The 112,619-nt window shown below is 36.2% G+C and overlaps 5 protein-coding genes and 1 long non-coding RNA gene across 12 annotated transcripts in view; 2 read left to right on the top strand and 4 right to left on the bottom strand.

The window, feature by feature from the left end:
* Positions 1-13,998, bottom strand: part of casp2 (caspase 2, apoptosis-related cysteine peptidase) — an 18,478-nt gene extending 4,480 nt beyond the window's left edge. The window contains exons 1-11 of one of the 3 annotated variants that reach the window (XM_051865836.1): positions 13,939-13,957; positions 13,444-13,577; positions 12,296-12,457; positions 5,695-5,844; positions 4,754-4,829; positions 4,225-4,316; positions 3,923-4,102; positions 3,701-3,829; positions 3,451-3,541; positions 2,136-2,330; positions 1,911-2,020 (exon numbers count right to left, since the gene is read on the bottom strand). In XM_051865836.1, the coding sequence (XP_051721796.1) occupies positions 1,911-2,020; positions 2,136-2,330; positions 3,451-3,541; positions 3,701-3,829; positions 3,923-4,102; positions 4,225-4,316; positions 4,754-4,829; positions 5,695-5,844; positions 12,296-12,448 (1,176 nt within the window). In that variant the 5' untranslated portion in view covers positions 12,449-12,457; positions 13,444-13,577; positions 13,939-13,957. Of the gene's footprint in view, positions 1-1,910; positions 2,021-2,135; positions 2,331-3,450; positions 3,542-3,700; positions 3,830-3,922; positions 4,103-4,224; positions 4,317-4,753; positions 4,830-5,694; positions 5,845-12,295; positions 12,458-13,443 lie in introns of all 3 variants that reach the window. The other 2 variants (XM_051865835.1, XM_051865837.1) reach the window with 2 other exon arrangements.
* Positions 13,999-17,444: 3,446 nt separating this feature from the next.
* On the bottom strand, positions 17,445-23,890 carry m6pr (mannose-6-phosphate receptor (cation dependent)). Its single transcript, XM_051864273.1, has 7 exons — positions 23,566-23,890; positions 22,610-22,776; positions 22,347-22,504; positions 21,841-21,947; positions 19,503-19,633; positions 19,265-19,391; positions 17,445-19,165 (listed from the first exon to the last, which is right to left on the bottom strand). The coding sequence occupies exons 2-7, from the start codon at positions 22,756-22,758 to the stop codon at positions 19,040-19,042; spliced, it is 798 nt and encodes a 265-aa protein (XP_051720233.1). The 5' UTR covers positions 22,759-22,776; positions 23,566-23,890; the 3' UTR covers positions 17,445-19,039.
* Positions 23,891-28,091: 4,201 nt separating this feature from the next.
* On the top strand, positions 28,092-47,066 carry arhgef5 (Rho guanine nucleotide exchange factor (GEF) 5). 2 transcript variants are annotated; one of them, XM_051864267.1, is made up of 15 exons: positions 28,092-28,718; positions 29,652-32,826; positions 34,113-34,161; positions 34,984-35,024; positions 36,238-36,602; positions 37,466-37,626; positions 38,517-38,669; positions 38,780-38,909; positions 39,439-39,513; positions 39,640-39,729; positions 39,816-39,964; positions 40,049-40,192; positions 41,687-41,757; positions 41,851-41,955; positions 45,796-47,066. In XM_051864267.1, exons 2-15 carry the CDS (start codon positions 29,820-29,822, stop codon positions 45,930-45,932), a joined length of 4,677 nt encoding a protein of 1,558 aa, XP_051720227.1. In that variant the 5' UTR covers positions 28,092-28,718; positions 29,652-29,819; the 3' UTR covers positions 45,933-47,066. The 2 variants fall into 2 exon arrangements, with proteins under 2 accessions (XP_051720227.1, XP_051720228.1); XM_051864268.1 differs by having other exon boundaries at positions 28,095-28,718; positions 29,652-32,412.
* Positions 46,926-62,429, bottom strand: ccdc106a (coiled-coil domain containing 106a). Of its 3 annotated transcripts, none has more exons than XM_051864271.1 (9): positions 62,303-62,429; positions 61,583-61,660; positions 61,366-61,467; positions 60,757-60,942; positions 58,658-58,708; positions 55,644-55,874; positions 54,228-54,437; positions 53,813-54,116; positions 46,926-50,751 (listed from the first exon to the last, which is right to left on the bottom strand). In XM_051864271.1, the coding sequence occupies exons 2-9, from the start codon at positions 61,635-61,637 to the stop codon at positions 50,727-50,729; spliced, it is 1,164 nt and encodes a 387-aa protein (XP_051720231.1). In that variant the 5' UTR covers positions 61,638-61,660; positions 62,303-62,429; the 3' UTR covers positions 46,926-50,726. The 3 variants fall into 3 exon arrangements, with proteins under 3 accessions (XP_051720231.1, XP_051720229.1, XP_051720230.1); XM_051864269.1 differs by lacking the exon at positions 62,303-62,429 and adding an exon at positions 62,136-62,292; XM_051864270.1 differs by lacking the exon at positions 62,303-62,429 and adding an exon at positions 62,146-62,292.
* Positions 62,430-68,435: 6,006 nt separating this feature from the next.
* LOC127497032 (uncharacterized) lies at positions 68,436-74,637 on the top strand. Of its 2 annotated transcripts, XR_007925431.1 has the most exons (6): positions 68,436-68,644; positions 71,064-71,152; positions 71,361-71,463; positions 71,561-71,686; positions 71,794-73,204; positions 73,536-74,637. It is a non-coding gene; the product is annotated as an uncharacterized LOC127497032 (long non-coding RNA). The 2 variants fall into 2 exon arrangements; XR_007925432.1 differs by lacking the exon at positions 71,794-73,204 and having other exon boundaries at positions 68,446-68,644.
* On the bottom strand, positions 74,257-96,732 carry si:dkey-17m8.1 (C-Jun-amino-terminal kinase-interacting protein 4). The gene is made up of 28 exons (XM_051865109.1): positions 96,588-96,732; positions 95,288-95,788; positions 93,603-93,797; positions 91,926-92,046; positions 91,053-91,123; positions 90,892-90,959; positions 90,659-90,731; positions 89,891-90,063; positions 88,166-88,428; positions 87,867-87,924; positions 87,540-87,692; positions 86,178-86,220; positions 85,898-86,025; positions 85,472-85,525; positions 85,239-85,379; positions 84,719-84,845; positions 84,334-84,417; positions 83,081-83,128; positions 82,563-82,704; positions 81,383-81,425; positions 78,490-78,570; positions 78,330-78,397; positions 78,102-78,250; positions 77,841-78,012; positions 77,623-77,736; positions 77,428-77,526; positions 75,433-75,525; positions 74,257-75,315 (listed from the first exon to the last, which is right to left on the bottom strand). Exons 2-28 carry the CDS (start codon positions 95,384-95,386, stop codon positions 75,206-75,208), a joined length of 2,970 nt encoding a protein of 989 aa, XP_051721069.1. The 5' UTR covers positions 95,387-95,788; positions 96,588-96,732; the 3' UTR covers positions 74,257-75,205.
* Positions 96,733-112,619: the final 15,887 nt, after the last annotated feature.

Below are 112,619 nucleotides of genomic sequence, written 5' to 3'. Positions count from 1 at the left end.
GAGGAGCATGTCGCCATACGTTGTGGCACCTCCAGTAGTGGCTGACACTTAACTGATGAGTTGATACTTATGTAATTGTGACACCAAAAAAAAAATCCTAAATAAATAGCTTAATTTAATGTTTTTTTTTTTTAAATAAATATATAAAGTATTTACAAATCAGTAATATTTTTAAAACATATAGTCAGTTTGTGGCACATCTGTATTTGAGTGGCATGTGCCACTGAATGTTATGTCATAGGCCTAAGGGGCCATTCACATATCGCATCTTTTGCGTGCTCAAATTCGTTATTTGAAATGTAGGCTCAATGGAAGCGACGCAGTCGCGACACGCATGCAGTGCATTTGCCAGGCACATCGAGATGAAAACATCAAAACTTTTCAAAATGCCGCAAGCGCACCGCAGGTCATGTGACAAGAACCAACCGATCAGCTTTGGCCTTTCCGTAACAAAACATCGAAAGCTCAGTTGAATAGCTGATCATGGCTGTACAGGGTGGTTTTTATATCTCATCTCCATAAATATATCTAGTAGTAAAGCTAATGCAAGGGCTAGAAATCAATTTATCCTTTGCTGAAACTTCCTCATCGTCATGGAGAGTGCAGTTCATGGTTGCACAGCAACGACAGTGCAAGCGCTTTGAAAAGGAGGAGAAAGAGGCGCGGCCGCACTTTCCTTGCGATTTTAGACGTGATATGTGAACGGCCCCTAATAGTGCTACTGTACGTTGTTGATTAAGCAAACGGCCCATTCTAGGAGAAACACAGAATAAATCTGTCATGGGTCACTATGAATAACGCATTAACAGTCGCATCCGTTACTGTAAACCTTTATTTTTGCTTGAAGCTGCGTGCATGCTGGTAGGTGTCAGCATAAGTAAGTGTAACACTGGACAGCGCAAGATAAACCAAAACTTACGACAGTTGAGGAAGATCCACGGTGGTGTATATGTTATTTGTCTGTGAGTTAGATGGTAGCAAAAACAAAAACAAGTAATCAGTGTCTGTTATTGATAAATATAGATATATAGATATATAATATAATATGTGGTTAGTGGTTCTTATCTATATCAAATAATTTTATGGAATTATGTAATAAGAAATAAAACTATTTTGTGAACATGCATTCCTTCTGGAGTTGCCTGAATGTTTTGTATAAGTATTTTATTTGCTGTATTTACATTATAATACACATCCAGTTTAATACAGTATCTCCAGAGCTACATTACTCTGCATTGTGAAGAGCCAGTGTCAAGGTCCAGCACACTTCTGAATGATTGGTGCCAGTTTTCATAAAGCATTTCAGAATGGTAGGTGTCACTTTATAATGGTTTGTGGCATTTTCTCCAATGCTAGTTTACAATTATATGAAATATCTGACTGGTAAGTCTCAATTTGTAATGGCACATACCCCTGCTTGTTGGTACCACTTTAATTAGAACGTTTCGCTTTATTAGTTGTGGCCACCAATCTAAATATCTTTTATAATTCCAATTGACACAGCTGAACTGTCAAACCTATTTAAATAGAAAAAACAATTTGTTGAGTTATCGTGTATTTACAATATGCATTTAAATACTTTGTACAAATTATAAAAAAGAAACTTATAATAAATATAAATACAAATACATACAACAGGCAACATGGGCGATATTATTAATATGGAGAAGCCCAATGGTTGTTAACTCCAGGATGTAATAAACCCTATGTTTGAAAGCAACGTATTATTAATTACATGTCTTTCTGCCGTTAAGTGCATATGTTACACCATTTACATAATGCTCCGGCAGACAGCATCATGCGTCACTAGGTTATTGGAGGTGCCAAATGCACCACAACAATGTTAGTGGCACGTGACACAATCCATAGGCATGCTTTTGAGGAAAAAACAGTGGACTAAAAAGTTTTACCTGCACAAGTATGTCTGACAGGTGTGTGTCGTTGGCTCTCTGTCTGATGGCAGTGTTCAGTTCCTGAATAAACCAGGACCCTTTCTTGGTGTTTCTCATCGCAGCAGTGCCTGAAGCACAAAACACACACAAAACACAACACGTCAGCAATCTGCATGTGACATGATGAATGAAAATAAAATCACTGAATGTGTGATTTAGGAATATACAACGACGTGTACACACTGAAACCTTTGAGGGTGGCAAAGCCGCAGATCATATCAGATCTCTGTGGCAATTTGACTCTCATTCTCTCCCTTTCTTTCTCCGCCCTCTCTTTGTTGTCTCTCTCCTCCTCCCTTCCAGCATCCCTCTGTTCACAGCCTGGAGATTGAGTCCGCTCCTGGCCATCCAACTGGTCCACGCCGTTGTCCATCTCCTCTGAAATATAAAGAAATGTTTGTTTGCTTGTTTGTTAGTGATTAACACCATGCCGTCACAATTTTAGATTTAGATTTCAAGATTCAGATTTCATGGCCAAGTTAAAATGCAATAAAGTTATAGTGTTAAAAAACCTAGGTTTTTAAAATCTATTTTTGATAAACACTCTAAAACTGATTCAAATCTATTCAAAATTTGTTTTATTCAGCTGAAACTTAAGTTTTGGCATGACGCACGTAATGGTAGATCTTAACCTCATATTTACAAATAAAACAACTGATTCATTGGCAGACATATGAATATTCATACGTAGTTCCAATTTATATCCAAAACTAATTCTAAGCACTGAAACCTTTAGATCAAAAGGTTTTTAAGATAATGAGAAAAAAGTCAGTCCATTGTTATTTTAGTATTATTAACATTATAGTATTAATTCATATATTTTCAATTTTCATTTCAGTTTAAGTAATTTTGTCATGTGCTTTTGTCATTTTTATTATTTTTAATCTTTCGATTTAGATTTAAATTATTTTTATCTCAGTTCTAGTTTTAGAAATTTTAGTACTTCAACTTATTTTATTATTATTACAATTTTTAAGTTCAAGGTTTTCATCTAATATTTCTACTTTATTTTATATTTTAGCTTAATTTCAATTAATGAAAACAATTTTTAATAGTTTTAATTTTAGTTAATAATAACAACACTGAGTGTGACCAAATGTTTGACTGGTAGTGTATATTTAAAAACATATAAAAAAAAAAAAATCACTGGTTAAAGGGATAGTTCACCCAAAAATGAAAATACTGTCATAATTTACTCACTCCCAGGTTGTTCCAAATCTGTATAAATTTCTTTGTTCTGCTAAACACAAAGGAATATATTTTGAAGAAGTGTGTAACCAGGCTGCTTTGGGGCACCACTGACTTCCATAGTAGGAAAAAAATACTATGGAAGTCAATGGTGCCCCAGAACTGTTCAGTTTCTCACATTCTTCAAAATATTTTCCTTTCTGTTCAACAAAGAAATTTATACAGGTTTGGAACAACCTGAGGGTTAGTAAATGATGACAGAATTTTCATTTTGGGGTGAACTATCCCTTTAAATACTGATAACTCTCACCTCCTCGACAAGCCTGAATGAAGAACATCTTTGGCTTATTCTGGAGCAGAGGGCAGCGGGCGTTATCAAAAACCCCAAACACCCAGTCCAACTAAGAGACAGACAGAGATTGAATGAAACTGATATCTAAAGGAATCTTTTGCAAGGCAGTAAGGCGGTAAGGCAGTATTTACTTCACAAGGAACTTACATATTTATAAATGTACAACTGTATGTACAACTAAGAATTAGTTATTTAAATTAAGATGCACCTCCAGCGGCTGTCCGTCGGTCCCGTAGATAGATCCCTCAACACCATGAGACAGTAAACACACAACAGCGCAGTCATAATCTGCATGCTCCTGCCGCTGGGCAAACTGTTCTAGGCACCCACGCATTTCCTGAAAAACACACACAAATCAAAAAAATACAAATAAATAAATAAATCACTTTGCTTTGCAGGGCAGTCTGTCTCTGCAGCGTGTCTAACTTACCTCTGCTGTTAGGTCTTTGTGCAGGCTGACTGTGAAATCCAGCTCTGTGAAAAGTCTCCTCAGCGTCTCCTCATCCACCTCCCCTCCCCTCCGGATGTCTAAATCAGTGTTTGCAGAGTCAAACCTCACATTACTCAGCACCAGGGCCAGTCCTCGCGGGCATGAGCGCATCGGGTAGGCCTGAAAGGAAAGACATTTGCATAGAGGTTCACAATGAGCTAAAATAGCGTAAAATATATGCAAATAAAGTGGGTATTGTGTGTGAGTGTGCACTGAAAGGAAGAGAGTTTGTGTCCTTATACCTGTGATCTGTGGGACTGGTAAAATTCCGGTGTGCAGGGAAGTACAGCTGTGGTCATGGGAGAGTCGGCATCTAAACACATCTCCACTGACTCTAAAACATACACAAAAAAAATTCATCCACATTCAGCTCAAATATATTAGGCTTATTATACATTAGCGCTCAAAGCATCATATTTTTTAAATTTCAGTACCGACTGGGTATCGCAGTCGGTACTTTTGACAACGCTAGTACCATTTGTACAGCGATGCCTTGAACTGCATTCATCTGTGCGGAGTCTACAAGACTCATGCAGTTTTAACTTTCAACCGCTAGATGGACAAAGGTTACATAGTGTAGCTTTAAAATGAAAACTGAAACTATAAAAGTATATGAATATTACTAACACTGATATAACAGCACTGGTGAACTCCGCTTATCAGTGTTTGTGTGCGCATCACATAAAATCTGCCATCAGCATAGTACAAACACAGCATGGAGTTTTTTGTGCACAAACACAAATAAAAGCACACTGAAAAACAAGTGCTCACCATGAGTCCTGGCTCTTTTCGCAGGTATCACACATTCCTGAATCGGGCGAGTCAGTGAGGGCTCTGAAAAGCTTTTCTGTAAAGATAAAAAAAAAAAAAAAACACACAAAATCACTCTTCTACATTAACTACAGTCTTTATGTGTGAATACAAGTCAGTGTATTACTCACTGTTCCAGGGAAAAGGAGAGTTTGTACTTGTCTGTTCGGTTTTTGTGAAAGAATCACTGCAGTTTGGGTGTGGTAAACTGATGCACGATATTGATGTTGCTGCATAGTAACTTCCTCTTTAGTCCTACACTCACTCCCTCTCTTTTATTCCACTAACCCAGCTCTGACCTCTGTGGGTGGCTCGATTTCTATGTCTCTATGGTCATAAGACTGATCCCACAACTCTTCCTGTCACATATTGTCTGGGGAAGATTTTGTATTTTGGATAAGAAAATGCTTAAAATAGTTTATTATATATAGGCCCGGTTCCACAGACAGGGCTTGGACTAAGCCAGGATTAGGCCTTAGTTCAATTAAGGTATTTAAGTAGCTTACGAATGTGCCTTAGAAAAACACATTACTAGTGTGCATCTTGAGGTAAAACAATAACACTGCAAGTTGCTGCAAGATATGTCAATGCAAGTTGCTTTCAGTTAAAACAGCTCAAACATGCATTTTAGTCTGGGACTAGTCTGTGAAACCAGGGATAGTGTTTGGAAAGCGATATAAATCTTCTAATATAAACAAAACAAATATGCTCTATTCTCTTGCAAGTAAGCGAAGAGTTAATCTGCTAACCTGGCCTTCCAATTTCTTATCAGATGTGCTGTCGTCGCTGAGGAAGACTTTTCCAGTCCCTCACTATGTGATCACTGCAACCATTATGTTCTTATAGAAACCTGTCAAGTCAGTCTAACTGGGTGTGATCCTGAAGTGAAGGCATTAACTCACATCTTTCTCTGTGAAGTCCATAAGCAGTTCATAGAGGTGCTGTTGCTCTGTCACCTTAAGAGCATCACAGAAGCTGCTAAATGCCCGAGGACCACGTTTGGGCAAAAGACGCAATAAATGGCTACTCTTGCCCTGGGACGTCGATTCAGCCTGAAAGAATTAAAATTATGCCATGGTTAAAAACGATCAAACATTATTTATGAGGCTTTACACTAGAGGTCTACCAATATTGGATTTTGCCAATACCGATAACCAAGTTGGGCAGTACCTGCCAATAACCGATTCATTAAAGTTGCTGTCCTTAACCTATCTCCTTAACCTTGGCCCGATTCACAACGGTAAGCTTGTAATAATGTTTTCTAATTCAAATGGTGCTGGTAGGTTTCCGCGGGAAATTCGAGCTTGCAGCTGTTCGTCTTTGCGTCATTATGTCACGTCTGTTTACATAAAGAAGGAGTCCCAGCTAGTAGGCTATATCAAATGTGAGGATACTGCAGGTGGCGGATCATTTATAGCCTTTTCTCACAGAAGCTGGAATAATTAAATTTATAATTTTGATGGTGGATTGTAATCCAGAAAGGTCCAAATGACAATCATCATTGACAACTGGAGATTCACCCGTAGTCAAAAGCAAAAGACTTCGGAGTGGCTACAGAAATTGAAATCTACAAGTAACGCTAATATACACCACATACATGTAGTCACGCAATGTTGATGTTGTTAACATTAACAATTTGAGAAACAATAATAATAATTTGCATGGTTTGATGTGATCTGAGCTAAGCAATCGTTAGATTTAATCACCATTGGTAGCATGATTTATTGAAAGGCTTTTTTCCCCCTCAGTTGGTCAGAACAAAAGTGGCAGACATGTTACTTGTTCAGATGGCATTTTCTGGTTTAAAAAATAAAAAAATAAATAATATCTTATTTTTGTCATACTTTCAAGACGTAGAATCTGTGATTCTGAAATACAGTATCCACACCAATGTGGTGACTGACAGCAAACATTAGATTCATCCGCCGTCAGTCACCACATCGGTGTGGATACTGTACTTCAGAATCACAGATTCTACGTCTTGGAAGTATGACCAAAATAAGAATTTTCACCAGAAAATGTCATCTGAACAAGTAAGTAACATGTCTGCCACTTTTGTTCTGACTAACTGAGAAAAAAAGCATTACAATAAATCATGCTACCAATGGTGATTAAATCTAACAATCGCTTAGCTCAGATCACATCAAACCAAGACTCTGGTCACGTGCGCATGCGTGTGATACTGACGCAGGAGCCGGCCAATACAGAGCCCGCGTTCGGGCGTAAACACAAAAGCTCTGCAACGAAAATAGTATAGCAGTATGACAGGGGACAGGTGAATTTGTTGAATAAAAGTCGTCATTTTTGTTTTGTTTTTGCGCACAAAAAGTATTCTCGTCGCTTCATAATATTAAGGTTGAACCACTGTAGTCACGTTGAATATTTTATCGATGTCTTTAGTACCTTTCTGGACCTCAAAAGGTGCAATGACGTTGCAGCCTATGTGTGGATCATCTATCCTTGGATTTCGTCAAAAATATCTTAATTTGTGTTCCGAAGACAAAGAAAGGTTTTATGGGTTTGGGACGACATGAGGGTAATTAATGACAGAAATTTCATTTTTGGGTGAACTAACGCTTTAACCAATAGGTTTTTTTTTTTTAACTGATGCAGAATGAAAACATAAGTGCTAAACTTTATTAAAAAAAAATAAACAGCATTAACTGAACCATGAAAATGTACTGTACTTTTGAAATAAAATATGTAAATATTAATATATTAACTATATTAAAAATATTAAAAAGTAAATAAAATATCCAACTGACCCAAAAAGTAACACTCCAAAAATAGATGCATCCAAAATGAATGAAAAAACATTTATATGTAGATTTGACTTCTGAAACTTTGCAGTCTGTACATGGCCATTGTTCCTCTTAGCAGCATGAAAAATCAAACTTTTATTCAAATTCTTAATGAATTATATATTAAGCATGGAAAGAGCGCTCCCTTTATAATCACTAAAAAGCTGTCACTCATCTCAGTTCATCGTGATCTCACAAAGTTCTGTCATAATCAAGTTGTCCACACTGCACAAAAAATGTCTTACATCGTGTCTACACTTTGCTTGATATAATAGGAGTGTGCCGAACTCAGCACTAGACAAAAACTCCAGCATTATGAGCGATGAGTGGATTCTGACTAACTTGAACACTTGATTGGCCACTGCTTTGAAGAGTAGGGTTGGGTATTGTTTGAATTTTAGCAACTCCGATTGCAATTCCGATGCTGCTTATCGATTTCGATTCTTATGGATTCCCAGTTTCGATTCCAATATGGTAAAATAAACAAAAGACAAAGAAGTCAAACATTTAGATAAAGATATTTATTCTGTCTTTTTGCAAAACATTATGTTGCAGCTGAATACCATGAACAAATAACAGCAGCCTAAAGAACAACTAACTAATAAACTAGACCAGTGGTTCCCAAACTTTTTATAGTGGAGTAACCCCTGAGGCATTTAACACCCTTCTGCGTAGACTTAGACTGCAGTTATAGCTTTTTCATTAAAGGGTTAGGTAACCCAAAAATGAAATTTCTGTTATGTCCTTCTAAACCCATAAGACCTTTGTTCATCTTCAGAACACAAATTAAGGTATTTTTGATGAAATCCAAGTTATCTCCCATAGAAAGCAACAAAATTACCACATTCAAGGTCCAGAAAAGTAAAGACATCATTAAAATAGTCAACGTGACTACAGTGGTTCAACCTTAATATTATGAAGAGACAAGATTACTTTTTGTGGGCAAAAACAAAACAAAAATAACAACTTTATTCAACAATTTCCTCTCTACCCTGTCATTCTCCTAAGCTATTTACGTTGCAGAGCTTCCAGGTTCTACGCCGGCTTCTGCGTCAGCATCACACGCATGCGTCGTGCTGCTAACATGAACAACTACGGCCAATACTGAGCCGGCGTTCGAACGTAAACACGTAAGCTCTGCACTGCGTTCACTGCATCAACTACGTAGGAGAATGACAGGGTAGAGAGGAAATTGTTGAATAAAGTTATTTTTGTTTTGTTTTTGTGCAAAAAAAAGTATTCTCATCGCTTCATAACATTAAGGTTGAACCACTACAGTCACGTGGACTATTTTATTGATGTCTTTACTACTTCTCTGGACTTTGAATGTGGTAATTTCATTGCTTTCTATTTGAGATTAAAAAAACCTCTCGGATTTCATTCATCAAAACTATCTTAATTTGTGTTCCGAAGATGAACAAAGATGAACTTATGGGTGTGGAACGACATGAGGGTGAGTAATTAATTACAGAATTTTCATTTTTGGGTGAACTAACCCTTTAAGGGACAATATCTGCCCGCTTAAAACTATTTTTTCCAGGGCATTTTTTACCTTTATAAATACCTTTATAAAATAAATAATGCTTTAAATAAAAAATGTTCATTAGAGAAATATGCAATGATGGTAAAAACGAAGTGATACTTTTAAATATTAAATTAAAACCACCGGTAGGTGGCGGCAAGTCACCGTCTTTATGAGTGAGTCATTCATTGATTCAGAAACGAAGCAAGTGAAACACCGCTGCATGTTGCAGTTCTGCTGTGTGGCTTTCGTTGGAACTATTATTTCGTTGCAAAATAGAGCAAAAATACTGACAAAACTGTGTTTAAAATTTCTTTCATTTGTTGAACTGTTGTATAAAATCAATGTCACATTTGCAATCATGTGGATATTCGGGAAACATTGCATTCTTGCCCGCATAATATATGATTTATCTTATGAGTTGGACCTTTTGTTTAATGACTGAGACATGGCTGAATGCCGGCGAGCTAGGTCCACTCTCTGAAGTTTGTCCTAAAGATTTTAACTTTTTTAATATGACATGCGGTGGGGGTTTAGCTACTATTTATAGAAGTAAATTCAAATGTTGTCCACTTGTTAGAGAGTTGTTTTCTAGTTGTTTTTCTCTAACCTAGTTCTTTGCACACTTGTTTATAGACACCCCCTTCCCCCCAAGTACAATATTAGGATTTTATAGATTAATGTTCTGATTTATTATCTTCTATTGTGCCAAATGCTAATAGGCTTTTGATCTTGTGTTTTAACATACATGTTTGCTGCCCTTCTAAGCCTATGGTTAAAGAGTTTTTACAAATTCTTTATACTTTCAGTCTTACACAGTCTGTCCTTGGCCCTTCTCATAAACAAGGGTACACGCTTGATTCAATTTTATCATTAGGCCTTTGGTCAGTGATGAAGACTTCAAAGAAATTTTCTTGTCTGATCATAAGCCTATTACTTTTAATATAGTTGTTTCTAGCCCTGTATCACACTGTGTGTCTATAGGCCGGCATGCTCGTTCTTTTAACTCATCTACAGCTGGAGAATTTCTATTTTTGTACCACTGAACTACTGAACTAAGATCACAGATCTGAGCGGACCACTCTCAATGTTTTGATGGTGCCTGGGAGGGTTAATGTTTACACATTTTGGGGGAGATAAACCCATGAATGGCATACTAATAGTTAGTCAATGAACAATAAACTGGGTTAAGAGAATGTAATTTTAATTCAACATAAATCTTACAAAAATCTTACAAACTTCACCTTTAAGACTGCACAATTAAATTATACCTGCCACAACTTTTCAGAAAGTGTTGATTACAGCATTCCATTTCAAAAAAAATTTCTTCTTCTTTTTTTTTTTTATTAATAAAGCAGGACATAAGACAAAACACAGTCAGATGATTTCATCAATACAAAACACATAAATGGAAAGTAGGATGTACATATAATTATGTGAAGTGTGTGTGTAAAGTTGTGTTAAGTATGTGTATATCTCTATTATATCTCTATCTCTATTATATATCCTAATATATATGTAGAACAATGCTCAATATATATATATACACAATATATATTCAACAGTGAGAGTGTACCCACTGGACCATCATCCTCTCACCCTTAATGGAGAGAACTGATTTACTGCCCAGTCTCCTTCAAAACCTTTCCCAAGCCCTGAGGGGGGAGTCAGCTTATTTAGGAGTGAATCCGGTTCTGTGTGTGTTTCCACATGGTGTGGGGATGGAAATGATTCAAGTTTAATCCTGTTTAGTACCCTTTTGGCAAGCGGAGTGAGGTACGCAGTGTTTATATATTTGTTTGTGTTTATGTTTGTGTTGTGTTTAAGTGACGTGTTCATTTGTTACATGGTGTTGTTGGTTATTAAGCTTTGTTATAGATTTTCATGGTTTATTTCATTCATGTTTTATAAATGTTTATTTGTTTTTGTGTACAATCATTGTATTGATTTACTTTTGTTATTTCTTTGTGTAGTTTCACGGTGCTCGAATGTGCATGGTGTTCGAACGACTAAAGTAAAGTGACGAAACTCATAAATGAAGCTGAATCAAGAGAATGCACCTGTCAGAAGCTCTCCAAATCTTGTTTGTGAAGCCAAGAGTGCAGCTACACTACCGGTCAAAAGTTTGGAAACATTACTATTTTTAATGTTTTTGAAAGAAGTCTCTTATGCTCATTAAGGCTGCATTTATTTCATAATAAATACAGAAAGAAAAAAAAAACAATAATATTTTGAAATATTATTACAATTTAAAATTATGTTTTTTTATTTTAATATACTTTAAAATATAATTTATTTCTGTGATGCAAAGCTGAATTGTCAGCATCATTACTCCAGTCTTCAGTGTCACATGATCCTTCAGAAATCATTGTAATATGCTGATTTGATACTCAGTTATTATCAATGTTGAAAACAGTTGTGCTGCTTAATATTTTTTTGGAACTTGTGATACTGTTTTCAGGATTCATTGATGAATAAAAGGTTAAAAAGAACAGCATTTATTCAAAATATAAATCTTTTCTAACAATATAAATCTTCACTATCACTTTTTATCAATTTAACAACTCCGTGCTGAATAAAAGTATTAATTTCTTTCAAAAAAAGAAGGAAAAAAAATTACCCCAAACTTTTGAACAGTAGAATTCAAATTTGAATTGTTACAAAATATTTCTATTTTAAATAAATGCTGATATTTTTTTTAACTTTTTCCAACTGTTTCCAACATTGATAATAAATCAGCATATTACAATGATTTCTGAAGGATCATGTGACACTGAAGACTGGAGTAATGATGCTGACAATTCAGCTTTGCACCACAGAAATAAATTATATTTGAAAGTATATTAAAATAGAAAACCATAATTATAAATTGTAATAATATTTCACAATATTATTGTTTTTTCTGTATTTATTATGAAATAAATGCAGCCTTAATGAGTATAAGAGACTTCATTCAAAAACATTAAAAATAGTAATGTTTCCAAACTTTTGACTGGTAGTGTATATCTATAAATATATTCCCTTTCTTTCTTTGTAAAGTTGCTGTTAGGAGGATTGAGAGTGCCATTTAAAATTTCAGTTGCAACAACATTTTCAATTTACAACATATTTTTGCATTGGTGAAGGCAGATTCAATGTGGATCTATCCAATATATAGCTAATATTAAGCTTCACCCTTACCATAATGCTCTCTGCCATGCTGTCTGTGAGGATTCCATCTTGTTGCAGACACTGGATCAGAAGATCATCCACCACTAAGTCCTGCAGAATCGTAACCGAGTTCTTCCTGAGTGCTAGTCTCTCCCATTTTTTCATGCCACACTCTCCCAGCATGATGAATCACTAAATTAAAAAGAAAGAAATGACAGACATAATAGATGCAAAACATTAATTGTAACAGTTTATATACAACTAACTTAGGTTCTCATTTATCATAAAACTATAACAGAAAAAAAAAAAAACATACATACATACAGTCAAACCAAAATTTATTCAGACACCTTGAACATTTCATTCATTAATTCAGTATATTCACTATAGTTAAAAAAAAATGGTAATAAAATATGACAAGATCTCAGAGTTAAACCGTGTCAGAAAAAACTCAATCTTAATTATGTCAGATAACACTTAAGTAAAACATGGTCAGGTCAAAGTGTCTGAATAATTTTTGGTTCCAAATTTTTATCAATTTTACTGGTAGTCCACCGTATGAGGAATTTTTGGGTATAATATGTCACAGTTTAATTTATTTTGCTATCCTCACTTACATAAATGAACTATAGTGTCCTGCACCCACTAGTAAAAATATATCAAAAATATCAAAAACGTCTAAATAATTTTTGGTTTGACTGTATATACATACACACATAAATATTAAATTATACACATATGAAAATATATGTAATTTAATAATAATATAATATTATAAGTGATAATTTATTGTTATAATTATAAATATTCATATATATTTTTTTCCTTATATATTGTTATAAAGAAAATGAAGTGACATTACGACTGCACTGTAACGTTATTTCATTAGTGTCAATCATATTAAAATATATATATTTTTAATAAACCTTATTATAATATTAAATTAAAAATATTTTATTATAGTACTTGTCTAGTATTGTCAGTGTAATTTTTTTTTATTTATTTTTTTTACCACTTTTCTTTTGATTTTGGGATGAAAGCGCCCTTCCATGCTATAATAACCCGAATCACACACTCGCACACGCACAGGTGAGGAGAATCGAGTGGTTCATACATGCCTTCACAGTTAATACAGCTCTGCAAGTGACAAGTTATAATGCCTACAAGGTTCACTTTACCTGTTGTGTTACAGCCCTCGTCGTGTGAAGATGACAGTAAATGACACTACACGAATGGTGTATGAAGGATGATGCTGATTTGAAGTAAATCCAGAATGACGAATGCCAGCTCGCGCTGCGACTAGCTTAGCATGCTAATCAAAACAAAAAAAACAAAAAAATCACAACTGTCAATATGAAACACTTCTGACATTAACTCAAGCATACAAGCAGAAAAGCTGCTAAACTGCAGCTCAAATCGTTTTCTGCTCCTTTCCGAGGCTGTTTATCAAGTTGGCGACCGATAAAAAATTAAACAGAATTAACAACGAGCTACCCAATACTATTAGCTGTCAAGTGCTAGCACTTCATGCGAGCTTTTTTGTTCTCGGCGCAGAATTCGTCCTTTTAAAATTCATTTTCTCTTCGTTTTTCGTCTTCGTTCTCGAAGCTACACGCGGAACGGCAGTGTTTGTGCTGAAAAACCGACAAATATTTTAAAATAACTGACAGTACTCCGATTCTCTGTGTACAAACTTCCGCGGGTACGGATGCAGCTAGACAGCCAATCGGAATTGTGTGAAGATGATTGACGCGAGCAGCAGCCTATCACAGCCCCGTCCGCCCACTAAAGGGGCTGATATTGATGTTTCATCCAGTTATTTGAAATTTGAAACTTGTGTAATACCACACAGTTCATTAAGTGATTCCATGGTTTAAAATGAACATTAAATATCAGCACAAGACTCATTTCTGTTCACTGGGCAGTTTTTATTGTTTTAAGTTTCCATATTTCCCAGACTTCCATCCTTAACAATGAGAAATCAGAACAATCCTCCATGTCCTGCAAATTTTTTGATTTGCCAGCATCTTTTGCATATTTGAACCCTTTACAGCAGTGACTGAATGATTTTAAGATCCATCTTTTCACACTGAGGACAACTGAGGGTCTCATACACAAGTATTACAAAAGGTTCAAACATTCACTGATGGTCCAGAAGGAAATACAATGCATTAAGAACCAGGGGGTGTAGACTTTTTGAATATGAAGATCAAGGTAAATTGTGCTTAATTTGTCTTCTGGCAAACACACAAGTATGTTGCTTCCAAAGGGCAGTACTAAATTTAAAAAAAAAAAAAAAAAAAAAAGACATTTCAACAAAATAAGAAAAATTTGGACATCTTCAAACTTTTTCACCCCAGGTCTCTTAATGGATTGTGTTTCCTTCTGGAGCATCAGTGATTGCTCCGACCTTTTTTAAAGGCGACCTATAATGCCCGTTTTCACAAGATGTAATATAAGTCTCTGGTGTCCCAGAATGTGTCTGTGAAGTTTCACCTCAAAATACCCCACAGATCATTTATTATAGCTTGTCAAATTTGCCCCTATTTGGGTGTGAGCAAAAACACGCCATTTTTGTGTGTGTCCCTTTAAATGCAAATGAGCTGCTGCTCCCTGCCCACTTTCCAGAAGAGGGTGGAGCTTTAAAAGCTTGCGCTTCAGTTGCTCAAAAACAACAAAGCTGGAGAATCTCACGCAGCCAAAATGACGATTGTCAGTAACTGTGTTCAGCCTTACATTGTTCAAACCGGAGTCGGACACTGATGGAGAGACTCGGGAAGAAGTTACAACTTGAAGTTACTAGAAGTTACAACTACAACTTACAACAATGCATCTGGACGTTTCTGAACGGTTAGTGGATAAATTTAGTTGTTGTGGAGTTGATTCAACTCATCGACTAGCATGTGCCGTCATGTTAATCTTTTGCAAATCGAGTGCTGAATTGACCCTCGTTTGTGAAGCAGTGAGCGTAAAAAGACGGCATGGCAACAACACTCTACTACAACAAATCTTCCTCTTCTCTAAAGCCCAAAGCATAGTTCACTTTTTTATGTGTACGCGAGGGTCAGTGTACAGTGTGCGTGACATGAATTTCGTCATCAAAAGAGTACACACACCGGCAGATTTTGCGCATAGATGAGAGATTGTGCAAAGAGGTTAGAAAGTACCCTTATCTGTGAAAGAATACAAAGATGTTTACATGGGTTGTAACTCGTGACGAATGATTTCTCAAAACTGTGCATGCGTCAAACGCTTGTTTATACGTACGAGTCAAATGAAGTATACTTTCCAAGGCTGTGTGTTCAACTGTGCGTTTACACTAGCGTATGTTTAAAAAAAACAAAGTATACCCAGGGCTTAAAGCAGCCCAATATGGCCTCGCCTCCTTTGTTGCGTGTTCTCGGGGGCTGGGTTTATGTAAATTTTAGGGTTAGTGATGTCACTGACCCGGGAAGAAGCTCATTGTAGTCCCTACCAGCCATTTGTTGTAGTCCTTAAACAGCTAATTCTTTAAAAAAAAAAATCTCCCTTTGCATTGAGTGTTGTAACTTTGCAGATGTTGTTTATGCTCTAACAGCAACATTACACACTAACTAAAGTTAAAAGTGAAATCATAATCAACCACCCCTTTAATACTTGTGTTTGAGTCCCTCAGTTGTCCTCAGTGTGAAAAGATGGATCTTAAAATCATTCAGTCACTGCTGTAAAGGGTTCAAATATGCAAAAGATGCTGGAAAATCAAAGAATTTGCACGACCTGGAGGATTTTTCTGAAGAACATTGGGCAGTTTAACTGCTCAGGACAAACAAGGGACTCATGAACAACCACCACCCCAAAAAAACAAAAACAAAAAAACAAAAACAAAACAGTCACAGATCATCCAGGTAACCCCAAACAATATTAACAATCAAGGATATGTAAACTTTTGTGTGTGTGGTAATTTTTATAAATTCAGCTTTTTTTTGTCTTGTGGACTATACAGGTGCTGGTCATATAATTAGAATATGAAGAATGTTGGTCCACTGTGTTTTCTGAGGTCCAAGGTCAATGCAGCCGTATACCAGGAAGTTTTAGAGCACTTCATGCTTCCTGCTGCTGACCAACTTTATGGAGATGCAGATTTCATTTTCCAACAGGACTTGGCATCTGCACACAGTGCCAAAGCTACCAGTACCTGGTTTAAGGACCATGGTATCCCAGTTCTTAATTGGCCAGCAAACTCGCCTGACCTTAACCCCATAGAAAATCTATGGGGTATTGTGAAGAGGAAGATGCGATATGCCAGACCCAACAATGCAGAAGAGCTAAAGGCCACTATCAGAGCAACCTGGGCTCTTATAACACCTGAGCAGTGCCACAGACTGATCGACTCCATGCCACGCCGCATTGCTGCAGTAATTCAGGCAAAAGGAGCCCCAACTAAGTATTGAGTGCTGTACATGCTCATACTTTTCATGTTCATACTTTTCAGTTGGCCAAGATTTCTAAAAATCCTTTCTTTGTATTGGTCTTAAGTAATATTCTAATTTTCTGAGATACTGAATTTGGGATTTTCCTTAGTTGTCAGTTATAATCATCAAAATTAAAAGAAATAAACATTTGAAATATATCAGTCTGTGTGTAATGAATGAATATAATATACAAGTTTCACTTTTTGAATGGAATTAGTGAAATAAATCAACTTTTTGATGATATTCTAATTATATGACCAGCACCTGTATGTAAACATCTTTTATGTAAAATAACTTATTCAGGACAGTACCTAATAAAAAATAACATGCATTTTGTATGATCCCTCTTATTTTGTTAAAATAATTAACATTTTGTAGATTCTGCAAGAGGTTCAAAAACTTTCAATCAGCACTGTATGCCTAAAAATAATCTCACTGAAATTTTGTGTAATAAAATATTAATTTTCACCCAACATGGCATACGCCATAAAACCTCAATATAAATTTCATAACATAACACAAACTTTATGCAGATGATAAAAGAAGTGAAGAAATTATTGACAATCAACCAGCTTGTGTCAAGGCCTGTTTTGGTTAAAGAATAGTTGAAAGAATAGTTAAGTTGTAAAGTTTTAGTCATGCATGCCAGAAACACAAGTTTTCTCTAGAAAATCATTTTTAGAATATCCAGCAAAAACTCTGAAGAACTACACAAGTGCATACACAAATCAGTAATCAAACACTTTATTCATACTTTCCAAAGCAAACAAAATGAATATTTTCACACTAAAATTGTAAAGAACAATAAAGCAGTTGCAAGAACAGTGAAGTCACCCCTCGCACAGGCCTGTATCTCATTGAAGTACATCAGAATAACATCAAGCCAAATGCGTCATACCTTTCTGCTATTAATATGGAGTGGACTCTACTTATTAAAGCAGAAGCTAAACCAGCATTTCTAATCTGATACTACAGAAGTGCTTTTCAAGGAGCCTCTATCTCACCTTTATACACAGACCAAAACTTCAATGATACACAATAATAGAGCACCTCGTATGGCTTGGATTTCTAACCATCAGTTCTGTTCCTCCTGATTTTGTAAATAGTTGTAATGCTATGATCTACAGCTCAAAAACAGGAGTGTTTATGCTCATTTATGATCTCAGCTCCTCAAGGGCATAAAGAAAATGTATGACTCCACTAAAAACAAAATCAAGCTTAAAGCTTCAGTGCATTCAAACACACAATAGTTTAACAAAAGCGTTGAAAGAAAAATATACTGCTAATCTGAAATTTTGTCCTGTGGTTTTCCAATGAGGATTTACAGTAATTCCTACCGTATGAAATAGATCCCACAGTCAAAGAATCACATTAACACTTGCAACATCTAGTAGCCAAAATTCAGAAAAACTAAATTAAAAGAAAACCAACCAAAATGGAAACATTTCCTTTCACATTTCCTTTCAAGTTGTTTCACTTTAACTGTTAATTATTGTCAATGTGCCACAAATGGTTCTCTCCAAGAACTTTTTATCTTCTGAAAGCTGCATTTTCCTCAAATGTATCTTTTTGATAACATTTGTGTTGGCAATTTATCATTAATACCATCATTCAGAAACATCGCATATAGGTTGTAACAGGCTGAAGAGGTAGGCCTGATCCTTATAACTTTCCCACCCTAACACAATATTCCACAACAAACGGCCAATTTGGAATGTAAAGCGAAGCATATTTGTGATCATAATTTTTCAAATAATCAATTTTTAGTTACTTTTTTTGAAAACTCTGAAATAGAAAAAATCATTTTAAACATTGAATCGATTGAGTTTCGGAGCATGAGCTTAAAAACTTAATTTCGGTTTCATCAAACATGTTCATACTGCAAGTAAAACTTGATAAACCATTTGAATCAAAATAAGCACTTGTACTTTATACCAAACTACATCTATGTGGTGACCATATCTCACAGTCAAGCAGCATTGATGTCTTCTACTTCCTATAAAGACAGAAAACAGGGGCAGTGTTGCATGTTGATGATGATATCTTGTCATAAATATTAAATTATCAAATATATCTGTAGGTCTTTGAGTTTCTGAAAACTAGTTAGCAAACTTATATATTTAACAAACAAATGCCAAATTAACATTTTAAGGGATAAACAGAGAATAAGTGCTATTGGGAAGTTAAAAAACTAAACAAAAAAAAAACAGAAAAACAGCAGCACTTCTGAACTAGGAACACGCCTGCTGAACTGAACATCTCTCTTTGGGTTTCCAAACCATAATAACTGTCCAGCATCTTCTCATTGGTTGTTATGATTTGGTCACATGGGAAGTAAATGGTCATCCCTTTCCTCTGGCTCCTCCCCAAGAGGTTCGGTAGCCACACCTCTGTATGTGGGGGGTTCTTCTCTGTTACCACGGGATCGGCAGACGAAATCACATCCGTCCTGTTAGGATAATAAAAGGGTATATTTGGTTCATAAATAGGAAGAATGACTGAAACATGAGTCAGAGACTGAGACAAGTGCATATGTAATGACACCTACAGCAGATAAGTTGCCGATCTGTGACCAAAAGCCATAGTTGGGAAACTGTTCAACTCCTTTGGCTCCAACTACCAGTCGCTGATAGAGGAATCCACCGGTAAGATATACAGCCAGGCAGGAGAATACACTATGAACAGTAAACAGCAACATTACATGTAAAGTATGAGCAAAGGTGATTCATGTTTCTTCTTGATAGCCATTCATGGTATGATCTCTCTGAGAATGTTGAAGCACTCACATAATAAGGAATATGGAGCCGGCACTGAGTTTGGATGGGATTACAGGACAGATTGCATTGGTGTCCAGCTCAAACAGGTAATAACAGTCCTCTTGCTTCTGATTGTCCTCCAAAATCACTGAAAATTTATCCTAACAAAACACAAAGCAATTAATGATTGATAAGAAAAGGACTGAGTTGAAATTATTAGGTTATTCTGGTTATTGTCAAGGTAAAATCTACAATGCTATCTTTCATACCTGAGATAACTGTTTAGTCCAAAAATGGTAATCCTGCTTAAGGTATATAATTTGGCAGTGGCTATTTTCTTTGCACTAAGTGTAAATAGTTAGATGCTATTTAGGGGTTCAAGCACATAGCGCGTAATTGTTAAAATTCCCAAGGATCAGCATTCTCCCCTAAAAGTGATCAGGCAGACCAAACCTTAAGTCATAGAGACTTGAAACTTTGAGGGCTGTTAGTACTCACACCGTCTACAACGTCACCAAGGTTGGCCTGATGGGGGCGCTACAGTGGTCAAAAGTATGAAATCGCTCATAAATCCTAAACTGTTAGGCATAAGCTCAAGTGTCTTATATTGTTGGAATCATTGGCTCAAGACAGACAAAATGCATGCCTCGGATTCGATCGTTATTTTCGTGAAATTTTGGATTTTTTGAAAAACTTACTTTTGCAAACTAGTCCTAAGTTTTTGGCCCAATCGGAACCAAACCAGTGCAGCGAGATTCTCTGACTGTCAATAATTATCAAAAAAAAAAAAAAAAAATTTAAATTTCGATTCACAGTCCCTAAGGGCCACCAGGACTTGAAGTGGGGTGGAGCCACTTTTAATAAAGTGCCTATAACTCGTAAACGGCATGCAATATTTCCACCAAACTCAGAACATCTATGAAAGAGTTCATTCTGTGGTCGCGCGAAAAAAGACGCGGCGACTGGCCACTTGGTGGTGCTATGGCCACCGGGGGGAGCCTTCGTGTTTTTCACATGCGTGGATTATGTATCGCATGATTTTTTGCACAGGCCCATGACATTCATACCACATGGTAGAACTCCTCAGTCTGAGCAACTTTGCCTCTAGGACCACCGCTGTCAACTGAATCGTTCGTTAAATATTTTAGATAATATTTAAAAAAAACAACTTTGGCGAAATAGTCCTAGGTTTTTGGCTCAAACCGGATAACTGTTAAAAAACATATTTCCTATGGTAAATTGCCTGTATTGGCTGTAATGATGGCGAGATGGTTACAGGCTTGCTAAATAAAACATAATACCTTTTTACGCATATACTTAAAGGCCTTAAAGAGCTTGAACCCCGATAACTGCTGCTCACAGCTATATTTAAAATAATATTTACATATTATAGTGTATTGTAGTATATTATAAAGCAGTATGCAATAACACCATATTCCATATTACACAATTTTCAGCAACAATATCAAAGTCATGTGGGTCACATTTTGACAGATTTGTTCAATGTTTATGTTATGAGGATCAATAAAATGGTGCAAATTTTTTTTTTTACTTGTCCGAATCTATTTAAAAAACATTGAAAATCATTTCATAGCTGCATTTTTTAATTTAATTATTTTAGGGGTATAAAGTAAAAATGTTAGTGATATAACTGTCCTGACATTATATTGAAGAAAATGCCTCAGTAAAAGAACTACATGTTTTAAATGGAAACCTTGAGTAGTGTAGTATGTTAGTGTTGTTGCTGTTAACTAAAAATAAAACTATTAAAATTGTTTTCAGTAATTGAAATAAGCTGAAATAAAATAGAAATATTAGATGAAAAAAAAATTAGAAATGAAATGCGTTTATATTAAAGTAAAAATTACTCAAAGACTAAAATTACTCAAAATAAAAGAAAACAAAAGCACATAACAAAACTACTAAAATGTACTTAAATTAAAATATAAAAATTAAAGCACATTTAAAATTAATAAATACTATAATAGTAAAATAATACTAATAAATAAATAATACCAAATAGCAAGTTCTTTTATTCTTATTTATTTAAAATAAATAAGAAGGAAAAAAACTTTTATAAAAAACCAACATCTAAAAGGATGTTAAGATATCTTTAATACTTCTTGAGTTACTGGCATGAAACGTTTTTTGTTGTTGTTTTTTTGTTTTTTTTTTGGGTGGGGGGGGGGGGGGGGGCAGTGTTTCTGAATTGTTACTATTGTCATTTAATGCAACAAGGAATGCCAAAGTCAACATATCTTACAAATAATAATCTTACAAATAATGCCTCAAATCCTAGCAAGCATTTCCTCATGTATCCATCTCAACATGCTATCTGTACCATTTCAAAAGAATAAAAAGTTCATACCTCAGCACTCGTGCTGCATGAAATCATAATCATGGCTTTTCTTGCCTCTTTTGAACAGTGGCTGTCATAATGCTCGCCCCCCTCATAGACGAGCAAAACCCAGTCACCTGCACCAAGAATAAAAGGAGAACTATTGTAGAAAATGAGTTAACAAGACTTTCTATGACACCCAGAATAATTTCTGTAATTTAGTGAAATTTAATGTGTGTATTATATGTGTTGCACTGCAAAAGAACATTGTAAATAAATCCCTGCCATCTGCTACTATGTAACTAAACTTAAAAGCCACAATCCACAGAAGAATTAGCAAACAATGAAAAGAAAATTTCAGTTGTCATTATTATAAATGAACGTTCATATGAATGACTACTGAATTAAATATCAATTTAATATGCAACTCAATTGGAAAGAGATACTGAAGACCATAATGGGTTCAGAAAAGTCCACCTGTGGCAAAAAGAAGCAAATGGTGACGTCATTTCTAAAGGTCAAGCAACGTAACATACTTCCTCTAGTAGCTCGTGTTTTACTGTAGCTTCCAATTTGGACCAGCTTTCCATCTTTGTCTTTCTGCACAAGACCTGCGTTCTTCTTTCCGCCAGCATCTCCACACATCTGAAAAATGTATTCATATGGTTCCTTCTCTTGTCCTTTTGCGGTGAAGCTGTTCAGAGTGAATAGGAGGATAGTTAGGAAGTTGCCAACTATAACAAGATCATCACAACCTGCAAATATGAATAAAAGACTAACTTGCAAAAAGCTGGCTTACTTTTTATTGGTGAGAGGCTCCAGAAAATGGAGCGTATTATTCTCAGATTCGCTGGCTGAAATCAGCTTGCAGTTGTCCGTGTTGTACTTAGCTTGCACTCCAGCAAGCAGTACAAAAAGAGGAGTGATTATTCTCACAGACAGCAACATGACTTTCAGAGGTGATGCCTGATGGGAAAAAGGGCATTAAATAAACTTGTTGAATTTATCCAATGACTGACTGATACATACATACATAATCCCACGATAGAAATGTGGGCAGTGTAACAGAAGCCTGACACAATATATGCATAGAATATACACATTTAATAAATATTTTACTATAATCATGTATTATATGATTAATAAAGAACTCAAGGGACAAAAATTAGACAAACATTGTCCTTTTTTCTTGGTTAATTCCAATCACTTTTGGTATCTCATGACAGCTTGCATATTTTATAACATTTTATTCAGGTATTAGTTTTTTAATGGTGTACATATTGTGTATTTCACACATAAAATAAATCAAAAACTCTTAAAACGTGAAATATTTTTGTTCAAATCTGGTTCATATTTTGGCTGCATGACACTCTGAAAGGCCAAAGTTGAAAGGTTATTACTGTTTTTTCAAAAATATGTCATATATGTAAAGATCACAGATGGAACCCATTACTTTATTTCAAAAGTACAATTTTATAAAATTCGAGGAAAATTGCTTTTACTCTGCATGTTTACTACAAAGCCTGGTTCTAATGTCAAAAACGATGTAATTTTTATGTAATATAACTGAAAACAATAAAGACAATAAAAAAAGGTAAACTGCATTGATCCAAGTTCAAGTAAGCAATGAAGTAAACGGTAATTAAGAACTTTAGTTAGGAAACCAGACGAACAAGATGCTATTAGCATAAGCTGTCATATTTAAGCTAATGTATATAAAGTGAAATAAATGCACAAAGCCAAACACAAACGTACCTTTCAGAATTCTTATGACAGTGTTTACTGTATATAAATTAAAAGTGGAAGGTTACTAGTTTGTCTAGATGTGGACACCCTGCCTGGGGTTCTTCCCTTTCCAAAGCTGTCGCACTAGTTGATGTCCTTAAACAACACTTAACGACATTGCGTCAAAATATCCGCTGGTATCAATTATCACACATTGAATAAACAAACTTCGTACTATAGTAGCATTAAAAAGATTGCATGATTTAAAGGATTTAATTGTTTCTGTTCAAACGCGGAAGTGAAACTAAACAGGCGCCACATGTGACTGCGCATGACGCGGAAGCTGATGGGCACCACGTGAACATGGGATATTGAGTGCTGCTCAAACAAGTGTAAGCGCTGCCTTAGTTACAAGCTAGTGTCGTAGATCTAGTTGATCATCAAACAAGACGTGTTCTTACCGATAAGGCAGCTAACCTGTTTGACTTAGATATTATCGTAAAAGTAAATTGCATGACAAAAGGTCCAGTCAGACAAAGAAGTGAGGATGAAAAATAATTTTTATTTTTTAAAAAGAATAAAGGAATAACAAATGAAGAATACATTTGGGTAAATAAGAATCATACTTTTAATAATTGAAATCTCCAGGAACAGGATTGGGCACCCCTGTATTAGGCCTATAGCTACGTTGGTGTAATAGCTGGGTCGGTGTGACCTGGGCTTTAGTTTTTTTTACGCATATGCTAGTATATGCGTACAGTCAAACGCACAGCCTTGGAAAGTATACTTCATTTGACTCGCACGCATACACAGGCATTTGACGTATGCTGATCTCTCGCCACGAGCTACAACCAACCCTGTTGAAAAAACCAGCATATGCTGGTAAGGTAGGTTTTGAAGCTGGGATGCTGGTTTGAGTTGTTTTATGCTGGTCAAGTGCTGGTCCTATGCTGCATCCCAGCTTCAAAACCTACTTTACCAGCATATACTGTTTTTTTCAACAGGGAAAGTCCCTTTAAGACAAGTCATTTCACTTGGCGGCCATCTTTGAAACTCCTCTTGGGCATTCAAGTGCAGCTCCTATCTCTTTGAAACATCAAATTCTCCAAAGGTGTTTGCAAAGCTTTCGATTAAATTTCATATTTGAAATCACCAATGAAATCTGACAACAACTGTCTCATAATTTTTTTTTCTAAATGCTCAAATCATGACAAAAAAACGGTATTTTTCAGGCTGGATCAAGCTAGTGCGCATGTGCAGTCCTAAATGCGCGTCTCTTGTGCCTCATTTCAAAGGCGCGCGTCTGACTGTTTCTATAGAAACCGGAGCTTCTAACGCTGCATTCACACGGGGAGTCGGCTTTAACGCCTCTCGTTTACTTTGAATGGGTGACGTTATGCGTTGCCGAACTGAATTGTGGGTTCCGTCGCGTCGCTTTACTCGCGTTGCTTGTGGCAGAAGTTGAAGATTTCTCAACTTTTCAAGCGCCAACGCAGGCGTCAGCCAATCAGATCGACTTATGCAAACACTCTAGAGTAGTCGCTAGCCAATTGCGTTCATGCAACACCGGAAAGTAATGCGATTGGCTGTTATCACTATAACGGTCGCGTCAACACAAGCTTCAGACACGTCCTCCGTCTAGCGTTGACGCTGATGCCCTGTGTGAATGTGTTCTAACGGCCGCTGCAGTGACGCGATGACTTTAGCAATCGGCGATTGGCTCTTATTTAGAAGGCGGGACTTATTCTGCCATATTGCGCGTTGCACTTTCTCCCATTCAAAACAATACGAGTGATGCGTCTATAGTCTTTGCTACAACCCATGTAAACAACTTTGTATTCTTTCATGCTAGAGTTGTACAAATGAGGGTTCTTTCTAACCTATTTGCACAATCTCTCGTCTGTGTAGGCCTCCATTGTCGCTGTGGCTTGCATGCGTTCTGGTCTGTTCTGTTTATGCAGTTTTGACTTTTGAACAGGCTTTGACTACCTTGTGAATCGACGGCCCCCGGGGCACAGTTGCCACCTTGTGCATAAACGAATTACTGCAAAAAAACAATTAAATGCACATGTGCGACCTGCAAGTACAAGTACACGCAGTTACAAAGATCCTGTGGTGCGCGTTCAGTACGTGTGTACTCTTCTGATGATTAAATTTGCATCGCGCACTGTATGATGACCCTCGTAAAAAGTGAACTATACTTTGGGCTTAAAGGAACACTCTACTTTTTTTGAAAATAGGCTCATTTTCCAACTCCCCTAGAGTTAAACAGTTGAGTTTTACCATTTTCGAATCCATTCAGCCGATCTCCAGGTCTGGCGGTACCACTTTTAGCATAGCTTAGCATAGTTCATTGAATCTGATTAGACCGTTAGCATCTCGCTCAAAAATGACCAAAGAGTTTTGATATTTTTCCTATTTAAAACTTGACTCTTCTGTAGTTACAACGTGTACTAAGACTGACAGAAAATGAAAAGTTGCGATTTTCTAGGCCGATATGGCTAGGAACTATACTCTTATTCCGGTGTAATAATCAAGGAACTTTGCTGCCGTACCATGGGTGCAGCAGGTGCAATGATATTACGTAGCGTCTCTCACAAATCAATGTCAAGTCAAGTTTTAAATAGGAAAAATATCGAAACTCTTTGGTCATTTTTGTGCGAGATGCTAACGGTCTAATCAGATTCAATGAACTATGCTAAGCTATGCTAAAAGTGGTTCCGCCAGACCCGAAGATCGGCTGAATGGATTCGAAAACGGTAAAACTCAATTGTTTAACTCTAGGGGAGTTGGAAAATGAGCCTATTTTCAAAAAAAGTGGAGTGTTCCTTTAAGGCAGCTGACTTGAAGCCCTTCTGCCTCATCAGGCAATGACATTGTAGGCAGCGTTTGCACACAAAGGCACCTTACGAAACTGATTTCAGACAGACTTCTGAGGCAGCATAACGGTTTAATGATCTACAGCAAAATAGAGCAAGCTTTAGTGAACTAAAAGAATGTTTAATTAGGCTACTACAAAACAAATTTCTCGCTAGGAATGACATCAGTAAGGGAAAACGCTGATCAAAACCATGTACATTTACACACAAACTGACCACCAACCCCAACTTTCAGACGCCATCTTTAATTTTTAGCTCAACTGTCATGGAATGCACAGGATTGTGAGATATCAAAGGCAGCAAAGGATATATCTATGCTGCCTTCAAAAATCGATCAGATGAATGTATCTTAGATGACAGGGAGTGAAGCCAACATTGGTTTCAGATGTGCCTCGATGCCTTTCTACCTTGCAAAGCATCCTCCGACTACAGCATTTTTAATATTTTGGACACAGGTCAAATGCTACAGCTGCAAGATAGATAGATGAAAATAGATATACGTTGTGGTTTTGACACCTTTAGAACAAAAACAGCAAACTGGGGTTTCACTGCTACTCTGTCTGAACATGCATAGCTTAGGCTACTTGCTGTCTACAGACAATTTGATAACCACCAAGTCAATAATGAATCTTTATGAATAAAAAACCAAAATCTTAAGACAAATTTGAGCAGCTCATAAAATTGTGTCTTCCTTATCACGAGTGATGATCACTAATTTGTTGAAAAAGATGCAAGAAGGGCGTTTTAAGAGTTTTAGGCCCTATTTTGTGCATGTTTATTTAAAAAATGCCAAATGTTTTTTAGTCTCCTGCTGAGATTCTTTACACAAGTTAAGGTCTGGTCATCACATGACTTCACTATAAAGAGAAAAGCAACAATCTTTTCTTTTGTCAGTTTTGTATTAATATCAAAGTCATTCAAGTGCACTAGTTTTTGTGAGATGTGTTTTGGTATTGTAGCCTATATGCTTTATATGTTCTCCTGCAATGAGTTTTTGTGATCTAGTTAGAAACTAACCAAGGCCATGATATTTGCACTTTTCTCCTTTTAGGATGTCAGTATATGCTCTTTGTCATTGTACTGGAAGTATCTGATTAGTTTATTGCAGTCTTCCCAAATTGATGATGATTGATCATTTATCTTAACCTTTGTCCATGACATTTAATTGATTTGTATAAGTTTTGTTTAGATTGTGTTTTGCTTGTTTGCTTTAAGATAACAGCTCACTCTGGAGCTGAGCTTGTTCAGATGGTTCAGTATGGTTCAATAAACTTAACAAAAATAATCAATTAAACTAAAGAATTTTGGATTAAAATCTGCATCCAATATTGCTTACTCACCACTCAAAAATATTTTCATCTTAAACCTCAAAGTTTATGCTAGTAATACACAAAATTATACTTTGAAAGGCTTTGCAGATAAAGAGCAAAAATAAGTGTTTCTAAAGTTTTATAATACATCATTGTTCTATGTGTTTTATAATTTATCCTTTCTAATGTGTCATCTGTGCTTCCCACTGACTTTTACAGCTTTTTCTGAGAACTGCTACTTTTTTTTTTTTTTAGTGTTACGTAAGCTGCTGACGATGCTTAGGTGTATTGACACATTCATACTCGTCTGCCCCTCCCCCTTTGCTCTCACTGTTTCTCATGCCTTTACCTGAGAAATCAGACACACCCAGCATCTTCAACCCCACCAATCACAGCACAGAAGAGAGACGCCCAGACTGTCCACTGTTTCCTGTTTCTGTGAGGCAGAAGCATGCAGTGCCAGAGAGGGTGAGGTGAGTGAAGGGCTGAATTACTGGAACAAGCTGTAACGCAATCACTGTGGGTCTACTGAGTTTATGAGAAGTGAAGAAAAGTACGAGCCTAAACAGACGGTGGATTCCTCTTTAAGACAGTGCTGGAGGGGAAAAGTATAAGGAAAACAGAAACAGGAGGAGGGAAGGAAGATAAGTGTCAATCTGTTCAAACTTGTTTGGGAATTTGAGAAGGGCGGGAGGAGGGGACGAGAGAGAGAAACAGAAAAAAAAAGAGAGAGGAACACTGTGAGAAACTTTTTACTGTGTTGAAAACTATTTTTGATTACATGAACAGATTAAGTAGGACAGAGACAGGCTGGATAATTAAATCAGTGTTTTCAGTAGATCATTTATCTCACTCGACTTTGGTTCTCTCAATGGGCAAACACTGATATGTGGAATGTCTATGAGTTGTGCAATTCCTGCTAGCTTCACTTTGTCTGGAAAGCAAAGAGAAAGAAGGGGAGAGACGGAGAAGCGTCCCCCAAGACACTTCTCAGGTGAGTCCTCTGCATTATTCCCAAAACATTTCCTTCTTTTCTTTTTGGTGTAACTTTAGTAAAACAAACCGTTCTTGTAAACAAACATGTCCACATCACAGGCAAATATTGCCTTGTCATGGTTGGGTAATATTTATCTGTGTTTATGCTATTCACTGCCCTCATTTTTCTAATGAATTTGTTAATGATTTTATATAATTATAATTATAGTTATATAATTCACTACATCTTGACATGAGTCAGCTATGTTGAAGCCATGTTCCTTCAACCACTCTTAATAGTGCTTTGGCTCTTCCTAAGCATGAATTACTTGAAATGCCTCTGAACAAGGTACAAGAATAGCATAGGGCAGTGGTTGGTTCAGCTGCATTCTTTGTAATGCATTGATAGGTTTTCATTTTGCTGAACTGACAAACAGGCTGTTTGTATATCAAATGCATTAATATATTTCATAGTGTGAAAGTTCTTATTAGTTTTTAGTAGTTTCAAGAGAAGTTGAATTGTATGCATCGTATATGCATCATAACAGTATATTACATGTGGTTTGAAGTGACTTATTTGACAAGAACTGTATATTTCTATTGTGTTGTAACTTATCTGGTAGTGTATGGTGCAAGAAATTCGAAGGTCATGGGTTCAATTGTTAGGGAATACAAAATCTGATAAAAATGTATACTTTGAATCCATCAAAAGTCATTTCGGATAAGCATCTGCCAAATTAATGTTAGATATTCAGCTCAGCATATTTTTAAAACAAGCCACATTAATCGTAACTGTGTAAGCTGCCAAGATCTATATCTGACATGTTGCAACAAGACACTCTAAAGTTTTAAATATTTCCCAGAATATGTTTGACTGTGATCCTCTTGGAATATGAATTTTAGTTGGTTTATTTTTTTGACTTGGAACTGATTCATGTTTCATCCCTCATAGGTTCTCTATGTTGCCATGGAAAACAGTCAAACTAATTGGGCCATTCAAGACACTGTGCAAATATAGTCTTCTTAAGGTGCACTAGACAGTTTGTGTCAGTCAAGAGCAAACCGTGACCAGCTAATCAGCAAAGGTGACCTACGTGAAGAGACTTGGAAACACCAAAAGATGGACAAACCAAGCGAAAGAGAAGGAGAAGTGGAGCCAGATGCCTATCATTGGACTAGGGAGAGGGAGAAATTTCCTGCAACCAGAAGAAGAGATGGAGAGATGGACTTGAGAGAAAGAGGAAGGCGGAGAGATGGTGATCGACGTGCAAATGGAAAGTCATCAGTGTCAGAGCAGGCTGAATATGGAGGCCGAGACAATGAGAGGAGAAAAGGAGGCACTTTTCCAAGAATGACAAAACCAAGCAGAGAGAAAGATGGAAGGATACTACATTCAGACTATAATAGGGAGCATCACATAGGAAGACAGATGGACATTCTATATGAAAATGAAAGAGAAAGGGAAAGAAGGAGATACAGAGAAATGGACACACTGAGTGAAAGAGAAAGCACAAGATACAGGGAGGAGTTGAAGAGAAATGAAATGAGAAGGCTCGTAAAGGAGGAGCCAGAAAGACGGAGGGAACGAAATAAGGAGTTTGATTCTGAAATGAGAGAAAGAAGGAGAGAAAGTTATCCAGGGGATAATGACCTTTCAGGCATGAGGGAAAGAGAGACATACAGAGAGAGAGACAAACTTAGACAAAGAGACAAGGAAGACAGGTATTATCTTCGACCCATGGAACGAGAGATAGAAAGCTTTTCAGACAGGGAAAGGAGAACTGAGAGACAGAGAGAGGGAGAGAGATCTAGGAAAAGAGATACAAAAAGCGAAGGAGACAGTGATGGAGACAGGGGTAAGGAAAGAAAGAGAGAAGAGGATTCTAAACGTGGACACAAACTCTACAAGAGTGAAGGAGACAGCGATGTAGAACGAAAGGTACACAGAGTTAGAGAGAGAGACAGACGTAGAGATAGAGAAGCAGAGAGACGGCAAGACATGGTGATGCCAAGAGAAAGAGATTACCGGGAAACAGGTTATTATGATCCTAAAGGGGGAAATTTGGAGCGACTCAGAGAGATGGATAAACCAAGAGACAGAATGAGAGACTCCAAAGATAAAAGAATGGACAGAGATGCATACTCATACACAACTGAGAGAGGAAGGTATAGAGATGGAGAAAGGATAAGAGAGAGGGATAGGTATTCTGAAAGAGAGATTGAAGAGAGGGAGAGGCGGAGGAGAGAGAAAAAAGAGACAGAGAGAAGTAAAATGGAGAAGAGTGGACAAAGTAGTGGAGAGCTGATTTCAGGAAGTGATATCGAGAATAAACAAGGGAGGGCAATGAGAGAGAACCCCGAGGACAGAGAACGAGAAAACACTTCTGAGATTGATAAAGAGAAACTAACGGGAAGAACAGAGGAAGAGCAGGAAGTAAAGAGTGCTCTGAGGGACGAAGAGGGGGGTGAACGCTTTGCTGCTGAGGAGGCAGTTACAAAGAAACCTAGGATAAGGAAAATGTGGCTGGAACCTCGAAGTGAGAGAAAAGAATCCCATTTAGAAGAAGAGTACACACAGAGGGAGAGAGAAAAAGAGAAGTACATCCAAAGATATAAAGAAATCAAGACAACTGGACATGAAGAAGAACCCGAGAGAAAGAAAGAAAACAGGAAAAAGAGTCTTGAGGACAAGTATAGAGAACTTGAAATGGCTGGGGAGTTCGTGAGGGATGTCGAGGTAGAACAAGAGGAGAAATGCATGGAAGGGAATGTGATTTGTGACAGAGAAGCCCTGGAAACAGAGTGGCAGATAGAAAGGGAAAATGTGCCTGATAACATGGAAGAGGAAGAACAGAGAAAGAACAATAGATACGACTATGTGGGGAATGAGGAAGGAAGTGAGGGAGAATCGGAAGCAGAGAAAGGCAGAATGATGTCAGCAGATGATGGATTTGTGACTGTCTCCAGTGGAGGGGATGATGCTGAGGAAGAGGATTTTGAAGACTGCAAAGAATTCTGGGATGGTGGAGTTGCTGATGATGTCTCTGGAAACTCAGGAGCTACTCAGGGCAGAGAGATCGGGACAGATGAAGAACTGGAAAACCAAACAGCGAATAAGAGAGCAGATCGTAGGGCTCCAAAAGGACCCCCAAAAGTTTTTTGTGTGATTTCTCAGACCCTTCCCAAGTCCCTAACTAAACAGAATGCGTATGAAGATACTACTGTTGAAGAAGCAGGCAATCAGCATTCAAGTCAAAATATGGACAACCAAGGTGAAATGAGCACTGCTAATGCATTTGTAGAGATTGAACACAGTGAACAAGACATTGAAAGTGCGATGGATGACCTCACTCTTTCTCCTAATGAGGACAAAGGGGAGGGAACAGGAATTGATGACCAGGCAAAAGAGGGTGTAACATCACTGGAAGGCCAAATGATTCTTTCCAATGAGGAATCAGAACAAGACACCCAACTCTTCCCAACACAGCCTTCTGAAACTTTATGGCCATGTCATGAGACTCATAATGAAGACACATTACAACTAGGAGAAAAAGAAGTTACTGGAGAAACAGTTAAATATTTTGATTCAGATGACACATGGAGTACATCCGAAGAACGAAAGCGAAGCTCTACTGCTCCTCATCTTCGATGGGCCAAGAACGTGGTGAAAGAGATCCTGGGTCTGAAGTTGGGGGACACAGAAAATACAAGAGGTAGTGTTACACGCATAGACATACAAACCAATACACAAACAGAGGGTGAAAAAGAAACAGACAAATTGAGGGTGGAGGAAGAACTGACAGAGGGAGGAGAAAGAGAGGGAGGGATGGAGAGAGAGTCGAGTGAGGAACATTACCAGCTGGATCCTAGTTCTATCCAGTACACTGTTTCCTTAGAAGGAGAGGCAGACAGGAAGGTAGAAGAGCAAGTTTCTAAGAACAAAGATAGCACAAAGAAAGTCGTTCTAAGCTCTAGTAGTTTTCAAGATTTGGGGAATGGGGCTCGTATAAGGAGGCGAGGGTTCCGAAAGACGGAGAAAACCCAAGAAGAAGAGGATGAGGAAGAAGAAGAGGAAGAGGGAGAAGGAGTTGGAAGGGACCGCAGGACAAGAATATTCAACATATCAGGTGAGAGAAGGAATAACATAAGAAGACTAAATCGGACATTCAATGAACACCTTGCTCCACCCTTGCTGAACCTATTCTATCAAAGTTAACATACCAGTGCTGTAATGTCAAGTAGAGAGACTAAATGTGCTTATGCAAGAGTGTAACAGAATTTCATGAGTCATCTTCCCATAAATAAGTGTCAACATGGGTGGTAAAATGTCAGCTTTATTTTCCTGACATGTGACTGAGTATCCCGAACAATTGAACAGTAATAAGCAGTTACAAGTCTTCACTTCAGTTATGTTGGGATTATTTTTTCTAATACTCAGCCATGGAATAGAATCATAAATGTAAGTCATTATAATGTTTATGAATATGTGATAATTTGCTCCACCTCAGAAGTAACTTTCTTTACCTCACCAAGGCCTTGCAGGTTAATGGCAGGGCCTTAAACCATGTGGTAAATGGTCCAGGACGTGCAGGGCTGTATTAAATGTTTTTATAGGATATAGGATTTATAGGATGAAAATATGGCCCCTACATTTTTTCTATGAAATCTGACACAACTGGGTGCCAAATGTTGTTGTATGTTCAAGTGGATTGGTGGTGACCATAGACACTTTTAAGAAAGAGAGCACGAAATGTCCCAGGCTGTGGTAATTTCTATCATTTTGTTCCACAGTTTTCATTCATATTGACTGGGTCTGACATAATAGCCAATAGCCTAACTGATTTTGTAAACAGTCCTAAAATTGTTTCATTGATTTATTGATTTGATTGATTTTTGGTAGTCATATTCTCATAGCCTGGAAGCTACAAAGGGCTCCTGAGGATTCTTGTGGGGGTTAGAGTCATGACCGCTGAAGACTCCTTAAACAGCAGCATTTCTTGGCAGAGGCAGAATTTTGAACTGCCAGATTTCCTTTGTTTCACAAACTAAACCATTCTCATTTACTCATGAACAAGTCCTCCCCCAGTACCTTTTCCTGTTTTTTTTTTTTTTTTCTTCAAATTTTGTTTATTTTTAGTTTATTGCCACATTTTCATTAGAGCTGTTGAATTGCGCCATTGGTCTAGTGTGCGTTCAGTTATTCACTGGAAAGCAAGATCTTGAAGTGTTTCCTTTTTTACAACTTGTGTAGGGCCACATACAACATTCCCCATCTGTTTTGCTTGAGTTGATGTATTACTTCGTTTTAGGCTGCTTAGATTATAATTCTATCTTGGTTAAGGGAAGATTAAGAAGTGTGATGCTAAATAACAGCATTGTGTTATGTGCTGATTTCTGGGTTTTGGTTGTTTAGATGGCGAGGAGGATGAATTAAGTTCGACCTGGAGTGAAATGGATCTAAGGTAGGAGAACCAGACTTTACAGCATGTATGTGTCCCACATTCCAAAACACCACAACAAACATGTGCTTTATAAGGGGCACTCAGTATTTAGTCCCTTATTAAAATGTTTTGTACTTTTGAGATGAAGACTCCAGTCCAGTCATATAGCCTACACTGTAAAAGTAATACGCTCTATCTACAGATTTCAAGCAATATTAATTAAATTCAACATATTAGCATTAAGTTAATATTAATCAATTTAGTTCCTTAAAAGTCAACCATTTAAAATGTGTTAAATTAGCAAACACCATTACAAAAAACACAAACTGACATAAAAAGCAAAGTCAAACTGTCCAACTAAATGAAACACTGATCACAATAATGGTGACCAGACAATTAATTCTAACTCAATTATATTTGTTGAATTTAATTAATAATATTGCTTGTAATCTGTTGCCAAAATTTTATGGAGTAGATATAGCGTATTACTTTTTACAGTGTAATAAAAGCTGCTTTTATTTTAGATATGTCATCTCAGGTGGGCAGACTTGTTGACATACTTGTTCCTTTATCCCCTGTTACATGATTAGCGAAATGATTAGCTAAAATCATTCAGTTGAAAACTGAGTTTTGTGGTTATAACTGATAAGGGGGTATAATATCTCAAAAGAACAAAAAATGGAAATGATAGCATGAAACCAGCCACTCTTCTTTTTGGTTTGGCTTGGTAATGTTTCTAAACTTTATGTAGTCCATCACTACTGACAGTAGTTTGTTTGCAGACAGTCTTACAAATGACCATGATATCACAGTTATAATTTTCTCTCTTTGTCTTACATTAAGGAAACTTGGGAGGACAAAAAAGAGGAATTCTAAATTCTTTAGTAAGTGTCTGTATTTTTTCTTGTTATGCAACACTTGACTCATCTTTACATGTACATGACAATATGCATGTACATGGCTATAACATACTACAGATGATTTATTCTATTCCATTTTAAAGTTCATTAAAACATTACAAAGACATACAATTCCTAGTCATACAAATCCCCCCCCCCCCCCCCCTTTTTTTTTTGGACAAGAACCATTTTACATGCCCCTCTGTACTCATTGTACTGTATTGTACATAATATTATTGTAACTGGCTGTTATGTATGGTTCTTAATACATGGGTTACAGTTCAGATGTTCAGAGAAGGAAAAGTTTTGTCATTCCTAACTATGCTACTTTGCTAGTCCTCTAGGCGAAAAACAGGTTTGTGCTTGCACATCACTTGGAACTGCAGATAAACAGCTGCAAATACTCACTTAGTGTTACAAAAAAAAAAAAAAAAGAAGAAAAAAAAATAAAGAATCAAGGATGTTTTTGCTTGTAAATCTTTTTTATCTATATTGATTTACTGACTTGTACTTGTTCACAGACTGTGCTCTGCCTGACTTCTTGTACTTTCCTCAATTTTCAGTTTCTCAACTGGTGGATAAACTGGTTTAGCCTTTTTTTCTGCTTTTTGCTGTATCTAACTAGACACGATTTTATGATTATAATTGTATTGTTGGCATTTACCATTGTTTTTCTTAGTGACCCCGGTGGTGAGGGTCATGGAAAGCAGGAAAAAATAATGCTAAATTCAAATAATACAAAATGCAAATAAACATAAAGTTATGCAAAGTTAGATAAAACAAATTCAATTGACTTTTTAGAGGCTGGAGAAAACTCAGCTGTTCTTTGGTAAAAGCTAGCCAAATTAGGCAGATACCAGCATAGACAAGTTGCATGACATGCTCTCATCCTTGTAAACTATGAACAAAACAACCCGAGGTAAAAGAAATTACAATTCAGTCAACATTAAATATGAGATCACATGCAATGAAAATAAACATGGCTGGTTTATGCCAACCACAAAGTATTATGTGCAAATTATTAGTTGGTTGTGTAGTTCCTGCTAATGTTAATAAATGGCATTGCTTGATTTTAAGGACATTTGTTGTAACATTTTACTAGGCCTACCTTATATATATCCAATGTAAAATCAGGGTCTAGGTAAGAACCACTGCTCTAGAACCATATAGATGATCCCTCTGTCTCTTTCTCTTGCAGACTCTCAGTTGTATCAGGAATACAATGAGGTGGCCCAGAACAGAGAGATCCTGCTGTCTCATACCGATTCTATATCATTAAGTGGCGATAATCTCTCTATCCGTTCATCTTCTTCCCCAAATCATTCCCCTAAGCTATCACACAGACCCCTCCCACCTCTCCCTCAAGTCCTCCTGCACCCCCACACTCTGTCCCAAACCAACTCCTTTAAAAGTCTTAATGTGCCTCAGCAATCCATAGGCAGACCCCCTTCCCCTCGCGTGCCCATCTCTGCTTCCTCACCCACACTGTGGCAGGAGCTCCCGGGAGTGAGGAAGAGCTCAGATTTTGAGATACTCACTGAAGATGAGAGACGTCTGCAGGAGGTAGAATTGTTAATTCAGTATCACCTAACATTGCATAAAACACAGTTGCCAAAAAATGTATTTCGAAACACTAAGGGGCCGTTTACACGACACCATTTTCAACTAAAAACCGAAAACTTTTTATGCGTTTTGATCGTTCATTTACACAACAATGGCGTTTTGGGGGCCTGAAAATGCAAACTTTTGAGAACGGGTTTCGATGTGCAAGTTTTTAAATCGATACCTTTATCGTCTTAAATGAGTATTTGTGAAAACGGTTACACCATGTGCATGTGTATTACGTGTTTAGTCTAGGTGGATAGTTTTTCTTTACAAAGTAACATTGCCAACTACTGGCCTGGCATGAATAATACAGCATTTTTCAATCGTTTTCGTGGATCTGTGTGAACCGTCTTTTGACAACGTTGTCATCTGTACACCAAAAACTCAAAGGAAAAACTTTTCAGTTTTTAGTACATGGTTGTCGTGTAAACGTACCCTAAGTTGTATACTTAAAAATATATGAATGTCATTGTGCTAGATAATAACAGTTTAAACCAAGTGCCATATATTTTAAAGAAAAACAGCACAAGCATGCTTTTCAACAAAACAAGCTTCAACAAGCTAAAACAATTAACTCAGGGGGAACTGACTCATACATTCACAAAAAAGGACCTTGGTGGTTGACAATTGCAAAATTGGTATGAAAAGTGAAGTTAGCTGAGAAAAGGTTTAACACTTGTTTACAGAAGCAAATTATATTTTGTTATCAAATGCCATGAAATTCATACATTTTTAAGCTACAAAAGTAAATACAAAAGTAATTGTGAGATATTCATTTTTTATTAGTAAGGACATAACCATAAAGAATCTGTATTTTTCAGGTGAGGTTTGAGGTCGTGACCTCTGAGGCATCATACTGCCGCAGTTTGGACATCGTAGTGGAGAACTTTGTCATGTCCAAACCGCTCAACGTTATCCTGTCTTCACAAGACAAAAACTGGCTGTTCTCCAGGCTAATTGATGTTAGAGCCACCAGTCACAGGTTACAATCATGTCATTAAACAATAACAGAATTACTGAAGAAAAACATTTTATTTTTGATAAAAATGTTCAGTTCTCTACATCTACTGTGTGCTGCTGACACCATTTGACAAATTTAAGACTCCCTAAATGTGCATGAAATCTTCATCTTTAGCCATCTTTTCCAGTTTAACTCTGACAACATCCTGGGGCCAGTTGTTTAAAAGTAATCTGATTGGATTTTGGCTATCAGATTGGATCAAATCTTGAAAATGTTTTGTTCAAAAGAAAAAAAAAAGATTTTGAAATCAAATTAGATCACAAAATCCAATCTTGGTTTTTGATCTGAATCAAATCATCAGTTTGTGTTGTTCAAAACATTTTAGTAAGATTTGGATACATTTGTTTCAAAACATCAGGATTGTACTGATCCCAGCAGCACTTTAACAGTAAATATCAAACAAAAATATATTTAATTTGAAGTGTTTTTTTTTTTTTTTTTTTTTTTTGTCACTGTTTGTAAGCTACATTGGCACAATCATAAGAGATGAACCAATCAAAAGTTTTTTTGCGCGCGAACGCGATGTTTCTTGGGTGATCACTACGCAAAACTTTTCAGAGAGAACGCAAAAGCATTGAAATATTTTTTTCCCCATCTAATTTTTTCCCATGTCCCTTTAGGGGCTCCATAGAGCATTAGTAATCGAGATTTGGTAATCTGAAAAAGTGTGTATCTGGATCAGGGTGATTTTGCTTTGAAAAAACAGCACAAAAGTAAGATGAATTACCTGATCCTGGATAGCAAAACATGGGATTTCCAAATCCAGATGATTCTGATCCAGATTAAACTTTTTGAACAACTGGCCCCTGTAGTCAGAATTATGCCACTAATATAAGCTTCTTTTAATTTAGTTTTCTGTCTCAACTGGAAGAAACAGTGGAGAAGGACATAATGCACTTTACCGTCTGCGACATTATTATCAAACACTGTCCACGATTCCGAAAGGTCTATGTGCCATACCTTACCAACCAATCATATCAGGACAAGACGTATCAAAGATTAATGTGAGTATTTGTTTGCACTTATCTGAAGTGGAAAATGTGCTTTTCCTCTTTTATTTTTTTTTTCCATGATTGTCTATGATTTCTTTGATTCTTTCAACCATCTCTCATAGGGATGAGAGTCATGAATTCCGTAGAGTTGTGGAAAAGTTAGAGCGTAACCCGGTTTGTCAACGACTGCCTTTACGGTCTTTCCTCATTCTGCCGTTCCAAAGAATCACTCGCCTCAAACTGCTAGTGCAGGTACTGTCTTCCTCTGTCCTGTTTAAATCTGTCTCTCACATTTTTTTATGACATATTCTACCTTTGAAGAGAATGCCATGCCTTGTTGATCCTGGAACAACATTCCAATCAACCAATCAGATTTAGGGGATAGTTTTTTTTTAATCATTGTGAAGTTTAGGCTTACAACAAGGTTTAGGGGCTTCTACACCATTCTTTTTCACCTACTGTATCATTTGCCTCTGATTTTAGGATAAATTATGGATAGGGTTAGGTTTAGGAGTAGCGATAGGACTGTTTTTGGACAGGAATGTTGTTCCAGGATCAACAATAGATGTTGATCTAGGAGCATGTCTTACTTGGCAAAATCACGGTGACCTGCTTACTGGGACTTTTTTTCTTGACTTTGAACTCTGAAATTTGTGTCCAGCCTTCTTCATCTATGTTGTCCAACTAAACCAATAATATATCAACATGATATTAGTCTCCTTTCTCAGAGAATACGACATGCTGTATTTTAAATGCTCTCTTATCTTATTTTTGTCGGCAGAATATTGTAAAGAGAACCGCTTCAAAGACCAAGGATGAAGCACAGGCCATAAAGGCCATGAAACTACTTGAGAAGGTGAGACTTCTCTTTATGTACTTGAAAATATGTAGTTATGTCACCCACATATCTGCATTGGAATTTCTTATCAGTTATCTCAGTTTCTCTCTTACCACTGTCCCATGCTTCCTTGCTGCTTTACAGATGATCCAGGAGAGTAATGAAAGTATCTCTCAAATGAAGAACATTGAGTCACTTGTGACTCTCAATGCCAAAGTTGACTTTGAGTGTAGGGTGAGCGTGACACCTCATTTGTTCTGAATGCCATCTAAATAATAACGATATTTATAATGACCCCGTATTTTATTTGTGTGTGTTAGACTCTTCCGTTGATCAGTCAGTCCCGCAGACTGGTACGAGAGGGATCTGTGACTGAACTGAGAGACTTTTCCCTGAAAGACAGGGAAGATGAGAGAAACGCTTATATGCACCTTTTTAATGACTATCTCCTGCTCTCTTTGCGGAAAGAGTATGTTTGACCTTCACTAACATCCATAGTTCAAAAAAATGAAATGTTTATGGTGCATAACTTTGCTTATCTTCCTGTTCGCAGAGGGGGTAGGTTTACAGTTATCGATCATGCTCCAGTGTCAGAGCTGCGGGTTGAGAACTGCAGGTTCAAACTGCATTCCTTACAGAAAAACCTGTTCCGTCTGCACATGTCGCAAAAAGCCCTGCTTTTGAAGACAGATACAGAGTAAGTATTTCAATGTGTATGTTTATTTATGAGAAGAAATCAGTTGCACTTTCAGTCTTGTTAACATGCAGTGGCTGCCATGTGCGCATGCCCTGTGAAGTCCACAAGGCTGCAGGGCAGAGGTGTTCCAGTACCCTCCTGGAGGGCACCTTCCAGCAGAGTTTAGCTCTAGCCTTAATTGAACACACCTGAACTAACTCTTCAGGATCACTAGAAACTTTCAGGCTGTTGTGTTGGAGCTAAACTCTGCAGGAAAGTAGCAATCCAAGAGCAGAATCGAACACCTCTGCTGTAGGGTTTCCTCATTTGTAAACTTTGGGTGCATCTCAGTCAGCTTCCTCAGTGAATAGTCAGGGCACTGATCAGGGAGTCTGCCATTTTAAGGGATGTCTCAATTGCAAAATCCTACCAGTGCTCCGAAACGTTTGCTCCCTAAGAAGTCCCACAATACACTATGAAAACCAGGGAGCATCGATGCTCAGTATGTTCCCTTACATATATGTAACATATGCACATATATGTAACAAGCAAAGTATTTATAATAATGTACTTAATAATGTAATGTCTGTTTACATAAAGAAGGAGTCCCAACTAGTAGGCTATATGGCATATGAGGATGCTGCAGGTGGCGGATCATTTATAGCCTTTTCTCACAGCAGCTGGAATAATTAAAATTATCATTTTGATGGCGGATTGTATGGTATAACAAATTAACGTTAGAGATTAGACTGTACAGAAATTGAAATCAACAGATAACGCTAATACACACTAAATACACATAGTCACGCCATGCTGATGTTGTTAACATTAACAATTTGAGAACAAAGTATAACAATAATAATAATTTGCACTGTTTGATGTGATCCGAGCTAAGCGATCGTTAGATTTAATCACCATTGGCAACGCGATTTATTGTAATGCTTTTTTTTCTCAGTTGTTCAGAACAAAAGTAGCAGATTTGTTACTTACTTCTTCAGATGTACCGAAGTACAGTATCCATATCGGTGACTGACAGCCACACATTCTCCTCAAAACATTAGATTCATGCCGTGCCGATTCACAACCCACGTAAAGATGATAATTCCACAAATAACTGCAATTGCAGGTTTCAAACAGAGATGGCGACAAAGAGGCAAAACTTATGGACTCTAGCTTTAAATAACATTAAAAATAATGTCAGAAAGATATCAGATCTGCTGTTGTTCATAAATACCAGTATTAATGTTGTACAATGAGGACATTGTCATATGTCCCAAATAGTGAGACAGCATCCTTTGCTGTCCTTACCAGTGCCCGAATTCATGTACGCGATATACTGATTCATGACTTAGGATGTTAGGGAGCTGATTGAGATGCACCCATTGTCACTTGGAAAACTTTATTGCACAGCATAAATTTATTTCAGTCAGGTAGTCTTGTGTTTTGTAGTCTTGTTGAGCTAAATGATGCATTAAACTAATCTGTACCCATCTCTCATTTTACATCTTCTCTCAGAGCTGATAAACTACGTTGGATATCAGCACTCTCACGTCCTTATCCTGAGATTGACTTCAGCGCAGTTCAGGGTATGTGCCACTTCCTGCTCTGAAGGAAATTGCAATTTCAAAATAAATATTCTAATGCTAATGTTTCGAATTTTTTTCTTTTCCCATTTGCAGACTTTGCACAAATGCAGTGCATCAGAGCCTTTGTTGCCCAGCAACCAGATGAACTCAGTTTAGAGAAAGCTGACGTTCTATTAGTTCACCAGCAGAGTAGTGATGGTGAGTTATAACGCTAAACACATGGACACATAAAGGAAAGATCATGAATAGAATTTATTTTTCTGTCACTATACCTGAGGCCAGCTCAGTTTGGTTTTCTAAGACAGTACACTACCACATGCAAAACGCCACTACTGAACATTACCACATTTACATTACTAAACAGCTACAGGACCAGTCCTTCTGGAGCAACCTAAAGTTAAGTTTCTTGCTCAAGGCTACAATGGTGATAGTCCATGGATCACTGCAGTCAAAATGGTTCAACCTACAACTTTGTGAAAAGTGTAGTGACGTGAAAAGTTAAAGTGATGTGACGTGTGGCCAAGTATGGTGTGTATCTTTGTTTAACAACCCTGTTCCTGGAGTACCCTCAACAGTGCACATTTAGGATGTCTCCCTTATCTGACACCAATTGCCTCCTAATGCAGGAATGGGCAACTTCATTCCTGGATGAACACTGTGCAGAGTTTAGTTCCATGCCCTAATCAAACAAACCTGCCTGTAATTTTCAAACAATCCTAAAGAGTTCGGTTTCAGGTGTGTTTGACTGGGGATGGAGCTAAGGCCCTGTCCACACAAACATGGGTATTTTCAAAACTGCAGCTTTTTCTATTCGGTCTAGCCGTTCATCCACATGCAAACATTATCAGGTCACTGAAACCAAACCTTTTTGAAAACTCCTGCCAGGGTTTTTGCAGTGTTGTCATGGCTTGTGACGTAGGAGTGCGGTCTCCTTTGTTTGATGTCAGACTGTGCACCGCTATCTCCTTTGTTTACATTAGGTGAGTCTGTGCAATGGCAATGACACCTGTTGGCTTGGCATGCTCTTGACAGCGCTTCATAGCATGTTTTTGCATTTTCATGTGGACGGAGACTTTTTTAAACCGTGCTTGTGTGGATGATTTTTTTTTTTTTTTTTTTAAAGAAGGAGGAAAAACTCAGTTTATAAAAATATATGTACATGTGGACTAGGCTTAAATTCTGCAGGACAGTGGTCCTGAGTTGCCCATCCCAGCTCTAACGTGCTGATGAGTTGAATCCAGCATGTTTAATTAAGGCAGTGGTTTTCAATCCTGGTCCTGGGGACCCACCGCTGCACGGTAGCAAGTCAGCTGCCTAAGTTTTCAGATGCAGCCTTTGCAAAGCCACTGGAAGGCAAGCCTGCAACCTTTAGCCAAAAAAGCGTAACGGCTAATGCTAACGCTCCGCCGCTGACGGTACGCAGGGAAGGAGACCAGAGGCTGTTTTTTGAATGGATGTCAATGGATGAGAGGCTTCACTATGCTGATTAAACAGCTTTTGTGGGGAAATAGCTAATCATTTAATGAATCGACAGCCCGTTTGCTAATCTTCAGCATGTTTTACACTAAACAATACTTTCTTGGGAACTATGTGTAGATTTTAGCTTGATAAAAATGTATTCTTTTAAGAGAAGGCAGACTAGGGAATGTTGCGACAGGTAGGACTCATTTACAGCATTACCAACAGCAAATGTGCCGCATTACTGTTTAACAGATAGAACAATAGATGTTGTGTTAAAGCCACTGGAAGGCAACCTTTAGCCAAAAAGTGTAACGGCTAATGCTAAGGCACCGGCTGTGGCGGTACGCAGGGAAGGAGTTTTGAACGGCGGGCACTGATGTCACTGCCATTACACGATAGGCTGAGAGGTGCCGCATGTGATTAAGTTAGCCGTTACGCTTTCTCCAATGGTAAGAGATACAGACCCTCTCATCTCCCTATAATATACAATCTCTGGCCTTTGTCATCACTCTAATTTAACACACCTGATTCGGATCATCAGCTCATTATGTAAGAGCTCCATGAACAGAACTGTCAAATAGACATACAAAATGTGCAGAGTGGTTTGTCCCCAGGACAAGGACTGAAAAACACTGAATTAGGGAAATATATAAAATGCTGGGCACTCTAGGACCAGGGTTGGGAACCCCTCATCTAGGGCTGCATTCCACTCCAGTTTTAGACACGCACTTGCGAACTTCCCGGAGCACTTCCCCTCGGGGGAATCCCTGCCACCATTTTGAAGTGCGTTCCACTTCGTGAAGTGGACGAGAGAAGTTTATATGGACAGACCATCGCTCCCTCGATTTTGACCAAGGGAGCGAGTCTACTTTATATGTACACTTCAGGCAGCTCCATAACCCACAATGCAACACGATTGTGACGTTACCGCATATCGCGTTTAATTTTCCCCACCACAAACAACTCTTTGATATATTAAATATTTAAAAAAATTATTAAAACACACATATATATACATATAGAATGCTGCATTAAACAATTTTGTAAGGGGAAAAAATAAATAATAAATCAGCTCCATTGTGGATTCCAAGTGATCAAGGGCTTAGGATGTTCCAATTCAGCCCATTGCAAAGGTTCTGCCAGTAGTGGGCACTCATGCAACATCACTAGACGTACATCTGAGTCAACGAGACTGAGGGAAGTTAGCGAGGAAAGGGCATTTAAAAAACAAACTGGAACGCAGCCTAGGTCACAGTAGAAATAGAGTGTCCAACCCTACTCCCGAAGGGCCATCTTCCTGCAGAGTTTAGCTCCAACACACCTGCCTGGAAGTTTCTTGTGATCCTGAAAACCTTGATTAGCTAGTTCAGGTGTGTTTAATCAGGCCTGGAGCACAACTCTGCTGGAAGGTGGCCTTTCAGGAGCAAGACTGAATACGCCTGTTGTAGAATGTCTAGTAAAAGTCAGAAGTTGGATTTGGCTCTAAATCAAGACGTTTTGTCACTTGCCCTAGTGCAGGGGTAGACAACGTTGGTCCTGGAGAGCCACTGTTCTTAGGCCCCGTCCACACAAACACAGATATTTTCAAAACCGCAGCTTTTTCTATGCGGTTTAGCCGCATGGCAAACGCAGTATCCGGTCACTGAAACTGAACATTTTTGAAAAGATGAAGATTTTTGATTTTGAAGATTTTTAGAAACTCTGGTTGCAGTGTAGACGGTGAAACCGGAGATTTTGGCTTGTGATGTCGGAGCCGGTAATAACCTTTTTTCCAGGCTTCTGATTGGCCAACATGGCTTTACAGTTAGGGTTATATTGCCACCTGCTGGTTTGGCATGCTCTTGACAGCACTTCAGAGTGTTTTTGTGTTTTCATGTTTGTTTTTTTAAAAACGAAAGAAGGAAAACTCAGTTTATAAAAATACCCCGTGTACGTGTGGACTAGGCCTAAGTAATCTCGAAGAAACTGATTAGCATTTTCATGCATGTTTGATTAGGGTTGGAGATAAACTCTTCAGGTGTGATAAACATTCTTTCATGACTAGATTTCACTCCAAGTTGCCATAGTTTATGTAAACGCCCACACACTGTATGATATGATTGTAGTACTGATGAGGTGCCCTGTACAGTGTCACCTGATGGAGTTTGAGTTCCCTGCCGCTGTCGCCTTTGGCTTGCTAAGTTGGGGTTTAAAAGACACTTATTAAATACACTTATTCAGCAATATTATTGATTTGATTGCACTGACTATCAGCTGAGAACAAAACTTGAACCGAATTGAGCTAGATGATGACGCTACTGCCGTCTGTAGAGATACTCATAGCTGAATTGAACTAATTTCATAATTGATTAATTTTACACCGTTATTGAATTGAAATGACTTAACAGTACTGAAAAAATGAATGAATACTCCAATGAGCATACCTTATATTTCTATTCTTTGGAAGTACTACCAAAACAAGTTCTTATTAGACATGCCAGGCATGATGCTAATGTTATGTTACAAGCAGACAGAACTGAATTGCAAATGGATGCTTGACTAAAATTTCATTTATGGAATTCTCTTCCTTTGCTTCAGGCTGGGTGGAAGGAACTCGTCTGTCAGACAGGCAACGAGGCTGGGCCCCTGAGGCTCACCTGGAGACAATAGTCAGCGACAAAACAAGAAAGCGCAACCTTCTGGACACCATGAGAATTGCTACAGCTGCAATGTGAATTAATATGTACATCCTACATGGTTCTCAGGTGGACATTTTCAACCACAATTTTTTAGTGTTACTTTAAAGTCTTATCCAAAAAGACCTTCAAGAACTTGGATTTATGTGGGAAGTTTCTATTTATTTTGTGTAGATACTCGAGCTGATAAGGGTGATGTGGGCGATATGGTCACACCCATGTCATGGTACTCCACACCCTGAGAAAGGGTCTGGAAAGATGCTGAATTGCACCAACAGAGCTCTTTGGATATCTCATGATTTTGTGCAAATGGTGCAATCAAATGAGTATCTATGCAGCTTCCACAGTGTTTATGTAAACATCATGTAAAGTCTTTATTATAACTTGGAAGTTGGGTGTCACTCCTGGACAGACAATTGGACCACAGTCTGTTTTCCTCTTAATGAGCGAGTTATCTCACTGAGGAGCAACTACAGCTGGATATAAGACAATGGAATCAGTGAGAAATTCTGAATACTGCACACCTGCAATTTATAAACATTACATCCCTTTCAACATGGAATATACATTCTGACTGCAGCCTCAAATACGATTTAAAGAGGATATTGTCGTGCTCCAGGACAAAGATGCAAAAAGGACAAATGGTGAACTTTTCCTTAAACAAATTGTGCTAATTTTATTCAGGATCATGAATTATAGATGGCTAATTTTTAAGAATAAAAATAGGGTAGAACACCCAAGGTTATAACAATGTACATAATACCTGCAATGTACATAATATAGGTTTTTAACTTTAAAGATATAAAGTATTATGTTTTCAGGGAATAATTCCATCCACATTCAAACAGAGTGGCATATAACTGTAATAAACTGATCATTTGTTTCCTGAAAGAACATTTCTTGGTTTAGCAGATGAGATTTTTATTCTTATCAAGTGCACTTTGATTTTTATTTGTAATTATGGGAAGGCCGTTAGGAAGCAAGACCTCAAGGAAAAAAAGAATCAGAATGAAAGAGTAAAGAGGCACAGGATTCAGTAAGAAATCAAATGCTTTAGTGTCATTTACAATATGAAGAATCAATACGAATTCATTTCATAAATGTTTCTCTCATGACAAGAAAAGACCAGACCATAAACAGTTTCATGGCTACATGGAGAAAACACAACAACAACAACAAAAAAAAAAAACATGAAATGGATTTATGATCAACTGAATTGTACTTGAAATATCCACAAATTATTGGTTCCTGAGGCAAAACTGAAATCTACTTGAGCCCTGACCCGTAATCAAAGGTTGCAGAGAGTAAAATTACATTAAAAGTACAAGATAATGTGAACAACATAACACTTTACGATTAGGTTCAATTTGTTAACATTAGTTAATACATTATGTTTCATGAGCTAACAATGGAATTTTTTTTAATTATGCTTTTTTTTTTTTACATTTTCAACTTTCTTTAGTGTGTTATGTTGCTGTTTAAAGGGTTAGTTCCCCCAAAAATGAAAATTCTGTCATTTATTACTCACCCTCATGTCGTTCCACACCCGTAAGACCTTCGTTCATCTTCAGAACACAAATTAAGATATTTTTCATAAAATCCAATGGCTCAGTGAGGCCTGCATTGACAGCAAGAAAATTAACACTTTTAGATGCCCAGAAAGCTACTAAAGACATATTTAAAACGGTTCATGTGACTACAGTGGTTCAACCTTAATGTTACAAAGCAACGAGAATACTTTGAGCGCCACAAACCCCTAAAATAACGACTTTATTCAACAATATCTAGTGATGGGCGATTTCAAAACAATGCTTCATGAAGCTTTACAAATCTTTTGTTTTGAATCAGTGGTTCAGAGCGTGTATCAAACTGCCAAAGTCACGTGATTTCAGTAAACGAGGCTTTGTTATGTCATAAGTGTTTCCAAATTTCAATGGTTTACCACTGGGGGGCGTGACTTTGGCAGTTTGATACATGCTCTGAGCCACTGATTCGAAACAAAATATTTGTAAAGCTTCGAAGCTTCATGAAGCAGTGTTTTGAAATCACCCATCACTAGATATTGTTGAAAAGTCGTTATTTTGTTTTTTTGGCGCTCAAAAAGTATTATTCTCGTCGCTTCATAACATTAAGGTTGAACCACTGTAGTCACATGAACTGTTTTAAATATGTCTTTAGTAGCTTTCTGGACATTGAAAGTGGTAATTGTCTTGCTGGCAATGCAGGCCTCACTGAGCCATCGGATTTTATCAAAAATATCTTAATTTGTGTTCCGAAGATGAATGAAGGCCTTACGGGTGTGGAACAACATGAGGGTGAGTAATAAATGACAGAATTTTAATTTTTGTGTGAACTAACCCTTTAAGCATGAAAAAGATCTGCAAAGTTACAAAGCACAAAGTCACTCCAAAGGGAATTATTCTCTTTATCAGTAAGTGCGTTTCTGAACTCCCTGAAACGCCTCGATTGTAGTCTTGAGGTTTCTTCTGGGAACGTACACGTCACAATATTCCTCATTTAAATAATTCCCCCCCAAGGCATACGCAAAATAAAGGTGCGAGTCCTGGTTGAGTTGTGTTAGTAGTGCGCTGTCACCATGTCCAAAACACAGTACAACATTTCATGTTAATGTGTATAATTAATAATTAATGTACTATGAACAAAAATTAACAATGAAAAAAGTGTATTCCTAAGTTAACATTAACCTACATTAATAAATGCTATAAAAATTCTTAATTTTTAGCTTGTTATAATTAAATAATGTTAACAAACTGAAACTTATTGAAGTGTTCCTGAAAACACTGTCTGGTGGTTAGGAAGAGAAAGAGAAACTTGCTGTTTTTTTTAGCCACTTGGAGGTTTAAATATGTGCTCAAAGGAGCCATGAATAGTCTAATCTCAAGCTCATCCAGACATACAGAGTGAATTTGACAAACAATCTCAAAGACGCACACACTCATGAGAACTTCAGCACCAGGTAAGACAGGAACTCACTCATGCACTCACTCAACTCCTCACACATCATTATCGTCTGCACTACGCGGTACTAGACTAGACCAGAACTATTACCAACTGTTTTAACATGTATTATCACTGATTTACACTATATAAACTTTTCACATGCTGAACAGTCAGTGTCGTCTAATAGGAGTCAGGGCTTGATTAAGGGAGACACATGCACAAACACTCCACAAATCAAATCCAATGGGCTTCTAATGAGAACATACAGGTGCCGCTTGTGTAGAGTAGCACAGTGTTAAAACAGAAGGAGTGCACTGGTCTGTGAGTGCACCGCTTCTTAGTAAAACCAACATTTCAAATGTCATGACCCAACAGAGAACCTCTGAGCAACACATAGGTCTGCTGCTATAGAGCTGCACAGCACAGAGGGCTGATCTCGTCACTACACATTTCAGTTTGAGGTTTAACTGAAGTGAATTTCTTCAGCTTTAACTAGGGATGTCAATTTACATGAATTCTCATAATCAATCGTTTAAATTAATTATTTGATTAATCATTAACCTAATACTCTTAAATCCGAAGCAGGGGGCTAAGTTATCACATTACTTAACAATCACTTGCTTAACTAACACTAAACAGATGTTGTTTTAAAGCCTAAAAGCTTGGCTTTACAGTGAATATAGGGAATATGACCATCACTTAACAAATGCTTTTAAATTTGCTGACATATTAGAAGTGCTCTATTTTCATATCGTGAAAAAATAACTGCTTTACACGAAAATGTGATCTGTAAAATCATCGTACATAACAGATAGATTTCTGTCATATCTCTGTAAAGGTCTCAACAAGCAGAATACAACAAACATATTTCTTTCAGTTAGAGGCCAAACTATACCAAGTATTTGTATTTAAAAGAGCCGTCGGCGCATGTGTAAACAGCATACACATGATGCTTTTGCGCCACATAAGACAATGTGTAGATCACGGAGTGACTTGACATGCTGCTTGGCTAAAGCTATAAGACTTTCGGGTTTCGATCGAGTTGTGATCATGACGCAGTGTTTTCATTTGTCAAACGTCATTTGAAATTCAACCAATGGAAACTGGATCTCGGGTTGGTGGGTGGGTAGAGACGTTGTTTAGAGACAACGTTTTACAGCTGGAGCGCACTTGGATTGGATTGATCGCTCAGATTAACAGGTCTTGATTTACCATGCGCCATAGAATAGGAGCGCACAGCTGGAAGAGTAGTTCTTATGTTCATTAAAATCACTTGTTTGGAGGGTTATTTGGACCCTTGGTTAATTATGTTTCGAAATAAACATCTAGCCTGTCTATTCCATTGCATGGCTTGGAGATATTAATACACTTAGAATACGTAATTATGGCACACTCGCTTCATTTTTCCTTGTGTCTTTGAAGTAGTGTAGTGTTTTGCGCATAAGCCGCTTGCACTTCAAAACTACGCACTGTAATGGTGACCTTGCCTAATCAACCATCAATAAGTTTTATCGATTAAATTATTATTGACAAATAATCGATCGTCGAGCATCCCTAGCTTCAACCGTAGCAACAATCAATCAGAACAGATACTATGAATTCCATTATGAAACATATGGGTAAAATGGGTTGGAGAACCAAGTACTCTTCCAAAATAGCAAACCTGAAAGCATAAGTGTGCAGCCCAGTGTGAGCATCTAGCTCTATGAGTGAGTAAACAGAGGTAATAGTAGACTTGGTTCAGAGCACAGTGGATCTGAACAGCACAATGTGGAGGTTGAGATGGTATATGTGTGTACTATGGTACATTAAAATACAGTGAAGGGGTTTCACTGTACAGCAGGATGAGAATCACTCCACTAATTCCTCCAATTATCGATTATCCGTTCCTTTCAACCTGAAGGAGCATAAAAAAGACAATCCAATGGTCAGTTTTTATGTACTTATGAAAGTAATGTGTCAATACAGGATTTCACGCTTCATGATTATGTAAGAATGTGTATTTCTGAATCATTTATAAAATTGTTCTTATCTAAGGGTGTACTCACACTAGGCGCTCTGAACCTCACCTGAGCAGTTTGACCCCCAAAGCCTGGTTCGTTTGACTAGTGTGATCACTCCGTACCATGCCCGGTTCGCTTAAAGGGTTAGTTCACCCAAAAATGAAAATAATGTCATTTATTACTCACCCTCATGTCGTTCCACACCCGTAAGACCTTCGTTCATCTTCAGAACACAAAGATATTTTTGATGAAATCCGATGGCTCAGTGAGGCCTTTATTGCCAGGAAGATAATTTATACTTTCAGTGCCCAGAAACACTGCTTTGAAGCTTTACAAATCTTGTTTCGAATCAGTGATTCAGATCGCGTGTCAAACTGCCAAACTGCTGAAATCACGTGACTTTGGTGCTCTGAACCATTCATTCGAAACAAGATTCGTAAAGCTTCAAAACAGTGTTTTAAAATCAGCCATCACTAGATATTGTTGAAAAGTCATTATTTTGTTTTTTTGTTGCACAAAAAGTATTATTGTCACTTTATAATATTAAGGTAGAACCACTGAACTCACATAAATGGTTTTAAATACACTACCAGTCAAAAGTTTGGAAACATTACTATTTTTAATGTTTTTGAACGAAGTCTCTTATGCTCATTAAGGCTGCATTTATTTCATAATAAATACAGAAAAAACAATAATATTGTGAAATATTATTACAATGTAAAATTATGGTTTTCTATTTTAATATACTTTAAAATATAATTTATTTCTGTGATGCAAATCTGAATTTTCAGCATCATTACTCCAGTCTTCAGTGTCACATGATCCTTCAGAAATCATTCTAATATGCTGATTTGATACTCAGTTATTATCAATGTTGAAAACAGTTGTGTTGCTTAATATTTTTATGGAACCTGTGATACTTTTTTCAGGATTCATTGATGAATAAAAGGTTAAAAAGAACAGCATTTATTCAAAATATAAATCTTTTCTTTTGACTGGTAGTGTATGTCTTTAGTAGCTTTCTGGGAACTGAAAGTGTAAATTAAATTTGCTAGCAATAGAGGCCTCACTGAGCCATCGGATTTCATCAAAAATATCTTAATTTGTGTTCTGAAGATGAACGAAGGTCTTATGGGTGTGGAACGACATGAGGGTGAGTAATAAATGACATCATTTTTGGGTGAACTAACCCTTTAACCGTCCCTAGCCTGCTTGGAAGCGGTTCAGTCAGGCTCAGGCACGATACGCATGCAGTGAGCGCTAACCGCGGAACAGCTACTACTTTTGTGTGCGCTACGGTCATCATTACGACAGCAAACATCTTTAATACTACTTGGATAATACATTTTTCAATTAATTTAACTAATTTGAGTGTATTTGGGTTCATAATGGGTCTGGTTCTCACCTTACTGATGAACAGGAATTGTAGTTTGTGAGTAAAGCTGCAAATTTCTCCATTAACGTCAGCTGCCTTCGTAATAATTCTCTGATAGGTACAAGTGAAAATTGCTGCGCGGCATAAATGATAAATCTATTATGCAGCATCTTAGCGAAGGTGATTTTCTTCCATACAAAAAGTTGCATCGTATATAACGCAAGCGTGCTCCGGTCCAGAAAGTTAAGTGCAATGTGAGTGCAGGCCAGCAGGGAACAATCGCGCTCAGGCTCGGTTCAAGGCAACCGTGCCTAGTGTGAGTACACCCTATATGATTTAAACAAATTTATTCTGCTCGTTTCATGAACGAGACCCACTGATAACAAGAAATCTTTCATAAAGTTATATAAAAATCAGAGGACAGTTATAGTAACAGTTAGAGAAAAAATAGTCAGTAAAAAAAAAAAAAAAAAAAAAAACTAGTGATGTACTAATATTTCAGTACCAAAGAGGTTATCAATAATAGAGTTGATTATTTGTTTTCACTTATCGGTATCTATTAATATTGTTTATTTATACAATACTGGATATTTAAATTGTTCATGTTCATTCCCAATATTTCCATTCAGATTAAACTTAAGGAAGCACTGGATGGCAGCAAAGGTAATCTTTAAAAACACAATAAATTAATAGTAATTTAACAACACTGATACATCTTCAGCAAATCTCAAAATGAATATTCATTTTCATACTGTAAATTATAAGTTTATTTGTAACATTTCAAATTTTAGTGAGCTGTTTTTAATTTATCTAGAGAAAAATAAAAAAACAGAATTTTAATATCTGCCATTTCAAACATGAGAACAGTTCTTGGTTTTTCTCTATTGGGCCAGAAGTTATTAATTTTAACTACTTAGGTTATTAATTATGTACAATGATTATCTTCTAGAAAAGTGGAAATTAAGTGTTACAATAGCCTCTTTCACACATTCAGTTATTACTGGTAAATTACTGTTAAGAAATCATGAGTGATGAACAAGACATTTTCAAAATACCGGTATATTAGTTCTGGCAAATTCCCGGTATGAGAAATTGTAATATTACCAGTGAATTACCAGTATGATGCTATGTATAAACAAAGAACAAGATTACCGGTATGAGCACATCCGAGGTCAGAACGAGCTGACGTAAGAATTTTGGGCCAATCAGAAAGCTCTGTCGTAATTGTATTTAAATGAAAACATGCTAGTCTGACCGTAGCGCTGCATCTTGTGCTCGAGACCCTGCCTTCATTTAGATTCATCAGCACTGTGACTTGCGTACTATAGAAACTGAAGTCCTGCTAATCATTCAGGTGGATGAAGAAAATTCCAATGAATGACATCACTGAGTTAACTGGTATTTTGGTACTGATGTGTAAATGATATCTTCCCGGTACAAAGAACGCTGCTTGTGTAAACAGCACATTTGTGTATTTACCGGAAGTCGTTCAGGTAATTTTACTGTAGTTAACAGGGATTACTGTGTGAAAGGGGCTTATGATTGCTAAACACCTGCCTGTATGTATGCACGTATTATACCTGTATGAGATGGGTAGGAGGAGGTTGTTCTTCTTCAGAGCTTGCACTTTGCTGAGAGTCTGTGGGTCGAGGGCGATGTAACAGCGTCGGGCGTAGTCCAGAAGCTTTTCTTTAGACGGGTCAAACTCACCCACCTCGGCCACCTTCTCTGGAGCCACCAGCAGAAGCTCAGCAATGGGTGTGGTCGAGGCCACCGTATTACGATCTACACCGTGGATCTGGAAGGCCTTGGACATATTCTTTAGCCTCTGGTATGTCACCAGGATCTTTTTATAGCGGAACAATACACCTGCTGCGTCTTTCACTGGAACAACAGCAAAAAGGAGAGTAAGAGAAAGAGGAAGAGGAACAAGCCATCAGAAAGAGAAAAATCACTTGGCTGTCATGTTTCCTCAATCTGAATGCTCATGCTCACCTCTCTGTCTTTCTCTCCCTCTGGCGATTCTGAAAACCCTCCTTCTCTTCAGAGCTGGATGACTGGCGGAGGGTCTTCCAGCCGCGCCGATATTCCGAAGTGACATGTTGTCTGTTATCACATCCTCTCCTGACATCATTTCCTCTTCCTCCAAGTAGCTATCCTCAAGATAGTCATCCTCTTCTTCATCTCCCAGAAGAGAGAGGGATTCTGTGGAAGCACAAGTAAATGTAGTGGAGTCAAGTGTTGTAATATATCTTAACAGTTACAAAGGTTATTGTAATAGCCGATGTACAATATTGTTCAATAGCTTGGGATCAGTAATTTTCTTTCTTTCTTTTTTTTTGAAGAAATTAATACGTTTGTTCGGCAAGGACACATTCAATTGATAAAAAGTGACAGTAAAGCAAAATATTTTAATTTCAAATAAATGCTGTTTCTTTTGAACTTTCTATTCATCAAAAAATCCTGAAAAAAATGATCATGGTTTCCACAAAAACGCAACACCACAACTGTTTTCAACATAATAAATAATAAATGTTTCTTGAGCAGCAAATCAGCATATTAGAATGATTGCTGAAAGATCATGTGACTGAAGACTGGATTAATGAAGCTGAAAATTCAGCCTTGCATCACAGGAATAAATTACATTTTAAAATCTATCAAAATAGAAATGCATTATTTTAAATTGTAATAATATTTCATATTAGTTTTTACTGTATTTTTGATCAAATAAATGCAGACTTAAGTATAAAATACTTATTTCAAAAACATTAAAAAAATATTAACCTCAATTTTTGAACAGTAGTGTATCATGTTAGGACAAATCAGGCGACATATGGCCATTTTTATATTAACGTTAAAGCCTGATAATAACCATGTCCACTTGACAGAATATTAATTTTGAATTAATATCATGTAAAATGTGTTAATTTCAACAATTTTGTCATTATATGATATACTTACACTACCAGTCAAAAGTTTACTCACACCTATTCATTTTTAAATATTCATATAATAATAATGATAATAATAATGTTTTATTTATAAAAGCGCCTTTCCCAAGCTTAAGGTCACTGTACAAAGTAGCCATAACATAAGGACATAGCGACAATATACAAAAAAAAAAATACAGAAATACAAACACAACAAAACAAATAACGAGGAATCTAGTCAGAAGTAGGATGAAAATACTGTGAGAAGAGATGTTTTAAGTTGAGACTCTAAGGAAGAAATGGAGGTGATGTTTAGAAGTGTGTAACAATGCAATAGGGCTGACAAATAATTAGGAGCATGATCATGCAAAAATAACATTTTAATAATATTTTTGAAAAATCTTTAACTCATGAAAACTTATTTAATATTTAATATATTTAATTATTTAATATATTTAATTAAATTAAATAATATACACACCTTGCAGTTCATTGAGCGATCTGTTGTTGCTACTGCAGCTGCTGCTGGTGCTGCCGCCACCGTGGCCCTGTAAGAGAGGCTGAGTGTGGGGGGGTCCAAACATGGAATTGATCTGAGCACTGACTGGACCAGGAACAGAGCTCAAGGCCTTGGAATTGGCGGAAGTCTGTTGGGTTGGCCTCTGCTGGAATGACTGGCGGTTTGCTGGCCGCTGGCTCTCTGCTTGTTGATCTGAAACGTTAATGATTATAGTTGATTCTTTATATTACAAAAAACACTCTCCCCCCTATCGTACACAGAACAGACTTTGACCAGAAGGAAAATGGAGTATCTTGTAATTATTAGGGTTTTAAGCACGTAGTGCTGAAACCGTATTGTAATTGTAAGGATTTTTATTATTTTTCTTCCACCGTAAAACGAATCATGCAGACCAAACCATAAGGCCTAGAGACTTGAAACTTGGCCAGATAATAGGTCTCAATTTGGGGAGAGGCTGACAGAGTATGACCCCAATCGCTCATAACTCATAGACCGTTTGTCTTATATCATTGTAATCCTTGGCTCAAGACGAATAAAATATATATCTCCGATTTTATTTTCCGCCATTTTGAATTTTGTCTAAAATCTACTTTTGCGAACTAGTCCTAGGTTTTTTGCCAGATCGGAACCAAACCAGTAGAGAAATGTTCTCTGGAGTCTGAATATCAATAATTATCAAAAAAAAGTTGAAATTTCGATTCACGGTCGGACTAAACGTACGCCAAAAAGTATGATGTGGGCGGAGCCACTTTTACTAAAATGGCTATAACTCGGGAAGGAAATGATATATCTTTACCAAACTCGGAACACGTGTATAGGCTCAATCTTTGGTCACAGTAAAAAAAAAAAAAAAAAAAAAAAAAAAAAGTGACGATTGGACACTTGATGGCGCTATAACATGAAAAAAAAACTCAAAAACAGCTGTAACTACACAACCATTAGTCCAATCGACTTGAAATTTGGCATGCAGTGTCTTGGTCCAAGGATGCATGATAGTCTATGAGCACATTGGTGTATCTTGAAAAACATGGCCGCCATCGGCCAATGAAGTTTGAGCACCTATTAGATAAGGTTAACGGAGGCCGATCGGAACGAAACTTGGTGGGCATGTTCGACTCATGGTCCTAGAGGTCTGTACGAATTTTGAAAGAAATCAGCCACTAGTTGGCACTAATGAGTTTTACGCCTCTGTAATCATGTGGTGTTTCACACATACACACAATATTCATATCATTTGATAAATCTCCCCATGCTGAACAACTTTGCCTCAAGAACCAATGCTGTCAATCAAATCGTTCATTAATTATTCGCGAATATGTAAAAAAACTACTTTTGTGAACTAATCCTAGGTTTTTCACCCGATCTGAACAAAACCAGTGCAGGACAATTCTCTGGACTCTCTAGATCAATAATTATCAAAAAAGTTGAATTTTACCCTTTGGGTCACTATAACAGGGTCATTCAGAAAATGGGCGTGGCAAAATATACTCAAAAGCCTATAAAACCTAAACGAAAACTCAGAACTTCATGAAATGAAGTGAGCATGTGCAGCATATGATTCTAAATAAGCATGACAACTTTTATGGAGATCGGACCATAGGTGGCGCTATAACTGTTAAAAAGCTTTAAAAAAAAAAAAAAAAAAAAAAAAACCATACATTTTTAATGGTTTTGGCTGAAAATGTATATATAACTTTGGGTGTGATCGACTTATTTTCACGTGAGTCATGTCGTTAGACTCCTGAAACCTTGCCAAGTCCAACGATACCAGACTTGCCAGGTTTCGGCTTATGGTTTGTGTAACGTTGTGATTTAGCGCTTAAAAACTTTCCAGCGTAGGTAACACGGAACCATAGCTCGTTAACTAAATGCTAAAGCCCAAAGGTCAAAATTGTGATAGGAAAGTGAAATTATATATATATACACACACACACAAAGTGCTCTCCATAAGTATTGGGACAGTAAAGACAAAATTGCTCTGTTAGCTGTGGTGTCAAAACATCTATAAATGATTAAAAGATTAATATTAAGATTAAATAAAAAGATTAATATCTAATCCTGTACTGCAGAAGTACAGAATGTCACATTTTATTATTGGCTGTTTCAACACAAAATGTTTTACCAACTAAGAAGTACAGCAATTTTACAGTTTCATCCCTCTGCCTAATGTGAGCATAAGTATTGGGATGGTTTAACTTAAAGGAAATGTAAAAGTGTAAAAGCTAATATTTCATTGTAAATCCCTTACAAACAATCACAGGAGAGAGTCTGTGACCCATAGACATCACCAGACTCTTGGTTTCACACTTTGAAATGCTTTTCCAGGCCTTTACTGCAGCCATTTTCAACGGTTGCAGTAAAGGTTTTAATATGAGGCAGAAGTCATATTAATCTTTTAATCATATTTATAGATGTCTTGACACCACAGCTAACAGAGCAATTTTGTCTTTACTGTTCCAACATTTATGGAGGGCACTGTGTATAAATATACAGACAGTGCTCGAACACCGAATTAATTCCACTTTCACGATTACTTGCGCTTCAACAGACACATACACACAAAATTATGTCAAAATACCTGTCTCGGCAAGTATTCTCTCAGTTGTGTCATAAGTGAACAGTTGAGAAACCGGATGTGTGTCAGTTATCTGGTCTGTGTTTTCCTTCTTAAAGTGACAGCAGCCTAATATTCTTGCTGTTGTCTGTGTCATTAATGTTAGTAAAATAAAAAAATCATTATCATCATCTACCATGTTCGAAAGAAAAGAAGATAGTGAGGAGAGCAGTCAGGAGGACAGCGATGAGGACAGCTTTTAGGATAAGTGTGTCACGTAAAGTGTGAGTACCAAGCAACATCTCCAGGTGCTCCCTTTAGAACCAGACCAAAAAAAGTTATGTGCACCCCTGCATATACATATACACATACACACACATACGTGTATATAAAATATATAAATACTAAAATAACACTTTACCCCGATCATTTTCTCTTCTCCTTCTCCAAGAAAAACTCCTGGAATCATGGCCTACAGGGGAAAAGGAAATTCAGTTTTAGCCTTCCCCTAAATCTGTATCAATATATCCAGCCCGACTTCTGCATCAGCCATGATCACAAGAAAATTTACAGGAACATCTTTTTAAAATAAATCTGTTTATTACATTCTTTCCATGGATGGAACACAGTCCATAATACACTTCATGTGCATAGAAAGGAGGCGTGATTTAAGTAGCTGAATTGGATTTTTTACTGAATTTGCCCATAGAAGATTTATTCAGTACCATTCCATTCACTATTTTTTTCTCGTGGCTCTAAGGGGCTGTTTACACTACACCATTTTCAACTAAAAACGGAAACGCAAAGGAAAAACTTTTCCATTTTTAGTTCATCGTTGTTGTGTAAGTGTACCCTAAAATATCCTCTATTAGCACAGTGTTGGCTTACACTATAGCTGCGTCCCAATTCAGAGGCTGCATCCTTCAAAGGCCGATTGCGTCACAGAGGTACGACGAAGGCTGTCCCAATTCTAATTATCCTTCAAATGCATCCTTTGTTTCCCGGACAGTGAAGGATACAACATTTTGGATCCTTTGTGGCCTTGCCTACCCCAGAATTCATTGCACGTTTTTTATTTTTTATTATTATTTTTTTTTAATAGAAACTACTAGAGATATCGGCTGATAAAAGCTATTATTATCACTATCGGCCATCGGCCGATTGTTTAAAAACTGCTGATGATCAGGGCATACTGTGTATGAAGAAAATCACTCGCGTTGAATTTCTTCTTCTTCTTCTTGGCGGTTGGCAAACCAGCTTTTGTGTTGAATTTTAAGGCATTAACAGTTTAAAAATAGTGATGCTAAAGCAGGCTCTTTTTGATCCTATGAATCATCCGTATTTCAAGCCAGGGTTGCCAGATCTGCGTTTTTATTTGTAGCACCTCCCATCCAATAATCACAAAAGGCTTTGTGCTTTGTTACTTCTGATAAGAATAAAAGTTTAAGTTTTCAAATTCTGTCCATTTTATCATGAAATTCAATAAATGGCGTTTTGACGCTCTCTAAAAGGTGACGTGTCAGATTGCTGTAATGCCTCAGTTCAGGCGGCAGCTCGGAGCGTGAGTCTTTTCTTCCTCTTCAGCACAAATTATTTCTCGAAAAACATGCATAATCATCAGAGGTATGTTGAAAGATATAGACTAGTACAACTTACCAGAATGTATCACGTCTCATGTAATCACTTTATTTGTGCTTCAACCGTGGAAAGACGTCGATAAAACAGCTTGTGAACGATGTCACATTTACCTCAGGAATGTTTTCCAATGTTCACAGTTCCTTAGCTATCTATATATAAAAAAAAAACACTAGAGAGGATCTTATTTACTGTTAATTAGGTTTGTGTAAATTTGCCATTAAGACAAGTGCTTATGAAAACTACCTTATGTGATACTAAGTTTAATACAAACATTTCAGTTTTTATTTGAGTGTAATTATTATATCCGAAAATAAACAGCAGCTGAATATAAAACTTCTGTTGTTAATTGTAACCTCTAATATGGTAGTGTACCAAATGAGGGGTTCCCTTTATAGTTTGCAACATTATTTGGGAGAGATTTTTTTTCTTAAGAAAAACCAAACTATCGGTATCGGCCGATATCATTCTGAATAATCGGCTATTATAATCGGCAGAGAAATTTAATCGAATATCTGATACAAATAATAAAAATTTAAAAAAAAAAAATTAAAAAAAAATATATATATATATATATAAAGTGGTTAAAATGTTGACTTGTATCTTACTAAGACATGATTGTATACAGTTGTACATAATTTATGTACATAAATAGACCATGGTGAACATATTTAGACATGTTGTGAACCCTGTTTTTTTTTTCCAGCTGAATATAACTTTCAAAAAAGTCCAGAACAAACTTTACTGGTGCTCGTCAACTGCAGCTGTCACAGTTACTAGGCAACAATAACAATCCTCCGTAGGCTAAATTGTCCCATTTAATAGCTCGATCTGACCTTCGAAGGATGCAGCCTCTGTATTGGGACACAGCTTTCCCCGTCTTACCGTTGCTTTCCTGACTCTTGGTTGAGAAGATGAACCGATCGAGCTGGCAGCGCAGGAAGTCCCTCTCCTCCTCCAGGTCCTCAATGCGCTTCTGCAGCCATGAATTTTTCTCCAGTGAGATCTGCAGTTGTGTCCGTAAGTTAGTGATTAACAGGTACGAGCTGCTCGGTGCTGGCGGATCACTACCTGTATCACAACATAAGCAAATATTATCACACGTTGACATACAGCAGTTAAAGGGATAGTTCACCCAAAAATGAAAATCTTTATGCCGTTTCAAACCCATAAGATTTATGTTCAGAAAAATACTCAGAAAGCTCTCAGATTTCATCAAAACTACCTTCCGAAGATCTTAAAGTCTTAAAGGTTTGGAATGACATGAGCATGAGTAATTAATGACAGAATTTTGTGGGGTGAACTAACCCTTTAATTACGTAGTGCAGGGGGGGAGAGCTATCAGACTCTGATGTTGAATGACAAAAAAACCTTATGAAATTCATACACTACATGGTGAGTGTGTAAGTACATAGTGTATAAGTGCATAGAGTATACGGCATCATTTGGGACACAAATTACAACAAAAAGAAGTGATAAATCAACTATACTGACCATCAAAGTTCTGGTCATTTTGATTGTAAAAACCTCCCTGCTGCTCAAAGTTGTTGTCTTCAAAGGGAATGGAGATTTCATAGGCATCCTCATTCTTGGGTGCTGAGGAATGATGATTAAAAACACGTAGGCTTCACATTATTCTTCTGGGAAATTAACAGGTGTCAGCTCACAAGTAAATGTATACACCAACTGCGATTAGAGCGCGTGCACTCACTCTGTAGCTCTCGGGAACTCGCGTGCTTCCTCGTGGCTGAATCCGCATCATTCATATTTCCGTCTGTTCAGTTTTGATCTGAGTTGAGACACAGAGAGCGTCTATCAGCCCAAAATACTCATGACGTGTTTTATTTCGAAAAATTTTCTCTGCAGAGCATCTAATGCAGATGCGCGTGCGGCGACACATCACATACATGAGGTACATGAACTATCTAACGAGCGGTCAGATGACTAGCAGTATCCGAGTCTTCTCTCTTAAACACGCACGCAACATAGTAAAAATCTGTCAAACTGACTGTCAGTATCTACCGTTCACTTTAAGACTATCCATCCACAATCAAAACATTTATAACAACAACAAGACATGGGCTGCACTCTTCTTAAAATCAAAAATACTACTCATGGTTAGTGTAGTGGTGTATGTACAATGCACCGTTTGTTTAACTGCATAAAGATGACTAGCAAACTGGCTAATCTTTAGACCGTTCCAGACAGAATCAACAATTAAGCGCAGTATTTCTGTCACGTGATGACACAAAACATGTACAAACCGTTGCTCACTCGTGGACGTGCTTCCCTATCACGTATTTGAAGCGTCTGTCAGTGCACTTTCATCTGTCTGTGTGTTTGTGGAAGAACCAGCTTGCTAACAATAACAAGTAAATTACCCTCAGCAGCAAGCACTAAAAACAACGGGAAGGAAGACACAATTACGCACCTTAAAATCTGCACGTTCAAAATAAAAGCCTTAAAGATTTTTTTAAGTCACAAAAGGCACAGTAGTAATAGCATAGTATATAGTATAGTTATAGTAGGTCTATATAACTGGTTAAAAAATTGGGTGGAACTGCAAAAGGGATTAGTTGATCCCATATAGGCTATGGCGGGAAGATCATAAGGCACATGAACGTCACCACAAATTGCGAAATTGGGAAAAAACTCGCAGACGCAGGGTGCTTCCATCCTAAATGCACACGTACTACATGTTCTTTGTCAAATGTTAACGCAACATTCAAGGGATGTTTTCACAAAGATTACGTTTTATGCATAAAATGGATTAATCCACTATTTTAGGATGTTTGCACAGTGCACACAACTGGTTCAGATGATGTATTCTCATTATTCACTATAGTTTAGTCATTAGGCCCAGTATTTTGACATGGCCATGGTTACTAACCTGACTACTGCAGAGTCAAGCCCAGATGTAGACAGATGATTCGATAAATCCAGCTCTGTGCGCACTGCGTTTCTACCATTTGTCATCTTCACTAGTCTTACTTTATTATCTTTACTGGCTTGACAAACTTTGCAGAATTGAGAAAGGTAGCTTGTCAGACTCAAGGGGTAAGGAGTTCAAAACTTAAAAACTTAATCTTAACTTTAATTTAAAAAATTATTATTATTATTATTATTATTTAAATTTTGTCCTCCAAACTAAAATTCAAATACAGAGATATTTTTGCTATATATGTTGGGTAAACAAGTGAACATGATAAAACCACACATTCAGACCAGAGTCAATTAAAGGATTAGTCCACTTTCAAATAAAAATTTCCTGATAATTTACGAGAGGGAGTAAAATCTTTGCGTGGCAGGGGGAACTGCCGCTCGACCTGCCACCGTTATTATTAGGGACTTTAAGCAGCAGCTGCTGATACAACGGCAACGGCATTCTGTTGCGCATGCGCAAAGTTAACTGCTACTTCTTGACGTTCTACTGTAACCGTCTACTACGGGAGAATAGCCGATTTGCTGTAGTCGATAATACGTGACAGGTTAGATAAGTAAATGTTATGTGTTATGTTTAGTTGTATCTGTATGTCATTTAATGCCAAAAGCAACCATTCTCTTGCTTTATTTACATGTACTGTATTGTTTACTATGTCAAATGATTAAATGATCCACGCCGTCCTCTTTGTTGTTGCTTAGCGATTTTTGCGTTCTTTAGCTACGGCAGTTGACAGTGTACTTCCAGTCGCCGTTGCCGTTCCATCAACAGCTGTTGCTTAAAGTCCCTAATAATAACGGTGGCAGGTCCCGTGGCAGGCGCAAATAACGGTGGCAGGTCGAGTGGCAGCTGCCCCTAGCGGTGACGGGTCGAGTGGCAGCTCCCCCTGCCACGCAAAGATTTTACTCCTACTGTCACCCCCATGTCATCTAAGATGTCCATGTTCTTCTTTCTTAAGTCGAAAAGAAATTAAGATTTTTGATGAAAACATTCCAGGATTCTTCTCCTTATAGTGGACTTCAATGGCCTCCAAACGGTTGAAGGTCAAAATTAGTTTCAGTGCAGCTTCAAAGGGCTTTAAACGATACCAGACGAGGAATAAGGGTCTTATCTAGCGAAACGATCTGTCATTTTCTAAAAAAAATACAAATGTATGTGCTTTATAAGCACAAATGATCGCACTACAAGTGCTTCCGCTAGACCGCCTTCCGTATTCTTAAAAAAGCTTACGCTGTATGTCCTACGCCTTTCCTATTCAAATTACGGAAAAAACGGAACTGGTACCACGTCCGTTCCGTAAGTTGAATAGGGAAGGTGTAGGACATTCAGCGTAAGCTTTTTTAAGAATACGGAAGGCGGTCTGGCGGAAGCACTTGTAAGGCGATCATTTGTGCTTATAAAGCACATACATTTGTATTTTTTTTTTAGAAAATGACCGATCGTTTCGCTAGATAAGACCTTTATTCCTCGTCTGGTATCGTTTAAAGCCCTTTGAACAGGGCTCTCAAGTCTCACGCATTCACCGTGAGATACACGCATTTCAACCATTTCACACGCTCACGCGCCACACCTTGTATTTCTCACGCTGAGAAGTAAGGGATAACTTGTCCCTCTATATACAATTAATGGAGGAGGCTATTATACATCGCGCGTTGAACTATTATAAGCACCAAGTTCCGGTACGAACGGAACGGACCAATTATCTGCGCAACATGACCGAAGCCCAGTTTATTTAATTGTGCATGCGTGGCGCGCGAATGGCTGTATACTCTGCGCGCGTTCACCAGTGCGCTCCAACAGTGAGATAAGATTTGTGCGAGCCGTTCCTATCGCGACGCTGAGAAAACATCATCCTGTACCAACATAAAATAGAAAGACCTCCTTTACTAGAATTTACCTATTGTATTTATTGTGGTAAACTGACTAACTTGTAGAATTTATAATAGATTATCTGTTAAGGGAATAGATTTTTCACCAAAGATTTATATTACAACTGTGGCATACTGTGCTACACTGTAAAAAATGAATGTGATTTTAACAGTAAAATATTGTAAAAACGTTACGGAAAAAAAATGTAAATAGGTTAACAGTAAGTTCCAGTACTATATACAGGGAAAAACTGTAAAAGCTCTTACCAGACATTTTATGTAATTTTCACAGTAAAATGCTGTAAATATTACAATTTTTAGAAGTAAAAAAGAACAAATCAATGTATAATTTACAGTCAAAAACTGTAAACTGATATTCCCACAATTCCCTGTGTGACACTCCACATTTGAAAGTATTTTGTTTAAAAAATCATGTTTCTTAATAGTTTTTGTTATCAGTTATGTACATTAGGGTTTTATGTTACATCTTCTGTTGTTTAATGAATGTTTATTGCATTATGTAAGTGTTGTGGGTTACCATGATGGCGTTTTGCGTTTGCGTGAATGACTCTTTGCACCCTCTTTACATTAGTATATACTTCAGCCAGTGGAAAAGCTATTTGTGATGAACTCTGATTCTTCATGTGGCTTTCTCTTTTACCACCTGCATTATTATGGTGGTTGTCAGTATATGTTAAAGGTACAAAACAGATTTTACTAGTAGTGTGCATTGTTGAATTTACTTGTTTACATTCAAATTTTCTGTTTGTATGTTTGTAAATTACAGTTTTATACTGTAAAATTGACAGTTTGTTCTGTAAATGTGTTTACAGTTTTTTTCTGTATTTTTTTACAAAATTATTCTGGCAACCACAGCTGCCAAAATTATTTTGTAAAAACTACGGAATATTTTTTACAGTGTGTAGTTACTATGTGTATAGGCTGCTTTTACCTGTAATTATATCCTTATTGTAACAAATTCTATAAATATATTACAAGACAATTACAATAACTATAGTTTTTCAAAAGGCCAAGTACAAGTTAGAATTAAGACAAGAGCACAATTGATTTTCCCCATGTGTAAAATGTGTTCTGCTAATAATTACAGATATTAGGAAAAACCTAGCAGATGACAGGAAATTAACATTTTCAATATAAGAACCATTTAAGTAATGTTCTTGAAGTAAAATTCTGTCAAAATGAGGAGACAGTGGAAGAGGTGGAGGCAGAGACGGTGGAGAAGATAGTAAGAGTGACAGTTGGGGGAGAAAGTAGAAGAGACCATAGAGGAGACAGTGGACAAGACGGGGAAGAAGAAGAAAGCATTAAGTGGAGCAGCCACCAGGTGTACTTTAAAAAGTGAGTGGTCAACCAAATGGCCATTCATTACCATAGGCACCAGCAGCTCCTACAACTGGTGCTCTGTTTGCAGACAGGAGAACTCAGGTGTGAACAGGCATATAAAACATAAAGGTCATCAGGCCAAAGAACAGGCACTTCAGTCAACAAGCAGCATAATTTCTATTCGTGCTGGTCAATTATGAACAACACTAGGTAAAATTAAACTGCTAGCAAAAACTTGAGAGAATTTGGTGGGGCAGAGGAGCCGCTGCTGCAAATATTTGAGTGGCTCCTCCGCTAACAGATGTAATCTCACTCTAAGCTTTTAATAAAACTTGAGAGCTCTGCCTTTGAAGCTGCACTGAAACTAATTTTGACCTTCAACCATTTGGGGTCTATTGAAGTCCACTATAAGGAGAATAATCCTGGAATGTTTTCATCAAAAACCTTAATTTCTTTTTGACTGAAGAAAGAAGGACATGGACATCTTGGATGACATGGGGGCGAGTAAATTATCAGGAAAATTTTATTTGAAAGTGAACTAATCCTTTAATAAGGCAGATTTTAACTGAAAGTATTGTGTTCAGGGTATTATTAAAGTCATATTTATTAAATCAGGCATGATTAATTTGTCACACTTGACCCAGTCAATCCTCACACTTCATTATACATAATACATACAATACATAATTTGGATTGTTGTTATTTTTCATTAAAAATTGTTGTTATTTTTCATTAAAAAATTGGGTTCTCCATTTTCAGCTGTCAATCTCTCTGTTTCCTGATTCCTAATTATTAAACTATTAAAATCATAACATTAAAGGGATAGTTCACCCAAAAATGAAAATTCTGTCATCATTTACTCACCCTCAAGTTGTTCCACACCTGTATGAGTTTCTTTGTTCTGTTGAACACAAAGGAAGATGTTTGGAAGAATGTTTGTAACCAAGCAGGCCTACTAGTCAGTGGGGGTCGAGATCTGCTTGGTTACAAACATTCTTCCAAACATCTTTGTGTTCAACAGAACAAAGAAACTCATACAAGTGTGGAACAACTTGAGGGTGAGTAAATGATGACAGAATTTTCATTTTTGGGTGAACTATCCCTTTAAGTCCCTATTCACATTCAACCAAATCTCCAGCCATAAATAAATAAAATAAAAAATATATAAATAATTGTTTTTAGCCTGAACTCCCTTAATAGATATCATTAAGAAGTGACATCATGCAGGTTCGGTCCAGAAACTAATTGATTATTTGAGTAAGGAGATGACTACTGAGCTTAAAGGCATATTTTAGCCATTTACTCACCCTACTAACGTCATTCCAAAACTGTATGATTTTCTCTCTTCTGTGGAAGATGATGTTATGAGAAATGTGCTTCTTTGTTTTTCTTTTGGTTCATACAATGTAAGTGAATACTAAATAGAATAGAAAGTGTTATAAATTGAAGCTGATTGAAATTCATGCCATAATACTCTCCTATGGCAAGGAATGAAATAGTCCATTTGATGTTGGATTAAAAAAAATCTTTGTGAGAAACCAAGTTACACCAGGGCAGCAGTTATCTTCTATACAGTAAAAATATTAAATGTTTATCATGTCAATAATTGGCTAAGTTACTGTCAGTGTCAGCTGCGCAGATGAAGTTAATCAGTTAAGGATAAAGTGTCTTTGAGGTCCATCCACAGCTGAATGAAACATGTGTTCTTCATCCATCTTTATCATTGAAGATCTCGACATCTCATTCATACAATGATGGGAAGACAGTTAATAATGAATTTTCACATTTTCGTGAAAATGATGAGACCAGTGATCCACAATACCATATTATCTGGCTTTAGCATTGCTGAGCAGGGAACTTGTGGTATCACTGGAGAGATTTACTTCCCTTAAAAGTTTCCCTTATCAGTTTACTGGAATCATATCGTGTGTATGGCTTTATTACAGTACATTCCATTTGGCTTGAAATGTGTAATATGAAATATGATAATGTATGGCATTTTTGGGAATGCGTAATAACGTACTCAGCAGAAACTTCTATTTCCAGTTAGAATACCTAAATAGTTTGGGTCAAAATTAATAGCTTGCTTTTACATTAATTATTAATGATACATAATTGATATTGAATATTTCATAGCCATATATCATGCTGACCACAATGTCTTTTAAAGTTAACAAGGTTAGTGGAACAGATGTTTAAAAGTATAAACATCTGGATTTCCCAAGGATTGCAATATTTTTTTTTTTTTTTTTTTTTTTGATGCCTCATGACTGTATTTTCCTTTATACACAATTCAAGTCAAATAAAAACTAGGCGTGCTTCGTTGAATGCTTGAATTAGAGCTTAGACACGTCACTTCTTCTTTGTAGGGAAGGGTTTTTTTTTTTATTCAGTTCCTTGCTAGTGATGACTCAAATCTGACCAGACCGGTTTACTGTTTTGCTATTGCTCAATTTATTGTGGCCCAGTTAATGCGTGGTTGAATATTTTGTGGTTACATAGTGAAAACGATGACTAATCACTGAATCCTGTCTTATTTAAGAAAACCTGAAGTCATTCATTCATTCTTTCTGTGTGATGGAATCAGGAGCATCTCTACATTAGATCCTGGTGGACTGAGGTAAAGTCATCTGCTCTTCTTTCTGTCAGTCAGTATAGTTTTATACAATTATATTAATAATATATTGAGATATAATTATATACAAACAAAATGTAACATTTAACTGGATAAATAAGGCCCGTTCACACCAAGAACGATAACTATAGATAACTATATTAGTGTCCACACCAGTCTGTTTATTCTAAGCGCACACTGCAGTCGTCTAGAGCTTTAAATGCTGGAGCTCTTTAAAGCAGGATGGATTCTGATTGGCTGTAAATGTTTTTATCTTTCATCAGCTAGAAAAAAAATTGTTCTGAAAGTGATTCCAACGATATCATTTCTCTGTGCCGTTATCGTTATAGTTGTGGTGTAGATTTTTAGAACTGTATCTTTATCGTTATCATTCATACCAAGAACGATAACTATATCAGCGTCCACATCGACGAACGACAAAGCTCTCCATCGTCCATCAGATCGAAAAATAATAATTCTGAAAGTGACTCCAATATATCATATATGGACCACAAAACTAGTCATAAGTCGCACGGGTATATTTGTAGCAATAGCCAACAATACATTGTATGGGTCAAAATGATCGATTTTTCTTTTATGCCAAAAATCATTAGGATATTAAGTAAAGATATTTTGTATATTTCCTACACTGTAAAGAAAATATTTTCATGATTTATCACATTTTTTCTTTTGTCAAATCAACTTCAATAATTAATGTGGTTCAGATAACATAATATTTTGAGTTTCTGTTGATTAAACCAATCGCCTTTATTGTATTAACTCAAATTTTTAATTTCAATGAACTCAAAATTTTAAGGCAACCAGGTATAACTTACTTTTTTAAGTTAAACCAACAATTCATTTTCACAGTGTACCATAATTGTATCAAAAATTTATTTTTGTGGGTGGATTATGCATTGCTAAGGACTTCATTTGGACAACTTTAAAGGCGATTTTCTCAATTTTACTTTTTCTTTGTTTTTTTCACCCTCAGATTCGAGATTTTCAAAAAGTTGTATCTCAGCCAAATATTGTCCTATCCTAACAAACCATACATCAATGGAAAGCTTATTTATTCAGGTTTCAGATCATTTAAATGATTTTTAGAAGTATATCTTTATCATTATTGTTATAGTTATCATCCTTGGTGTGAACAGGCCTTAATTCTTTATAAAAATGGATGAAAAGAAAGATGTATATATGGGTTGACAAATAGGCAGTAAAAAATGCTTTTTTTTTTTTTTTGTAAAACACCATTTTTTAAGAAAAAATACATATATTTATGTAGTGCGTGTGTTTGAGAAAATATGAGGGGTCACTAACTTTATCAATTCTTTCACAGTTTTTTTTTTTTTTTTTTTTAACATTTTTACTGAACTGTACTATAAATGTGTCCTATGGTGTGACACAGCAAAAATTAAGAAAAAAAAAAAAACTCTTAATAATATACAAATAGCATGAGTGAGATTTATCTTCATTGTTAGACACTTATTTTCATATAGTGCTATTTTTTAATATGAAATTATGAAAAACATTATTTTTTCCCCACGACATGTTGAACCTGTTGGACATTTTCAATAAATACGAGACAAACTTTTCTGTCATCCTTTCAAAATTGCTGAAAATTATACCATTTTAAGATGAGTGATGATTATACCTCCCCTACTGCAATACTCAACTGTTCTGTTAAGATATTTTTATATCTTTTATGTGTGTCACGCCATAGGACACTGTCACACTGAAGGATGGAAATGATAGTTATTGCATTAAAGAGAGTGAGGGGTATTACATTAAAGTATTTTTATTTAACCTTGAATGTGTCAGAGAAGAAAGAAAATTTAATTTTGATACAAAAAAATATCAAAATGTTATTTGACAAAGCAAATATCTTTGAAACCTTAACACCCCAAAATCTATTTTAATGTAATTCATTTGTTTGTTAAAGAAGAAATAACATTTAATTTTGTTACATCATCAACCATGTTTTTTAAAAAAAATCACATTTTTTAAAGTATATGGCTGCTCTTTTTAAGGCATCATTTAGATTTTTTTTTACTTTTCGTCCTTCTCTAGGATCTTTTCCCTTCTGCATGGAACCCTGTTAATTTTCTCCCTATACTTCCGTATCCTCTCCCTCCCACTCAATTCTTTCTCTCAAAAACATAATATAACATTTTATGCTTATTTTCATGACATTTTATAACTGTACAAATTTTCTGCAAAAAAAAAAAAAAATTTAATGTTATTATTGCATTTAAGAATTATATAAACGTTCGTACTAGCCTTTATACAATATGAATCGTGTATATTTTGTATACTACAGTTCAATTAAAATATATAATTTCACAGGTCTTTATTCTTTCAGAATCATAGTCATGGTTATCTCCTGAAATATGTACGATTAAATCTATTCTTCTTTTCCCAGAAGTTATGATTGCACACATTATAACACCCATATCGCACATCCAAGGACAATGCACGAGGATACTCCTGCCATGTGTTCTGTTATTTTTGGTGAGTCACTGGGAAACAGAATTCCACTTTGACATACTTCACAAATATGTGCTTCTGTTGTATAAATAAAGATTCCGTTATTAATCACAGAGGTATTTGGCGAATGTTTTAACGTTAAGTTTTTCAAAGGTCCATGTGATGACATCATACAGTTAAGCAACATCAGATCAAAAGTTCAGGTTCCTGAATTGTTAACCTTTTACCACAGATCGTAGGAGTTGTGACGGGACAGCGCAGTGTGAGCAACAAAGGGGATTGTTCTAAAAATGAATACTGGAGCGACGGGCTCTGCTGTGACAAATGTGCTCCAGGTACAGTGTCTCAAAATGCTGAATCAATGCAGTCAGATTTTTCAGAGACATACAATAGTCTGTTCAGTCTCTTCATCCGTCATGTGTTTTTCTTTAGGGCATAAGTTGATAAAGAAATGCTCTAGTGGAATGCAATCTGAATGTGTGAAATGTTCAGATGGGACGTACCAAGACAGTATGAATTATTTCCCCAACTGCTTTAGATGCCAGAAATGCACCAAACGTAAGTGTATAAGTTTTCTTTTCCTTTCATGACTTCTGTAATTAACCTAAAATGATGTTCAAATTACGTATCTTTATATCTTGCTGTGTTGATTGCTTCTCTGACAGGTCATGCAGTGGAGATTTCACCATGTACATACCAAAATAACACAGTTTGTGGATGTCAGCCTGGATACCGCAAAAGATCCTTAGATGGGAATTTATTATTCAGTATTTCATGGGATTGTGTGCGCTTAAAAAGGACTCAAATCCATAAAGTTAATTCGCTGGATCACACAGGTCTACCTCAACCACTGTCTGGCATTAACAATAAAATTACCTCTGAAAAAAGTGCTGCGAAATGTTTTTAATAAAGTAAACATATGGATATCTTTTATCATAATATTTCAAAGGATGAACATTAAGACTGAATTGAGTTTACTTCATTATCCCTACATTATTTTTTTACACAATTATTATTATTAGTACATTATTTTAGAAAACTGTATGTATCAAATGATAGCTACAACAGATATTTATTGAATGTTTATTTGTACATCTCTCAATCATAATTGTAGGCATTGTATTGTATGTTTTGCCCTTACAAAGCTTTGATCTTAAAGCTAAGCATCTGAAGATCATCTTATAAGACATATATTATTGGAAAATAGAGTTTAGGCCTCTGAATAAAATAGATGTTTTTCCCCCTAAATTCTCACTATATCATGATATGGACCGTTGTATGCCTGATGTAAAACATGAAACACATGCAAACTATTTTTAAAAAAAATATTTTTTCTAAAGGTTCAATAAACTTACATTTCGAAAAATGTTTTTCTGCTTTATTTTATATGTCAAGCTTTACAGGGCTCATATTTAAAATTGTGTTAATTGATAGCCTACATTTGTGTTAGCCTAAATTAAACTGATCCTAATGAAACTAACACATTTTTTAATGAGTGAATGTGTGTTTTGTCTGTAATGCTTCGTATAATTACGTTAGAGTGGTTTTGGTTTCATAGTTTTGAGAAAAGGTGTTCTAGTTACCAGGAAATGTCTAAATCGGTATGAATGTCGGTTACGTTAAAATGAAACCACGTAAAACACCCTAAATAGCGTCACATCCGCTTATGTTGGGAAGCAGACTAAACCTAGACTTTAAATAAACGGTGACGTAGCCTATTCAAACTGCAAGAACACAGACTCGTTATTTAAGCTGATAGATAGATAGATAGATAGATAGATAGATAGATAGATAGATAGATAGATAGATAGATAGATAGCATTTAAAGAATAATTAATTAATTTAAAACGCTATTAAAATATAATTTTTAAAAAAAATAAAATATAAGCTAAAATAAGCATTAAACTGAATACTGAAACGCGTATAAAATGCTAGCGCTTGAGGGCGAGCTTATCACGTGACATCGAAAATATTTTGGAGCGCAGACGGAAAAACCCGGAAAAACAAAATATTTATCATCTAAATGAAAGTCTTTCTTGTCAGTTTTGCAAACTATCATAATTTTTGTGATAAAAGGTAAGTATAATGACAATTGTTCAGTATATAGCCTACTGGGTTTTACTATTTTTTATATATAGATATATATAGCCTATTTTGAAAAGCAGTGCTCGATTATTTACGCCTGGTTCAACAGGTGCAGCGGGTTTTTTCCCCAAGCATTTCTTCTGAATAAAACATCTTGTCTTATAAGCTATAGTACCTTAATGTGCTTTACTTTACATTAAGATAGCCTGTATTGATGTAAAATAAAATATATTGGTTATAACCTTGTTCCTACTAGAACAGTAATACGTTTTCCATCTTTTTTTTTTTTTTTTTTCCATTTCTGATATACTCGTCATGTCAGAGGGACGTCATGATGTCTGGTGCTGACCGTGTTGGACTGACCCACTGTAAGTTTGTGCTGGTGTTTGCAGTCCTCATGGATCTTTTCGGTGTGTCCACCCTCTTGATCGGCGTCTTCGTCCCTCTTGAAATCGGCGGTCGTGACTTTGGTGATCTGTTGGTGTATTCTGGAGCTCTGCTGGTGTTGATGTCTATGGGTGCCTGGATCATGTGGTACAGTGGGAACATTGATGGTTTAATATCAGGAAAGGATCTGACACACAAACGCAATGCTGTGGACCGGCTCGCTCGCACCCTCAGTCGCCGCATACGGAGACCTCAACGCAGCCACAGCACATCCTGACCTCTGGGCATGACAGAGAGCACATACACAGGGCTGCTGGGATACCACACACATGAGCCTAAAATCTAATTCGGAAGAGCAGGAAAATAGCGTTTTACAAGTATGAAGGTTGACAGATGTGTTACAATGTGGTGTTTGCAACTACTGCTACCACAAAACAAGTATGAAATTGCAGTTATTTTGTAGAACCTGTACTGTAGTGCACTATGTACAACTCACAAAATGTATTAAAAATGCTGAAAAGCTTTATATTTTTGTACACAATTTAGAACAAAGAGTGAAAACTGTTTCTACTGTTTTTCTATTTCTGTATTTCTTCTTTTTAAATGTATCTTTTGGTGTGTAAAACATGGATGATTAAATTTGAAACACTGATACATTTTTCATCATTTAAAATCATACATGCAGCTTTGGTGCTTTATTTTACCAATACAGAAACACTCTTCAGACCAAAACTCAATTTATAACAATAGCGAAAATGTATTTACAAAGTTCCATATTACTATATGAAACACTTTTTCCAGTTAACAAAACATGTAATCTCTTTCTTTCTCACTCATTAAATAGGCAGAGCCACATGTTTGCTCATTCAAAAATACTGCAAAAATTGCCATACATACACCTCCATTCATTTCGCAACAAATAACTTAGAAACCAACAACCAAATAATAATAAAATTAAAAATAAAACCTCACCCTCAACACCAAACCTGCATTGTTAAAAAAAAAAAAAAAAAGAGAGAAGAAAAGAAAAAAAAGAAGGACAGTCAAAATGTAGGTAGTGTCAATCCTGGTCAGTTTCTTGTTGTTTTTCTCTGTGCAAGTTTTCCAGTTGATCTAATGCATTTTTCATGTCCTGACCAGCAGCATATCGGTTTCAATACATCACTCCCCATGATTTGAAATAAAAAAGAAATAAAAATATAGTAGTAATTCCTGGCCAAGCATAACAGTCAAAACCTGTTTTTGTTCCAGTAGTTAGGATGATTACATTGAAAAAAATAACCAAAAAATAAAAATAAAACACTGGCCAAATACAGGGCAGAATTTGAAAACACAAAATAAGGCACACTGGAAAGAAGCCAGTTGAGCGGTCAGTTCACCCCAAAACAAGTAAAATAAAAGTGCAGGATGAGTGTTGTACGTCCAAAATTACATTTCTTAGAAACTGTTATGTTACTGCTTTACTTTGACTTCAGGCCCTTTAATTCCCTTTGAGAGTGTCTATAGAAGGGGGACAGAAGAACAGTAATGCGCTGTAGTATGTAGTGCACTCGATCATGTCCTGATGGCGCTCAAAGACAGTTTGAGTCAACAGCTGAAGTGCTTTCAGAGGGCGGGGCTTGGGACGGAGGGGGTGGGGCTCTGCCAAATAATCATGTGACTTCGCTCGGATCTCTGTAGGACACTCTCACTGGCCCCATCACTTCCATCATCTCCTAAAGAGGAAAAAGTATTTAATTATATCCTTATCTCGTCTTCATAAAACATGCTCAGTGGAAGAATAAAATAAATACATAAAGCTGTGATATAATAATAAAAAAAAATTGTCTCACCAATTCGGAAGTTGATATATCCTTCCCCTCCACTGAGAATGAGCTGAGAGATAGCAGCAGCGCCATCTGTTGAACTTGAGAAAGTACGGCAGCCTGCATTGATTAAAAAAAGGCCAGAAAGAAACAAAGTGGTTGAAAATATACTATAGAGTGCAACAGTACCTGTCCCCTTTTTCAGCACGCTGGTTCCAGAAGTAGTTTTTCCCATTCACTTTTCCCACAGGGATTTTTAAAAAAGTCTTTGTTAAAGAGTTACAGGCAATGAACCAGGGGTACAACACTACAAACTTTGATTTAAAGCAAAAAAAAAAAAAAAAAAAAGTATTTAAAAATCAGACAAGGTACAAGACTGTGTACTTAACGGCTTTAGTGAGGGAAAGAACTACAATCCCATGAAGCATTGCAAACAGCATAATGGAATAAGAAATGGAGAAATATAACTACTCATTTACAAAAGTTGATTATATATAAAAACAATATTATATAGTAGTATATATTGCAATAGTTTATTGCAAAATATGCATATATATATATATATATATATATATATATACACATACACACACACACACAAACATTTAACCCTTGTGCGACCTTATGGACATCGTTGTCATTTTCAGTTTTTTTTTTTTTTTTTTTTTTTTTAACTTTGGCACAGGTGTGTATTTTTATTGGAATTTTACTATTTCACCCCCATTTTCTTTAAAAAAAATTTATTTTGCACTAGGTACACAAAATAGTTCCTCTCAGGACCTTAAGGACAAAACTGCAATTTTTAATCCCAGGGCTATTTAACTATAAAATGATGCAATCTTTGTTAACAGCCTTTCATTTTGTTGGCAAGGCATCAAAATTTTAAATTTTACTATTTTGTACCAGATGGTGCCATTTTCTCAGGTTTGGCCTATAAAGCAAATACTCACTTTATTCCTGTTTTCTGCTTCTACATATTATAGAGCCAATTGGATAAATTATGCAGCCATAATTGTGTTGGTGTGGTATGGATGGTATGGTATGGTATGGATGTCAGAGTGTGTTTTGTATGTGTGTAATAAAAAAAAAAAAATGTGTGTATATGTGTGTGTGTGTGTGCGCTTGTAATATTTGAGAGAGAACAACTACTGCAAATCACAAATCCAACCTCTGTGTTTCCAGTGGAGATTTGCTGGCATCTAATGGGGAAAATTTGGTACTGCGCCCAAACAACCTCTTAGTGAAAGCTCATTTTTTGAGATATCAACCTCAAATTTGGAACACAACTTGTTTAAATTTATGGCTTTGATCTAGCAGTTTTAGAGTTCAACATGTTTCAACATGTTTTATAAAATATATATTTTTAATAAAATAATGCTCATTTTCATAAACTTAAACCACTATAACTTTTTTTTTTTGTTTCACTTTTTAAACAAGATTCTGCCAAGGGTCTTCTTTAAAATGAGACCAAACTTAAGTCTGTGCTCCCAAGCTTCAAATTTTTATGACAGTTTTTTTGACATGGACATTTTTGTCCTCTATGGACTTGTGTAACTTTTTTTAACTGACGCACAAGGATGAAGTATTTTGAGAGTGTAGAGAGACCAACTCAATTACATCATTCGCAGTGCTTCATGTGAGTGGGAGGAGCTAACAAGGTCTTTTGGAAGGCATTGCTTTTTTCGACTCTCTAATTGGTGTAATTGTCTGTACAGAATCATGGGTAATGTAGTTTTTCACCAGAAATTCCACTGTTAAACAGTCATTTTAAAAATAAGCTCAAATAATGCAGACTGACGGCTTCAGCAGAAGCAAATAACAAGAATTCACAACCTCATAGCTCATAGTAGGTCTGTCTTTAAAGGTTTATAAGTTACCATTCAAAATCAATTTCCCTATTGAGAAAATTAAGTTTTTACTTCCGGAACCAGACTGTTGCACTCTATTGTAACAATTACTCCCAATACTGGTGTCAATACTGGTCTTCCATCAACTCTTACTGAAAGTAAACAAGCTTCGAACCTGGAGCAGAAATAATGAATTTAACTGCTTGTCGGTGGCCATGGTAACAGAGCTGAGCTGAAGCAAGAGAGCAATATGGTATAGAGCAGGACTCTGAACCTACAAAAGAAAAAACAACGGAAATTCAAACAATGTAGAAGTTTCATAATTCAAAACCACTCAAGGAAAGTTTATTTTAGTGGGAAAAACACTTACTGAGTGACAGGCGAGCTGAGAAGATTGCACCACTTCCTGTGCCTACCCACAGCCGCCCACCGACCACAGACAGGGCTGTGATCTGAAGAGGAGAGAGAGACAGGAACGCAGAACCTGTCAAATGAAGAGGGGTTTAGAAAAAAAAAAAAAAAAAACACTCTCATGCATATAAGATTCCATAAAATATCCATATCAATGAATGAAAACAATTCAAATACCTAAAGCTTTAGTCACTATAGATGATAAATCTACTTCCTGTAGTGGGCGGCCAGTTGTCCAATCAAAAAGCCTAAGAATGGGATCCAATCGGCAGGAAGCCCAAACTCCACTTCCTGCTGCGCACAGAAAACGCACCTGCTGCTCACTTCGCTCAGACACTGTGAACGATTTCTAAATGGACAGAAAGAACAAGTATAAGTGAAAGAGTCAGAATGAACAATGATGAACAATGAAGGACTCCATTTCCATCCGAGACCAACCTCTAATTTCCGATTTTTTGCACTGATCATGTAAACTTTATTCCAGTATCCCACCCAAAGACAGCCCTCCTTTGCTAAGCAACAGCGAATGGGCTGCAAAGGGGGTGTGCCGAGGGAAAGCACTTCTTGAGACTGGAGATTCCAGATGCCTATAAATATGATCAATACAAGCCATAAGTACATTTCATATCTAAATAACACACCCAAACAGAGAAACCTCAAACAAACCTGAATTGTGGGTGAAGAATGCAAGCGTCCCATTGGCCAAGCCAGCGATCACCTCGCCCTGAGAATACCTTTTTATGTAGAAGAAATTCAATCAGGACCCTCTGGCATTTCATTTACATCAAAGATAACAATAAATGACAGTGATTCTAAAGACACTGACGTCAGAGAGTGCACCCCCTCAGAGAGACTGACAGACTGCAGACAGCGGCGTCTGGAGCTGGAGGATGAATGAATCAGCACTCTGCAAGAGGACAACATGAGTTGATGAAACATATCTTAATGCTATATTGCCTAAAACAACAGCTGATGACAACTAGATTTTTACTTTTTTTAAGCTACTATATTTAGCTTATGATGGAAGCTTGTTTCCGCCACGCAATACATAATAAATTAAAGCAATGAAAGGGCCCTCGCCACCCGTTGGCCTTAGGAAAACAGTGAACAGTGGGCGACATGCATGTAAGCGAGTGAATACAGGAGAAATATGGCAAAGTCATTTCGACGTGCCACACTTCCTGCTGCCAACCAGAGGCGCTTTGACTATTACTGAATATTGCCATGTTGATGTCTTCAGGCAAGGACTATAATCAAACATGTGAAGTTTGGAGCAGATCGGACATTGTATGCCTGAGTTACAACAACTTCCTGTTTCGTGGTGTTAATCACATACTTTAGCACGCCAAGTGTTGCATGATTTAACGTGTTTCTAACATGTTTGTTACTTCATGGCATACTGAAATGTGTTTCTGGGAGTGAATTACAGTGTGAAGCATGCCATTTCCTGTTGCCAGCAGGTGGCGCTATGACAAACTGAATATTGGCAAATAGATGTCTTTAGGCCAAGACTCTTATCACACATGTGAAGTTTGGGGCAGATCGGACATTGTATGCCTGAGTTACAACAGCTTCCTCTCTCATGGCGAAACATCAGACTTTGTCAGGCCGCCACAGACACGCCCTTCAGTGAAAACTCAAGATCTTTACAATTTAACATCGCTAAGGCCTTAAGATTAGACTGAAATATTATGTTGATCTGATTAAATCTCTATGAGGAGTTAATCACAGTGTAAAACGTCATTTCCTGTTGCCTACAGGTGGCGCTATGACTGTAACTGAATATTGCCATATAGATGTCTTCAGGCCAGGACTCTAATAAAACATGTGAAGTTTGGGGCAGATCCGACATTGTATGCCAAAGTTATAAAACTTTTCTTTTCATGGCGAAACATCAGATTTTGTCAGGCCGCCACGGACACGCCTTCCGGCGAAAACTCTAGATCTTCGCAATTTAACGTCTTTTAGACATATTTTAGACTGACCAAATATGATGTTGATCTGTTTAAAGCTCTAGGAGGAGTTTGTTAAAGTACACCATCTGGAAATGGCAAAAACTGCCAAAATTTTGCAGAGAAAATTCAAAATATCTCACTTCCTGTTGGGTTTTCAGATTTTGCACCCAGGGACTTTTTTGTAGGTATTGGGCTGTTACATGTGTCTACCGAATTTCATACCTGTACGTGAAATGCAGCGTGAGGGGCGCTTAATTGAAATCTTGTAGGTGGTGCTATCGAGCCATTTTGCCACACCTAATTCTGAAACCCATATCAGACGTAAATTTTCACCACTTTCATGAGTTTTCGAGCATGTTTAGGCCCTCAAAAATGCAATTCATTTCGGAGAAGAAGAATAATTGACTGAGCAATTACAATAGGGTCCTCACACCATCAGTGCTCGGGACCTAAAAAGGTAATTGCGATTTTTTTATCTCATAATTCTGACTTTTTAACACGCAATTGAGAGTTTATATCTTACAATTCTGAGAAAAGAAGTCAAAATTGTGAGATATAAACTAGTAATTGCGAGAAATAAAATTAGAATTGTGAGTTTATATATACTTTTTATTTCATAATTCTGACTTTTTTTTCCTCACAATTGCGAGTTTATATTGTGTGATAAAAGTCACAGTTTTGTCAGAATTGTGAGATATAAAGCAAAACTGACTTTTTTCCTCAGAAGTGCAACTTTTTATCTCAATTTTTACTTTTTTTCCTCAGACTTTTTTTTTTCTCACATAATTGTGAGACAGAAACACACTTCTGAGAAAAAATGTCAGATTTGTGAAAAGAAGAGTCACAATTATCTTTTTTATTTGCTTATTCCATGGCGGAAACAAGCTTCCATACTTTTGGGCCTCTAGCGGTTGAAGAATAAAACTACAAGTTACTTCTGGGAGAACAGTTTAGTCATCCACTTCTTTTAGTCTTGAGTTGTGCTCGATTCCGTTATTCTGCGTGGATGAATCTGATGTTGTTGTTGTTTTTTTGAGATTGGCAATGCTGACATTAGACATAACGACTGTGTTCATATCACAGAATGGTGGAAGCTATTATTACTTGCCCAGGCTATTCATTGGCAAACAGACCAGAGTAGTCAGTGGTTTAGAGACTGGCATAGTTACCAACAAATACAGTACATTGTTTTGTGAACCAAGAAAATGTGATGCTATGAAAGCATGTTAATTCATGTTTTATTATGGGGTCTGCCGCATTCCTTTTGCTTGCAAACTCTTTTTGGTTAGAAGTTCAGTTGTTGCGTCTTCAAGCTGCTTCCACTGCATACCTTCTTTCCTTTATTTACATATGTGTCATAAACACGCACAGACGAATCATGAAGGTATGCAGTTTCCCAAGAAATCTGTCCAGAAAACTCTTAAATATAAGTAATTGTTATAGACTTACCATAGTGATTTACGGTAAGGCAGAAACATGGTTTGGAAGATGGTTTGTTCATTTAAAACAAAAAAGCTAGCTTTAAGAAAACATTAGATGTTCTGAATGGTTGTTTTTTGCTAATTTCATTATGGACCAAGTGAAAATTGTTTCCAGTTGATTTGAAAAGTAATAGCTCTCCACAACAAGCTGGACAATTTGAGGTAATATGTATTTCTATAAAATGAGCTATGTATTAAACTTTAATACTTAAAATTAGAGATTTAAACAAACCTATGTATATACTGAAATAAGATCAAATAAATCAGAATGAGATGCTCTCACCCTCCATCCTGTGTTCCAATCCACACAGTTCCTGCAGTGTCTCCTAACACAAGAGTCAAGACATCATTGTTCAGTACAACTCGCCAACACTCAGTAATACTGAGAATATCCAGCAGCAAGAGCAGCTGATATGAATCGAATTTTAAGTGACATGCCATGAAAGGGTAATAACACAGCTAAATGTCAAAGAAAATATTAAACAAATTAACTTCAGACAGAGGTGTAAAAAAAAAAATAGAGTAATTCTACGTAAAGTGTAAAAAAAAAAAAAAAAAAATGTCAAAGAATCATCTTGCTAAAAAGACACTTGAAATAAATAAAAAATAATTAAATAAATAATGCACAAAATAACTTTTCTTGAGTATTTTAAAGGTAAGTGCAAAAATAGACTGATGAAACCAAAAGGCTGAGATTTTGCCATTCAAGTTACACTTAAAATCAACATGTGTAAACAGTGTTGACACATGCTGTGTTCAATTACATTTTACAGTAAAATGGATTTCACTGGCTGTTTTATATACAAGTAAAATGATTTGATTGGTAATGCAGTAAGAAAGACCAAATATGTTTTTTATTTAAGTTACAATGACCTTGAAAATATTCACACTGTTTTAACAAGTTTTTCTTTAAAAGAAATGAATACTTTTTAATTCAGAAATGAGGCATTAAACTGATTAAAAGCGACTTTTATACTGTTATATAAAATATCTATTTCAAATAAATGGTCTCTTTTGAACTTTCTATTCACCAAAGAAAACTGGAAAAAAAAAAGTACTATAATTTCCATTTTTAACATTGATAACAATAATAAATGTTTCTTAAGCACAAAATCAGCATATTAGAATGATTTCTGAAGGATCATGTGACACTGAAGACTGGAGTAATGATGCTGAAAAATCAGCTTTCCATTACAGGAATAAATTACATTTTAAAATCAGAAGCAGTTATTTTTAATTGTAATAATTTTTCACAATTTTACCGTTTTTTTCTGTATTTTTCAGCCTTGGTTAACATAAGAGACTTCTTTTGAAAACATTTTTAAAAATCTCACCGACCTTACCAAAAATTAAGTATTTAGTTTCAGTAATACTCAAGTAAAGCACCTCAAGATAATACTTACAGTAAGTACTACTATTCAAACCAGTGTAAAATAAAACAAAGCTGCAGTGTTCAGACTGACCAGTAGGGGGCACAGCACAGATGCATAATGCAGGGGATGAGGGTGGAAGGCTGAACTGATCCAGAATGGTATTGGAGCGAGCCGGGTCAATCACTGTGACATCACTGCTGGAAACAGGTCCAGTGACGGCCCACACCGAACACTGAGGATGGGAGGCAGGGTGTGAAATGTTTACAACAATGACATGATGCAACATGCTAATTAGATGAAGGTGGTGGTTAAATGCATTTTTGTACAAGCCAAGAACCTGTTCTGTAATACAAGGTTCCCAAAGTTCATAAAAAAACTTTTAAAACTGGGATTTCCAGTCCAACTTTCCTCCCCAATTTTATTCTAGTTATTCTTGGATCTAAAATATTTAATCAGCAAGAAATGGCTCTTTATGAGTGTAATGTATAATAAATTATTTTATAAAACCCAGTAATTACAAATTACTATAAAAACCATGGAAATGAAGGCGTGGAAACCCTGTACATGTTAATCAGCTGTAAAAGATTGTGATGGTTTGTTGAATATACCGTCTGCTCTCCTGATATCTCTGGAGGAACCGCAACAGCACATGTGAGCTGTAAAAAAAAAAAAAAAAAAAAATGTAAATTTATAAATCAACATCCTGTAAATCCCTGACCCTTACTCTCAACGGGCTAAAATCAGTGTAGGACTAGACACACAGCAGAGGAATGTGGAAAACGTATAAAACATAGATTATGGTGACGTTACATATGACATTAAGCACCTTAAAATTAATATGTTCAACTTGAGACACAAACAGCATTACAGACCATATCCTAAGTTAACCTGAATTAACCTTTTACTACTTTCTTATTGGGACACAGAGAAATGATGTGAAACAACAGAAGTGTTTTTAAATGTTAACTAAAACTAAAACTATTAAAAAATAATTTTCAGTAATTGAAATAAAGCTAAAATATAATAAAATATACTGTACAGTAGTGGCCAAAAGTGAGGTCCAGTGGGGATATTTGATTTTAATGATAAGTTAGATTAAACCATCAAAATATAAGTGAATTTTTATATATATTTTAAATATGAAGGAACAAAACTCTCTAAATTTAGTTAAGATGTTTATCTGACAAAATTACATGGCAAAAAACTACAGCTACAGTTTTTATTGTACTATGCAAAAAAAAATAATAATAAAATGTATAGAAAAACAAAAAGCTCACAGGAAAAAGCATACAATGACTACAACATAATCAATCATTAATTTTTCATTAGTTCTCTCTTGTTTTTGCATATGTTCATAATTTCTTTGTATGACAGCGTGGTCAAAAATTGTATCTGCACAATTTGGCATGTTTCATCGCTTTATCACAAATAAAACAACTGACTCCAAGCACAACTATGCAATATGCTTACAAAATCTTTAACAAATTTTTTATAATATTTGAATAAGGGTCAATTTTTCTAGGTCAGACATCACTTTTGGCCACTACCCTAAATTCTAGATAAAAAAAAACTATTAAAAAACACAATAAAATTAGAAATGTTGCTTTGACAACTAACTGAAATAAGTTAAAGTTGAAGTACTAAAATTAGTAAAACTAAAACTGACTAAAGAAACTAAATTAAAGCTAAATAGAAATATATAAAAACTAATAAAAATGAAAAAAATAAAAATAAAATTACTAAAATTAAAATGAAAACTGAAAATATAAAAATAAAAGCTAATTCAAAATAATAATAAATTCAATAATATTATGTGAATAATATTAAACAAGACTGAACGAGTGATCAGTGACCCCTTCACCTTCGCTGTAGCTTCTCTCTGGTCCAGCAGTCTCAGCTGGATGAGGACGGGCACGTCTTTGGGCTCAGGAGGGGGTTCAGAGTCCTGCTCCACATAAACACACACACTTTCACAATCAACTGACAAACAGATTCATAAACCAACTGAGAGGATTTTAGTTAAGGAGTATGATTGGTCTCCAAACAGATTCATAAACCAACTGAGAGGATTTTAGTTAAGGAGTATGATTGAGAGTGTGGAAATTTGTAGACATATACTCAATTTGTAGACTAGTGTACTCACTACTCACACCTTTGGGGTGGGAGCGGCTCACAGGACAACTGTAATCCACCTGTTGCTATAGATAACAACTGAATGAAACAATAATGCGTGCGTTTGTGTTTACCTTAATGTTTGTAACAGCGAGAGGCACGCTCCATCCATGGAGCTGTTTTTTACCCAGAGTACCCCACACATGAGAACGGATCTCCCTGTACAACTCTCTCTTCCTTAACCTGGGAGAAGGAGAAGTCCTGTGCAAATAAAAAAAAAAACAAAGCCATCACAGCAATACATTACATTTTAAAATATATTAAAATAGAAAACAGTTGTTTTAAATTGTACTAATGTTATGACTATAATGACTTTTTTTTTTATAACAAGGCAAGGTTAGTTCAGGTTGTAAAATTGTTCATGTGTCCCCAAAAATGTAATTATTTTCCTTTGCAACTTATCTTGCAAATCTAGCTTTTTAAACAATTTTTCCTTTTCCTTATTTTGGACACTCTTAAAATGTCAGTGATGCACAAGTCATTTGTTGGTAAAAACATAGTCTTAGAGACCTGACATCCACCCTATCATGTATCGCTTATAATACACAAGGAAAATTAGCAGGCATTTGAAACCGCTATTGCAAGAGGACTCACTCTTTTGGGGGCGGTCTCGTGGAGAGTTGCTGTGGAGACCCCACTGGTGTTTGTGCAGGAGCTGGCGTGGGAGAGATGGTTAATGCTAAAGCTGAGGCTGGTGCTAACTGACCCTTTGTCAAACCTAGAAAACGATTAAACCTGCAAGAAAGAAAAAAAAGGGCTCAGAGCAGGAAATACCATGCACAAACTGACTGTTAGGTACTGGTTGTACAGGTATACAGTATCCTCACCTGCTCCAGACACCACCCTTCCCTTCAACAGGAGGGCGCTCTTCTTTGGTAACTCTAGAGGACAACATAAACAAATTAGTTTAACTCCAGTTTTACATGTTCTGTGTAAAACATGTGTGTTTGCTTGTGTAGAAGTCACTGCCACAATGCTAGGGCCACATGCGCTTGATAAGGTGCTCTGACTTGACTGATTTTTAGAGCATTGCCATGTCATTTCTCAGGAGTTCTGGGTAGTTATTTAATGGATTAATTCAAAGTACCAATTATATAGACAAATCACATGATTTGTCGCATTATTAATGCTCACAACACACCACTTGTGAAGAAGGTTAACAGATCTTGTTCCTCACTTTACAGTTCTGAATGAATATGAATATTTCTGTTAAAGATGAAGAAATGCATCATGGGATAGGTAGTTTAACACACCTTAGAGTCTGAGAGCGTCGCATAGTTTCCTGCAGTTCAAACAGTCGCTCTTTGTACTGATTTTTCTCCATGACGACCCGGGCCATTTCAGAACGAGAGAAGCGACGGAGGGAGGTAGGTAGCGAGGCCTGGAGCGAACAAAAGAGAATGAAGCAGGAATTAGGTGTTGTTTTAGGATTAGGTGGAAGTAGAGTTAGTTAGTTAGCAGAGTTTTCACAATAGCGATATCAAACATATCTGTAAATATGCCTTGCACCTGAAATCTTTCATAAAAACTTACATCAGGGTCCTCTGACTGGATTGTCTCTAGCTCTTTACGTAACCTGTAGTGAAATATAAAAAGCCATTTCATAAATAAATATCCAAACAAGCAAATCACAAACTGTTGCCTATTAATCTACACTACAAAAGTTTGGGGTCAGTATGTTATTTTTAAAGAAACTAATACTTTTACAGCAAGGATGCATTAAATTAATCAAAAGTGACAGTTAATACATTTATAATGTTACAAAAGATATCTATTTTAAATCAATTCTGTTCTGTCCACGCTCTAATACAGAAGGGGGCACGCGCAGTAATATAACACTGTTTGCTAACCGCCACAACAGGAAAAAGAGCAGAAGAAGAACAGCATATACACGAATGACTTGAGCGCTTGAAAACAAAAGTTCACTAGAGTGAACATGCGCATGCGTCGAATGCATCTTTCTGCGCTCATGGACAAAAGAGTATACTTTGAAAGGTGAAACAGAGCGGGAAAATTAAGTATCGGAGGGTTGGGCTTAAGCTTTAAATGTTTAAATATAGTTTAAGTGGAGCAAATTGTAACACTATAATGCAACCTATGCAAGAGTGCATTCTGTTACTGCTTAGTGCTTAATACACTATAGGAGGCTGTACTGTACCAACTAGGGGACTAAATGCCGCTAAGTGGAACAAACTGTAATTTGCACTACTGTCTGTAAATAAAAGAAGCCTAGCATTGTGGATTTGTTCCTTTGACTGGTACAACTTTAATTTAGGGTCCAATTCTCACTATTAACTAGTTGTTTATTAGCATGCATATTACTAGGATATTGGCTGTTTATTAGTACTTATAAAGCAGATATTAATGCCTTATTCTGCATGACCATATTCTACATCCCATAATCCTACCCAATACCTAAACTTAACAACTACCTTACTAACTATTAATAATCAGTAATTAGGGTTTTTTTGAGGCAAAAGTCATAGTTAATAGTAAGAATTAGACCCTAAACTAAAGTGTGACCATTTTTCCTATTGTACCGAAATCGTACTGAACCGTGACCCCAAAACTGAGGTACGTACCGAACTGTGACTTCTGTGTACCGTTACACCCCTATTATTTAGCATAAGAAACTTCTTTCAAAAACATAAAATCTTACCGACCCTAAACTTTTAAGCGACAGTGCATTTTTTTTCCTAATCACAATCCTATTTGAAATATTTATCAGGCTTTGTTCCTGAAAATACTGAGCAGTGTCATTTTATGTATATGACTGTATCATTCCCACTGTTATATATTAAAAAACTGCTTGGTTAAGTATTCGGTAAGCTGCTATTTCTAAATTAAGTCATGATAAATTTCAGGTTTTACATGAGAATCAATAATTCGCTTTACCGCTTGGTTTCCTCCTCCATCTCCTTGGTTTTCCCTTCCAGTCGAGTGATGGTTTCACGGCAAGAAGCAAGTTCCATATTCAGGGAAGATCTTTCACTGGTCAGCTCTTCAACACGGGATATAAGGGCCTTACGAGCAGCATCCACCATTTCACTGAGACAAAGGCAGGAACATGGATGGATGGATGGACATACATGTGTTGATAGATAGATAGATAGATAGATAGATAGATAGATAGATATGGATCACAATCAGGGATTCAGAGCCTCATTCAAACCTCAACTTTGACAATTAAAAGATTGATTTAGATTTAAAAAAAAATCTTACTGAGTGTGTTTTAGTTCCTCATACTGAGAAAGAACCTGTTCAAACTGGTCTGTGCTACCTGCAAACAAAACAAAAACACAAAAAACATTTAACCACACACATGCAAAACTGCTCAATTATTGTACAGACCAACCTAATGTGTTTTTGCATTAAAAACATTTTTTATTAACATTTTATACATTTTGATTGCAGTTGATAGGAATTTTATGCTTTCGCCTGTTCCTTCTTTCAAATGTAAATTTCTTCTAACACACACAGACACACATACATGCAGATTAAACACATGATCATACATGTACCTCTGACGCTGGCCCCTTGGTCGACGTTTTCCACATACTCCCTGCTGAGTTCAGATAACTCTGAAAACACAGAGTCGGTATTCCTCAACTCCCACTCCAAGCAATCAGAGTCGGTGTCCATCTCTTCCTCCTCCTGTGATTTTTCTCCATCTTTCACCTTCTGGTCTTCATCTACCTCTCTCTTATCCTCCTGGGCTTGTTTCATCTCATCAAACAAACTAGAGTTTAGTCCAGAGGTCGCTGTCTTCGAACAAACAGGGGAGCTGGAAAGAGCAAAGAGAGACAGATGAACAGAAAAGATGACAAAAAGTTGTTTATGAGAAATAGATTAATTATGGGTATATAAGAAATGCAATCAAATATTATCAATATTAACCAAACTCATAAGACTGTATTTATTTATTTTTTCTCTGCCATGCAGGAGGAGACAAATGACAAAAAATCATCTGACTTGACTTAAAAATAAATCAAATAATAGAACATCCACAGGATGTTACACACATTGACAGAGAAACAAACACCCACTCACTTCCTGAATTCAGTAAGACAAAAAGACAAGTGCATGACAAAAAAGAAAGAAAAACAGAAATTTGACTGAGACACACAAGCCTTAAACGACCTTTACAGTATGAAAAACATTTATGGAATTCACAAAAAATTTTGTGGCATTTAATTCCACACTGGTAAAGTATGATTTTCAGTATGATTTTTAAAGTTTTTGAAAGAAGTCTCTTATTCTCACCAAGGTTGCAATCATTAGATCAACAAATATTCCAAAAAAAACAGTAATATTGTGAAATATTATTACAATTAAATATATAAATATAATATAAATAAATATATATATTTTAAAATGTATTCCTTTTCAGCATCATTACTTCAGTCTTCAGTGTTATAGAAATCATTCTGATATGCTAATTTGGGTTTCAAAAAAAAAAAAAAAATAATAATAATAATATATATATAATTTTTTTTATTATTATCAAATGTTGAAAAGAGTATTCTGTTAATTTTGGTTAATTAAAAGCATTTATTTTCTTTAAGAAAAAAAAAAACAGTGTATACAGCACATATATAAAAAAAAAAAAACTATATATATTCAAAAAAAAAATATTCATCAAACTGGTACAGATTAGGCATGTGACAGTATCCAATTTTCCTGTTAGGATGATTGCTGAAGCTTTTATCACGGTATACAGTATCACGATACTGAAATAATTTGCAAAAAAAAAAGTGTCGTCATACTATAACAGGTTTAATAACTTCTACGGTGTGGTTATTTGAATAATTTCAATACTGTTCAGAAACAGAAAGTAGTGCAGCTGCTTTGTTTAAGGGGTTACCGGGGTAACGGCTGCATTTCTGCTGTTCCATAAGTGCCCTCTACTGTAAGAAAGTGAAAGTGCATTTTTATTCAGCGACAGGGAGTCTCCTTTACTTTTTCCGCCATGCTGCTCATGCGTATTGAGGTTGTTTACATTAGAGAGTGCGCATGCCCCTTTGATGCATAAAGGCAGTGATGTAAGTTTTAACTGGTTGATGGAAAAGTAAATGCATTCTAAAAATCTGAACAATTCATAATAAATAATTATTCACTGTATTTTGAAGTGCCCACAATAACAATACAGTGCATGATCATTATTGTGATATATCGTATTACCGTATATCAGCACATGCCTAGTACAGATACAGTACAATACAGTGTCTCCTTATAAATGAATGTACCTTGTTTCAACAAAGCCCTTCAAATGGGCCAGCTCAGGGGTGGAGCTTATGATGTCACTGATGAAGGATTGATCATTGTTATGGTTGACCTCAGCATCGGTCATGTTGCTGTCATTGGTAACAGTAATTTCTGACACAGTGGTATCAGGGACACCACCAGCCTTTGGACCATGCTGGTGAAAGAGGGGGATAAAAAAGATGCTTTGTGAAAATCAAGATATTTATTGTTTTATACTAGCAATCAGGGCTTGACATTAACACCCGCCAGCCCGCTACATTTCGGCATGGGATTGCAGGTATTATGCATAATTTTACTTATTCCTGCAGATTTTGTGCTCACACCCAAAGTGGGTGCACATAAAGCCGCCTCTCAGTACAAAATTGAGTTATTTTTCACTGCTTATTGCATATGAACAGTCAAATACACACAAAATAATGTCAAAATGCTGCTCTAAACACAGTTAGTTATGTTTTAAGTGAATGTAAACAGTTGAGAAAGTTGTGTAACAGTATAATGGATCCATGTGTCAGGTCTTAAAGTGACAGCAGCCTAATATACCTAATATACCAAATTATGAGATGATATTAAAAATATCTATATGGTAGTTTCTTCCCCATGGTATCCATGTCAACATTGTGGCCAGTGAAATTGCTGAGTAACCACAGTGGCTGGTGAGCAAAAAAGTTAATGTCAAGCCCTGCTAGCAACATAAAAGAAATATTCTGGGAGAGTGAGTGTCTATCACACTGAATTTCAACTAAAATCACCTCTTCAGTGCAGGTGGTTTCAGTTTGACCTTGGGTAGAAACAGCTTCTGAATGTTTGCTGTGCACATGATTCCTGCAAACAAAGAGAATTTCAGCTGACATGACAACACGATGATCATTTCCAACTTCTCAAATGCAGAGAAAGTTATAGTTTTTTTTTTTGTTTTTTGTTTTTTACAAGAAACATGTACCAAATTCCATTACCTCTTAAAAAAAGGTTAGGTGTGTGTTACCTGAAAGTGGAGCCTTCACTCTCCCACTCCTTTTTCTTTTCCAGCAGATCTCGATGTGTCAGTACTAACTGGATTTTAAAAGAGAGGATTAAAATATGATTTTAAGAAAGAACCATCAAGCTAAAACTAAAACAGACACAGAGACTTAAGTATTGACGGACCTTGTTGTGTGTGTGTTTGATTGAGTTTAGTTCTCTGGTCAGATTTGTTTTCTGCTCCTCCAATGCCATCACTACAAAGAAAAGACTACGGTCATATGTTTTAAATATACATTTCTATACATCATGCTAATGTATATTAAAGGGATCGTTCACCCAAAAATGAAAATGACCCCATGATTTACTCACCCTCAAGCCATCCTAGGGGCATATGACTATCTTCTTTCAGATGAACACAATCAGAGTTATATTAATAAATATCCTTAGTCCTCCAAGCTTTATAATGGTTGTGAATGGTAGCCCAAATTCTGAAGACAGAAAAAAAATGCATCCATCCATTAAAAAAAAAAAAAAAAAAAAAATGAAACCATACGACTCCAGGGTCGTAATAAAGGCCTTCTGAAGCAAATTGATGCATTTGTGTAAGGCAAGTATCCTTATTTAAAACTTTATAAAGTAAAATAACAAGCTTCCGGCACGACAGCAATACGCATTCGGAAGACCGTTATTTTACTTTATAAAGTTTTAAATAAGGATACTTGCCTTACACAAACGCATCAGTTCACTTCAGAAGGACTTAATTAACCTCCTGGAGTCGTATGGATTCTTTTTTTTTTTAATGGATGGATGCATTTTTTTTGTCTTCAGAATTTGGGCCCCCATTCACAACCATTATAAACCTTGGAGGACTAAGGACTTTAAATATATCTCTGATTGTGTTTGTCTGAAAGAAGATTGTCATATACACCTAGGATGGCTTGAGGGTGAGTAAATCATGGGATAATTTTCATTTTTGCGTGAACTATCCCTTTAACAGGCTGGGACAGACAGAGAGTGAGGGCAGAAGAGTGCAAGGTTTAATTAGGAGAGACTCACATTGATCAGCTTGTTCTCTGGCTTTCTTCTCCAGTTCTCGTTCTCTCTTTTCTCTCTCCTTTTCTCTCGCACGCATTGTTCTCCTCTCTTGCTCAAACTGGTCATCCAACTCCAAATAGCGCTGACGGTATACAGAAAGGTTTAATGTTTTAAAAGTATTTAAATTTAAAAAGTGCAATTTTCCCTCATTAAAAAAGTTTTACATTAAAAAAAAAAAAAAAAATGAAGAAATAATTATATGTAAAACCATGTACACTCACATGAGATGATGTCAGTTAAGATAGATAATTCATGGTTGACTGCAAATAGGATTTTTCTTTAAAATGGCATAAGTAGCTTTAGCATACGTATATCTGAGCAACAGTTGTCTACAGTGGCAATTCTATTTTATTTTTTTAAAGAAAGAGACCACAGAATGACCACAATGTGCAGGGAGAGAAACGAGAGATTACTACTACTACTACTACTACTACTACTAATAATAATAATATTTTTTCAATTTAATATTTAACCCAATTAAAACAAAATCAATAAAAGATGTAAATAAATATTAAAGTCCCCCTGTGGTCAAAATAACATTTTTAATGTTGTTTATGTGTCTATTTGGTGTTTTTAAGATGCTTTAAAACAAACCATTTGCAAATTCATAAGTCAACACCATTGGTATATTCTCGGTATATTTTTCTGTTGATATTAAAAATCGGGTACATTTAGCAATATAGTAGGTGAATTACGTATATGATGTATATTACGATGTTATGATGAACTATATGCCTTTCTCCACTGCCGTTCTGAGTTGTTCAAGATGCTGATTTTTAGAAGGCAGACTGAGATGGTGAACAGGAACATGGTTTGTGTAATATTAGCAACACGTTATTAGCAGCTGTTTGATAATATAGTCAAGCAAAAGGCTAATCATATCAATTACATTGACACATAAAACGCATTACCATTCTGATACATTGATTGTAGATGGCCCTGCATAATTCACTCTTCCTCTTCTTCTGAATCAGTTTCTGGTTCAAACATATATGGCTGAATTAAACCAGTATTTCCACTACAGTAAAGTTGAGCGAGTGGATCAGGTAGTCCGAGCTGGTGTGAATGAGTGGAGATGGGGACTAATTTGCCTATTCATGGTTCCGCATATAATAAATAAAGGGTGTAGAGTTACATTCAAGCTATTTTAAGGCATGATGAAATTATTTTCACAGGAAAAAATGTTTAAATGTGTCATTTTGGTGATCAAAGATGAGTTTTTACGGATAAAATTATTGACTACAGGGGGACTTTAATAAACCCAAAAATCGAATAAAAATTTTTACAGAACTGATCTATTTAGTCAGTCATGCCACTCTTTTGATTGAGTGGCAAAAACAGCTGCCCCATATCACAGTTTCATTGTTTTTATGGAGAATTTAGCTTCCCATAATTAATAATTCTCCAGGACAGTGGCAATGAAGGTGCCCTAGCACTAACTCCACCTATGGGTGTCAATATTAAACCCCAAACAATAGTACTGCTAAAGTTTACCTTTAAAGTTTGAACATTTTTAGGAATAAAATTTATTAAAAATAAATTGTAAATTATTTTTTAAATCATTAAATTTAAAATTTTTGAAATTAAAAAAAGCAATTCACAAAAGACCTTCAATTCATCCCACAGGTTGTCTCTCACCTCCTGGCTCTCTCTCCTCAGTGTTTTCTCACTCTGATACCTCTGCAGCAGTTCTTCCCTCTCTTCTTTCTCTTTCTCTGCCTCCTCCTCTCTCTCTCTCAGCTGAGCCCTGCAGCTCGCCAGCCCCTCCAGAACCCAGACGAGAATGGGCAGCAGAGACTCCACCACTCCAGCTCCATGAGTCTCCACCACTGACTACAAAGAAAAAACAGTTTGAACTGTATTTGTTCCCTTGTGATGTTTTTGGTGGGTTTTTCCTCCCCATCACATTTAAAGCTCTTATCTTAGAGGCCAGTTGCACTCACAGGAAGAGCAGTACTTATGACTTTTGCTTGTAAAGGAAAAAATGCTATGGTTGACTTCCCTTATGAAAAGTTAGCAAAACATCTGCTCTGAACTTCTGTTTTATAACAATGGTACGGTGTGTTTGAGTGAGGGGCAAATGATTAAAATGCTTCTAAAGCTTTAAAGAACCGTGATTATTTTTATGGAATATTTCAGTATATATTATAAAAGATTAATCCATGCACATTATTATTTTTTACAAATTCATGTGTCCTCATAATCTTTAAAGGGAACCTATAATGCCCCTTTCACAATATGTAATATAAGTCTCTGGTGTCCCCAGAATGTGTCTGTAAAGTTTCAGCTCAAAATACCCCACAGATCATTTATTATAGTTGTCAAATTTGCCCCCATTTGGGTGTGAGCAAAAACATGCCTTTTTTGTGTGTGTCCCTTTAAATGCAAATGAGCTGGTGCTCCTGGCCCCCTTTCCAGAAGAGGACGGAGCTTTAACAGCTCACGCTTCGTTTGCTCAACAACAACAACAAAGCTGGAGAATCTCACGCAGCCAAAATGACGATTGTCAGTAACGGTGTTCAGCCTTACATTGTTCAAACCGGAGTCGCACACTAATGGAGAGATTCAGGAAGAAGTTACAACTTTTAGAATGCATCTGGACGTTTCTGAATTAATTGATTCAACTCATCGACTAGCATGTGCCGTCATGTTAATCTTTTGTGCAAATCCAGCGTTGAATTGACCCTCGTTTGTGAAGCAGTCCGGCGTAAATTGGAGGCATGGTAACAACACAACAACTACAACAACTCTTCCTCTTCTCTAAAGCAGCCCAACATGGCCTCACCCCCTTTGTTGTGTGTTCTCGGGGGCAGGGTTTATGTAAATTTTGGGGTTTGTGATGTCACCAACCCGGGAAGAAGCTTGTTGTAGTCCCTACCAGCCGTTTGTTGTAGTCCTTAAAAAGCGATTTCTGTAAAAGAAAATATCTGCCTTTGCATTGAACTTTGAGCACTATAACTTTGCAGATATTGTTTATGCTCAAACAGCAAAAGTTAAAAAAAGTGAAATCATAATCAACCACCCCTTTAATCAAAATGTCTTCCCCTCCACTTCTCTGATGATGTGGGAGTTTTTTTTTCGCGTGAAGGCAGGACAACCTGTCACTCAACTGAGATCGACCAATAGCAAACCACAACGATCCAATCAATTCCTGATGGAAAAAATTAAGTCCTACCCTACATTTTTTCTTATTTGAAAACCCGTTTCACTCGGATATACATCACAATATGGAAGAAAAGACTATTGCAACTTCTGTTTTAATGCTAACGTTAAAGTTATTTTGATTGGTGAGTGTATTAAGGTGGAAACTTTTGATTGGTTACCTGTAGCTCCGAGTAGAGTTTCCCCGCCTCCTCACTCACGATATCTGGATCCAGTTCCAGTTCTCCACTTCCACAAAGAGCACTTTCGCCACAATCCATGTTTCAGGGCTCCTTGTTCTCTGATTGACTTTTTAAATATTACTATGATTTGAATCTACACCCAGCCTTGCTGTTGTACTTTGCTATATGACCCAATCGTCTTCCTTTTTTAATCACACTGTTTTCACTACCTTAAAATGTTTTCAGAGTGTACCAAAAAAACACATGAAAATAGTGCTGTTAGTGACGGCGTGTACATCTACTAAAACATCTCTTCCTTCTCTTATAAATAACTACCCGAGAAACAGAACTATTCTCTTAAGCCGCATGGTATTTTCAGTTAATTCCTCCCCTTCCATGCTTCTCGTTTTCTGTCTCACATTCATTCTCAAAACTAAACTGACCAAAGGAGTTAGGGGTTAGTTGGCGCTGTTCGTGTCTGGAGGTGTTTTGGTGTCCATTCTGGGAGAAAAAGAAAAGATAAGTTTTTTAAAAAGCAACTTGTTATGCATGCAATTTATTGCCCAATATTGATTGCAAGATTACTTTGAATATTTGTATTTTTATTCATTCATTTGTCACAAAAGAGGGCTATTTAATTGAAGTGAAAAATGGTAAAACCAATTACACAGTCTAAAATGTATTTCTCCAATACATTTATATAAATGTTAACATAAATCATATCCATCTTCTACCCCAAAACATGGTTTAATTATAAAGCTCAATAAAGTCTGAATGCAGTTTTAGATCTAAGGTTTAAAAAATAACTACCATATAACTTTTGTAATTGTCTGTAACTCACCCAAATCTAATGCTTGGTCTTTGTATGTTATTTAAATACGTTTTTATTCAGCTTTCTGTTGTCACTCTTAGTGTGGTTCACTGTAAACAGTGAATAAGCTACTGAAAAAGTCATTTAAACGGCCAATATAAAAACAACTGTCAAGAACATCATGTTAATTGGGTTCTTGTAGCAAGAACTGTCATGAGCACAGACACACACTGTACACACATGCATAACACACATTTGAAGTCCCAGAAAGACGAACACATCTCTCAGACTCAAAGAAACATTACTTCATAAATATAAAGTGCAAACATAAACTCGTATATTCAACAGAAAGTCATATAAACTTAGCGTGACGTCGGCAAACACCTTGAACGCTGTCTGCGGGTGTCTGCTTTGACACTTGGCATTTTAACGGGATATTTCTCCACCAAACGATCATTTATTGTGGTAATAGCAAATTTATAAACTCACCTTTACATTTTACTGTGGCTCGGACACAATGTCTATGAGTTCACGGGGATGAAATTACAAGTCCTTCGCTTTAGAAACGATATCAATTACCCTAAACCAGGTTAAAGAAGTAGGCGTGGTTAGAACGTCAGCCGCTTGAGTGACGTGAATTTGGACCTATCAAAAAGAACAACACTAAGTAAGAGCCAATAATGATGCAGAAGGGGCGGGAGATGGGCGGTGTTTCTCCGCCCAGAAATGAAAACTTTCCTGAAACTTGAACGTTGACACGTGATGGCTCAGTCTCATCATGTGACTTCTGGGCAGAAAAATACACCTGGCTAAATATTTCGCATTCCAGATTGTGTCCGAGAGGTTTTAGGTAATCAAAGGTCGAACGTTTTTATTCTGACCGAGTTTACCACCTTCAGCCCTCCATTGGTTTACGTTTATGTTTATTGCGACGCTCCATCGGCAGCGTGCACCGACACCCTATCAGATTTCAACACACATGCTTGACAGCAAAGGAAAATCGAAAGAGATCTTCTGCTGCTGGCATCTACTCAAGACTAAAATAATATTAGCCACATTCGACGAATACGGTACACTGTTGGCGCATATTACATTTTTAAAGCATTAGATCAATAGGCTTTAACAATTAAAATCCTACAACGTCATAATTCTGAAATTTTGAATTGATATTAATTTTAAATTCATAGTAGTAAAAGTTGTACTTTTAAAAATAATAATTAACTAATGAAAAAAAAAAACAATATTTTATATAAAAATATGACATTTTCTCAATTTCCTATATTTTTTTATGTCAAGCTAGCTAACTAACTTTACAAACTAAAATTTTGTGAATTGTCAATCGTGTAACCCATTTTGGCTAAATGTTAGACATTTTGTATAATTGATTTAAATATATGTTTAATGTTTAATATTGTAAAGTCACACAAACTGTATTTAGACATACCATATATTTAGTAACAAAATTTTCAAAAATTGCAAACCACATAGAAAATGAAAAGAAAAACCATACAGATGTGACATATGAAATCAACAGTTATTTAGTTAAAGGTGCAGTGTGTAAATTTTAGCAGTGTAACCCTTCTAGTTTGCACCTGCCCGCTCCAAGCGGGACGCAAACCCGGGCCCGTCCGCGTGGGAGTCGGACGCTCTAACAAGGAGGCTAACCGTGTGTTCGCACCGCTGCCAGTGAGAGCGTCAAAGTGACAGGAAGTCATTCATTTTCAATGTGAGCTGGCGGCGAGCTCCGGCGAGAGCGGTGCAGCGCGGCGCGTTTTGGACCGTGAGAGCATCGAGGAGAGTTGAAGTCAGGTCAACTTTATGGTAATGAGCTATGACGCAGTTCAGCGGCAACCAATCGGAATGTAGAGGTCCTCGTTTGAGAGGATTCCGATTGGTTGCCACAACTTGTCATTTACTTTGACCCTCCCGCCGGCGGCGGTTTGAACGCACAGTACAGCGTTGTTGACAGGGCAGCCAAGGCGAATTTTGCCGCTCTCGTCGGCGGCGGTGTGAACTCACAGTAAAGGCTACAACCCCTAGCATCAGTTGCTAGAGCATCTCTTGAGATCAGGGGAGTGAGGTTTACATGCACAGCACTTACCAGCCTACGTCTGTTACAGCGGCATCTAGCGGTGAGGTTGCGAACTGCAACTAACGGCACACACCCCTTGCTCCCCTCCCTTTCGGAGAAGCTACGGTGGCCGTCTGGCCGACATGACGTCGTCTGAGAGAGCAGAGCTTGTGTGAAGCAATGAGGTTTCTTCTTACTTCTAACAAAGAACGGTCTCTGCTTCTAATAAACCAGGCGACTACTACTACTACTTCTTCTTCTTTGTGCGTATTCAACGTAGTGACGATTCAAGCTGCCTCTAAAAACACAAATGATTTAGAAGAAGAGCAACATAGTGACAAAACGCGTTCTGTAGAGTGTTTGTCCGTTTAGGGCTGCTGTAGAAACATGCCGGCACATAATGACGACTTGACATGGAGGAGGGACCCGCGATGTATGAGATAGAAATGCCTCATTCTAAGGTAATAAAAACACAATAGTTCATTAGGTAGGGTCTTTATGTACCACTGAAAACATAGTTATGTATATTATATTGCATTTCTGTCAATAGATCCTCCCAAATTTTACACATTTTACAAACCTTTTCAGTTTTAAAATGGCTGAGAATTATATCACTAACTAAAGCCTGTGCATCGCAGACTTATTAAATCCCAGTGACATTAAATCAAAATTGACAATTGTTTTTTATGGAATATTGCAGTATTTATTATAAATGATTTATCTGTGAACATTATTTTTTAAATTCATGTGCCCTCGAAATCTTTAATCAAAATATCTTCCCCTCCCTCTTGCAGCAACATCTCTTCTCTGATGACGTGTTTACTGGTGTGAGGGCGGGACAACCTGTCACTCGCAATGATCCAATCAATTCCCGATGGACCAAATCAAGCCCCGCCCTACATTTTTTCTTTTTCGTGAAGTCATTTCATTTGGTTATACATATCCCAATAAAGAAGAAAAGACTGTCGCAGCTTGTTTCATGCCGAATTTAAACCAATAAAACTATAGTATTTTTTAGAATTATTATTTCACGTTCACGCCACCTTGTATTTACCGGAATCTTGAGATGATAACACGTGATGTTGTATTCGGAGCTGTTCAGGTCCTTGGACTGGGAATTATGCGTTTCTATGGCACCACTATCAATGCCTAAATGAATCTACAGAGGTCAGGTGGTGCAGTGGCCATGTGATACATGTGGAAGCTTTCAGAAAACTCCCAGCTTACAAGCTGTAATTACGAGCTCTACGAGGACATGAACGCTTTTTACGAGCCAGAATCTCGTAGTTACAGTTATTACGATATGGCGTGAACACACCTTAATTCAAATTTGAACACTAAACCTGAATAATACATTGATGCAGAGAACCAATAATTCTCTGAAACAGAATGGTAAAAATGCTACATCCTTTTCAATTCCCAAAAAATAAAATGAACAATTATTGCAAACCTTAGTGATATTTAAAATTCTTTTTAGAACATTAATTCATTGTCAGACTTCCATGTATCAGGTCGCATCCTGCCCCACTTCCCATAAAGACAAGGGAGTTTGTGATTGGCTCTCATCACAGCCACACTGGTGCAGGAGTCGGGCTTTCTGATGACCTCACACCAGTCAGGATAATCTACTGGTTGGGAGTTGCTGTCAGGGTGAGAAAGAATACACACTGAATGAATATGTGCAGGTATATATGCTCCAGCATTTAACGGTACAAGACAAAATGCTATGATAAAAAAAACTGTTAACAGTTGACTATACACGGTGAAAAACTGTAAGCAAACAGGACATTTAATTTTACAGTAAAATACAGTTTTTGGAAATGAAAAACAACCAGCCATCTTATCATTCCCACAATGTCCTATGTGATATTTCACATTTGCTGGTTTTTCATTGAACTAATTATGTTTATTCTTAGTATTTTGATATCAGTTATGTACATTAGGGTTTAATGTTAAACATTAAATTAATGTTTGTTGCATTATTTTAGTGTTATGTGTGTTACAGTACCATGATGGCGTTTTGTATTTGTGTGTATGACACTGTTTGCACCTTTAATATATTAATATGTACCTCAGCTTGTGGAAAAGCTACTTGTGATGAACTTTGATTCATCATATGGCTTTTTTTTCATTTAAGCCATTCGTTTTTGGTGGTTGTCAATGTATTATAAAGGTACAAACAGATTTTAGTACTTCAGTTGTTAAGTTGATATAAATTTAATGTTTTTTATTATTATTATTTACTGTAGATTTAAAGGGTTAGTTCACCCAAAAATGAAAATTCTGTCATTAATCACTCACCCTCATGCTGTTCCACACCCGTAAGACCTTTGTTCATCTTCAGGACACAAATTAAGATATTTTTGTTGAAATCCGTTGGCTCAGTGAGGCCTGCATCGCCAGCAATGACATTTCCTCTCTCAAGATCCATTAATATACTAAAAACATATTTAAATCAGTTCATGTGAGTACAGTGGTTCAATATTAATATTATAAAGCAACGAGAATATTTTTGGTGCGCCAAAAAAAACAAAATAACGACTTATATAGTGATGGCTGATTTCAAAACACTGCTTCATGAAGCTTCGGAGCGTTATGAATCTTTTGTGTCGAATTATGATTCGGATCGCGTGTCAAACCGCCAAACTGCTGAAATCACGTGAGTTTGGTGCTCCGAACCGCTGACTCGATACAAAAGATTCATAACGCCTCCAGTAGCTTCATGAAGCAGTGTTTTGAAATCGGCCATCACTATATAAGTCGTTATTTTGTTTTTTTGGCGCACCAAAAATATTCTCGTCACTTTATAATATTAATATTGAACCACTGTACTCGCATGAACTGATTTAAATATGTTTTTAGTACATTTATGGATCTTGAGAGAGGAAGTGTCATTGCTGGCTATGCAGGCCTCACTGAGCCATCGGATTTCAACAAATTCTTAATTTGTGTTCCGAAGATGAATGAAGGTCTTACGGGTGTGGAACGGCATGAGGGTGAGTAATAAATGACATTATTTTCATTTTTGGGTGAACTAACCCTTTAAGTTCCAGGCATAAAACCTAAAATGTTTTTATAACCACAGCTGTCATTTTTGCTATAACCACACTGTCAGAAAAAAATGTACGATGCTTATCACTGGGGCAGTACCCTAAGGTACAAAGGTAAAAAAAGGTACTAATATGTACTTTTAAAGTACTAATATGTACCTTTAAGGTACTAATATGGACCATTTAGGGGTAAGAAGGTACAAAGATGTACCTTTTCACTTTTGTACCTTAGGGTACTGCCCCAGTGACAAGCACTGTACCATTTTGTCTGACAGTTTTTTGCCGTAATTTTTTTTTTTTTTTTTTTACAATAAGGATTTAAAAAAGAACTTAGCAGTACATACTAATCACAGCAGCCCACTCCAAAAGGCTCCATACACACGCACTGGTAGCAGTCGTTAGTAATCCAACTCTCACCAATGCCGAAGACCTGGCCTTGATATTCACAGGTGCCTAAAAATAACACAAATACTTATGATTTATGTATTTACACATTAGCGCCACGTGGGGTGCATTAAATGCAAACTCACTAATGCACAGTGAAGTACCTTTGGTGTTGAATGTGCACTCTCCACCTCGGTTCACAGAGAGAGTTGGAGCAAATGCGCTCAGCAGAAAGGCAGCAATGAGCAGTATATGACCGGTGAGGACATTTGAACCCATCTGTAAAAATAATAACAATACTTATTATTAAGTCTTTATTAAAAAATAATTTGATGTGAACAATACGTTTGTACACTCTTAGAAAAAAAGGTTCTAGCGTTCTTGACTCAATTTTAAAGAACACTTTATGCCAAAAAGATTCTAAATAAGGAGAAATGTCTCAAATGATTCCATAATACTTACACGATTAACAGGTTATTTGATTTTTTTCTAGTGATAAAGTATGTTTAAAGCTGCTTAATTAATGAAATGTAAGTAAAACTAAAAATGCGTCGATTAATTAATTAAAACTAAATCTGATTCCATGATGGAAACCTCTAAAAGGGTTCTATATATGAAGCTCCTGACGGAACCCTTGAAGGTTCTATATAGAATCACAATACTTTTGCTCATTCATGTATGAAGATGAAAAACAATATATTTTAACTGTCTGGTTCTTTCATCTCTCTCAAAATATAGTAATAATCAAATTTATATTACATTTACAGTTACATTTTATTGAACAGTCAGCAAAAATACTTTTTAAAAATACATTATTTTACAGTAAAACTATATTATTAATACTGTAGTTAAATTGCTTTAGATCCTTTATACAGTATTACTTAAATCATTTATCATTATATAACTTTTTTTTATCTTTTCCCCTGACACACTATCAAATGGATTCACAATTTTAGACATATTCAGACATAAAAAGGAAATATAAGACTTAATAAGAGCAAATAAAGATCTTACCTTTCCTTGTGAATCTTGTTTTCATGTGATGTTTTCTGTAGTTTTTTTCTCTGGTTCCTTAAGAGTCTCTTTATTTTGATGATGCTCTATGATCTCTGATATTTATACTTCTGTGACCCTCCTACCTCACAGAAACACACACACACACATATATGTGCATAAAGCATGATGTCTTCAGTTATTTCTTTAAATAGAAATGATTTCAATTATATATTGCTTCAAGAGACAATGCACATTATTTTTGTGTTTTCATGCACAGATAACATTAGAGGTTTGCAACAATATTGGGTATAATAGTAAGGCCTTTTTAATTAGTCAAACAAGTATAAAGCTGTCAGGTAAAATGCATGAACACATTTAAAAAACAAAGCTTGTTATATATGGCATGACAAGTAGTTACTCAGGCTCAAAATCGATATTTATGCTATCTTATTGATGTAATCATGTATGTAATGAAATTACTCTGTGTGTTATTTAATGTGTAACTATCCCATGAATACATAATTGATCTTATTTTGGCCCTTCAAGCCATATTCATACATGAGCAGCAAATTAGTAAATGATAAATTTATCATTGTGTGTATTAATAACAAATACTTGCAAAGATACTTTTCTGACAACCTCGTCCCTTTCTGCTGTGTTTACCATCAGTTTCATACACTTGCATATAATATTGACATAATATATTGTTTCATAATCAAAAAAATAGTGAAAACATTGCATAATAGACATTTCAGCAACATTTTAAAGTAACATAACTTTTACAAATATATGACCCTTGACCACAAAACCAGTCATAAGTCGCACGGGTATAGCAATAGCCAACAATACACTGTATGGGTCAAAAATATCGATTTTTCTTTTATGCCAAAAAACTGTAAAAAGTAATACACTCTATATACTCAATAAAATTGTGGCAACAGATTACAAGCAATATTATTAATTAAATTCAACATATAAGAATTGAGTTAGAATTAATCAAATTAATTCCTTAAAAATTAACCATTTAAAATGTGTAAAATTAGCAAACACCATTACAAAAAAACACAAACTGACATAAAAAGCAAAGAGTAAAGCTGCCCAACTAAATGAAACACTGATCACCATAATGGTGACCAAACATTTTTAATAAAATCAACACCAACATCTAAACCTCTGTTAATTCTTGTGTTTCTCTTTCCTTCAATGATTCTGCTTGTTATCATCAGGTGTCTTCAATGTTGGCAATAAAAAATAAAGAGTTCTTATCTTTGATGTCTGCCTGTTATTCAGATATTTTTGTTTACATTTTACTCCTTTTAAATGCTTGACATTTAAGGAATTAATTTGATTAATTCTAACTCAATTATATTTGTTGAATTTAATTAATAATATTGCTTGTAGTCTGTTGCCAAAATTTTATGGAGTAGATATAACGTATTACTTTTAACAGTGTAGGATATTAAGTAAAGATCATGTTCCATGAAGATATTTTGTAAATTTCCTACCATAAATATATCAAAAATGTATTTTTGTGAGTGGATATGCATTGCTAAGGACTTCATTTGGACAACGTTAAAGGCGATTTTCTCAATATTTTGATTTTTTTTGCACCCTTTCAAATTCAAAACCCTTTTCAGATTCCAGATTTTCAAAAAGTTTTATCTTGGCCAAATATTGTCCTATCCTAACAAACCATATACATCAATGGAAAGTGTAGGAAACTTTTTCCTTGTCAAAGCAGAGACCAGGAGACAATGGGATATCTTTCAAGCAGAAGTTACTCTTTATTGAGAAACGCGCTGTGCGTCGCTGTAGTCATCCAAGTCCAACTAAGGCAGGGTACATTGTAGTTTATATACATTTTAGGGGGCAGTGCTTAGAAATATAGACAAAGCACCTGGCTGACAACCTTAAACAAAGCATAGAAATTAAGTATCCAGGTATAGGAACCCGCCCTAGACTCTAGAGTGTCGCAAGTCCTAATCCAATTAGCATAACTATTCAATAATTGGGACAGGGGCTCCAAGAGCCATTAAAGACAAAAGGTGAGAATCTCAGTAATCTGACTCATTAGACATACAATAAAGAGAACAGGAACTGGCAGAAAACTCTTGCTGGAAACTTTGTTTAACAGAATCATTCATCTGATGTCATCATCTTCACCTTAAAATGCTAAATACAATGCTAAATAAAATAAATATGTAATCCCACAAAAGTTTATTTACTCATTTATTCAAAAATTGACCCTTATGACTGGTTTTGTGGTCCAGGGTCTCATATTGTATTTGCTAGATGTTGTACAGATCCTTATGAATATATATGAAAATATTTAAAGTAAACGATATGGCATTCTAACTGTTTGTGTTATGTGTAATGCAGCTGCTCAATAGTGGCATTTTTGCTATGGTGATTTGTCAGATTTATTATATTTTTCACACGTTTAATAAAGTGATTTTTTAAACATTGATGTACTGCCCTTTCATATCTATTGCTAAAATGCTAAAAAATGCTAAAATATGCTGTTTGTTCCATGTGCACATCAGTATCTAGTCTCAGTAAAACTGTCAAAGATGTTAAAAGATTAATTCATCTTTACCAATCACCCTATTCTGTAATCATTTCTAAAAAATGACCAAATTCAGTTGCTTGAGGCATATACAGTACTTTCTCTGTGTCATGTAAATCACTATTTAGACGTAAATAGCATGCAATTATATGCAGTTTCCTGTTAAACAAGTATAGTTGACGTAACTTGAGCACATAAACTCTGGCTTAGTTATGAGAATTTGCTTACTGAGTCACGATTTAAAGGTTAAAATCAAGCATCGCTACTGCCACACACAGACCCACTTCTATACACAAACGCTGCTGGCTAAGAATCGAAGAAAAAATGTATGAAGACAGTCATGGCAGTTGAGCTGAGTCATTCTATAGGTTTTGTGAAATTTATTGGTTTTGGTACCATACAACGCAATGAATCTGTTAGATTGTCAATAATGCCAATGATGTGAGTATTGTTAAATTAGTGCAAGATTATTCAGTGGGCGGCTACAGTTGCAAAGTTCAAGTTCAATAAACGACTAGTTCCTGATAGTTGGAAATCTTTTTTATTACAAGTTAGAAATTAATATATAAACATTAGTAATTTAATTTAGAGTGAACAAATCGTCCCCTTGGAATTATAAGGTTCTGTCTGCATTCCGATAGTTTTGAGATATTGAAATTCAAAGTTTTTGCATTCCATTCGACTGTGTAGATAGAACCTTTTGGTTTTCTAAATAAAAAGTCCCAAAATGTACACAACATAGAACCCAAGGGGACAAATATTATGCTAAAAGTCACAGAACTCTACATTCTTCTGCTGAACACAAAAGAAGATATTTTGAAGAAAGTCATTAGTCAAACAGTTGATGGGCCCCATTGACTTCCATAGTAAAAAATTTTCATACTATGGAAATCAATGGGGTCCATCAACTGTTTGGTTACTCATATTCTTCAAAATATCTTCTTTTGTGTTCAGCAGAAGAAAGAAACTCATACAGGTATGGAACAACTTGAGGGTGAGTAAATGATGACAGAATTTTCATTTTTGGGTGAACTATCCCTTTAAGGACACCTAATTCAAGATTGGAAGACTTACTGCACAATACACTCTTAAAAATAAAGGTTCTTTATTGGCTTCTAAGGTTCCATTAAGAATATTTAACATTCATGGAACCACCCAAAAATAAAAATTCTGTCATCATTTACTCACCCTGCAAGTTGTTCCAAACCTGTATGACTTTCTTTCTTCTGTTGAACACAAAAGAAGATATTTTGTAGAATGTTGGTAACCAGACAGTTGATTGGACTCCATTGACTTTCATAGTATTTTTTTCCTACTATGGAAGTCAATGGTTGCTGTCAACTGTCTAGTTACTGACAATCTTTAATTTTGGGTGAACTATTCCTTTAATTCCACAAAATGTTTTTTTGTTGTGGAAAGGGGTTTTAGGATTATAAAATGTTCTTCACAAGAAAGACGTTTTTTGTTGTTGTTGTTGTTGTTGTTGTTAGTTTTTTTTTAAATGCTCACTGAAAGGTTGTTTGGGTAACCCAAAATGGTTCTTTATATGGCATCGCTGCATGCTGAAAACCCAATCTCTATTTGGAACCTGTATTTTTTAAAAGATTGTACACTTTGGCTTAATTGCTCAGGTATACAGATGCGAATTACATGCATTTATTAACTTTATAGAAGATGTTCTACATTTTTTATTTATAACAAAAGTAACTGTGAAAATATATTAAAAAGAAAGAAATTTTAAAACAGATAAATGAGCAGAACAGAACGTTTTACAGTCAGTGTGCAAAGAAATGGAGGCAAAGTAAGACATGAAGTTTTCACTAAATATTCTGTTATTGCATGTCCTATTCAACATGGTAAAATTTTATACCTCAGACACTAGAAAACATGCTCAAGAAACAATCAAGAAAGTAATAAAAATGAACCAAGATGATGAATGAAGAAAAATGAGGCCACGAATGTGAAGATTTGTGCCAGAGTCTGTAGGAATATGTCTGATATTTAGTTGACGTGATATAAGGAAAGCAACCGAATATCAAACATATCACACAGTCCCTGACCTATCAGAACCTCACCATCAACTTCTACAGCGTCTGAAAGAGAACAGAGTGGTTTTGAAACAGCAATTAAGAAAATATGAGACAAGATAGGAAAGAAACAAATAGCAACACTAACTGTTTATACTTTTTTTTAATACTGAGCTATGATCTATCTCTAAAGCCTACCCCTAAACCTAGCATTTTTATCTTTACATTTAATATGTTAATTTATATAATCATTTTAGGAAGGGCATCTGGTGTAAAACGTGCCTGTGTGGATAGTTCCGCTATGGCGACCCCTGATTAAAAAAAAAGAAAAAAAAGGGGAGCAAGCCCATTGTCTATAGGTTACACTTTATTTTACAGTGTAATTAAAGTACTAAACAACGTGTACTTAATATAGGGTTAGGGTTCGTTTAGGGTTAGTTGCATGTAACTATTTATCATCATCTTTTATTACTAAGTACATATAACTCATAATAGGACACTGTGAAACATAGTGTTACCAATTTGTGTAATTTATGTATATAATTTACCTATACGCACACAGGGTAAATTAAGAGCTTCTAAAAAATAAAATGAGCTAAGATGAAATCATTCAGGTTGTTGATGTAACACATGCAACATTTTCATAAACTTAGAGATTTAGCATTAGCACACAGAGACTCACACAATATACTCACTGTTTTGAGGCTCCATCCATGAAATCATTCAGATCCGGAGTGTTGTAGTATTTTTTTTGAAAGTGTGTTCTGTTATCATATGGAGTGTGTGTTAGTATCTACTGTCAGCTTAGCTATGTGTGTGTTAGCCTGTCGTGTAGTGCAGTCTGTAAGCAAGATGGTGTGCATGAATGTCACAAGTTTCAGCTGGGATGGGTGTATTTATACACCCCTGACCAAAGTTTAGCACCCTTCCTAAACCCCAGCATACAGACACACACTCACTCCCTCTCTCACTCAGAGGGGTTAATTAAGAGTGCATTGATCACCTTGCCGCTGGCTCTTCCTCCTGCATTAGGCTGATCAATACATGTGATTTCACACATTCACTCACACAGAGGGCAACAGGGAGGTCAGTCAGACAACCCTGTATTACATCTGCAAACAAACTACATCCAAAGATTAATTTCGGGCAGTTCATATATGCACTCAGCTTTAATGAGTGATACTTTAAGAGTGATCAGGGGATTGGGGGGGAATGAATGCATCGCCTGTTTGGTTCAAATGCTTGGGGTCAGTAAGAATTCTTTTATTCAGTAATTCTTTATTCAGTATGTTTTTACTATATTTTTTGATCAAATAAATGCAGCCTTGGTGAGCATAAGAGAATTTCAAAAACATTAAAATATCTTACAGACCCCAAAGCATTGAATGGTTCATGAATTTGTAGAAACATATATAGAATGTATAAATGTGATCAAAAGTATCAATGTAAATGTACTTATAAAACTAACAGATTTTATATTTCTCAAATTACATGAAACTATTCTGTAAAAGCAAATATTTAACTCAAAGCAAATCTGATCTCAATTCTGAGATGCCTAAGAAAACTTTTTGCTGTAAAACAAAAAGCCATATGTTGCTGTAAGGAAGCCTTTTACACTATCCCAACTGCCTTGTGACCCATGGACCAGCATATCATTATCATAAAAGAATATTCAAAGAACAGTTAATAATGTTAAACAACAAATAACAACATTAATAATGTTGAGGTGCATCATTAGTCCTGCCAGTATATGTCAGTATAAGTCGCAAGCTTCAAAGACAAAAGGGTGTAAATTGTTGTGAACTTCTTTAATGGCAGTAAAACTGCAACAAATCATGGGATAGGATCAGTGTTGGGGAAAGTTACTTTTAAAAGTAATGCATTACAATATTGCATTACTCCCTAAAAAAAGTAACTAATTGTGTTAGTTAGTTACTTTTTATGAAAAGTAATGTGTTACATTACTTTTGCTTTATTTTTTCTCACATGGGCTGGGCTTACTTGTTTGTTTTTTAATAACAACAAAAAAAGTTATATTTTTTGGCAAATGTTAAGGCTCTTTCACACCAAAAGTGAAATGAATAAGCCTCAGGCTGAAGGAAATGCATATTTACGCCTGTACAGTAGAGGGCGCAGCTCAAACAAACCTCTCAGCTGTGCTGCCATTCTGGATTAAAGAAGAATAGGATACAGGAGAAGAAAGTTCAACACTCTTATTTCTAAATCTAATATAAAGTCATTTTTGCTTATTAGTAATGTTTGAATTAGATCACTGAAGGTCAGCAGCAAAGATATCAAATACATAAAGTATATTGGTGTCATTTAATATAGTTAATTATTACAGGTTTGCATAAAATTCTGAAATTGCATTTCACTGTTTTTATTAATTTTGAGGAATACTGAATGTTTTCATGCAAGTAAGATGAGTAAATGCATGTTCACATTTAGCCTAGAACTACAATAACCATCATGTTCACACGGCGCACACAACACCTCTACTTTATTTCTCTCAACACGGGGACTGGAGAGCTGTCAGTCAATAAATGTGAAAAATTATTTGAAAAAGTGACTTAGATATTTTGTTGTAAATTGAAAATGTAATGCGTTACTTTACTAGTTACTTAAAAAGTAATCTGATTACCTAACTCAAGTTACTTATAATCCATTACCCCCAGCACTGGATAGGATGACCCTGCTTTAGGGAAAAACCCTGTTTGTCTTTTTGCTTGTGCACTATTGGTCACAGAGAAAATCTGCAGTAAAACAAGAGATGTAAGACTTAATTTAGTTTCCAGTCTATTTGTGTTTGACTTATTATAATTAAATATCCCCAAAATGGTCACACAAGCCACTTTTGTTGACCTGACCTTGAACATTGAGCATTAAATGTCATTTCCACCATAATGTGACATCCATTTGCATTGTCGCTGACAGAACTTCTGAAGGTCACAACCAAATGGAGTCCACTGCTCACTACAAACCTCCCAAGAATCCATCTGTTCATTCTCATGATCAGCTGATGCAAAATATTTGAGTATCTTTCTGATTAGTAATAAATAAAAAGCCACGAATAAATGATTCTGTTGTTAATGTGTTTGATACAGAGCTGGTAGTTGGAATTTTATGTGACATTTTACTGTTTATTTGTGCATTAGACTTCTGAGATAATATTATATTTTTATAAGAAGAAATTTATTATCAAAATCACTTTACTATTAAAAAATGTCTCTTCTTTTGTATCTCATACCAACAAAATGCATCATTATTTAATGTAATAACACAAATTACAAATAAGACTCAAACAACAACTTTACAATATAACTAAAATTTACATACAGCACTCATTACACACACATACAAGCACAAAATCAGCTTCTAGAATTTCTGGTTTGGAATAAAATTTGATGTATTAGCAATAAAGGACAGAAAAAAAAGTGCATTCATAAATAAAATAAAAAATTATACAAATTTAAATGATAGATATTTTCCTCATTTGATAATCTTCATAGGTACTGTATCTTATTATTTAATTATTTGTATTTAGAACATTTGCAATAGACCAGTGCAATATACAGCATAATGTCTACTAGAAGCTTTTGCATTTAATAAATTTTGCTTTTACCGAATATTTCTTTGAGACACCAGGGGGGAAAAAAAAATCATTATACAAAATACTGTATAAAATCACATCTTTTTTTGTTATCCTATGTCATCATATCTTGTCTGAAATGTAACATTAATGAACAAAAAATATCACTGTCTATAAAAAAAACTGTTACTATCTGTTCTACTTTTGTTGATTAATATTCCTGGAATGATATCTGGAAGCATGTAAATTTCCTGTAGCTGAAGCTAGAACAGTTGTTTTCTACATTGCTTAAATTTAACATCAAACACATTAATGGGTTACATAAGATGAGCCCAAAATAATATAGTTTCATCAGAGAATCAGAAATGAAGCAGATGTTATCAGCTTTCTGCCCCTCCCTCTGAGTCCCGCTGTACACAATGACCTTCTGAACGAGATGGGGCGGAAGAGAGACACTAATTGCTTCCCCTAATTGTGAGCCTGCGGGGTAATAGAAAGAGAAAACAGGGAGAGAGAAAGAGAAACAAAAAAGAGAGGGGAGGGGAGCTACGCACACAATGGGAGCAGATACTAAGCCAATTAAGTTCACATATGGTCAGTTCTGATGTAGTGTGATTTACCATAGACAATTAGGGATAAAAAAAGAGGAAGGCTTTCTCATTACTTTTAATACATCAAAACCTATCAACTGAAAATAAAAAGTTAATAAAATTGCATTGCATATTCCATATTCACTTAATTTCTACATGTCCGTTTTTTTCTATTTTAAATAAAATCTTTCTTACAATGATGTGCTTACAATGGAAGTGAATGGGGCCAATTCGTAAAAGTGACAATACTCGCTGTTTCAATAATATAGCCACAAGACACGCCTTTTCTGTGTCAAGTTATATACAATTTTCATTTATAAGTTAAGTTATGACTAAAATAACTGTGGATCTATAAGACCGAATGATGACCGTCACCATGGTCTTACCTTGAATGATGCCATTCTGCTGCCTTTCCTTGTGACCTAATATTAAAGCTGCAGTCCGTAACTTTTTTTGGTTAAAAATTGTCCAAAATCCATTTTTGAGCAAGTACATAACCAGCCAGTGTTCAAAACTATCTCCTTACCTTAGCCTGATTCACAACAGTAAGCTTGTAATAATGTTTTCTAATTTGAGTGGTACTGGTAGGTTTCTGCGGGAAATTCGAGCATGCCGCCGTTCATCTTTGCGTCATTACGTCACGTCTGTTTACATAAAGGAGTCCCAGCTAGTAGGCTATATCATGTGAGGATTCTACAGGCGGCGGATCATTTATAGCCTTTTCTCACAGCAGCTGGAATAATTAAACTGATCATTTTGATGGCGGATTGTATGGTATGACAAATTAACGTTAGAAATTAGACTGTACAGAAATTGAAATCTACAGGTAATGCTAATACACACTAAATACATGTAGTCACACAATGCTGATGTTAACATTAACAATTTGAGAACAAAGTATAACAATAATAATAATTTGCATGGTTTGATGTGATCCGAGCTAAGCGATCGTTAGATTTAATCACCATTGGTAGCACGATTTATTGTAATGCTTTTTTTTCTCAGTTGGTCAGAACAAAAGTAGCAGATTTGTTACTTTGATGACATTTTCCAGAGAAAATTCTTATTTTGGTCATACTTCCAAGACTACAATCTATCTTTCCGAAGTACAGTATCCACTGGTCCGGTGACAGACAGCCACACATTCTCCTCAAAACATTAGATTCATCCGCGCTGAGGAGCCGTGCCGATGCACAACCCACGTAAAGATGATAATTCCACATATAACTGCAATTGACAAAGAGGCAA

This window comes from Ctenopharyngodon idella, chromosome 16 (genome assembly GCF_019924925.1).
Source record: "Ctenopharyngodon idella isolate HZGC_01 chromosome 16, HZGC01, whole genome shotgun sequence".
Classification (NCBI taxonomy): Eukaryota; Metazoa; Chordata; class Actinopteri; order Cypriniformes; family Xenocyprididae; genus Ctenopharyngodon; species Ctenopharyngodon idella.
Note: the sequence above shows the minus strand (reverse complement) of the source record. Positions and strands in the feature narration are given on the sequence as shown.

Bases quoted from the DNA above. Each gene is read 5' to 3' on its own strand.
- arhgef5 (XM_051864267.1), top strand. From the start codon at position 29,820: ATGGACAAACCAAGCGAAAGAGAAGGAGAAGTGGAGCCAGATGCCTAT. The intron at 35,025-36,237 runs GTAAGTGTCTGT...TTTCTCTTGCAG, and splicing joins GAGGAATTCTAAATTCTTTA to ACTCTCAGTTGTATCAGGAA. The intron at 39,730-39,815 runs GTGAGCGTGACA...TGTGTGTGTTAG, and splicing joins AAGTTGACTTTGAGTGTAGG to ACTCTTCCGTTGATCAGTCA.
- m6pr (XM_051864273.1), bottom strand. From the start codon at position 22,758: ATGTTGCTGTCTGTGAGAATAATCACTCCTCTTTTTGTACTGCTTGCT. The intron at 19,392-19,502 runs GTGAGTGCTTCA...TACTGTTCATAG, and splicing joins GGCTCCATATTCCTTATTAT to TGTATTCTCCTGCCTGGCTG. The intron at 19,166-19,264 runs GTAGGTGTCATT...TTATCCTAACAG, and splicing joins AGATCGGCAACTTATCTGCT to GACGGATGTGATTTCGTCTG.
- si:dkey-17m8.1 (XM_051865109.1), bottom strand. From the start codon at position 95,386: ATGGATTGTGGCGAAAGTGCTCTTTGTGGAAGTGGAGAACTGGAACTG. The intron at 88,429-89,890 runs GTACATTCATTT...TGCTCTTTCCAG, and splicing joins AAGGGCTTTGTTGAAACAAG to CTCCCCTGTTTGTTCGAAGA. The intron at 83,129-84,333 runs GTGAAGGGGTCA...TTTTTTTTACAG, and splicing joins AGAGAGAAGCTACAGCGAAG to CTCACATGTGCTGTTGCGGT.
- ccdc106a (XM_051864271.1), bottom strand. From the start codon at position 61,637: ATGAATGATGCGGATTCAGCCACGAGGAAGCACGCGAGTTCCCGAGAG. The intron at 54,438-55,643 runs GTGTGTATATTA...GTGCTTCCACAG, and splicing joins ATCGCTCAATGAACTGCAAG to AATCCCTCTCTCTTCTGGGA. The intron at 54,117-54,227 runs GTGAGCATGAGC...CTGTTGTTCCAG, and splicing joins AGGGAGAGAAAGACAGAGAG to TGAAAGACGCAGCAGGTGTA.